Raw genomic sequence first — 144,179 nt, 5'->3', positions numbered from 1 at the left:
CACTGTGGGAGGTCAGTTTCCTTCTCCCTAAGACTCCAACTTTGAGTTTCCCAGTCCCACTTCTCATTATACACTCCAGCTGTTTTCTGCAGCTGTCTGCTGGGGTGAGAGCACTGGGCTGGGACACCAGGCTCCAAGACCAGCCTCCTGCTCTCTCTAGCCATAGCTTGGTTACAAATCCTCTGTCATCTTGGAACACCATTTCTTCATCTGCAAAATGGGAGACCCTTCCCGGGCTTCCCTGCAGCGCTGCAGATGGGATCAGATGGCACGACTGCCAGCTCCCTTTCTGGAAGCCTAAGGTGGTGGGCACATGATGAGCCACTGTCCCTGGCTGCAGGCTGGAGGGAGTCGGAGGGGTGGGGAGGAGGGAGAGGCTGGGGTTGATGCTCAGATGAAATGCTGACCCAGGGATACCTTCATTGTACTTGGCGCTTGGCCCACCCACAACTTTCCCAGCAATCTTGCCGCACCTTAAAACCACCCAGCAAGAAAGGGGGGAAACTATTTCCCTCAGTAAAGCCCTCAGGTCCTCCCTCTGAAACCAGAGCTTCGGGGAGAGCAGCAAGTGAGTGGTGACTCAGTGTTTAGTCTGCGGCATTTCGTGTGCACAGGACGACTCAGGGGGGTCTAGCTAAGCTTCCAAGGCCTCTTGTAGGAGTCTGTCTGGGAGTGAAGCGTGTTCAAAGGGCAGATGAGCCCAGGACAGCAGAGGCTGAGGTGAGTTGCTGGTCCAGAGTGACTGAGGACAGAAAGGTTTAAAAGGCTGCCCTGAGCATGCGAGTTGGGGTCAGGCATGGGATGGGCTGGGGTCAACCCGGATGGTCCTCCAGGCGGAGGCTTCTGGAGCAATGTGAGGTGGTTTGGCAATCAGAGAGATCCCTGGAAGGGAAGGGAAACAGCACGTGGTCTCCTCAGGGCCCCGTGTGTGACTAAAGCTGGGGAGGCCCGAGCCCTGGTCCACCTCCCACTTCCGCCAGACCCCCCACCTTGAACCCTGGGAGAAGCCAGCGATTGCACCCCCACCTCTCAGCCCCTCCAGAGGTGGAAAGTATAACAGGGGAAACATCTGCTCCTCTTCATGGGAGCAAAATGGCCTCAGTGTGTGCGTCTCTGTTTCCTCGTCAGGCCTCCCCTCTCCCACCTCTCTTTCTGACTTTTATAAACATAATATGTGATACCTGGGCTCACGAGCCAAATCCCAGAAATATATCTGTGGGGTCTGACGTGTGTGGTTCATTTGCTGCCACGAAGGCCTGGCTGCCAGGTTGAGACACATCGCTGAAGAGAGGCAAGGAAGGAACAGGAAGCAGGGACAAGTCGGAGGTGTGAGGAATCCGGGGAGTGAGGGACAAGCTAGGTGTCACCCTGGAGGTGTCACCACCTTCTCAGCCCATGCACTTAGTGACAGCTGGGGACGCTTTGATTTTTCCCTCCCTGACACTGAAACCTCCTCAGCCCCAGGCCATGCCTTCCACCTGCACCTTATTTCATCCAAAGCTTAATGCCAGGACTCAAGAAGTCATAAATAATGGTAAAATAAAGAATAGCCAATGGGTGTCAAATTGTTCAATACATCAGACTGACTGGACATCTCCCACTCTAACTGAAGGGACCAGTGACAGCAAAAGCAGCTGTTACCTGCTGGCTACTAGCCACTCAAGCCATGTGTTTTGACCAACATTCAGATCAAATTTGAGCACTCGTAATTATTTTTTTCTAGTTTTATTGCAAAGTCCAGCTACTCTCTCAGGTTTTCCCTTTTATCTCCCAGCCTCCTTTTCCTAGTCATATCAGTCCATGTGCTTCATAGGAGACCAGAGATACTCACAGTGATGAATTGCTCTGGATATGGGGAAACAAGTCCAGGAATACAATAGTCTTTGCATCATAGGAAGAGAGAAGATGCTTAACCCCCTTTTTTCATAACACTTCATTTTATCACTACCTGACATGATGGTGTATGTGCTATATGTCTCTTCTGGCTCCTCCACTACAAGATAAACTCCATGAGGATGGAGACCTTGACCTTTAGGTTAACTGCTCACTACTGTATCCCTAGTGCCTGGGACCATGCTGGAACATAACAGGCGTTCAGTGAATATTTACGCGATGAACAGACAGTTGAGTGGATTTCTCTGATCAGTTTGGATTATGAATGACAAGTGAAATGTCTAACCACGCAAACACAATGGGCACAGATGCACATGTACAACCACATTCAGGACTGGGAGGTTTGTGTGTATGTAATGATAATATGAATTGCTGACAAAAATGGCTAAAAGTCATGCCTCTCTATGCCAGGGACTGTGCTCAGCATGTACAAGCATTGTCTCAGTGAATATTCACCATGTCTTGTCCTACTTTAAAGAAGACAGAATTTTCAGAGAGCTTGAGTGACTTGGCAAAATCAAGACTTAGTTAAGAGCAGATGCATATGCTTATAAAGTCCATGCTTTTTAACCATGATGCATCCTCAAAGTCATCATTTCATTCAGGCATTCATTGTGTCAAATGACACATTATTATACTGTTTTTGTTTGACTTCTCATGGGTGCCTAATCTCTATCACTAAATTAGAACTCCCTAGAGTTAGGGACAATATCTTATTTCCTATTATCCATGCAGAACCCATTACTATGAGCTGCACACAGCAGATACACAACATGTGTCTATCCAATTAATTAATATAATCATAGAGCATGTCACAAAAAGAACTCAACCATAGATGACACTCAAAGAAAGAAAGAAATGATAAGACAGAGGTGTCAAAATGGTCCTACCTGTCTGGAAACCTCTCCTTGGTAGGGCCAAGTTTTATTTCTCTTTATATTTTCAATTGTTCACAAAGTTCTTGGCATTGTGCTTATTGCATGAATTAAGGAAAACTGGTTCATAACCTGGGGTCTCACAGAGTGGTAGCACTGAATAGTCTTGGGGGACATTTTACCTAGACTTCTGACATTTTTGATGGATAAACACCTCATGTGATGTCTAGCATACAAGAAATACTCAAAAAATTCATTGAGTAGATCAGTGATGGCCTCACAGCAACTGGCACAGTATCTGATACAGAGTGAGTGTTCAACAGCTGGTTACTCAATTACATGATCAAATGATTTTTGCTGATCTAATAAAAATAGTTTCCATTTATCGAGCCAGGCACTAACTATTTTGCATTAATCATCTCATCTAACCCTCACATTACTCTGTGGAGTAGGTATTATCAGTATCTATATTTTACAGATAAAGAAACTATGGCTCAAAAAAGTTAAGTAATTTGTCTAAGGTCCCACAGGTATAAGGGGTGGAAATAGGAATTGAATTGTTTGATTCCAAAGGTTTAGCGCTGATGCTTAGTCCTGCCCTGTCAGCTCCTCTGGCAAAGGCACTGTGTCCTGACAACATCATGGTCCTGGAAATACATAAGTCCCTGAGCCCGCTTCCTGGAAAGAACTTCAGGTACACGGCACAGCCTTAAGGGGGCGCTGTCTTCTGACTTCCTCAGTTGCTCACAGCCAGAATTCCCCATGTCCTCCCTCCCTTGCAGTAAAGACTTTGAGGCTTAGGTAGCAACATAAAAGGTTTGAGGGCTTTTAGTCCACATGGGGTGTCCAGTATCCAAGTTCTTTGCTTTCATTGTTTGATTTAGGTGTCTCAAAACCATGTGACGTATGTACTGATTTTTATTCCCATTTTATGGAGGAAGAAACTGAAGCTTAGGGAGGTTGAGTTTACTTATCTAAGTTCACATAGCTGGGAAGTGGCAGAGTTGGGTTTCGAACTCAGGTCATCTGGCTTCCCAAGCTCTTAACCCACCACACCTGCTTTATTTACATTTTACAGTGTCTAGAAACCACCAGTCAAGACATTACTATTTTTTTATTTTATTGAAGTATAGTTGATTTACAATATTGTGTTAATTTCTGCTGTACCACAAAGTGACTCATTTTATACATTTATATATACATTATTTTTCATATTCTTTTCCATTATGGTTTATCTTGTGATATTGAATATAGTTACCTATCCTATACAATAGGACTTTGTTGTTTACCCATCCTATATATACTAGTTTGCATCTGCTAATCCCAAACTCCCAATCCTTCCCTCCCCCACAACCCCTCCTCCTTGGCAACCACAAGTCTGTTCTCTATGTCAAGACATTACTATCGATATAATAATTATAATCATGACATAATTATAATTAGGTAGTGGGTGCTTAGTGTTCACCAGGCATTGTTCTAAGAGTGTATCCTTATCTGCTCCTTCTGCCAATGCTATGGAGTGAGGACTATTAGCCACATTTTACTAACAAGAAAACTGAAGCTAATGCAAAGAAGTAAGTGAAAGAGCTGGGATTTAAACCAGGCCTGGCTAATTCCAACAGCTGCATACCTCCAACCACCTGCTGGTATCCATATCCTTAACCATTAAGCTTTCTGGTCTTCCTATTTTGACTTCACTTATGCCTTTGAGGTTGTACTACATACCTCATCTACTCTATGTCTTATGATGTATACAGTCAGGGAGATTACATGGAAATACAAAGACTTGTTGATGACTCTACCTTCTACTGTACCAATCAGGGGTAGCCCTGGTTTTCCTTCCTTTCCTACAAAATCATCAGGATTGCAGTCTCATAGGACTTTAAAATAAATGGACATTGGAAAGATGCTCCTGCTTTGCTAATACATTTGGTTAGAAAAAGTGTGAGATGGGGCATAATCTCATTCATGAGCAGAATGACTTCATTGAGTACAACCTTTTTGAAATCATCCCTTTAACCAACTGCTAAGCAACAGAAGGAAAAGTGAACATATGTGCAGAGTAAGAAATGCAGATGCTAAATGGAATACCCTTTAGCAGATAGGTTTAGACCCCTTCAAATTACATTGCAAAACCTATAAAAACCTGTTGGAAAATGAATAATTCAAAGAGGTGGCTCTAGGTGTTTTCCAGAAATAAGCATGTTATGTCGTTATCATTTGAATCAACATTGTCAGAGCAAGTCTTACACATTAATTAAGCTGGCAAATGCTTCTGAGTATAACTTAGGCAATAGGGGAATGATCAAAATAACTCCTGACATCCGTATGAATTTATGGTGTGCAATGCTTTTTCACATATATTGTATTGTATTGCTTTGTCCTTACCACAAACAATTGAGAATCAATGAGAAGCATTTCCATTTAGAATCAAGTAGACTAAGATTCAGATTTTAGGTTTCCTGAATTCAAATCCATTGTTTTTTCCATTATTCTTCAATGTAATGATAATTATAATAATAATAATAATGAAAATTAAGGGAATAGCCTGGCAAAGCAGATATACTCCCTTTTCACAATTCTTCCTGGGCCTTGCGTGATATATTGGCTTCTTGTATTTTATAAGAGATGATGAACAATGAGTTAAAAATGGATGTGATTCCTCCCCTCTGGATGATTACATTCCGGTAAGGTAATGGTGCTGCCCATGTAAAGAGTAAGCACTTGTTCACTCATCAAATACAAGGATACAAGACTTTGATGGCACATGACGAGGTTTTGTGCAAATTCCAAAAAGATGCCTCAAGCTCTGAGCTAATGTGACCCCAGGCGGAGACACAGCTACTGACCAGCACAGCACGGGCTGGATTTTAGCCCCATCCATCCCCTGGGCCAGATAGCTTTGTCCAGTGCACAAATTACACAACCAAAGGCAAAGACTCACACTCTAGAGGAGGTGAAGACATATGCAAATGAATCATTACAGTGATGTAATTAACATCATAAATGATTTGAGAAAGGCACTTCAAGGGGATTAACTAGGAGTTCTATTCAAAATGTTACTTTTGATACCACAGTTGAGGTCTGAGAGAGCCCAACTAATAGTATTCTTTTTCCTTGACCCTGAACCAACTGAGAGAGAAAATTTAAAAAATAAACTGATGGGGCTTCCTAGGTGGCGCAGTGGTTGAGAATCCGCCTGCCAATGCAGGGGACACGGGTTTGATCCCTGCTCCAGGAAGATCCCACATGCCGCGGAGTAACTAAGCCTGTGCGCCACAACTATTGAGCCTGCGCTTTAGAGCCTGTGAGCCACAACTATTGAGCCCACGTGCTGCAACTACTGAAGCCCATGCGCCTAGAGCCCATGCTCCACAACAAGAGAAGCCATGGCAATGAGGAGTCCGTGCACCGCAACGAAGAATAGCCCCCACTCACCGCAACTAAAAAGGAAGCCCACGCACAGCAAAAAAAGACCCAACACGGCCAATAAAATAATAAATAAATAAATAAATAAATAAATAAATAAATAAATAAATTTATAAAATAAAAAAATAAAAAACTATGTTAGGGACTTCTATGGTGGTCCAGTGGTTAAGAATCCACCTGCCAATGCAGGGGATATGGGTTCAATCCCTGCTCCAGGAAGAACCCACATGCCGTGGAGCAACTAAGCTCATGTGCCACAACTATTGACCCTGCACTCTACAGCCAGTGAGCCACAACTATTGAGCCCGTGTACAGCAACTACTGAAGCCCGTGTGCCTAGAGCCTGTGCGCTGCAACAAGAGAAGCCACCAAAATGAGGAGAATGAGGAGCCCACACACCACAACAAAGAGCAGCCCCCACTAACTGCAACTAAAGAAAGACCCTGTGTAGCAACGAAGACCCAACACAGCCAATAAATAAATAAATAAATTTATTAAAAAATAATAATAATGATTAAATGTTGACTGAAAAGCTCAGAAAAGGCCTCCAGAAAGGAAATGACATTTGAGTGAAGCCTTAAAGAATCAATAGCCAAGACAAAGCAGGGATGGAAGGGAATTGCAGGGAGTTCAATTGGGGCAGCAGGATCTGTGAAAAGGGAGAGACAGGAGGTGACTCAGGAGAAGCCAGATGGTAAAATGTCTCGCAAAGCAGTGTTGGAATACAAAGAAAAGTAAGCAAGGATGAGCCGTGGATTAGCGGAGTAATGTCTGGGTTAACATGACAGCAGTTGAGACCTTACAGATATGCCTCCTCCAAACCTCCTATTCAAATGCCCATAGAGATGCACAAAAAGACAAAATCATCCTCAACAGAGTGAACAGAATTTCAAAAAAAGATTGTAAATTAAATAATTTCCGGGAGAAGTTCCACCGTCCACTTTATGGGAGGAGATGTCACTACAAAATACATTCTAGAGCTTTGTCTCACATGCTCTACCTTGAACCAGAACAGCAGAACCCCCAAAAGGCAGAAACCAACACTCTGACTCACTCACACTACCTCTCCCTATGGGACCAGCACCCAAAGAAAGAGGTGCTCCTGCCCCAGCTACCCGGAAACTGTCTTCCAAGCCAGACAGATCCTCTTCTCACCCACATCAGCCCCTTAATTTATAGATCCTTCTAGAAAGCATTACTCCCAGCATAGAACATGCTACCCTGGCAGAATACTTGGGTGCATTGCAAATAGAAAGAAACAGAACTGTGGGAGGGAGGCAGGCAAGAGGGAAGGGAAGGTGGTGGGGGGATTTCTTATGGCCTCCAGTCCTCAAAAGCAGCTACAAAGTGCCTTTAACTGAGAGAATCCATTGGTGGGAGCAGGAGACGACCAGTCTCGCTCAGGCTTATCCACACTTGAAAAAGACAAACCTGTATAACACGCAGTTAATAGGCCAAGTAAGATGAGGACTCAGTGACCATTGGATGTGGTCTCAGTTAGGCATTGGGGATCCTAACCACAGTTGTTTTGGTGGAATGATGGGGCAGATTGGAGTGGATTTAAGAGAAAATGCGAGGAGGGGACGTGCAGACAAAGTACAGACAACTCTTTGAAGGAACTTGGCTACAGAGGGAAGCAAAGAATAGAAAGGCTTTGGGAAAGTAGGGTCACAGGAAGTTCATTTGTTCTTAAGATGGAAGGGATAATAGCATGTGTGCATGTGTGTGGCTTTCGTACCAGCAGAGAATAAGATTGATCAGGTAGGAGAGAAAGGGGAGAATTGTTGGAGGTACCTTGAGTGGCTGGTTTTAGATTGAAGCCATATTTATAGGAAGAAGAGGGCAGGCAAAGAGGGTGAGCATGGATACTGGCACAGCATGGATGGGAGATAGAATTGTCACAGCATAAAGGACTGACTGTGAACACGGACACTAGCTAAATGGATTAAGGTACATATGAATAATCATTGTGCATATTTTAACTCAAAGCCCAAAACTATAATGGAAAATAAGGTGTGCATGGCTTTACAGAAATATACATGTAATAAAATAATTGTACTAATAATGAGGCAGTGGCAGCAAGCTGGATCCATAACTCCAGTTGAAAGATTTAAAAGACTAGGAAATGAGTAGGGAGGGGAGGCGGAAAGTGAAAAAGTAAATGAAAATCCTCAGGTATTGAGGGATTAAAAATCATTCTTCGGACCTCAAATCTGATAATTAGGGAAATGTAGATCGTAAGACATATTTCATAATCTCAAAGACAACAAAACCAGTAATATAAAAACAGAATTCTTAGCTTCCAAATCATTACCCAAGATAAGTAGTAAACAAAACCATTTTTGCACCTGGAAAATATGAGATGAGAGGAAATAGGAATATGTAAAAATCAGAAAGCATAAATAAAATTACACATGTAACACCAATAGCCTCGGTTACATCAATAGACTGAATGTGTTAATTAACCCTATTAAAAGGCAAGGACTTTTAAGGTACATAAAAGAGAAAAATGTTGAATTATGTGCTGTTTATAAGAGCTTCACCTAGCAGAAAATGGCCTACAATAGTTAAAAACAAAAGGATGGATGAATACCTTGTTGACCAACTGCCTTACAGTGTCTGGGCTAGGGCAGGACGGAGATTCCATTCATGAGTTCTCAGTTTGACACACAACTAACTCCGGAGAAAATCATAACCAGAGCCAGTAAAATCAACCTACCACGGTCATTACTCATCTTTCCACCTCCCTCCTGGCTCCTTTCTTTGATGCCTATTGCCCATGAGCCTCTTACCTGCCCCAGGACCCTGACCTACCTGGGCATGCTGTCCTACAATTAAGCTTACCATCAAAACTCTTTGACTTAGAACTTGGCACAAGCTCTTCCTTGTACAAGGCCATCCCCCTGTTCTACCAGTGTTCTGTTTTTGCCACAAAAGATCAACGAAGTGTGTGGAAGTTGTTCAACTTCGATTTTTTCTACAAAGCAAACTTTTAAATATATGGTTCAACCCAGAACCCCTATGTCCTCAGATACAAAGGCAGACATGAACAAAGAGAAAGCGGGGATGCTAATAGCAACACCAGAGGATACAGAAAGCAAAGCAAAATCGCACTGTGTATGGGACAAAGAGGGTCATTGCGAATTGATACAAGGTAAACGCCACTAAGAAATCACTAATTTTTATGCACCAGGTGACAGAGCAACAGGTATTCATAAAGTAAAAACTGCCATTGCATTATCTCAGTCCCTTTCATTTCTATTTGTATTGTGACAGTCTCCCAGCTGGTCTCCCTACCTTTTCACCTGTGACTCTCTAATCTCTCGCCCTACTGAAGACAGAAAAGGATTTTTAAATTCAGTCTGTGAGTGGTAGGGCTATGATAGCAGGGATTACACCTTATGCTCTTCCCTGCTGAACACTCAGCACCCAACACTAGTGTCTGGCACCTGCTAGGCCTTCATAAATGTTTTAGAGTAAATGAGAGACATAGAGAGAGATGGGGGTGGAGGTGGAGAGGAAGGAAGGGAGGGAGGGAGGGAGGCAAAAAGGGGAGAGGAAGGGAAGAGGGAGTGAAGGAAGGAAGGAAGGAAGGAAGGACCACTTCAAAGAGGAAAGGACAGAGAACTAGTAAATGTCTTCAACAGGAGGAAAGAAATGCAGTAAGACCCTGCGGGGGAGAAGGGAAGAGTCAGTAGCTGAGTGTTCTCTGAGTCTTCTGTTGGGGGTGTAGGGAGCCTGCTCTTTCTGCTTCCAGAAATCTTCCAAGAGGAATGGGACAGACCCTCAAAGGGATCGAGCCAAGCCAGAAAGGTCTACCAAATGAACCAAGTATCTGAAACCAGGACACCCTAAAAATCCAAGAATTCTGGTCACTTGTCCCCAAACCCATATGGGACAGACAGAAACCGTACCCAGGATGAGGCCCCAGAAATTCAAAGGGTTCCACTGGAGAGGAAATTAGCTAAACAGCCTATTTCCCTTTTATTTCTTTTTCAGGGGACACGAAGCATTTGTGAGATTTGCAAACCTGAAGAGAAGCCTCCGTTGGGTAAATAAGGACGGGTTCTGTCACCTTGTGTTCACCATGGCTGCCACCCGGGATCACCATTTGGGGGCATCCAGGGAGAGCGGGCTGCAGGGACATGTGTGCTCCTTCTTAAGGACAGGGAGAAGCTCACATTCCTCTTCTCTGCTGCACCCACCCTCCCTTCCTCCCCTTCTCCCCCATCCCTACCCCTCCCTGCGCGCGCGCGCACACACACACACACACACACACACACGCACAAACAAAACACCCAGCCCCACTCCTTCCCTACACACAAACAGCTGTGTTCTCATGATTGGAATGATATGAGGTCTGTTTATTTGGAGTTAAGAAGAAAATGTTTATAACTCACAAAGTAGATGAATGGTTTCCTAGCAACTTCTTGTATCACTATTATGAAATAATATTCTTTTGCTTTCCCACTCACTCTCTTGCTCTCACACGCGCTCTGTCTCTCTCCCCCGACCTCCTTCCCTCCCTTTCTCTCTCAAATCCTCTCCCTGAGCACCAAGGATTCTTTTTCTATATTAAATAACAGAATACATTGAGGGTTTGATTAAAAAAAAAAAACTGCAAATCTCTCCCCAGAAAGACACGTGTAAATAGATACATGCTCACTCACACTTCTGTACATACAATTAAAGGAGTTCATAGCACACCTGAAAGCTACCCATGAAACTCACTTAATAACCCCTTCCAAAACACGGGTAACATCCCCTAATTTTTATCTCTCTCTCATCCAGGCAAGAAAAAAATGGCCATGGGGTGGTTATCCCTGCAAAAATATGATGAACTCAGCTCACTTCAAACTACCTCCTCCACCCATCCCCAGCATTACATATTCTAATCCCAAAGCAACGCTTCTCCTGCCCAGCAGCATCTGATCTGCCTGCTTCTCCCTGCCTCTCCCCAGCTAGCAAGCCGGCAGCTAAGAAATGTGAACACATTTTATGACTGCCTGAGAAAAATACCATTAACACAAGGCACCTGCAAAGCTTTCCAAAGCCCGATACACATGGTACCGATCGCCTCTCTGGGCTTCATTCTGCAGCCCCAGCCACCACTACGTGTTAGCGAGAGCCATGGCCAAGTGCAGATGCTGGGATGTCCTCCTCTCGCTCACCCCTAAACATAGCCCAAGGTTGACTTCACTGCTTCATGAGGCCCAGGGGCCTCATAAATGTCAGCCGGTGTGAGGATAGCCTTTGGTTCACGATCGCTTCAATATCATCGAGTTGGAACATCTCCTTTATCCAGTCCTTTATAAAATGAGACGCAAATAGAATAAAGGAAGATATTAACAATGATCACTTAGTACTTATTAAGATTACATGCCACGCACTGGGTTAGATGCTTGCTGTATATATCCTTCTTTAGCCCTCATGAACCACCTTCTAAGGTATCACTTCCGGGAGGCAATATGGTGTGGGAATTAAACAGGCAGCCTCTAGAGACAAAGCAACCTGGATGGAAGCCCATCTCTGCTACATACCAGCTGTGTGACTTTGGCCAAGTTGTTTAACCTTTCTATGCCTCAGTCTATAAAAGGGCTCTCCTTTTACATTATTTACATTATTATTCTAATAATGCTTTTAAATATCTGTTATAGGGTTGTCATGAGGATTAAGTGAGCCATTGCATGTAAGACATCTGGAACAACCTCTGGCAATAGGTAAGCACCCAATAAATGTAAGCCAGTGCCACTCTACCCATTTTGCGGATTGGAACACAAAGCCTGAGAGAGGTGAAGTGACTCTCTCAAGGTCACACTTTTTTTTTTTAAGATAAAGACAATATTTTTATTTTTTTCATTTTATTTATTTATTTATTTATTTTGAGGTACACCAAGTTCAATCATCTGTACTTATACACATATCCCCATATTCCCTCCCTCCCTCGACTGCCCCCCACCCTCCTCGTAAGGTCACACTTCTAAACTGCATCTCTGGCAAGTGATCCTAAGTGCTGGAGTCATAACTACTCTGTGATGCTTCCAGTCTTTCTCGAATGCCAAACCCTTTGAAATGCTGGCCTTTTCAGTCAGTCTTTATGACACCACATCATTCCCGTGATATTCCTGTCCAAAATGCAAACCAGTATCTGACTATAAGGAAACATTGGATAAATCCAAATAGAAGGCCATTCTAAAAAATAACTGGCCCATACTCTTGATAAACGTCAAGGTCATGAAAGACAAAGCCTGAGGACTATTCCATGTTGCAGGGAACTAAAGAGACTTAACAATTACATTCAACACATGAGCCTGGAATAGTTCCAGAGCCAGAAAAAATGTTTTTTTCTTTTGCTATAAAGGACATTATTAGGTCAATTGGCAAAATTGAATCAGGTCTGTGGATTACAAATAGTATTATATCAATGTAAATCGTCTGATTTTTATCACTGTAAGAGACTGTCCTTGTTTGGGGGGGAAATACACATTGAAGTATTGAGAGGTTAAGGGACATCATGTCTGCAACTTCCTCTCAAGAAGGTCAGAAAAAGAAATGATAATTTGTATAGAGAGAGGGAATGATAAAATGAATGGGGTAAAATGTAAATTTTTAGGAAACCTAAGTAAAGAATATTGGGAGATCCTTGTACTATACTTGCAACCTTTCTATAGATCTGGAATCACTTTGAAATAAAATGTTTTGGAAAAAGAAAGACAAAGAATCAATCTTTTCACTGTCCATGGCTGCCCCTGAGCATACTGGCTGTGGAGCACATTTTCTTATGATCTCACCTTTAGACACAGCTTCATTCCAGAGAAGGCTTCCTTGTTGATGTTAAGACAATAGGTCTGCTTTTCCAGGAGTGAAAATACTCCTAAACCATCCACTGGGCCCTTTACATTAAAAGAGAGACTTTTAAAATTAGAAGGCATTGTTCTCTCTAGTCCAAGAGGATACAGCAATTCCTCACCCCTTTCCCCACTCCCAAAAAATGTCCATGGCTACACTCATCATCTGACACCCACTCACAAAACCCTCTTTTGTCTGCCAGATTTTCACAGGCTTCCAAAGAATGCGGTGAATTTGCTGCTGCTGAATGTGGTTCGTTTGCGCAAAATTCCTCAACCCCCTTTTTCCATCCTCACTTTCATCATCCCTGCCCTTTTCTCCAATAGGTCACTGAAAAACAGAACCAGAGAATGAGAGGAGGAATGGCAAGGGGAGGGGGTGGGGGGGTTAGGGGAGAGACTGCAGTTCATTCTGTCAGCAAGCATTCGTTTAGTGAGCACCTACTATGTACTGCCAGCAGGGCCAGGGACCCAGCAGGGCCAGGGACCCAGCAGGGAAGAAGGCAAGCCCAACCTGCCCTCATGGAGCTTGCACTGGGGAAGGGAGGTGAGAGCAGCTAACCACAGTTTGGAGAGGACTCCGGAGAGGGAGGTGCAGGTTGCCAGCAGGGCATGTAGGAAGGCAGCCAACTTACTCTGCCCAGGTCCAGGGAAACCTTGTGCCTAAGGGGTGATCACCTGTCAGTTAGATCAGAGGAAGTTGGGTAGGGAGTGGGAAGGAAAAAGAATGCTTTTTACTTATAAAGATAAACACCCATACTTTCTTAAAGCGAAACCAAACGGCCCACATTTAGTAGAAGGAAGGAAATAATACAGAGCAGAAATTAAAAAAAAAAAAAAAAAGCAATAGAAAAGAGCAATGAAATTAAGAGCTGGTTCTTTGAAAAGACAGACAAGATTGATAAACCTTCAGCCAGACTCACCAAGAAAGAAAGAGAGAGGGCCCAAACAAATAAAATCAGAAATAAAAAAGAAGATACAAAATGACATCACAGAAACACAAAGAGATTACTAGGAACAATTATATGCCAATAAAATGGGCAACCTAGAGGAAATGGATAAATTCCTAGAAACATACAGTCTAATATCAAAACCTGAACCTCTAATCCAAGTTGAAGGTTCATGCCCCACACCCTGGCCCCTCCCCACCACTCAGTTCAAGCCACACCCCCACCGGGAAGCCTCCAGTGAGCAGTGGGGACAGAAGGGTCTCTCCTAGCTCTGCTTCAGCTCCTCTCTTACTTGCTGATGTTGTTTCTGGTCCCTCCAGGGCAGAGGGAGAGCAGGCGTGAAAGGAAAATCCAACTTGGTTGGTGCTGGCAAGGTGGCCATCTGTGCGGCTGATGAGGATGCTTTTGTGGTTGCCGGAGGCTGTCTCCTTCGTAATTCCCGCTGTCCCCTTCTCTAGCCAAAGTGACCCACGCCGCCTGACTGATGACCACCACCTTCTCCCATACACCCCACACCGCCCTCACCTCACCTCGCAGCTCCGTAGAGAAGGGTGAATCCTGCCATGACGGTCTGCCATGGCTTCCCCATCCCCTCCCTCCCCTGCAGTCCTCGCCCTTGCCCTCCTATCAAGTGTCACTCAACCCAGCTTCTTGCATTTAAACATCTCCAGGCCAGAGTCTGGCAACAGTCCCTGGACTTCCCCAAACATCCAGGCATCCCAAAGTTCTCCCAAGAGCTCTCTAATTATGCTCAACTCCAGCCCAGTGGAGGCCTGGAGGCCATGAGTTTGCAGAGCTCGGCCGGTGTGGGGACAATAGGGACATATTTGTTTCCTTCCTGGTGGCCCTCTCTGCCCTCTGTAAGGGGGATCTCCCAGTCTCTGACAACTTTCTGCACACAAAATCCTCCCTTCCCTTTTTTCCTTGATCTGTCTTACCTTCTCTTAAACATTGGCTGAAGCGAGTGCTGGCTACAGGTCACAGAACTGGTTTGGGACCGCCCTTTACACACATGGGCTAGCACCGTGGGTCTCAACCAGGGGCAATTTGGTGCCCTCCTCCCCCACTTCAGGGACATTTGACAATGTCTGGGGACATTTTAGGTTGTCATACCTGGAGGGGTGTTACTGGCATCTAGGGGGTTGAGAGGCAAGGATGCTGTTAAACATCCTACGATGAGCAGGGCAGCCCTCATAACAAAGAATTATCTGGTCCAGAATGTCAACAGATGGAGAAACCTGCTCTAGTACCTTCTTTTCTATAATGTTGGGGGAAGTGGAGATAGCCTCTAGTTCTTGGGTTTGGGACCTTGGTCAAGAGTAGAAAAAAGTCCCATTAGACATCTATCCCTTATTATTTGTATGAAGAGCTGCTGAGGGAGAGTAGCTCCAGACTGGATTAATCCAGCACCTAAGCCATGCTTCAAGAGCCTTTGGGGGCTGGGGGCTGGGGGAGTTTCCTGTGCCCCCCTCACTGCGCTGGCCTCTCTGCTTAGGCTGGCCCCTCTCATGTTCCCAAGACGGCTGCTCCACCTCCAGGTATCACCTGCTGACTCCAAGGTCTAGGGACAGAAGAGGGAGTGATTCCTCCTTACCTGTTTAATCCACAGGGGTAGCTGTTCCCAAAGCCCCTGCCGACACCCCCTCCTGTCTCCCTGCCAGCCCTGCATTGCCTGGCCACACCCAAACCTGCAGTGGCACGTTGAAGGAGGATTCCTTGACAGGCTTTCACCAATCAGGATTCAAGCCTGGGTAAGGGTCCAGCCTCTCCGGAACAGCCCAGACACCCATTACCTAAAACTAAATTGTTGTCCTGGCAGAAAGTGCAAAGGCGGAAGGACAGCTGTTGGGTAGGAACTCAGCGCTGCCTGCCACGTCCTGATCCAATGTACCTGGCCTTCCCCTCTCACAGCTCAGACGACTTGTTCCCACAGCAGCTCTAGGGCAGTGCTTTCCAACACATTGTTATCACCTGGGGCAGAAGCTTCTGTACTTGGGACCCGTGCAGATTTTGCCCTGTGTACCACTTCACCTGGCTGTTCCTTTGTATCCTTTATCCTTTAAATGGTAATCATTAAGTATAGTGATTCCCTGAGTTCCATAATGTCGTTCCAGCGAATTATCAGACCTGGGGCATAGAGATCATGGGAACCCCTGAATTTGTAGCCAAGTCGGATAGGATGTGGGTAGCCTGGGGACCCCTACTTGCTTCTGACATCTAAAGTAAAAGCAGGCTCATTGGGGACCTCACCCTTTAACTTGTGGGGTCTGAGGCTAACTGCAGGCAGTTAGTGTCAGAATTGAATTGCAGGACACCCACTTGTCAGAGAACTGGTGTTGGAATGCACTCAGTTAATCATCATACAGATTTTTATATATTTTTTAAGCATCCCCATTTTAGAGATGAGAAACTGAGACAGAGTGGATTCACATTCCCAGAATCACACAGAAGGAAGCCATGGAGCCCAAATTTACACTCAGGTTTGTTTATGTTCAGAGCCTGAGCCCTGAGTCTGGGTGACAGTTTAGCTCAACGCTGAGGGTACCACTAACATTTTGTTCATATGGACGATCCTCCTGCGGTTGTGCGCTGTTGTGCGCTGTTGTGCAATGAACGGCAGCACTTCCCCAGCGCTGGCCCGACTCGCCTGATTATGGGTATCACCTGTGGCATCTATGCAGTCGGCATTCCCAGCCCTTCCCCCATGACTGATTCAGTAAGTCTGGGGTGGGGCCTGGGAATTTTTATTTTTAACAGGCTCCCCGGGTGATTCCGTCAATCAGGCAGTTTGGCAAACACTGCGCTGTGCTGCATTTACCAGCCTCCTCACTCAGGTGTGTCCATCTGCCCGGGGGCACCCAGCCCTTCTGTGGCCCAGTTTTTGTCAGGTACCTGACACATTCCTGGGCAAAATTTCTAAGAGCTGGATATAGTCTTTTCCAATCTCCACACCATTGCTCAGTCTCACACTGGGAAGAATTTTAATGAATCAGGCAATATGAGTCCAATTCAGCAAGGCCAAAGCCAAAGCCATCGACAGCCCCCCTCCTACTTCCTACTCTTCCTCCTACGTTGTTCTCCAACTCGGCAAATGACCCACCATCCACCCAAACAGCAGAGCCAGCAAACTTCAGCACATCCTTGCTCCACTTTCTCCTTCACTCTTCATTTCCTGATCACCACTTCCTAGTGATTTCTACCTCCTACAGAATACACATCAGGCCCTCCTCTTCTCTTCTTTCTTACTGCCTGTATGACATCCAACTCCACTTTTCACCCAGACCAGCTTGCTAATAAGGCTTTCTGCCTTCATTTTTTGCCCCCACCCCATAGGAGGCAGATTGTGTAGTCAAAAAATGGTTACAATATTTCCCATTTCATATGTTCTTCTAGAATCTTGCCACTACTCCATCAAAAGGGAGGGTTTAATATCCCTTCTGTGGAACATGGGTGTGCTTTTGTGACTATTTCAATCAATAGAGTGTGCAGAAGGAATGCTACAGGACTTCCGAGGCTAATTCCTAAAAGACGATTCAGATAACACTTTGCTCCTTGTGATGCTCACTCTTTTTTTTGTTTGTTGGTTTTTGGTTTTGTTTTGCTTTTTAGATTTATTTATTATTTATTTATTTTATCTGTTTTTGGCTGCATCAGGTCTTAGCTGCGGCACACGGGATCTTCGTGGAGGCACGCAGGATCTTTCGTTTTGGCACGTGGGCTTCTCTCTAGTTGTGGCAGTGGGTTTTCTCTCTCTAGTTGTGGCTCGCAGGCTCCAGGGCACATGGGCTCTGTAGTTGTGGCACGCGGGTTCCAGAGTGTGAGGACTCTGTAGTTGAGGCATGCAGGCTCTCTAGTTGAGGCATCCGAGCTCAGTAACACTCACTTGACACCTTTGGTCTCCATTTATGCCTCCACACCAGCAGTCAACCTGGGACCACCATGCTGAGAGGAAGCCCAAATTAGCCCACGCAGAGAGATGACAGGAAACGGCCCTGAAACTACACAGAGGAAGAGAGATGCATGACCAGCCCCCAACTGCTCCAGCCCTGCACTGTTACAACTCCAGCCACCTCTGGCTGTAACTGCATGAGAGACCCCAAACCAGAAGAGACCGGCCATGCCCTTCAAATTCCTAACCCAAAGAAATCATGAGAGATAACAACAAAATAATTGTTTTAAGCTAGGAAGTTTTGCGAGTGACTTTTTTATGCAGCAATAGCTAACCAGAGCCCCATTTGAAGGGCACATGGTGGCCAGAACCTATATGTATGAAACAGACCTATTCCAAGTATGGTCCCTGGCCCCAGGGCTGGAGAGTGATCTATGTGTTACCAGGTAATATAAAATTTGAGAGCAAGTATTTAGAAGCTTTCACAGGGTGATCTTATGTTTGTTGAATCTAATAATAAAAAAAAAAATGGACTTATGTTTTGTCTGGATTTGGTCAGACCTGGGTTCAAAAAGCAGAAGGGAAATCACTTTTGATTGCTTGGTCAGACACAGCCCTTTTGGAAACTGCAAGGCATTGAAAGGATGGAGTGAGGCCTTGGGTGAGGAGTGGGAGGGGAAAGTGGACCAGGCAGAGACATGAGTATGAGGGGAGTCCCTATCTAACGCAAGAAAAAGAGTGACATGTTCAGGGGACTGAAAGAAAGTGAGGTGTCTTTAGACAAATTCTCACCTTGGGAATCCCTTCCACTGCAAATAACAGAAAACCCTACTCCAGTGGCTTAAAGACATCGTGGTTTATTTTTTTGATTGCATCAGAATCCTGAGGAGACACCCCCATGTCCTCTTGGCACTGGACACTTCTGCGCACCCCAGCTAGTCTTCCAAAAGCCAGAACGTACAACTCTTCGAGGGCTTTCTCCAAAGTTGCAGATGGTCACTCTGCCCTTGGGAGGGATGAGAAGTGTGTGTTCCATCTGGGCTCCCTCGTTCCCCAGCAGAATTAAGGTCCAGGTGCCCAGAGGAGTCATACTTATAACTCACTCTTTACAGTCTCTCTTCCCCTCCTTGCCTCCTGCCCCATCTCCCTCATTTGCATTTCCTGGGATCACTTACTAAATAAGCTACTTGAGATTCTGCAAAGTTAGAGCAGCCTGAGCAAGATGGAGAATGGTAGGTGGCAATGCTAGAAAACAGACAGGGACCAGAGAGGCAGAGAGTTGCAGACTCACCTAAGAAGTCGTGGCACAGTTGGAATTAGACGATGCTCCTGGGATGGCGGGTCTGTCCATTTCACGAGGCTACGTTGTGCTCATTAAAATGTCAGGAGCAAAATCACCAACTTCGAGTTGCCTCCAAAATGATCCTGGTGATTCTGCCTATGCAGGACCTCACTCGAATTCCTGCTTCTCATGGTTTCCTCCAGCCAAGCAGCACCCACCTCAAAGCATTTCTGATACTGAGGCTCTCAGGCTAAAAACAAACCAAAAATGGCTCAGAGGGGCTGCGAGTGCTCCTACAAGTATATCCACATCGGTCAGCTTAAAGTGGAAGAAAGGGAGCACTTGAAGTCACAGACGCTGCTGTGCGTATGCCTCCTCCATCTGCTTGCTGGGCGACAATTTTCTTAACATCTCTGTGCCTCTCTGTAAATGGACACAAGCTCCTAATGGTGCCTTGCTGGATCATTTCAAAATAAAGCATATAACATGGAAACGTGCCTAAGTCGTGCCTGACACACAATAGGTGCTCAGCAATGGCCGGTCTCCTCCCTTCCCACACACTCTCTTTCACAACCGAACGAAAGATCAAGTAAAGATGTATTGGCCAAATAATCAACTGCATTTGTCTGGCTTTTCTCAGCCCACTTGCTTCACATGCTTATTTCTATGAGGCTAATACCTCATTACAATAACACTGTGCTCTAATACCAGCGGGCCCATAAACAGAGGCCCAACGAAAATAAAACCATTATAATCACGGCCCAGATTTAATCACTGGCTAGTGGGCTCCCCAGTGGTTTGACCAAGAGCCAGGCCACAGTCAAATAATCAAACTGCAGATGCTGGGATAGCAAATCGGCTTAAATTTAAACAGTGGCAGAGACTCAAACTACAGAGGGGAGAAAAGAGAGATGAGGAGTCTTGCACAATGCTGGAATTTCCCTTCCACGTCCTCCCGAGTTAATTGGCCCATAAAATAACCAGGCTTGTTAATGAATAATGGGCTCATTCCTGAGAGGCACCTAGGTCTGGCAGTCACTCAGGGCCTGCTGGCTGTGGATTCTGCTCTTTGAGCTGAAAGGAACCCCAAGGGTGACATGAAGGCAGAGGCATCGTGATCTCCGTCCTACTGACTGCTCACGGGTACTCGGCTACTTGGAAAGTGAATCCTGAGTCATAGAACCAATCAGGAGAGGGAAGAAGAAGCAGATCAGTCTGGGGAGGCTGAAGCTTATATTTCAGGGGCAAAAGGCACTTTTTGAGAAAAATCAGACAAAAATATGCATGAAATATGCTCGGCCATCCAATACCACCTTGAAGGAAAGAGTAGTCACCCCAACACCACCCAACCCAAGAAGTGTGAGGGCAGAGGAAGTGGGGTGGAAAGAGACAGCAGACTGAGCCCACTGCAGCTAAAATAGCTCACAGGAACACGTGGCCGGGTGCACGCAAAGCCAGGACCACCCCTAGGCAAGTGAGGCACCCCAAAGCTTCATGAGCTTCGTGGTAAACCCTCCTCTGATGGGGAAATAAGACCATGAACTCCTGAGTTTTCCACATTTTGCTTCCTGGTGTCATTCCATCAAACCAAGAACCTGATGCTACCTAATATCAGAGTCGGGCTGCCAGTAAGAACATGGCTTAACTAGTCGTGGTGAGCAGGACAGGGGATATCTAAGTGTGAAGGGCACAGGAGATTGTTTCCAAAACCAAACCAGCCAGGACTTTTTGATTCCCCAGGTTGTAGTTCTCTCTTCAATCCATAAGAAACTATTTTAAAACTAGGTGCTTCGTGAAATAGGCAGACACTGAAGCCCATATTCTTCCAAGGAGCCTAGACAGTCAAAGAGAATTGTGGTTTAGACCCTCGCCAGGGTAGACTGTCAGTGGCTAAGAGCATCATGGTTAAAAAGTGCAGGTTTTTAAATTAGGCAGCATTGGGCTGAAGTTCTGGCTCTGCCACACACTAGTTCTGTGACCTGAGATAACTTCTTTAACTGCCCTCAACTTTAGTTGCCTCTTATAGAAAATTGAGATAAAGATAATATCTGTTTCAAAGAGGTAGAAGGGTTAATTAAGATAATTCACATAAAGCACTTAGCCCAATTTCTGACACATAATTGTAGGAGACAGATTCACTGGGATTAAGAATAAATCTACTATCCCTTCCTCTAGGCTGAAAGCTTGTTTCCCCCCCAAAATTCACATGTTGAAGCCCTAGCCCCAGTGGAGATAGGGCTTTTATGGAGATAATTAAGGTTAAATGTGATCATAATGTGTGTCCCTGATCCAATGGGTCTAGTGTTCTTTTTGTTTGTTTGTTTTTTTATTTATTTTTTGGGGGGTACACCAAGTTCAATCATCTGTCTTTTTACACATATCCCGGGGCTAGTGTTCTTATAAGAAAAGACACTCACTGGACAGCTCTCCACCATGTGAGGACACAGAGAAAGGGCAGCTGTCTTTAAGCCAGGAACGGGGCTCCCACCAGACACCAATCCCACTGGACATTGATCTGGGACTTCCAGCCTCCAGAGCTATGCAGAAATAAAGGTCTGTTGTTTAAGCCACTCCAAGCACTATCTGGGGACTGCGAATCTCCCCACCCTCACTTCCAGCTGGGGAGGTGGGCCCGCAATCCAGGATAGCCAATCAGAACACTTTATCTCGCCAGCCACAGTGATTGGACAAGAAGTGGACACATGACCTGAGCCAAGCCAACCGGTCTTCGCTGAGATCTTTCTGCTAAAGCAACGTGGGAAGATAACTTCCTGTTTATAGGGGTTCCTGGGAGGGTTATGGCTTCCAGTGGTCATCTTCCTCTGTGACAGTGAGTTAACCTGCCTATAGAAGGAGAAAATAAGGCCAATATGGAGAGGGGAAAAGAGCAAAGAGATGAAGAGAAAAAGAGGACACTCTGAAGATAAGTGAGGCCTGGATTCTACTATGCCTGAAATCTACATTGGACTTCCCAGTTACGTGAGCCAACAGCTTTCATGTTTTCCCTAAGCTAATCTGACTTGGGTGGTTTGAGGGAGGGGCGGGGGAGAGCTTCACTTTTGTCAAAAAGAGTCCTAACACACTTCCCATGATACACAATCTGACTGAACATTTTGGGTATCATTTGGCCAGATGGGTCACGGTTGGGAAGCATTCTCCCCCGTTACTTCATACTCAAAAGTGGCCATTCTCCCTTGCTCTCCAGTCCTCAGCCACCAAGTGGCATGGGTGGCATCATGCTTACAGACCTCTGCAAAGCACATGGCCCACAGCACAGCATTTAAAGCAGGAGAAACCCAGTCAGGCTGCTCTGCTTTTAAATTTGCAAATGCAGTTATCTGAGGGAAAATTAGTAGAGTCTGCCAGCCGGACAGGTTCAGCCAGGGGGAGTGGTCAAATTTTTCTTGCCCCCACCAACAGGTGGCTTCCAAAGCTAGGACCGCGTGGCCAGCGTCTGCTCTGGAGAGAGATGCAGTTTGTCTGTCTTGGCTCCTCTGTGTCAGTGGGGTGTTGGGGTAGGAGGTGCTGGCACTTCTATCCACAGGACACAGAGAAGTGAAGCCAACTTGATTTGAAGAGTGTCCAAACCATCTGACGTTGGACCAGAGGGCACGGGCTTCTGGGGGAAGCACATTCCCACATGTTTGTTTGACCGCCCAGTGCAAATGAAACAGAGCCACTGCTGGGCACCCAAGTCACTGCCCCAGTGACAGCACATCTGGGAAACAAGAAACCAGAGCTTGATAGCATTTCCTTCCCTTTTAACATGTGACGGGTTTTCACAGATGTCAGCTCATCTGAGTCTCCCATTGAGCTTAAGGACAGGAGGAGGGGACAGAGCAAGGGTGAGTCTCTTTCATGTTTTACTTGGGGAAACTGAGGTTAAAAGAGATTAAGTTGCTTTTTCAAAGCCACACTGCCGGTCCCATGACTCAGTTTCCCTGCCTCAGCCTTTCCCAGCTGGGCCTTATCTTGGCCCACTGTCCCATCATCCCCAAAACCCATGAAGGCTTAAACAATCCTTGCTTTGTCCTGCCTGACCAGCTTGGAATGAGGCAGAAATTTCTTCAACACACAGACAAACCCCCCCACACTTGCACACATTCTTACATATGTCCATACACGCAGAGGCTTACCCTCGTTCACTTGCTCACAGGCATGTACATGTACACAGACATCCATGCACCCAGGCTTATCACAAACACACACGCAAATACCCATGCAGAATACACAACGTGTGGAGTTTAGTAGCCTGGCACCACTTTGGGCAACTTCGCAACACTGACCCCTAGAACTGATGCCTGCTTTCCTCCGTTGAGCTGAGTCTTCCAGCCTGCGACCCCCTCCCCTACATGCCCAGATTTTAGCGAATTCATCCAGGACCAAGATCTGAGTTTTCTTTACTTAGAGCCTCTCACTGATGCTCCAGGGCTATAGGTCCATCACGACAGCCTGAAGAAAATGTGTCGCTAACATATGTGGAAATGCAACAGAGAGGAGGTGTGATGCAGTGGGAAAGGCGACTGTTCGCTTGTGCCAAAACGAAATAAGGAGAAAATGCAAATAAAAAACCATAGTCCATAGTCACTAAAATAGATGATAACTTCCAAATAAATATTAACAGACCAGATTTAGTACTATAATAAAAGAAATGCAAGAATCCTGAAGTAAAACATCTATCATTGTAATTCATTACATTAACTCATTCAAAAATACTTCACATATTGTGGGAACATTTAACTCTTTGCCAATGTAACACTGGCTCAAGTACAGAGCAACAGAACAAAATAGGCGGATGAATATGATTAAGTCTATAAATATATTACTGGAACAGGAGATTCCAGAGACAGACCCATATGTAGAGACATACCAATTTTTTAGATGAAGGTGACAATTTAAGTCAGGAAGGAAAAAGACTATCCAATACATGGTATTGACACAATTGCTCATTTACAAGGGGAAAAATAAAATTAGATCTTACTCAATGCCATTCAAGATAATATATCCCAGATGCTTTAGACGTCAACATAAAAAACGAAACTGCAGAGTATGCCCCATAACAAATGAATTCAGATATAGCACGACCAGTGATTGGCAATTAATTCTCATCTTCGGCTCTGGAACTCCAACCCTACCTCTTCAGTGACAGTGTTTTGGGCCCCCCTTCTAGGAATATGATGGGGTGTTAGTATACCAGAGGAGAACATAGAAGAATATTTTTACAGCATTGAGATGGAGAGAAGGCATTTGTAAATAAGACACAAATCTCAGAAGCTATAAAGGAAAGATTGACAGATACAACTGTATCAACATTTAATTAAAGTTCTGTTACTTTAACACCAAGTGAAGTTCAAAGCTGAAGCACTAAATACAATCCAAACGTTCTCAATAGAGTAATCGCTAATAAATTTGATTACATAACTTACCATACAGTCATTTGAAGGAATCTTAATAGTGGTTACCAAAAATTATGCAAAGTTATATATATATGGGTGGAGGAAATTTTCCAAGACATAGAGCTGTGTCGAAAATGAGTCACAGAACTGGCTAGAAGGATGGATAATAGATGACAGATCTCACTCATTTAAAAAGCATGGTGAAGCCATAAAAAGGAATGAAATTGGGTCGTCTGTAGAGACGTGGACCTAGAGACTGTCATACAGGGTGAAGTAAGTCAGAAAAAGAAAAACAAATATCGTATATTATCACGTATGTGTGGAATCTGAAAAGAAAATGATATAGACGATCTTATTTACAAAGCAGAAACAGAGACACAGATGTAGAGAACAAATGTATGGATACCAAGGGGGAAAGGGGGGTGGGATGAATTGGGAGATTGGGATTGACACACACACATTATTGATACCATGTATAAAATAGATAACCATTGAGAACCTACTATATAGCACAGGGAGCTCTACTCAATGCTCTGTGGTGACCTAAATGGGAAGGAAATCCAAAAAAGAGGGGATATATGTATATATATAGCTGATTCGCTTTGCTGTACAGTATAAACTAACACAATACTGTAAATCAACTCCAATATGAAAATAAATTTAAAAAATTAAAATAAAATAAAAAGCATAAAATATAATAGTAAAAAAAAAGCATCGTGAAAATTATCAGGGAACGCCATAGAAAATGGGCAATACTTATCCATAATGAAGTATGAACAGTGGTTACCTCTGAGGAGGAGAGTAGGATCAACAGATAAGGGACAAATTTCACTTTTCACTCTATAGCTTCTGATTATTGAGTTTTTACTAAAAGAATGCATCCATGCGTTTGGTGTAATATGTAAGAGAGAGAGACAAAGGAAATCATAACATGTGGAATCAGTCAGGCTGTCATCCTGGCTCCGACATACATCAGCTTTGTAAGCTCAGTCCAAAGGCAGCAAGAACACATTCCTCATAATAATGTTCTGAGCACTGGACAAGTTTTTACTACTGTTTATTGAGCACCTACTGCATACCAGTCTCATTAAATGCCCTGTTGCTTTTTAAATATTTTATCCTGCTGAGCTGTAGTAGCAGCCTCATAGCTATTGTATTTTGCATGCAAGGAAACTGAGGCCCGGAGAGGTGAAGTCATTTGTCCAGGGTCACAGAGCTGGTAAGGAGCAGAGTTGGGGAAAAACCTGAGTCTTTTGGACTCTGAGATCAATGCTAATTCCTCCCATGTTCGCCACTTGAGGTCCTTTTGTCTTCTCTCTCAAATGGGTGGTGCTCGCACTAGGCTTAAGCAACACCCTAGAATAAATCTTAGATCAGCTTCAGGACAGCCCCCAGCCTAGACCCTGCAGAAATGGGACCAGGAATTACTGACTCACAGCCGCAGCCGATTGCCACAGACAGGGTCTGGAGGCTCCTATCTCCCACTTCCTCTGAAATAGATAACAATGGCTATTTTAGCCTGAAATGCCCCTGGCATAGACACACATAGAGTAATAAATCTGGACTGAAAAAAATTCCTTGTAAAATTGCAGTCAAGGACTTGCATTTTAAACCCCCTTACCCTGATACAGCCAGTTGGAACCCTCACTCTGGGGACCTCCTGCCAAAGAAAGGACAGAAAGAAGACCAGGAGACAGATACCACAAACAGTAGCAGGTTAATTAGAACCTTTAGTGGCAGAAGCTGAACAGATGTAATTAGCCAGGGATGGCTAATTGGCTATTTGCATTGCCTAAAGCAGGGTACAGATTTCCCTCTGTGAACCCGAAATTTTCAATATACCTACGAACATTAACCAACCCCTTTTAAGGACTTATTACCTGTCAGGAATTGCCCTAGGAGTTTTCACAGATTAACCCATTTAATCCCCACAATTATTATCTCAAGTTTCCAGATAAGGAACCTGAGGCACAGAGGAATTAGGTATTATCTCAAGTTTCCAGATAAGGAACCTGAGGCACAGAGGAATTAGGTAAGTTGTCCAAGGTCCCAAAGCTTGTAAGTGACAGGCCCAGGCAGTCTGACTTCAGGAACCATGCCCTTCACTGCCACACCACACTCTCAGACACTTTGGAGGGGGGTGGCGGTGTTGCTTTGCATTGAAATCAAAGTAGGAGCTGAAAGTCAGGTCTGGGTTTATGTAGTTCAGAGAGGTTAGTCTCAAGGCAAAAATGGCCCGGAGGATGTCAAGAATATCCAGAAGTCTGGAGAGGAGAGTCAGACTGCCCGGGGAATGGAATGAGTTTTCAAGCCAATCTTATCTGGATCTCAAGAGTTCCGGAAACCCAGCTGTTGTCTGAGTTATGTTTCTGAAGGGCTTGACCATTTTCTCCCCTCTAGATCTCTTTGGGGGTCAAAAATTCCTACTGTGTGCTGGGCCTGGTGTCCTCAGGTCCTCAGCAACTGGGGCCCTCCCTTCTAGTTCCCCTTTTGGTCCCGAGTTCTATTACAGCCTTGTCCTTGCTTGGCTGTGTTGGGATTTGAAGAAATCCGTCTCACCTCTGCCCCATTGTCCCCAGGGCAAAATGCCTCTAGAATTGTTAACACAGAAGTCAGATGGAGGATAAACTGACAGCTTGGTACTGTCTGGCTGGAGAACATGGCTGATACCCTCTGGCTAATGGGATTCCTATGACTTCCCCCAGTGTCCAGCCCAGTGCCATCCAATCGAACTTTCTATGATAATGAATATGTCCTGTACCTGCACTGTCCAATAGGTAGCCACAAGGCACGTGTGGCTCTTGAGCAGTTGAAATGTAGCTAGTACGATGGAGGAAGTGAATTTTAAATTTGTGTTTAATTTTAACAACTACATATGGCTAGTGGCTACTGCTGTGAGCAACACAGCTCTAGACCATGGAGCACAACCCATGAAGAAGAGCCAGACCCCATGGCAGCAAGAAGGGGAATTGCTGCCTAATACCAATTGAGTCTGTATTAGTATCCTACTGCTACTGTAACAAATTACCAAAACTTAGTGGCTTAAAGCAACACAAACTTATTATCTTATAGTCCTGAATGTCAGAAGCCCAACATGTATTAATTTCACTGGCCTAAAACCTGGTTGTCCACAGGGCTGTGTTTCTTTCTGGAGGCTCTAGGGGAGAACCTTTCCTGCATTCCTTGGCTCACAGCCCCTTCTTCAAAGCCACCAGTATAGCATCTTCAAGTCTCTCTCTTTCCTCCTCACATCACCTTCTGTCTTATAAGGACCCTTTGATTACATTGGGCCCACCCAGATAATCCAGGATAAGCTTCTTATCTCAAGATCCTTAACTTAATCACATCTGCAAAGTTCCTTTTGCCATATAAGGTAACATATTCAGAGGTTCTGGGGATTAGAATGTGGACACCTTTGGAAGTAGAAAGCCATTATTCTGGCCACCAGCAGAGCCCTATACTGAGACAGAAAGAGATGCACTTCCAGACCTGCCTCTAAAAACTGTCTCTGAGTCCTGATCCAGAGGTGTTTATTCCACTGGGGGCTGGAGTTGGAGGAGAATGCAGGGCTAGCACCCTGCTCAACTCTAGGGAGTGCCATTTGCCCCCTTTATGCCAAAGACTGCATGGAGTTTTGCAGTGCACAACATGAGCAGCTGCATGTGGGAACGCTGGGAGAAAGCTTCCATCCTGTAGACAGACCATAATGAAGGAAGAAAGAGAGGAAGAAGTGAGCTTTCACTTCCTTCTCCTGGTTTGGCCAGTCAGATTAGATCTTCTTCATCCCTTGGGGGAAGATTCAGTGAGCAAAGGTAGGAAATGCATTTCTTCCAAATACGCTTACCGCCTGGAAAGTGGGGTCAAGTTCCTCATGGAAATGCGAGGACAGAGGGAAAAGTTTTCTTAAAGGGCTTCCTGGCTCAAAGCATCCAGGCTCTAGTTGGCCAGAGTAACGATTCCTCCCCACATCATAACACACACACAACACCTCCCCACCCAAAACGCTCCTCGGACTGACGCAGCCAGAAGACCGATAAACCCAAAAGGCCCTCATGACCAAGACTGCCCTTTACAACTGGCCCACAAAAGTGTCCTGTGATGCTGGGCATATACCCAGAGAACACCATAATTCAAAAAGACACATGCACTCCAATGTTCATTGCAGCACTATTTACAATAGCCAGGACATAGAAGCAACCTAAATGTCCATCAACAGATGAATGGATAAAGCAGATGTGGTACATATATACAATGGAATATTACTCAGCTGTAAAAAGCAAGGAAACTGGGACATTTCTAGAGACATGGATGGACCTAGAGACTGTCATGCAGAGTGAAGTGAGTCAGAAAGAGAAAAACAAATATCATATATTAACACATATATGTGGAATATAGAAAAATGGTACAAATCAACTGGTTTGCAAGGCAGAAATAGAGACACAGATGTAGAGAACAAACATATGGGCACCAAGGAGGGAAAGCGGGAAGGGTTGGGGGGGAATGAATTGGGAGATTGGGATACCAAATTGTAAACTCTAAATATATGCAGTTTATTGTATGTTAACTGTATCTCAATAAAAGTTCTTAAAAAAAAAATTGTCCTGTGGGCTTGGCATTTCCGTGCTGAGGAAGGCTGAGTGAAATCAGCATTCCTTACCCCTCTCTCAGCCTCAGTCCAGTTAACCATACCCCACCCCCTTTAAAGAAGAAGATTTGACATTTTAGCCACAGTTTTCCCCTCTACCCATTACCAGTAAGAAACAATTTCTCTGGCTCCATCCCCACACAGTCAGAGGAAATCCAACCACCATCAGATTCCCGCTAGTGAGTTGTGGGAGCCCTTGGCAGGGCTCAAGTGTGCTCTCCAATGTCCCCTCCAAGCCACCAGGTAGCAACGGCCAATCTCTTTCTCCTGCTCCCATGATGACATCTCCTGGTTCTCCTGATGTCTGGGGCATGACATCATCTCTCTTCTCTGGATGCATTAGAGGCTGAGGCAGCTCACAGCTCTACTCGATCTTTGTTCCAGCCGCTCTCACAAAGGCTACAGCACTGAGCTGCCTTGAGTCACTAGGGTCTAACAAGAGCTACCGACATGGTCCTCTTAACATCTTCCCCCACTTTGTTACCATGGCCTCTTTCTGGGGCTCTGCCTTAGATAGTGATGAGTCTTATGAAGATAATGAAACAGGGAGATGATATAACTGTGCCCTGAGGGCAAGGGGAGGGCAATTTGAGTGGGGTGGGCATGACGTCTTCTCTGAGGAATAAGAGAAGGAATAAGACTAGAAGGATGAGAACAGCCATGCAAAGGGCTTGGGGAAAGAGTGCTCCGGGAAAGAGTGCTCCAGGAAAAAGGAAAAGGTTGTACAAAGTCCCTGAGGCCAGGACAGGCTGGATTTTGTCTGAGAAACAGAAAGAAGACCAGTGTGTCTGGAGCTGAGTGAATGAGAATAGGAGAGCCAGAGACAAGGTTGGAAAGTGGAAGAGTAGAAAGTGGTCAGACCATGTAGGGCTTTGTCAACCATGGCAAGACATTCGAATGATTCCTAGGTTTGGGAACCTTAGAAACTGGGGAGACGGGGTGTGATTTGCTGAGGTGGAGAAGTGGAGAGGGAAGGGGTAGGCTTGGAAGGATTGTGATACGGAGTCCAAAGTTCTGTCCAAAGAAGACAGCGGGGACTGACTGTCAAGAGACTGGACACTGCACAGTAAGCTGGTTTGAGCAGGGTCACACACTGTCTACCCTAATGTCCCTCTAAGAAGTGGCCAGATAGCATTCTTGCTGCAAAAATAGAAAGAAACCCACAGGTGCACTGATGAATGAGACTCTCACTCACTTCATTAGCCCTAGCCCCTCACTCAGTCAACTAACAAACTACATCCAAAATATCCAATCAGCCACAACTTAAGTTGGGTGGTCTTGTGCTTCTGCTGAAAATCTGCTAATGGTCTCCCATGCACTTTAGAAAACAATTCATGCTCTTTAAAGCACTAGCATCTGTATCAAGGACACCCCCAAATCTCAGTGACCAAACCCAATAGAAGTTTAATTCTTGCATTTGTGCTATGGACTGAATGTTTGTACCCCACTCTCACCCAGATACATATGCTGAAGCCCTAATCATCAGTGTGATGGTATTTGGAGCTGGGGCCTTTGGGAGGTAGGTAGTTTTAGATGAGATCACAAACGCAGAGTCCCCAAGATGCAATTAGTGTCCTGCTAAGAAGAGGAAGAGTCTAGAGACTAGAGCCATCTCCTTTTTTCCCTCTCTCCCGCGTGCTCTCTCTCTCACACACACACACAGCCATGAGAGGATTCAGCAACAAGGCAGTCATCTGTAAAAGACCTGGCACCTGATCTTGGACTTTCCAGCCTACAGAACTATGAAAAATAAATGTCTATTGTTAGAGCCACCCTGTCTATGCTGTTCTGTTATGGCAGCCGAAGCAATCTAAGACATGTATAAAGTCCAAACAGTTGTTCCGATCAATGGGTAGCTGGCCTCCAAGTAATGATTCTGGATTCAGTCTCTTTCCATCTTATGGTTCTACCATCTTAAAACGTGGCTTCTAATGTTATCATATTGAAAAGAGAGCATCAAGTACTGGGCCAATGGAGGTGCCGTTGGCTAGATGTCATGTGACCACACCTAACTGCAAGGAAGGCTGGGAAATGTGGTCTAGCTGTGTGTCCAGGAGGGTGAGGAGGACATCTATGGGGCCTGCCCTCCATGCTTACAACATCCCTCACAATCTGGCCCTTGTCCACATCTCCAACCTTATCTCCCACGATTCTCCCCTCACCCACAATGCCTCAGCCTTCTTTGTATTTCTTGAACACCAAAACCCAAACCTCCCAAGCTTTTTTCTGCTGTGGAACCTTAGTACTGGCTGTTCAACTGCCTAGAAGCTGTCCATCTTCACCTGATCTCTCATTAGCTGAATTCTTATTAGATTCATCTTTATTCAAAGGATGCTTTTGACCTGGAAATTCCCCTGTTATGACTTTCAGATATATTAGCTAATTTCCTAATTCCTTAACAGATTTCATAATTTTTTTTTTTTTTTTGCACAGGCTACAATTGCAAAACATCAGCACTTCCAGTGAGACAAATAATAAGAAATTATATGGACTAATGTCTTTATGATGGAGATTGGGAACTGGTATGGGTTGAATTGTGCCCTCCCCAAAAAATTATGTTAAAGGCCTAACTCCCAGGACCTCATAATGTGATATTATTTGGAGACAGAGTCTTTACCTCAAGTTAAAATAAGGCCATTAGGGTAGACCCTAATCCGATATAACTGATACTCTTAAAAAAGGGGGAAATTTGGACAGAAAGACAGATATACCAGAGGGAAGGTGATGTGAAGAAACAGAGGGAAAAGTTGGCCATCTACAAGCCAAGAAGAGAGGCCTGGGATAGATGCTTCCCTCACAGCCCTCAGAAGGAACCAGCCCTGCTGATGCCTTGATTTTGAACTTATGGCCTCCATGGTGTCTTGTAATGGCGGCCCTAGCAAGCAATTATGGTAATATCTTAGTGCATTTTCAAATTTTGGAATGAAACTGGTCATGATTGTGAGTTTTAATTTTTTTTAATTTGGTGCATGATTTGAAATCTGTTTACCACTTTGGGTTTAATGAATTGTGGTACAATAAAAACTTCACAACCACAGCTATAGAAAAATGATTAATATGGCAAGATAGTCCCATCTATTGCCAAATGAAGTTTGGAGTCAAATTGCCAAGGTTTAAATACTGGCTCCATCACTTACTGTTGTGCCACCTTATTTAACCTCTCCGTGACTCAGTTTCCTCATCTCTACATTGAGGATGATGATATTAATACCTACCTCATAGTGTGATTATGAGGATTAAGGAAGCTAGAACGTACAAAGACATGAAAATAAAACCTGCACATAGGAGGTCCTCTATGAATACTAGCTATTACAATTAGAAGTGTAATTTGATGCCATGTTTGTAAAAATCACTTACATATATATGTAAAACTTACAGGTGTATATATAGGTACATATTTTATTTATTTATCTGTAAACATTTTTAAATCCTTGATAAATAGCAGCGATTAGTTCTGGATGGTGGGATTATAGATAATTTCTGTTTTCTTTTTCTTTATAGTTACTAACTATTCTATAAGAGGCATGTGTTACTTACACAACACATTTTTAGGGATTTTTTTATTATCTTAGAACTGTCTTTTGAGATTCTGAAAATTATATTGCAAGTGATATACAAGTTGATCAGCAGCCAATTAACAAAAGACCACTTTCATCCCTGCAGCCTGGGCTTGGGTTGTTGGTGTCAGGGAGGGAGAAACCTACAAGTCTGCCATTGGCAGGGTTGAACCCTTCTTCCTGTTCTTGGACTGGTTAGCATGGGGAGGAGGGGTATGGGGGAAAAGGAGAAGGGTCCATAGACCACAGCCCAGGAACAAAGGGAAACACTAACCCTTGCAGATGGCTGATCTGACTTTTGATGACTGTTCCTTGCATACATGATGTGTGTCTACACTAGGAAACTCTCAATTATTTACTAACTTATGTTCATTCTATTTACGCATTCAAGAAGCATTTACTAAGTACCTGCTGCACACCAGGTCTTGTGTTGAGGATCAAAAGATGATTCACAGGTAGTCCCTGCCTTCAAAAAGCTTGCGTTGCCCTTGACGTCTCGTTCTTTGATATTTACACAATCAGCGGAGGAAGCGAACTCAGACATCCGAGAACGAAAAGCACTCCAGGCCCACGAAACACAAGCATTCCGTCTGACGCAGGTGCACCCCTGCCAGGTTAATAAAGGCTAATAAAACACATGTATAAAGCGCCTCGCAAACTTGCTAAAAGGCATTGTAAAAGATCCTGGCCAATGTGGAGAAACATGTAGATGATCAATAACGAGTGGCGATAACTGGATAGCTTTCTATAAACTCTCTCCAGAATCTCAGGCCTCAGGCCAAGAAAACTCCACTCTTCTCATCATTGTCTCCCAAAGCCTGGGCGGCCTCCTTCTAAAAGCTCTCTGCCTGTTATCCTCAAGCCGCTTGCAAGACACAGGGAGAGGCTCTGCAGCTCTGAAGAGTCAGAAAAGAAAAAAATTTCTGAAGCCTGGGAAGGGGGAGGTGAGCAAGTCCTGGTCACCTCCAACGTCACTGCCAGTATTGCCATCATCCTTCCCGTCTCCAGGAGATTTTACCCAACTACGTGCTCAACACGACTGGAGCTACATTGTGAGCCACATAGAGGAGGTTTCTTCCCTCATGGAGCTTCCATCCTTGTGGAAGAGCAACAATAAAACAATTTCAGAAAAAGCCCGATAATGATAAATGTTATGTAATAGATAAGACAGGGTCACGTGGTAGAGAGGATCTCGGATCCTCGAGGGGGAGGAAGCTTAGATAAGGAGATGAGAGGAAGCATCTTTGGAGGTGAGCGCCTAAGGGGTAAAAATGAGCCATGGGGCTGGAAATTTGTGAGGACAGTTCTCTGTACAGAGGGAACAGCATATGCAAAGCCTCTGAGGTGGGAATGGGCTTGGCATGTTGGAGGAGCCGGAGAAAGATTGGTGTTTGCAACAGTGTGTAATAAGCCGCAGGCAGAGGAGAGGAGACGGGATGGGAAAGAGACAAGGAGCCAGAGCACGTGGGGCTTGTAGACCACGTCAAGGAGATTGGATTTTGTTCATAGTTTTATTGAGCACCTATTATGTTCCAGGCATTTTTACAGACATTCTCTCTTTAAATCTCAGGGTAACCACACAAAGTTGATGTCATGACCACCACATTATAGATGAGGATGAAACAACACAGAGAGGTTACAGGATGTGTTCAGTACTCCACAGTAAAGGGCAGAGCTGGAATTTAAATCCACATTTGTCAGACTGCAAAGCCCATGCAGCCAACCACTGCACCACGCTGGGTAAAAGGATAGGATTTTTTAGTGGTTTCAGTGCCTCTGTGTTTTCCCCTCTCCTCCCTCCTCATCCCCACCCCAAATCTTTCCCTCAAATACCTTTGGTATGTGAACAATTTGAGGGCCAGGGCAAGACAGTCTCCCTAGAACCTTCCATGAATCTCAGAACCCAGGACTCTGCATCAGCAAGCAATTCTGACCCTTGAAGGGGAAACTTCCTTTCCCTTCCCTGGAGTGACACTCTCAGCTTCTCTGGCTCCCTCTCCCACCTCCCCCCAGGGAAGAAAGGCCTTAACCTGATTGGTGAGATTGAAAGGAAGCCTTTTCCCCTCCCCTCCCCTCCCTTCCCCTTCCCTCCCCCCACTTATCCTTTCCCTCCCCTTCCTCTCGGGACCATGTGACCCACATGGAATATCCATCCTGCTCTCCCACTGGGGTGCGTGGTCCAGGGCCGCCTCTGGCTGGTGGAAATCTGTCTATTCCAGGGTCAGTTTCAGGACACCCACAAGTCTGCCATCTGATCCACAGTTAACTCACCTCCTGCTGCTTTCTGAGTGACAAATGGGGGGAAACACTTTGTAGGGAGACAATTAATGTTCAAGGATGTGATGCAATTATTAGGCACCCACTACATGCCACCGTCATCAAGAGGCCACTCTACTTAGGTCCCCTGGGCTGTGGTTGTCACATCAGTAACAGTTGAGTTAATAATCTTAGTTCTACTTACCCCCCTACATTATTGGGAGGACAAGCTGAAACAAGATAGTGATTGCAAGGTGGTCCCTAAACCATAAAGCCCTATTAATAAGGGTGGAGGGAGGAGAGCATAATTAATACATAGATACAGACCTTCTGGGAGTACAAGTAGGATCTCAGAACCAAGAGTATCAAAGAATGTGATAAGGAAAGGGCACAGAAAGAAGCATGAGGTGCAGCACACCTTCAGTGCTATGTAGCAGGTGGGGCAGGGGCTTTGGGTTTAGGGAGACCTGGGTCAGAAGCTTGGCAGCTCTCTCTACCGGCTGTGACTCAGGCAAGTGACTTAACCTCTTGGTCTAAGTTAGCCTCAGTTTCCTCATCTGTGAAATGGATGTGGCATCTCTGCTTCTGCAGGCCCAGCATCCATACCCCCTTCTGGATACAGGCTCCTGCTTTTCCTTGCAGAACCACCTGCCTCCACTCTCAGACCATGCTGTGAAGCTGACCTCACTCTCAGGTCCACGTTGCGCATTTGACAGAGACCCAAATGATTTGAGCATGAAATTGCCACAGCCACAGTGAGTTGTTCAGAAACGGACATGTGAACCAATTCTCATTCTGAGAACTTTATCAGGAAGAGAGAGTCTCTTCAGATTGTGAAGTAGATAGATTATAATAAAACGGGAAATTCTAGAAGACACGTTGTCACAATAGGCAGCCTGATTGATCCAAAGGATGGAGAAAATAAGGGACTCGACATTTTCTGAATCCCTGGATCTATCCATACCTGAAGCCAAGACTTTCCCAATGCAAATAAATATCTTTATTTGGATGATACCAGTTTAAGATGTCACTTGTTACCAGAAGTCCCAACTAATAGAGCATATAATTGAATAATGTATATATTCCAAGGGTTTAAAGCCATGCTGGGCACACGATAGCTATTCAATATCTGAAAGCCATTATTCTCAAGCTCACGTGACTCCACATTGGTGATAAGGTCTGAACGGAAGGTCTTAGGGAGGCCTGTGTTTTGGGAAGCAAAGGAGACATTAGCCCTCTCTGCAGCATCCTGCCTCCTTCTAGGAGCCTGGGAAGTATCTCTGATAGGAGCGTCTGGCTGCCAACAAAACACTGTCTACCACACAAAAGTTCACATCCTCCTCAGGACACTGAAGGAAAAGTCTCATCCCTTCTCCTGCCTCAGTGACTGCCTCCCCCATTATATCTAAGGCAGGGTTTCTTAACCTCGGCACAACTGACATTTTAGACCAGATGATTCTTTATGGTAGAGGCATTCCTGAGCATTGTAGGATGTTTAACAACATCCCTGGCCTCCACTGTGACAACCAAAAATGTCTCCAGACCTTGACATGTGTCCCATGGAGGGAAAAAAAAATTATCCCAGTTGAAAATCACTGATCTAGCCCAAAGCCATGAATGTTCAATCGATCAAGTAACCTTGGTGGTGAAACGTGAGGCCCAAAGACCCCAACACTTTCAAGGACACAAGCAGTTTGGAGAATTTAACAGACAGCTTGGAAATGCAGACTACATGCTAGTGGTAAGAGCAGCAACATGGGTAAAAATGAAAACAAAGCTGCTAAAGGCACTGTCTTCATTACCACCACCATCATAACAAGCTAGCATGTATTATACGTTCCCCGGCACTTTTCACTTATTACCTCTTTTAGCCCTCACAAGCCCCATAATATTCACAAAGGGAATAAATATCAGGGATAAATCACAGGTGAACAAACAGAGGTTTAGAGAAGTTAAGTAACTTGCCCAAAGTCACACAGCCAAAAAGGAGCAGAGGGCACTTCTGGGATTCAAACATAGTCTGACTTCACAGCCCAAACTTGTAACCAAGATGCCCTCCTTGGATTTTGTCTGAGATTCCACCAAGTGAATCTGAATTTATTTAATAATAATCCTAAGTACATCAAAGGAATTCCTGAGATGTAAGCCTAGGTAGATAGACAGATGACAGATAGATAGAATCAGAAATATAGACAGGGTCTTAGCTATTATTGAGGTCTCTGGGTCCCGTCCTAGAGACCAAGTACACCAGCACTACTTCACCACATACTGATTAGAAGCCCTGATTGGCTTTCAGGGTTATCATAAAAATTCTTAAAATGTGAATTTATTATATAATCAGAAATATTTATGCATCTGAATCATAAATAGCAGGAAAAGAAAATTGGTTATTGTTTAACACATAGTCTGTTCAGGAGACAATATCTTTTAAAACATGGGGAGAAAAGGAATCAGAAAAAAGTCCCAGGCGTTGAAAAGTGTGAGACCCTACTCCAGCCCATCTTGTTGCTTCTAACGAAGGTGGGAAATTATGGGAGCCAAGTTGGACAAAACTGTAAAAGAAAAACTCAGTTTTCCAAAATTCACAGTCCTGAGGACACTGTCAGAGGAAGATGTGCCTGTCCAAAATGTATGTCTTTTTTCTAACTGTATGTGAATTGAACTTTCCAAAGAACTTCTAACTATGGCCAGTGAGTTGGCCAATCTCTCTAGATATGAAAACATTCCCATAGAGCCTAATAAAAGATTCACGTGACCAGCAAGGGGATCTAGAGAAGATGAAAGAACAAAACTACCAGCTTCTTTCATCCTGTTCTGACTTGGGCAAGAGCAGGAAGAAAGGCTGTCTTGGCCAGTTCACACCGACCATTCGTGTGACACGTGTTCATCTGCAGATGGAAACACATAAATCCTGGCTGTGGCCATTTGCTTATTTACTGATGTCCCCCCAAGGCTACAACCTCCTTTTTGTATTTCTAGCCCCCAGCATCTTTCTTGCCATGCAGTAAGCACTCCAAAAATGTTTGTTGAATTAACATTTTTTATAGAATAAGGCATTAGCAAACAATGGTTAATATGGACTTAAAAGACCAGGTCAAATCCTGGCTCTTACTGGCAAACTTTGTGACCCCCCACCCCCTCCAATCTAGGTCTCATTGCCTTATCTGTAAAATGAGTAAATTCAAAAAGTAAAAACTCTATGCCGTGTTGGCGGAAAGGGAAATGATTACAGACATTTCCGCAAGCAATCTGTCAGCCCTGAGTGAAATTAAATGTGTCTATGTCCTCCTGCGTACATATATCCCAGAGAAATTCTGGTTCACTGTAACGCTTTATGGTAATGGGTTGTGCGCGGGGAAATAACAAAGTTAAACATAATGAACGTGGTCTATGGAACATACTGCCACAAAGAAGGGAAAAACTATACATCCCTAGAACAGCATGGATAGATTTCATAGGGGCGGTATTAACATGCTAAATAAGCAAGCAGTCAGAAACACGTGAAAAGACGTACAGCCTCACTCGTAATAAGAAAAAAATGCCAATTAAGTCTATTCTAAGATATCATTTCTCACCAATTAGATCGCTATAAGTATACAGGTGTGACTTCACTCTGTTGACAGGACTGTGGATTAACTGGCATCCCATACACTACATTGTGTAAAGGATGCAAACTCTATGGAGGGGATTTGAAAACATCTCATAAAGGGATGGAGCATTTGTCCTCTGACAAATAAGCCCATTGCTAGGAATCTACACTGAAAACACACCTCCATAGATACAACATATACCCAGGGTTATTCATAGTGGCGTTGTCTGTAATAATAAAAGAATGGAAGCAACCTAAATGTCCAACAATAGAAAACTATTGTAATGATGGACTACGATGTAAATTCTGAAAAGAATGAAGAAGAGCTCTACATACTGATTTGGAGTAACTCCAGGGTGTACTGTTTAGTGAAAGAAAAACAAGGTATAGAATGCTGTGTATATGTGTACTACATTTCATGTAAAAGGAAGAGAAATAAGAATATATATACATGTGTATATATGTGTGTGTGTTTACTTTTGCCAAAAAAATTTTTGCCGGAAGCAAACCACAAACCAATAATAATAGTTACTCTTATGAGTGTGAGAACCAGAAATAAGATGGAGGGGTACAGATGGAAAGGAGACATCTCTAAGTACAATTTTTAATTTTGTTTTATCTTTTGAACTTTGTGTCTTACATACTCAAAAAATAAGTTGAACTAAAAAGAGAAACTGCTGGTGTACGTGTTTTTAATTTTCACAAATAGTATCATGCTATAAATCTTATTCTTCCTGCACTGTTGGTGGGAATGTAAGTTGGTACAGCCACTATGGAAAACAGTTTGGAGGTTCCTTAAAAATCTAAAAATAGAACTACCATAGGATCCAGTAATCCCACTACTGGGCATATACCTAGAGAAAATCATAATCCAAAAAGAAACATGTACCATAATGTTCACAGCAGCACTATTTACAATAGCCAGGACATGGAAGCAACCTAAATGCCCATCAACAAATGAATGGATAAAGAAAATGTGGCATATATATATATACAATGGAATATTACTCAGCTATAAAAAGGGATGAGATGGAGCTATATGTGATGAGGTGGATAGACCTAGAGTCTGTCATACAGAGTGAAGTAAGCCGGAAAGAGAAAAACAAATATTGTGTGCTAACTCATATATACGGAATCTAAAAAAAAAAAAAAAAAGGTACTGATGATCCCAGTGACAAGATAAGAATAAAGATTCAGATGCAGAGAATGGACTGGAGGACACGAGGTTGGGGGGGCGGGGGGCGAAGGGGAAGCTGGGACGAAGTGAGAGAGTAGCATAGACACATATATATTACGAACTGTAAAATAGATAGCCAGTGGGAAGTTGCTGTATAACAAAGGGAGATCAACTCGATGATGGGGGATGCCTTAGAGGAGTGGGATGGGGAGGATGGGGGGCAGAGTCGCAGGAGGGAGGAGATATGGGGATATATGTATAAATACAGCTGATTGACTTTGGTGTACCTCAAAAACTGGTACAAGAGTGTAAAGCAATTATATTCCAATAAAGAGCCAAAAAAAATCTTATTCTTTCCTTATTTTCTCACTCAATACATTATTTTTTAAAAAAAGACAAATATTATGATTAACAGTAAAGCTGCTGAGTGAAGATTTCTCTGCAAATTTTGTTGTTGTGGTGGTGGTGGTTCTTAGAACAGCTCCCACTGAGGATCAATAGTTAGGATATTGTGCTCGAAAGTTTGACTTCCAAAATTCTCTGACCACAAGGGGAAAGGTAGTACAGATACTACCTAAATAAAATGAATGGGTTGACTTGCGTAATTGTTGAGGTTTCTCCTAGCTCTGATCTAAATTTCAAACAAAGAGAAACTGATAAGACCATGAGTTACATGTTGTCATTCTTCTATTTCTAGAAGCCAGAACTGTATGTAGCTTATAATAGGTGTTCATTAAATGTTTACTGAATAGCTGCATATCAGTTATGAATTGCATTTGACTGCTACTAGCATAGATGCTACTTCACTCATAAGACAGAAGTTTATTTCCCTCACACAAAAAGATGTCTTGAGGAAGACAGTCCAAGGCAAATATAGTGATTATGAACATGAGTATCTTTCTTTCCACCCCACTGACCTCATCCTATGGCTTTGGCCTCAAGGTCACTTCGTGGTCCAATATGAATGCCAAAATGCCTGTCATTTCATCTGCATTACAGGCCAGATGAATGGGGAAATGTGAAAGATCAAAGGTAAGAAAAAACAGTTTGTCCCCTCCCTTTTAAGGAAACTTTCCAGAAGCACCAAACAACATTTGTGATTACATTTCATTTAATATAACTTAGTCACTTGGTCACACGTAGATATAAGAGCCCAGTAAGGGAAGGCAGGAAACATCGTCTTTTGTTCTAGATGGTGTGCCCAGCTGGAAATTACTGTTTATCACCGAGGAGAAAGAGTTAACGGGAGTTTGGATAGGCAGCTATCAGTGTCTGCCATAGGAGAAGGAAAATAGGCTTTTTGAGCACAAACTATGTGCTGGGTATTTTAACAGACTGCACGCCTGTTACATGGCCATAGTGCATGGGATACACTCATACTAAATATTTATTTGTGGTTTATCTGAAACTCAAATTTAATTGTGCGTGCTATATTTTTGTTAGTGAAATCTGGCAATCCTACCCACCCCCTACCTCCCCAAGGTGATAAAGGCTGGCAATTAGCCAGGAGGCTGTATGGTTCAGCAGAGAAACAAGCCGACTCCAGAGCCTGAGTACAAGGGTTCGAATCCCCACGGGTGATAGGACCTTGAATAACTTCTTAGTGTTTCTAGTCTCTTCCTGTGCTTCAGGTTCTTTGATTGTAAAATGAGGATAATCATAGGCTCTGTCTCTTAGGGTACAGTTGTCGGGATTGGATGAGCTATGGGAACAAAGTACATAGGACAGGGTGTGCCTAAATAGATACAAGAAGTAGATTTTTGATGAAGGACTCAGCCCATTATCTTGTCCCCTCAACGGTCTATGGTCCAGAGAGCATGTTACCATTGACCCTCACAGTCAGTACTATTGCTAATTATAATGATTAATCGTAACAGCAGTGATTTTAATCACCCATCCCCTGTGCTTTACAGGTATGATAACACCCTCCCTCATATTAGCTCATGGTCTCAGCCTCCATTTTCTCATCTGTAAAATGGCAGTGATGACCTCCACCTCCGGGGCAATGTGACTAGAGAGTGAAATCACGTGTGTTGAGTGCTTGGCACATAGTAGGTGTTCAATGATCCTTGTGCTTCATTCCTGTGCTCTACGGTGCAGCCCTAGGTGTGCACCAAATATCAAGTGTTTATATATTGAATCTGTATTTCATATATATTTGAGTATTGAATGTATGTTAATATCTGTATTGAATATATAGGTTTATATTGAATATGTATCATACATAAATGCCTAAAGGAACCAATTCTTGTCAGTGCCAACAGTCATCCTCAAAGCTAACTTTTATCAAGGGATCACCTGAGGCACTTTTGAACTAGGGTTCCCTCTCTCGGGGGTCTGAGCTCAGTTGTTTCCATTTAGCCTGGCCCTCACACCAGTGTAGTAACTCAAACCTTTTTTAATCACTGTCCTGTGCCTCGTTCTGCTCCCAAAACCCCAAGTCAGGAAATAGGCTCCAAATGAGAGGGGGGTTTTGTTGTTCTTCCTGGTGTCGGCCTGGCTCAGAGCTAAGAGGATCCAGGGCAGGAGAAGAAAGGATGCGTTAAGGATGCTAGGTGGTACCTGGGGTGCTGAATGCACCAGGTGGGTCCCGTGACCCACGGGATGCTGTGGCTGCTGGCTAATTCCCGGATGAGTGGGATGCTCAGGACTCCATCCCATTTCCTGGCAATGCCAGGTGGAGAAGGACAGCAGAGGGGACAGGAGAGCTGGTATCTGGTGTGGGTGGGCAGGACAGACAGAAGGGTGAGGCTTCCCTGTGGACTTCTCACCAGAAGAGCCTCAGGCATCCTTTGTCTATATTTGAGGTTGAGAGAGGGCAGGCCCTGTCACACAATTAACAATAACAAAAGACAACTGACGCAAAACAGATGTTAGAAGGCATTTTTCACCAAAAGGGGAAAATAAAGAAAGTTCTGCCATGCCCAGGCCTCACAAGCCAATGGATCAGAACTGTATCTGGCCAGTCGACGCTCACATTCAATCCATCTACCCAGAGTCCTCTGGGCCAAGGACCAAATGGGACGCACCTGCCTCTCCTTTTCTCGGAGGGGATCTGAACCTGGACTTTCACCCAGCTGAAGTCATAGCGGAGAAAGCCTGAGTCATGGGCTCAAGAGTTTGGTGACCTGGCTTCAAGTTTTAGCTCTGCCCAGTGCAAGCTCAGGACTCGAGAGAGCAGCTTCACCTCCCCAGGGCCTCAGTTCTGTCACCTATTAAGTGGGGATAATTGTAGCTCCCTCCTGGGTATTATGTGGATGAAATTAGTGGATGTAGGATCATTTGTCATTTATTGCAGGTCATTTTGTGGCTTCCCGGCATCTGAAATTTCTAGGCCTATGCCCCAGGCCAGAACAATCAGACACACCTGCCCAGGATTTCAAACCTCAAAGTAGGAATCCACAGAAGCAAGGAAGGAGGGGGATTCATTTTAGTAGCTCTGACCAGGGCCATGGCATTTTCTAGGGCACCAGTGCCCAGTGGCTGGAGGTCAGACCTGGCTGTGGTGGCAAAGCCAGTATGAGGGCAGTGTCCAGCCATGCCCACTACAGCCCTCTCAGTGAACAGGCTCCTGCAGGTCGATTTTGGCTGAACTCTGCCCACCTTGCTTCCTTTACATCCCCAAGCCTTTAGTTTTCCAAGCCTTGTATCCCAGATTTTCTGGAGATTCTGGGAGCTGCCCCATATTCTTTCATAAATTCCTTTCCTGCTCAGATCAGCTGGAGTTTCTTTTCGTTGCTTGCCACTCAGAGCCCTGTCTGGCACAGCAGTGGGGAGGACCCGCCACAGTGCCTGGTCAGCAGCAGGCGTGCAGCACACGCTCATTTCCCTCAGAACTAGTCTTCTGGTCACATTGGTTTGCTAAGGCTGCCAGAACAAAGTACACCAAATTTCAGGGCTTAAAGCAACACCCAGTTGTTCTCTCAAAGCTCTGTCGTCCTGACGTCTGGCCTGACATGGCTGAACTCTCTATTCAGGGGCTCAGGAGGCCGCAATTAAGGTGTTGATGGAAATGCATTCCTTTCTGGAAGCTCTGGGGAAGAACCCACTTGCAAGCTCTTTGAGAGGTTGACAGTTCGCGTCCTTGCTGCTGCAGGACTGAGGTGCCCATTTCCTTGACCCGTGGTCTCCCCTATCTGCAAGGCAGCAACGGCTGTTGAGTTCTTCTTGTACTTCCAATCTTTCTGACTTTTCCTCCTGCTTTCTCTTGCTGTGAAGGGTTCCTGTGATTATACTGGGCCCACCTGGGCCCCTCTCCCTACCTTAACATCAACTGATTCTAACCTAAATCACATCTACGGAGTCCCTTTGCCATTAGGGCTGGAATCTTACTGGTGCTGTAATTCTGTCCACCACACCCTCCCCTCAAACCACTCTGCCATGCCTCAAATTCCTCTCCTTGCTAATGAAGCAGCACATAAAACATTGACCAGCTTAAATGGGGTGTGTGTCCTTAAACAGGTTGATTGATTAATCAAACCTCAAGTTATTTTACAGAGACAGCACTGCACATGGTCTCCAGGATGACCCAGAACCAAGAATCTTCAGTCTACAGAACTCAAAGAATAGAAATGCTGCCACCAGAGCCCTTTACGAAGAGAGAAGTGCTTCAATAAGGAAAATCTGGCCTCCAGCAACCTGAGTAGCTAATACGGACTGATTGGAGACTAGCCAATCAGCTTCCAAGTTTGAAATTCTCCTGACCCTTTAAATTTCGCCCTGGGGGGTAGATCCAGGAGATAGATTTGCAAGCTTTGCCTCCTGTCTCTTTGCCAGTCGACCTCGCAATACAGCTCTTTCTTTTCTCAAAAGCCGGGGCCATAACATTGGCTGCTTTGCGCGTCAGGCATTGAGTCCCTGCTCAATAACACTAAGACTGTTGATCTCTCCTAGAAAATGTTTTCAAGCGAGGTCTGATCTGCGTTTTAGAGAGATGACTCGGCTGGCAGCGTGCAGGAGAGAGTGGGGAAGGAAGAAAGCAGTTGGGGAAATCAGCTGGTGTGGGAGAGGGTGAGGGTGAAAACCAGGGCGCTGGCAGTGGGAAGCAGACGTGGCGTGGAGAGTGGTGGAGAAACCAACTGGGGACGGGGATGGGGAGGAGAAGCAAGGCTGAAAGCAAAGCGGGCTCTTCCGGGTTTCCGTTCTTCTCCTCTGGTACCATTAAGCAAAATGGGAAACCAGGGAGGAAGAAAAGCGTGTTTGCTGGGTGGGAAAAAGTGGTTTTAATTTGAATGCATTGCATCGGAGAGGCCTGAAGACTATCACAGTGAACATGCATCCCCAGGTCCCGGGAGGAGACAGAGGGACCTCGATAAAACAAACATAAAAACCAAAAACAATGAAAGCAAAGGCAAGGGAGGGAGGAGGAACTTGGAGGGAGTGGAAAGTACAGTCGAGGGAGGACAAGAAGTACGTCAAACATACAGCGCTAAGGAGTCCGGTCCCGCTGGCTGCGCCCAGCCCCACATGTGATTTTAAGTTCCCATCTTCCGCGAAATCATACACATCCGCCTCTGCTTCTAGAGCAGGAGACTCAGGCTTCCCCTTAAAGCCGCAGCCCAGCACGGGCCTGCTGTCCTGATTTCGCAGAGATAAAGGCTGCTTGGGGACTTTATGGAACTCCAGATGGCACTCCAGTATGCCTGACCACATGCCTTATGCGTCCTAGGCCCGAGAGGGTCATGGCCACCTGAATTCTCCGTTCCTGCCTACCATCCCCAAACATCCTACGCAACGGCCCCTTCTTTATCTGTCTCCTTCCCCCCTTCCTCTCCTTCCTCCTGCCCCATGAAACAGTGGAAAGATCGTGGGCTCAGGAAACCAAAAGACTTAGGCTGGTACCTTAACAAGCTGTGTGGGCTCAAGAAGTTACTTAACCTCTCTGAGGCTCAGGTTCATCACACATAGAATGAAATCCGTAATACGGGTCTCAATAGGCCTGTGGTGAATAAGTTGCCTAATACGGTACAAAGGAGAAATCCAATCAATGTCAATCCCCGTCCTCCAGCCTGGCACACAAGGCTGTGGATCTCTTTTTTAGAGGCAGTAAGGTACAGCCAAAGGCCCCAGGGCCAGAATGACAATGGTGAACACGAGCTTTACAGTGACAGGGGCTGAACTGCCCCCAGACTTTGCTGCTTCTTCCTAATATAATCTTGGGCTCCTTATCTTTCCTCTCCGAGCTTTGGTTTCCTCGTCTAGGAAATAGGGACAGTAACAGCATGTGCCTCTCCAGATGTTCTCTCCACCTTTTGCCATCTGCTCTGAGCCCATGGAAGGTGACAGTTACATCAACAGATATCCCTGCCCTCTAGGATATCTGTTGAAGCTTGGCTGAAGGGGAGGGCTGGCAGATCAGAGGAAGGGAGAAGAGTGACGTGGTCATTTCCAAGTTCCCTCCCTGCAGGGTCAGTGTGGAGCAGAGTACAGTGCCCAGGTCACCAGTCCCAGGGGAGAGTTCTAAACCCTTCTGCCCACTGCATCTTGGTACCAGAGTTGCCAAGAAGAACACAGCACAGTCAAGCACTGGATGGAGCAAAGCTTTACTGATGCAGAAAAGAGACGGGGCAAGATCAGCTTCCAGTAATGGATGTGGGTCCCTCCTGGTTGGCAGGTCTCTCCCAGTGATTTCGGGGCAACTGGTCTACGTGCACGCCTTTGTGCCACCCTGGAAGGAATCTGTCCCCTCCCCAGGAGGACGGCTACAACAGTGGGGCTGGCTGGGTGCCATATGTCACACGTGCTGTCAGACAAAAGAGCACTCGTCGTGCCTGAAGCAGGGAACGATGATCCCACACAAAGTGGCAGGCCCAGCACAGGTGAGGTGGGCCCTTTCTCTCTGAGTCAGGAAGCGGTCCTTAGGCAGCTGAGTGGAGGCTGAAAGACTGCCGGCCAGAGGCTGACTTTCCCAGTAGTCCCCCAATCTGCTGCTTCCCCTGATGACAGCCCAGGACCTGCACCCTTCCTCACCCTGTCCTCCCTATCCCTCCGTACTTTGGAGGACCTGCACCCTTCCTCACCCTGTCCTCCCTATCCCTCCGTACTTTGGAGGACCTGCACCCTTCCTCACCCTGTCCTCCCCATCCCTCAGTACTTTGGAAGTTGTCTTTTTATTAAAATCTCAGTTTATCCTAGTTCATGCTAGAATGCTGCCTAAAGCTGATAAGGAATGAATTGATTCATAGATGCCAAGGGCTCAGAAAATTTTCTGGCATAAACACTAAATGGTAGTTCTTACGTTATTTCATAGGGTTTTCACGAAAATTTAAGGAGATCATTTTTGCAAAGCGCTCGGTAGCATCTGACACAGGGGAAGACCCCAATTAATGGCAGTACTAGGAGAGTGTTTATTCCTTTCGTTTTGACAAAGGGGAGGGAACTCCTCTTCTGCTTAACAGAGGGAATATTAGGAAGAGGGGCACATCTTATCCTTCTCTTCACCACTCTCTCCTGTGGCACAGAGTGATTGTCTAGCTGGTGGGACCAGGAAAGGAGCACAGGGCGAGGTCACCCAAGGCCATTTGGGGTCACTCTCCTGCTCGACACCCATCCACAGGAGTCCCAGGCTCTTCCCTTGGTCCCAGGTGAGGCACCCCGTGCAGGGGCAGCTTCTCTGCCTCTCACCGCTAGACAAGTTCAGCTGAATAGAAGGAGCCAAAAAGCCCCATATGGCCTAAGGGCCAAGCCGTAGTCTCTAATTTTGCTTTTGATCATCCATAAAGCTAATAAGTTGACACCTGGGTCGGTTTCTCAATAGAGTCAGCCCCTGGAGCATAAAAAGTGAAATTGTTACCCCATCCGAAACTAGACGTTGATTTGGTATCATCATTACCATTATTATTGTTATACGAAAAGATAACTTGCAAACAAAAGAGAGGCAGCATTCATTGCTTGGCTTTTTGAGGAAATATGTGATGTAAGCCTATTTTGCAAAGCCTGTCCAACGTGGGTTTTCCCATGCAGCATACACCCCAGTTCTTGGAGTCGGAGCTAAAGATGCCGTACGTTCAAACTCAACCTTCCTTAATATGGTCAACACTGTGGATATCTGTCATCCTACCTGGCTCCTAACATCTTTGAATGCTCATCCTTTGTCCAAAGAAGCCCCCATCTTATGAGGCTTAGTGCAAGGCAGAGGTTACTGTAGAAACCAGATAGTTACTTCCCTTGCCACTAGGGTACAGGCATGTGACCAAGTCCCCACCAATTAGACAAACCCATCTCCAGCTTTGACCCACAGGCAGACCCCACATGGAGTCTATTCTAGGAAGGGCTACAGCAGGCACCTCCAATTTTCAGTGGCATCTGTGACAAATATTGTATCATTAGTGGGCTGTCCCCAGCAACACGTTGTCAGATGTTGGCTGGGCAAGGGGCAATGTCTGTGGTCACTGGGGCTGGCCGGGGAGTCTCCACCTAACAAAGTCTACAACAGAACTGTTTCTGCACCTGCAGTCTTGATGTCTGGCCCTCCTGAAGGTTCTGTGTTTACTACATAGCCTTTAATTCCATTTCTGCATAAAAGAACCAGAACTTTGTTTCTAATATTTGAAGCTAAGAACTCTGACTGGTCTTGCCATTGAAATGACAGCCCCTTGGACCATGAACAACATGAGGTCAGAGGCCAAGTTTGTCCTGATCACCACTGTACCACTAAGAGTTCCCTTAGGCTTTTTCTCCCAGGTTTTGCTCAGAAACTCTATCAGTCAAGGATTCTTTGGTTGCAAGTGACAGAGATGCAAATCAATTTAATTAAACTCCCCCCCCCACCCTCCCGCAAGGGACTAACTCTCATAACTGAAGTCTTAGTTTAGTATGTGCTTTAGGGCAGCTGAACCCAGAAGTTCAAACAATGCTACAGTGCACATTTTGTTTACTTTCTTAGTTCTTTCTTTTCCCTCACTTGGCTTCATTCTGAGGCCATCTTTCTTATCACTTGGTTATAAAACTTCCACCATTGGTAGCTCTAGGTTTACAACAGTCTCGTGATAATTCCAGAAAGAAAAGAAAAAGAACACAAACCCCTCTCTCCCAATATTCACACCTGATCACCAGAATGGCACTGATTGGCCTTGTTTGGGTTTTGGAGTAAACCTGGGACCGATCATTGGGTCCAGGAGAACGGGAATTCCAACTAGAGTGAGTAAAGAGGTCACCTCCAGAGTGTAGAAGGTAATTACAGCTCAGTAATGCCCCCACAGGAGTCATATTGCTTTGGGAGGGACTATTTCCCAAAGGAAGTGACACAGAACACGCAGAAATGACAAAAGGCATATTTCCACCTCAGAACCATAAGTGGCACAGCGTTTGTAGTCAACAAATGCTACTAGAGTGGAAACGAAAGGTCTTTTCCTAAGATTAGTACATTTTTCTCTCTCCTGTCTCACTGGCCCACGTACATACACACAAGGAAGAAGATTCAAACAGTTCTGGGGGCCCTGGAAAATGGCAGAAGATTAATCCCACTATTACTTAGGGGACAAAGCTAAAGTCTCTTGTTACATCAGGAGGAAAAGAAAAACCACAAACTGAAGCACAAACTTCCTAATTGTGAGGACCATGACTGGCAGGCAGTGAACACCTCCTCATTCTCAAATAGACCATAAGCTTCAAGAAGCCTTCAGTAAATATCCTATTATACTGACATGAATAAAGTTGAGAAGGCATGGGCTATGTTGAGGCACTGGAGGTTGAAAGAGAAAAGAAAAAAAAACCTTGTTTCTGACGTCCCTTTGTATCTCACTCGTATCCAGATACTGAAATTGAACCACCACAAGGAGCCAAGTATCATATTCCCAAAATATCTACCAGACATTCTTGCCATTTCAGCCTTATTGAATTACTCTGTGGTGCAGCCTTAGAAATATAAATCATGGAGAAGCAGGAAATGCGTTTATTTCATTAACCCATCTAGCCTTCATTTAAGACCTGCTTAAGTCTCTCTTAGGAGCAGCTCTGCATCCTCACCCTGCAAATACATTGCATTTTGTTTCCCAGGAGCAGCAAACCTGGTGATAGACTATCGTTTCATTCCTGCCTCTCTTCAAAAGTGCTCTCTTTCCAATTTAGTTGCCCAGATGGAGTGCAGAGCTTTAAGATGAGAACATCTTTGTTATGTTTTTGTTTGTCATTTCTTGGTCTCCTGGGAAGTCGTTGGCCAGACTTGCTTTTCACTTCCACTCCAATCAACCAGCCACAAAGGGGAAGAACTCATTCCCAAGACTGGCAACAAACATCTGGATGGCAGGCAAGAGCCCAGATGACCTTTGGCACAGAACATGGTGCTCCGTGGAGGGGCTGCACGTGCAAAATTCTCAATTGATTGCATGAGTAATGAAGACAGATTATTCGGTCATAGCAAGCAACTCTGCATGCTTAGATGACAGAGCAGATTTTAGGATCAGAGGCCCTGGAGTTAGATGGCCTGTGTTCAGATTCAGGCCATGAACTTACCAGCTGGACGACCTGAGCACATGACTTCCCTTCCCCAAGCTTCCATTTCCTCAGAGGTATTAATGTTTACCTCCAGGGGCAATTGAGAGGCAGTGTCAAGGAAAAAAGTGAGTATGGGGGGAACCTGGAACCTACAAAACATTACTCGCTTTGTTATTATAACACCCAGACCAAAGAAGGCAAGAGACATATACTTAAGTGGCTCAGCTTGAGGCAGAATTTCAGAGTGTATCCTTACCACCTTTCCTATGAGAAGTCCCTTGCTTTCTCATCCTGTCCCATTTCCTAAGGGGCCTATGTTATTCTTCGTTTGTATTCTCAGTTAGCACTTAATACATTTCTCCTGAAACATTGACCGCTGGCACAGGTTTAGTGGCTTAATGTATGATTCCTCACAGGGGTATTGGCGTTTCATAGGGAAGGAGACCCTAACTTCTCTCTTAACCGCTAGAAGCCTCACCAGAGTCCAGATAGACATCCTGAAAATGTCACCACCTGGGCCTTTCCCACATGATCACGTTAAAGGTTTGGAAGAGGGAACAAGGAGAGGAAGAAGAAAGCAAAAGAGAACCTGTTGGGAGTTGCTTCTTGTTCTCCAACATGACGAAAACCTAGTGCCTGGAACGTGGTAGCTGTTCCATAATCTCAAATGGATGAATACATGACAGAATGAATAAATGAATGAACAAGTAAGTGAAGAGCTGCCCCAATAGATTCTTTACTCACAAGGGGAAAAATGAGTGAAGCTCACTTTGGCAGGCACCTCTGAGCAGTAGCCAGCTACAATGGCAAATTCCCCCGCTGATCCTTTTTGCTGGAATTACCAGAGAGCAGAATAACCAACGTGCCTTTAGCTGATTGGATTCTTACCTGCCTTCTTTGTGGAATGTGTTTTTAAAAAGAAGGTGGGGTGGTGAGGAGGAGCACGACATTGATAACAGTGAGAGGCACAGGCTTTGAAGTCTGTCACATCTGAGTCTAAGACCCAGTTCTGCCATGAATTATTTCCGGGCAAATGACTAAACTTCAACTTTTACTTCTATCCGTGAAGGAGAAGCTCCTGTGGGATACTTCTTGCCCCACTGTTTTGTTTTTTTGTTTTTGTTTTTTTTTAACTGCAAGGCAAAACAAAATATATTAAAGTTGTTTTCAGACATTAGAGAGCAAGCAACATGGGACCATGATTTCCAAGTGAAAGGAAAAAATGAGGTAAGAATTAAACCTGGGGCAGTTTCTGGTGAGAATCACAAGGAGGGGGTATCCAAAGAGAGAAAGTGACAGCAATCAGGGAGACCGTGAAGGCCAAGGCAGCTGGATTTGGGGGCCCAGAGTACTGGAGAGGAGGGCACTATGCAAAGAAAGAGCTCCAGAGATCTGCACAGGGACCCTTCAGTATTTAAAGACCCCCATCTGCTAATGAGTAGGGGGAATGTCTATGAGGCTGAGCAAAGAAAAATAACATTAAAAAAGAACTTGCTGGGGAACAGCAAGCCAAACAACTTCTGAGCTCACCCAAGGCTGGAAATACTCAGATTCCCACCAGCCAGAGTACAGAGACATTGCTAAATTCACATCTGTGCCCAAGAGAACTTTTAGAGATGAAAACCACAGTATCTGAAAATTTCACTGGATGAAATGAAGAGCGGATTAAATGCTACCAAAGAAAAGATTGGTGAACTTGAAGACATACCCTGCCCCCCCCCCCAAAAAAAGTCCAAAACAAAGCACAGAAAGAAAAAGACAAATGCCAACAGAGCCTCACTGTCAAAAAAAAAAAAAAAAAAAAAATGTAAACAATATCAAGCAGTATAACCTATGTAACTGGAGTTCCAGAAAGAGAATAAAGAGTATTTGAATACATACCAGCAATTTTAAAATCCAGATTTTGACAAAAACAATAAACTTATAGATGTAAGTAGGTCAATGAACCCAAAGAAGGATAAACACAAAACCATACTGAGAGAAATCACAATCAAATTGCTAAACAAAAAGTGATAACCAGCAGGTATGAAATGTTGCACAGAAAATAAAGACATGCCATACATGGAAAACAAAGAGGAAATTTTTCACAGACTTCTCATCAGAAACTGTGAAAACCAGAAGACAGGGGAAGGGTATCTTTAAAGAGCAAAAGATAAAAATTGTCACCTACAATGTTATAACCAGAGAATATCTTTCCAAACTGTAGTTGAAATAAAGATTTTTTTTTCAGACAAACAAAAGCTTACGGAAGTTGTCACCAGCTAATCATCACTACAAGAAATGTAAATGAAAATTCCTCATAAAGAAGGAAAATGATACCAGAGAGAAACTTGGAAACACAGAGGAGTGAAAACACAGCAAACGTGAAATTATGGTAAACATAAAAAATGTGGTCTGATTTTTAATTTTTAAGATAATTCTATTAAAAAATAACTAAGGTAATTTAAAGCAAAAATAGTAATAATGTATTGCAGTGTTTAAAACACGTAAAAGTAAAATGTGTGAAAACCATAGCATAGAAAACAATGGGGGAAATGAAAGTTTGTTACATTTCAAGTGGTATAATATTATTTGACGGTAGATTGTGATTAAAGATGGATGCAGTAAACCCTAGAGCCATCAATTTACAAAAATAAGAAGAAAATCTGTCTTCATGCAGCTATGTAGTTGCAGAAGGTCTGCATCTTTTAGCAGTCCTCAAATTGCAAGAAGAAACCAAACCTCTCCGTGTGCTCCACAGTGGAGTGCTGTGGCTTGAGATGCCCCAGCTACCTCTTTGACATCATCTCTAGCCATTCTTCCTACTGCTTCCTCTGCTCCAGCCACCCTGGTCCTCAAATGCAGTCCTTACTCAAGGCCTTTGCCCTTGCTGCTTTCCTCTGGCTGAAGACTTTTTCAATACACAGCTGTAGGGCTTCCTGCGTAAGTGTCACCTAGTCAGTAAAGCTTTCCCTGACCACTCTACCAAAAATACTGCTCCTCACCCCATCCCCGTCTCCTTGTCTGCTTTATTTTTTCCACGTTTATTACGAGTTGTTTCCCTCAAAGGGGAGGCATTTTCCCCCAGGCCCTCCATGTCTGATAGTTCATCATCATGATGTCCACAACAGTGTTGATGAGAAGTCAGCCTAAGCAGCACCCACTACCAGGGACCATCTGCACTTCATAGGGGTTAAACCCACAACCATGACCTCTTTGGAGCTAACCAGCAGGCCTGGTTCAGAGGTCCGCATCTGGCTTTCTGCTTTGCAAACATCCTTTTGTCTGGGCTCCAAAGTCTGCTGGCTGAAGCTTCTGGAATGCCCTAGGCACTGCTGAATCAGATATTTTTCATCTTCAGTGATTCACAAATTCCAATTTGTAGAACTTTCTCAGGATGGCTATTTTGGGGAGCACCTTTTCTCCAGCTGCCTCTGAAATGCATTGTTCCACACCCTGAGTTTCACTTGACAGCGAAGTGTTCCTCTGGAAGTGCCATTTGGGGCCAGGCCTGTATGATGGCCCTGCTCTAGGCCTTGAAGACATGGTGATGCTCTGTGTTTTGTGTAATGGAAGTTGCTGTTTCAGTGCCTGACCCCAGGCAGGTCCACACAGCCCAGCCTGACATTCTGTGTTTCCATGTGGTTCCAACAAGTTGCTCTGTGCTCTCAGCTCTCTAGAAGCAGGGTCCCCTGAGGCACACCAGCACAGGAAAGAATGTGCGGAGCTCTGTTGGGGGTGGTGGGTGGATGTGAATGCACAGCTTTGGACAGAAGGGACCCAAGCCTCTGAATGCCTACTGGCCCCTCTACTGAGTTCTAAGACACAGTGTTTTCTCAGGATGAGGAAAAACTCACTCTTCCAACGCATTCACTCTAGAGTAATTAAGAAATCTGAATCAACAGTTAACTCCATCTGCTGAGACTGGGTCTTCTAGAACCTGATACCAATGGGGTGTTGGGGGCAGTCGCTCTCCTGTCCATGTTTGTTTGGAGGATGCACGGACTTGGGCCAGCATCTTCATTCCTGATGTTATCTGCTTAGCCCTTGCAGGAAAATGCCACTTCCGTGAACAGGGGTGATGACAGGATGGAGCATATGATCAAGGAGACTGACTTGAAGAAGTGTTATCCCAGGTGCACAACAGAGCAGTTAAAATCTTGGGCTCAGAAGCTGGTCAGCCCGGCCTATATGTGAATCCAGCTCCACATTTAAACGTTGGATGACCTGGGCAAGTTACTGCATGGTTCCAACACTGTTTTCCCATCTTTAAACATGGAGATAAGGGAACACAAGGAACGTTAAAAGAGGCGACGTGTTAAAGGGTGGGCACACTGCCTGCCGCTCAGTCAGTACTTGGTAAACATTAACAATACTGATTTCTGTTTATGCTGGGGCTACCACCCCCCCGCACACACCCGTGCTAAGGAGACAGAAGCTGTGACAGAGACATTGTTATGTGTCCATCTGATTCTATTTTACTTTTCACTTTTTAGGTACCATAGACTTGAAGACTATGCAGGATGTTGGGTTGGGGTCAGATGACTGGGTTCCGGCCAGTAGGATTTGAGCATAAATGATGGATACCACGTGCAGTCCTGATTCTTAAAAGGCCCTGACTTGTGCTCTCCCTCACCTTCATTGGTACAACTGGAAATGGAGGACCCCAAGAAGGCAGAACCATAAGATGAAAGAACCGCAGGATGAAAGTGCCTGCGTGGAGACAGCATGACAGGAAGAGCTGCCCAAACTGTATTGCACTTGGTGAGAGTAAGAAATAGCTGTTTACTATACTGAGCAACTGACATTTCAGGGTTTGTTGCTTTGACATAGCCCGTCCAGACTAATTCAAAAACGAAAACTAGCTCAGGGAATGGACGGAGGAAAACTGCTGGTCAAGATACAGTGGGTATTCCCAGTCAGGTAGAGATGGGCAGTCTAAATTTTCATCGGTAGGAAAATAATTGTCACAATCTTAAAACAAAATTGATTGCTAATTTTCTACACAATTCCCTACCGGCACCAGACAGTTGTAATAGCATGGGGCAGGTTTTATGACATGAAAACCTTAGAACACACTTTCTGGTCTTTATAGAGCATCACTGCTGCTCCACTTGCATGCCCCAAACTTTACATGATTCTGTGGATTAAAAACATCCTCTCCATAAATTTCAAGAAATTGGCAGTGAATTTCTACAGCGGAAACATATTCTCCTTTTAAAATTGCATGTCATGGCATATGTCTCGTCTGGGGACCACCTGTCAAAGGAAGCAGCCATTTGTAATTAAGGATACACAAAATCATAAATGATCACAGCCAGTTCACGTTAGAACATGGCCACATATGTTTAGCAAAACACCAGACTTCCTGGACCATGGTTGTCCTATACAAATGGACCAGAAATTAACCCTGTAAAGCTCTGTTTTGAAGACACCAAGGCTTTTGCATATACTGTGCCTTCTGCCTAGAATGCTCACTCTTCATATAGCTAACTCTTCATCTTCAGACCTCTTCCCAAGGGTCGCCTCTTCAGGGATGCCTTCCCTGACTACTCTTGTTACAAGAGGTATCCCCTCCCTTAATTCTCTGACTCTGTACCCTATCCATTAGGGTAGCACTTTATAGCACTTACTACAATCTGTAATTCGGGCGGGGGTGAGGAGCGTTGTTTACTTGTTCATTATTCATTTCTCCCCTTAGACCTAAGTAACCATGAAATCCACCCTATCTCTAAAATTCCAAATATATGAACTAATAAAGCCCCTGTAGTGTTTAAACCGGTTTCAGTTGAATTTGCTGACGCTATACCTGATTTTACAGCTAAAATCTTCCTAACAAATATATCTGCTTTCTCTAGTATGTTATTGTTTTTTCTGATCTTTTGTTTATAGATTAAAAATCTTCTACGTGTCAGGTCCTGTATTAAGTGATTTCATTTAATCTTCTCAACTCTGAAAGTTAATCATTTAATGCTCTTTTATAAATGAGGAAATTAATGTCCAAAAGTTGTAACTAAGATGGGTTACTTTTTGTCAGGCTTGCACCGCTTCTTTTGGGACAGCTGCCCTCCCCAACTCTGTGATTCGGAAGGAGCTATCATTCAAGTATACCACAAGGGTTGGGCACATGATCCAGGTTAGCCAATCAGAGCATCTCTCCACCGGGACTCTGTGACTGGGTCAGAGGGAGACACGTGACCCCAGAAAGCCAATCACAGTCTTTTCTTGGCACAGAAATGCTAGGATGGTAAGACACTCTCTCTCTCTCTGACTCCCGGATCACACACTAAAAGGACCTCATAACCCTGTCACTACCAGGAGCTCCCTTGCTGCCAGGCTGAGAGAGCCTGCCCAAGAATGAAGCCCACGTCCAGCGAGAGTGAGTGAAAAAGAGGCCAAGGGCATCACTTGAACTCCTGGATCCAGCTGTGCCTGAGACGCACGTCTTGGACTTCTCAGTTGCACGAAGCAATAAATTTGTCGTGTTACTGATCATGGTCTGAATCAGGTTTATACCACTCGCCAGGATGAAGGGAGCACTGTGTAGAAGCTAAATAAATATTCTCTTAATTTTCCTCAAAGTGACCACTTCCCACTAACCTCACCGACCTCCTCAGTTGACATGTCAGCTGTGCTGATCCAGCCGCCCCTGTTTCCTTGCTGCCCCTTACATGTCACTTTTGCTCCAGCCTCTAGAACAGGCATGTGCTATTTTTTTTAATCCGGCTGCCAAATTATGTCTTTCCAAAGGGGTTCACTTTTATTTATTTGCTTTTTTATTGATGTATAGTTAATTTACAGTATTGTGCTAGTGTCGGGTATACAGCAAAGTGATGCAGGGTTTGGTTTTCTTTTTTTTAGATTCCTTTCCACTCTAGGTTATTACAAGATATTGAACATAGTTCCCTGTTCCATACAGTAAAGCCTTTATCTATTTTATATGTAGTAGTTTGTATCTAGTAATCCCATACTCCTAATTTATCCCTCCCCCTCTCTGTTCCCCTTTGGGAACCATCAGTCTGTTTTCTATTTCTGTGAGTTTCTGTTTGCATTATTTTTTAGATTCCACATAAAGTGATACGATGTAATGTTTCTCTGTCTGACTTACTTCACTCAGTATGATAATCTCTTGGTCCATCCATGTTGCTGTAAATGGCAATATTTCATGATTTTTATGGCTGAGTAATATTCCATTATGTGTGTGTGTGACATCTTCATCCATTCATCTGTCAATGGACACTTAGGTTGCTTTCATGTCCTGGCTATTGTAAACAGTGCTGCTATGAACATTGGGGGTGCATGCATCTTTTCAAATTAGAGTTTTTGCCTTTACCAGATATATGCCCAGGAGTAGGATTGCTGGATCATATGGTAACTCTATTTTTAGGTTTTTAAGGACCCTCCATACTATTTTGCATAGTGGCTGTACCAATTTACATTCCCACCAACAGTGTAGGAGGGTTCCCCTTTCTCCACACCCTCTCCAGCTTTTAACGAAAAGGGTTCACTTTTAAGTGAACTCCCCCTTAGTCCCTTCCCCTAGCAGCAGGGACCAAAGCAAGAATTAAGAGCCTCCAGATTGTCTTTAAAATGTCCTATTTTAAAAGTCAGTGAATTCTGCCCTGTAAAGAAAAGACTACAGTTTCCCATTGATAATGAGTTTTGCTCTCAGGGTAACTTCATAGAAATTCTCTCATTACTTCTTCAAAGCCCTGTTAGAGTTTGGAAAAGGTAGCAATTAACATACCCATGAGGCAGATGAGAAAACTGAGGCCCAAAGAGGCGAAGCAACTTGACTGAGTAGCAATCATCATGTCCAAACTAAAAAGTTGCAGTTTTGCTGGAAAGTCAGACTTCTCTTGCATGGACCCCTAACACTGCTATTCAGTGCACAGCATGACTAGAGGTAGGGCTGGATGTCATTTGATATCGTGACCAGGATCCAGGAACTCCTCAATCTTATGCTCTTGTTCATCCCCCTTTCCAAGAGCTTCCTGGAGGGTCTGTTTACATAAAAAGCAATGGCAAATGGGACTAAGGATGGCATTTTATTATAGGCAGAGCAGTGGCTTTCCCCATTAGGAAATATGGCCCAATAATCTTGGACTTAGCACACCATCTGTTCTTGGGACAGAGGGAAGCCAAGGCGGGGGCAGGCAGAGGAGCCGGACACGTGGGGAGCGAGTGTGCCTGAGTGTTAACCTTGGATGCCATCTCTAGTCCAGACTGCAGGAACTAGGTCTTTTTGGAAACCAGAACTGAGAACACGTAAATTTGGAAGCTATGGGGTAAACCAAGGTGGGTCATAAAACCAGAGAGGAGAAAGTGAGGTTACAGAAGGAGAAGATGAAACTGGCATGCAAGGAGGAGCAGAAATGAGGGCCTGGATGCTACTTTTCCTGTTCCTGGTTCCAACTGCACTGCCAGCTACATTTCCTCTTCTGAGAACTTGGGGAAAAAATTCCCCTTTTGTGCTGAAGCTAACAGGAGAGTTTCTGTTATACTCATTCTTTCATTCTCTTAACTAAGAGAAAAACAACCAAATAAAGAAGCAAGGTTCAGTTTGGTTCACGGCAATTTATTTAATTTAAAAATAAAAACAGAAACAAAAATAAAAAACAAAACAAAAATCAGTTTCCAATGAAAATACAAACACTTTGGGTGGTTATCCAGCTTTTTTTTTTTCCCTGTAGGCTGTCCTGGGCTCAAACCAATCAAATGAATGAAAACCAATTTTGACTGGAGCCATAAAGCATGTTGCACCAATTAAATTACACCAATATATTATTATAATAACTTTGAAATGCCTTTCAGACCAATAAATAAAAAAAGACAAATTCAAATAAAAAAGTCAACTTTTTATTACCAAAAAAATAGAAATTAAATAAAAGTCACAACATGGATTAAAAAAAAATGTGCAGTCAAGTTTCTCTCTCTCTCTCTTTTTTTTTTTTTTTTTTTCTAGGAATGATACCATGCCAGTAAATCCCTACAGAACATTTCCAGTTTGGCAATAAGCAGTCAGTCAGTCATTCACATTTGTACTCCAGACAGCAGGCCTGGCCAACACTCACCTGAGTTTCACCCTGAAAGGTACTCCTTGTCATCTGCAGAAGCAGCACCTTATAGGAGGGATGGAAATTCAGAGAGTACTTGGCATTTTCATTTTGCCTGGGGTCTTAAAGCACTTCCTGAAAACTGATCATGCCTTGAAATTTACCTGTAAAAAGAAGTATAATTCTACTCCTTTGGCAGATGTGTAAACTAAGACACTGCAAGGCCCACGGAGGCAAGGAAAGGACCAGGAGAGCTGACCTCAAATCTCCTGCTTGGTCCACCAGGTCATCAAAGTGTCTCTCACTTGTAATTCCATGGAAATGAATCAAGCATGATTTTCCCTGGCTGGGATTGGCTGGAAGGGATGATAGGACTTAATCAGGAAGCAAGGGAACTGCTTTCAGGGCTTTTCCCTCTATTCCAAGTTTTTCCTTAAAAGGACAGAGTCAACATCACATCTAGAATCAGAGGATGTTAGCAGAATGTCAGAACTAGGCAAGGCCTGAGAGGCCAGCTAATCCACCCCTCCAGCCCTCACTGAAGGGAAAACTCAGACTCCAAAACACTGCAGGTGCCTAAGGCCACCAGCACACCAGGACTCAACTCAGAGTCTCTTTGTCTGAGTGGAGGACTGTCTTTGCCACAATCCACTGTCTGGGTCTATTGACAAAAGAGAACATACATGTGTTTTGGGGGTGGGGGGTAGGATGACTTTCCCTAATAGTATCATTTTTCCTTAAATATTCTAAGGATGGAAAATACCAAACAGACACAATCACTTGGGCAAAAGGAAAATACAACAACCAGTAGGTAGGCATTATACCTAAGTCACACTGACAGCTAACAACTATGCCAGCTGCCATGCATGAGGGACCAGCAGTGTGGCAGTATAGGCTGTCCAGAAAAGGGTGCGTAAAATGATACAAGGAGGGAGCTTTAGAGACTGCACGATGCCCTCCACGCAACCCACACATCCCACATACAATTTGCTAGCTACGGATTCTTTTTTTCTTCCCTTTGAACCTATGTTGGCGATCGGGAAGGAGGAGGAATTGAATGAAAGGAAACCCGAAAAGCTTCCCATATTACACTTCTCAGCTCAACCTGAAGGGATGTACAAGCTGAAATCCCAGAGCTGGTGACAAGGGGAGAAATGGAGCCATCTCCTCAGGGAAAAGGGCAGTTTCATTCTAATCAATGTTCTTAGTGCCTGAAGGTGAACTCCTTCTCATCTCCTTATTGAACTATTATCTACTGGTTTTCCCCAAAATGCCCCCAAGACTAGTCTCAAACATCTAGGTGGCTTTCAGAAGTCAGACATCTTGAAACAAGAGTTTCAATGAGCTGGGGCCGGCAGAATCTGAAGCCGTCCCAAACTCCCAAATAAGACCATTAATTCCAAACTTGGTATCTGAAGATGGCCCATGGTGGGAGTGACATCTTATCATCTGTAATCCAGGTGTCCCAAAGTTACACACCTAGTTATGTTACTTTTCAAGGTAAGAATCCTGTCACACCTCTTTTCTGCCTCCTCCAGAATCATATGGATGACTTCCAGGGAAACGTCCCCTCTCCCATATGCTTCCTCCCAACCCACTGTGCTCTCTCAGCACCTTATTCATTTACGTGACTGGAACCTCCCCCCAGCAAAGCCCAGGAGTTCAAACCCACAACAGAGAATACCTAGATTTGTAGGGGAAAACACCTTCTACCTGACTTTCCTTTCCTCATCCAAATATCCCACCTACACACTAACTCCCTAGAAGCAAACTCGCCTACCTCTGAGGATTCTACACTTAGTGGATGGGGAAACTGTTTGCTACAAGTAAACAGGGTAAATGGTTGAGCCAGTTACTCCTTTGGAGACTACGGACAGTATCACATCCAATTCAAAACATTCATGCAGGCGAGAACCCACGAGGCAGCATTCCAGTTAATATTGAGACGTTAAAGAAATCGACAAGTTGCCCCCTTGCTGCTGTGGATCAATTTCCATTCATCTACAAAAGATCACAGAGGGTCCCGAGCTCTGTTTTACACCATACGTTTGACCTCTGACACCACCTCTTTTTCCCTGTCTACCCTCAGAAGGTTGTGCTGAAGAGCCAGGCAGACACCAGGAAAGAAGAGGCAGACAACAAGAAGCCAAAAGCATCACCATGAGCTGACTCTAAGTCCTTAGCAGTGTTCAGAGCACTCTCTCTGACCAAGGCCCTGTCTTCCACTGGGAGTAGCAAATCAACAAGTGTCACACCAGTGATGTGAAAGAGATAACATAGATCCCACAGGATCTACACTAACACTCCCAGGGCTTAGCCAGGTCAAGGATGGCAACTACAAGGCTTGAGTGCTGCTGCACCCATCCCGTCCCCATGGCAGCCATTACTATTCAATCACAGCACTCCTTCCCACTGTCCTCGCTACTCAAACTAGCAAACCCAGCAGCCCCTATCAATCAATCACCGATTCAGGCTCAACTAGCTGAAATCTACGCGCCCACCCCATACAGTCAGACCACGCCTGCTACAGTGAGGAGAGAAGGAGCAAATGCTGAGTTCACTCAGAGCAGATGGCCCCAGTCTGTCTTGCCCTCCTCCAGAAGCACGTGGACGACTTCTAGGGAAACGCTTCCTCTCCCATATGCTTCCTCCCCACCCTCTAAGTGCTGGCCAACACCACCTCCCCTGGACAGCTGGTCCTCTAGGAGGTGTCTGTCATAAGCAAATGCCAATTAGGGTCCCAATTCCAACTGGGAGCTGGCAGGACTGGCCGAGAGCCCCACTTCTCCCTCGTAGGCACTGGCTCAAGGCTGCAAACTTGGCCAAAGCAAGACAGCACCAACCCTTTTTCAGTCTACTGTCACGGCCAGCAAAGAGGTAACCAGCTCCGTAGCCCAGTCACCACGCCCACTCCTCCCTCGTACCCACCCCAACCCGCCCCTGCACCCCGGGGAGCTAGTTGAGTTTGTTACAGATCTCCAGCGCTTTCTTATAGACCTGAGTCACATCATCCATGTCCGCGAGGAGGGAGAAGCTGCTGTCTCCCAGCCGGTTCCGGTACCGCTTCAGGTACTGGGGCCGGGGCCGGTTCTGGAGCCCCTCAAAGTCCTGGATCTGGAGGAAGTTTTCGGCAGAGACGCAGCTGCGGATGCGCTGGCGGGCGGGGCGATTCTCCTGCAAGTCGAGCAGGTCGAAGGAGTCGTTGGACAGGACGCTGTCGTCGCTGATGACGCTGGAAGGCCGGCTGTAGCTCCGGGAGAGGCCCTCGGCGGGGACGCCGGGCTCCAGCAAGGATTCCAGTGTGGGCGTTTCCGGGCTGGCCAGGGCCGGGTCCATGGCGCCCGCTGAGTACTTGCTGCTGTGTTTCAAGATGCCCTTCCTGCGGCAGGAGAGGCTGTGGGACGCCACCCTGGCCGGGTCCGGGGGGCTCGGGGAGGGGATGCTGCCGCCCAGCCCATCGTTACCGTCCAGCAGCTCCGAAGACTCGCTGCGCTCCGGGGACGAGTAGTAACCGGATTCTCTCTGCTGGGTCTTTTTCAAGATGCCTTTCTTGGGCATCGTGGCTGATTGTTTAGGGCTGAGTTTCCCCGGCACCTCCGCCTCGGGGGTGCTTGGCAGAGGCACGGCAGTCCGGCACAAGTCCTGCTCCAGCTTGAACGCAGGCGGTAAGGCAGGGCTGACGACGCCTTCGATGAAGCCGGTGCTATGAGAGCGATGCTCGCTGTTGCTCCGCTTCTTCAGGATCCCTTTGGGCCGCTTGGAACTCAACTTGGATGGGCTCTCGGGCACCGAATCCTGGCCAGACTGAGCAAAGTCGTTCTCTTTCTTGGACTTCTTCAGCGACCGCTGCCGCTCCAGCATGACCTCGGGGGCCCCAGGTTTGGCCAAGCCCTTAATTTTGGCTTCAGTCTCAGCCTGCAGCCCCGTGGAACGGTGGTGCCAGTCAATAATGCGGGCCAAGAGCGGGGACTCGGAGCTGTGAAGGGCATCACAGTCGCAGACGCTGCTTTTGTAGCCCCAGTTCACCCACCAGTGGTTGGCGATGTCCTCGATGGTGGCCCGGCGGTCGGGGTTCACCATCAGCATCCACCGAATGAGGCCTCGAGCATCTATGGGACAAGAAGCAAAAGGAACAACACATTTTACGGGAGCTTCGGGCTTTGCAAAGCTGACGCTCCACGGGGGGAGTGATTTTTTCACTCATCTGAGGAAAAATCCAAGTGGAGCCAGCCCTGGTCTAGCCACACTATGGTGCAGGAAGCCATAGTCTTCCAGACTGTACATCAAAAAGCATCATCAAGACTCAGAGCCACAGGCCAGTGTGCTATCACAGCCTGGCATGTTTCTCCATACAAGTGACATGATGTCAAACTGCTGGGCTTTCCATCAACTCAGGTCTTTATAAAATAAGGAAGGCCAGGTAACTATGAAAGAATCCAGACCTGACCCCAACCAGGACCCCACCGTTTCTTTGGTGGATATCTTTTTACCAAAAGGGAAAACAGGTGTAGATGACTATGGCTTTCTTTAGTCCTCCAAAAGTAGGCTTATGTAAACACACATTGCTCAGGTCACCGGGAAAGTGTGTCAGCACAAAAAGGAAATTTAGGGCTGAGATGGCGAGGAAAAGGCTTCTCATCAGAGAGGGAGAGACAGAGAAAGATGGAGAAGTGCTCATACCTGGTGCACCTGGGCATTGAGAGGGGCCATCCCCAAGGCTGGCCTGACCCTGGTCTCAGCCAGGCTCTGAGTCCCACACCCAGCGCGCACCTCCTGTCCCTCTCTGACATAAGCCACAGCCTACCGAGCTGTCAGATCAGAGAGCTGATCTCTATCTGCTACCCGTTTACGGCCTGTCTGAAAAATTCCATTTGCAAATTTCTGCTGCCAAAGAATTAGGGGAAAGCCCCAAAGGGATGTTCAGGAGGCCACAGGAACCAACTGACTCTCACAGTTTATAAATCGCCTTTTAAGATCAAACTGTGCTCCCCAAATGGGGGCTGAATTACATCCTGGGAAGGCGCCACCTCCCCTCAGCTACTTATGTAGCTAATGAGTAGCTGGCAGGGGCCGAGCAATGGTGCCGGGGGTGAGCCGCACCCCTGAAAAGTAACAGGATGTCCATTCATTCGGTCAATAAATATTTTCTGAACCCCTGTAGTGTACCAGAAACTGGGCTGGCACCCGTTAGCTGGTCAGGCAAAAAGGCTGCCATAGAGGTCACCCTGAATTTTCTTAAAAAAAAAAAAAAAAAAAATCAGGTTCGCTTATTAACAAATATACAGATATAGATATCTGCACATCTCTATACATATAAAAGTCAATGCTCATTACTCACAGATTCTGTACTTGTAAATTCGCCTACTCACTAAAATGTATTTGTGTCCCCCAAAATCAATACTTCGGGTGCTTTCCACAAAGTGGCTAAAAATGTGAGTTGTCCCCAGTGCACACATATGTTCGCAGCTGAGGCAGAACCAGGTGACAAGGCACTGCCTTCTTGCTTCTGCTCTCATACTGTAAGCAAGTGTCCTTTTCACAGTCCATCTAGTTCATGCTTTTCACATATTTGCACTTTTTGATGGTGGCTTCACTGTTTAAAATGGCCCCTGAGCGCTGGTGCTGAAGCGCGACTGGTGATTCTAAGGGCAAGAAGGCAGGGGTGTGCCTTATGGAGAAAACACATGTGTCAGTCAAGCTTCATTCAGACGTGAGTTAAAATGCTGTTGGCTGTGAGTCTGAAGTTCATGAATCGACAATATATTTAAATGAGGTGTCTTTAAACAGAAATATACATAGAACGAGGATATGGATGGATTGGTTGACAAAAAGGTTGTGACCAGAGGCTCACAGGAGTCAAGTCCTGTACTTCCCTAGGAGCGGTGCTTCAGTATTCTTGAACTCAGTGTTCATAGCAACTTTACAGGACATAACTGCCACCAATAATGAGAATCAACTGTGTGTGTGTATATACACATGCAGGATGCGTGTATTGTGATGTATGAAGTGTCTGTTAACTACATTCCAAAGATGGCCACCTGCACACGCCCCTTCTGTAACCACACAATGCTCTCCCGTCAAGAGGTGGAGCTTATGGCCTTGGTCGCTTTGACCAACAGGACACGGCAGAAGTGACATCAAGCAGATGTTAAGAAGGCCCGGCAGCTGTTTCTTCCTCCATCTACAAGCCCTGAGCTGCTACGTAAGAAGTCCAGGCTCCCTCCTGGAGAGACAGGCCTGGGGAGACAGCTCATGGGGAGAGAGCCCCACAATGGGGCCCAGAGGTGTCCCCAGAATCGGCCCAACTCAGGCTTCCATCTGACTACAACCATAGGAGAAACCCCAAGAAAAGCCGCAAGAGCTCTAGTCAATCCAGGGAATCAAGAGATATGGCTAATAAATGTTGTTTAAACGGCTGAGTTTGTTTGGGGGTGGGAGGGGGATGGGATAGACTTGTTCCACAGCAACAGGTAATGAAACAGTGCCCACCATAACCCCAGCCGGGGCAAGGTGTGAAAAAGAGCAGGCTAGTGAAGGGGTTTTATGTCTACGTGGACTGGAAGGGACTTCACGTAATACCTTTTCCAAAATGTGAATTTATAGTGAAAAAACAGAATCTAAACAGGGTAAGGGCCTTATCCAAGTTCACACAACAAGCAAACAGGACTCCCAGCCTGCCGAGCAGAACAACTGTTCTGGAAACATCACGGTGGGAAGGTTTGGGGAAAGTGGCCTAATAAGCCAGCTCTGCCAGAGGCAAAGATCAGGGAGAAAAAAGAGGGAAAGTGTGAGCTGTGCAGGTGGGCTGGGCTCTGCCAGCTCGACGGCTGACCCTCCGCGGACACCCACCTGAGGGCTGTGTGGGCTCCCGGTACTCTCCACTGCTGATCTGCCGAATGAGGTTTTTGTGATCGAAACCATCAAAGGGCATTGTTCCATAAACGAGAGTGTAAAGCAACACACCCAGGGCCCAGCTGTCCACCTGGAGCAGAGAGACAGGACATATAAGAGCTGGGAAGCAGATTCCCTTCCAAACCATTAGTATCATAGACCAGGAGCAGTCACCCCCAACGACCCCAGGAATGGAATTTAGCACCTGGCAGACAGGTTCCCACCACAGCCTGACATCTGATATGCAGTGCACCTGGGGCCTGCTTCAGAGCCTGACCTTTTCGTTTCAAACCAAGACCAGTGGTCCCAGCCCATAGGAGAACTTTCTTGAATAGATGATATTCTTTGATCCTCACTATAATGTTGTGAAACAGGTAGGGCCCCAGATTATCTTCAGCCCCGTTTGACAGATGAGAATACTGAGGCCCAAGGAAGTTAAATGGTTTCTCCAGAGGCCCCCCATCCCAGTGATGGAGGTAAGACTGGGACACGGGGCTCTTGACTCCTAATCCAGGAATCCTGCACCTTCTTCAAATGGATCAGAGGTTGCAAATTCAAATGCTTACAAGAGCCAGGCATACAACAAACATGAACAAAGCAAGAAAGAAGGTGGGGTACCATGTGGAGTGTTGGTCTGAAGACAAACTGTAGAGGGCATTCACCCATCTTACGAAGGCAGCCTCCTCTGGCTAGTTGCTGTCACATAGTAATATAGGTGCAGCACTGCTAGATCCTTTGGTTTTTTCAAGAGAAGTCAGAAAACAGACTTTTATGTGAAATCTCCCATTTATTAAATGTTTGTTCACTTTTTTTAGAAAGACTAACGTGGCCAAATAAAGCACGCCTGCTGGCCAGATTACAGGCTGCCAGCTTGTAACCTCGGAAACAGATCATCAAGGATCAAAGCAGCATTCATTATCTGTGATAAATTTACAGTGTCGAGTTTCTGTAATTTTGTAAATTGGACCTTCGGCTCCTCCCTTCCATTCTTATTTTAGAAAGACTTTCTCGTCACTGCAATTGATGGAGGCTCTTGGCATCTGTCTCTTTACCCTCTAGCCCTGCCCCAAACTCTCAAACGGATAAATATTTGGAAGGAAACATTTCAACCCACTGAATGGCTGCTATTTAAAGGATCCTGAACAGATGAATCTCTCTGTAAACAGAATTATCTTTTTAAAAATGAATAATCAGTCACAACTCACCCATTTTCAAAATGACATTTTCACATACATATACTTTAGGCATATAGAGAAATGCATTTCTCATGAATCAGAGGATGCAATTAAAATGTATTCCCTTGATCAAAAATCCATGCTGTCAAAAATACATGCAAAAGATTCACTACAGAGTGAGGCTGTTTGCTTTCTGTTTTGTCTGTTCTAACAGGGAAAAACTGAAAACAATCTGTCTAAATCTAGGGAAGTGATTAACTAAATTACCATATATTCATACAATAAAACACTGTCATCATTAAAAACCGTGTTTTTAATAACGAATTCAGAAAATGTTACAATACAATTTTGTGTATTTTATGTATTTATGTCACAATACAGTTAACAACAAAAGGTGAGATATACACATACATAGTGATCTCAATTATTTGAAATACAAGATCTACACTGGGGCAAAAAAGCCCAAGAAAAAGTCGCATAAATATTAAGTGGTTATCTCTCGAGGGGAGATTATGGGCAACTTTATTTTCTCTTTTGGGCTTTTCTGGATTTTTCTCCCAGGTGTATATATTATGGCTTTTATAATCATATAAGGAAAAGGTTTTTGTTTGCTTGCTTTTATGGGTTGTTTTTTTTTTTAAGTATTCCTAGGTTCAGTTTTTTTCGCTCCTCAACCCCCAGCCATACACACCAGGCAAGCTGCTCACCTCCGGCCCTCGGTAAGGCCTCCCGTTGACAATTTCAGGAGAGGCGTAGAGTGGACTCCCGCAAAATGTTTGCAAGAACTTGTCCTTCTGGTACAGGTTGGAAAGCCCAAAGTCGGCAATCTACAAAGAGGAGCGAGACCCAGGGAGCCTGTTAGCACTGCAGTCCATGTCTGCATTGGCTCAGCTCACACACCCGGACGAGAGCAGCTGACGTGCCCCTGGGCGGGTCCACCAGCTGGGTCACCCTTTTCTCTCCAGCCATGAGCTTTCGTGGAAGGACCAGTCGGCACAACTGGGCCAGCTACTCCTGACTGCTGTCCTTGGCACCCACTGCACGCTCTATCACTTAAAATCACTCCTTGCAAGGACTCTGTTTGCACATCAGTAGAGACTTGCCCTGAGAAATACCCACAGAATCACGTTTGATGTTTCTGATAAACACTAAAGTGCATAACTATAACGGTGGGCCCCATCTGCCTGTGGCCTTCCTACAATTTCCCTGCATCCACCTGCAGTAGTGTACGTACCTACCTGTGCCCTGCACATCACCACCATTTACAGACCTACGCACTGATCGGAACTGTATTTTGCCCACCTTGGGACCCTAGATGAAATGCACCAGGAGCACCAGGTTCTGAGTCATCACATTGCAGCCCAAACCCTGCCACGAGCCATCTGCGTGACATGAAGCAGATCACTTAGCTACTCTGAGCCTCAGTGTACCCACCAGAAAAATGGAAAGCCATGATCCCTATCCTCTTCTAGATCACAAGATTACTGTGAAAAATGATAAAAAAAAAAATTAATCAAGGTGAGACCATGAATGCACATACATTCATGTAACATATATTACATATGTACTTATATATGTATGTACATATGTATATACATATATGTTATACATATACAAGTTCACCTTGCCTACTAGGCTGAATGCCCCTCATCTCTGTATCCTCCGCTGCTTAGCACCTGCCCTCACCCAAGAAACGTCTGTCACCAGAATAGGCATTATATTGTGAAAAGCACAAGATAATTTGTAGATAATACAAAAAAAATAATAAAAAACTTAGTTACCACTTACTGAACAACCTCCAATTATCAGGCACAGTTCTAAGCACCTTACACTCTCTAATCTAATCCTATCTAAAATCCCATTTACACAATGACGTGAATGTATTTCATGCTACTGAACGGTACGTCTAAAAATGGTTAAAGTGGTAAATTTTATGTTATGGATACTTTATCACAATTTTTTAAAAACCCACTTAACAGATAAGGAAACTGAGCTTTAGGGAAAGTAGGTGGTTCGTCTCAGGAGCGCTAACTAGCAAGCGACCGTGTAAACCGGCTGTCTCTAGGGGTTCAAACCTCTGCCCAGCGCCGGCCCTGGGTAACCTGCCAATCTCACCCTGTCTAAGCCAGCCTTCCACGCTGAGCCTCTGCGGACTGCTGCCCTTCCCCAACCCGCCTTCCACTTCAGGCTCACAGGCAGGATGAGAGATTCACATACAGCCCAGCAGAGCCTCTGTTCTGAATGCTGCGCCCAGAAGAAGCCTATTTTCTACACGTCACCACTGAACGAACGGAATGGCACTGAAAGCAGCTGGCGCGCAACCACCCTCGGAAAACGCATTCTCGGGGCTCAGATTGCACTTAATTGCCCTGAATTCCACTTTCTTATCAAGGCCCCTGACTGGCTCGCACGAAGTTGGCTGGAGGCTTTATGAAGTGTGACCTGTCAATCAGGAGAGGAAGGGACCGGCTGCGGCCCTGGAACATCCCGAGAAGTCAGCTAAGGTGGAATCGACACAACACTGAACACCGGCAGCATCTGGGGTACCGTGTGAGCTTCCACACACACGCACACACACACATGAGAGGCACCTGCCACCTCCACGGGCAAATCCCCACGGGCACACCAGGAGTGCTCAAGTCTGGGCATCCTTGCTTTCTTTGTAGCCCTTCTGAGAAGTGTGTTTATGTTACAGCCCACTCTCATTCTCACAGACCAATGTTTATTAGTGTCTCCCAGTTAAACTGTCATTGCCGCTGACATAAGATTAATAGAAATCTAGATTAGCCCATGTTCTTGGCACTTCAGCGGAAAAGCAATATTAATCAACACACACACACACACACACACACACACAGTTCTCCACCCTTGGGCCACTAAACTTGGGCTGCAGCTCTATGATTCCACACCATATGGAGCTTATATCAACTATAAGACGGGAAATGGCCACTGGCTATAAAACTTCTCAAAGCTTCAATTTCCCGTCCGTAAAATGGAGGTAGGAATAGGAATAGTATCCATGGTGTCACGGTGAAAATTAAATGATATAAAGTATGTGCCAGTTACTACTTTAAGCATTTAAACAGTAGCTCAAATACGTGTGCCACCTTTAAATTCACCTGGGTAACTTTTATTAGCTTCAATTCTCCAAACAATACTGGTTTTCCACTGGAGGTAATCATGTAAATGTTTCTTTTTCAACTATGTATGATTTTCTTAAGTGAACTGAAGTAATTAAAAATATTAAAGTGAAACAGCACAGAAGATACTAGGAAAAGGCAAAATCCATGAAGAGAATGAAAGAAAAGACATTTGGGAAATTTGGGAAATGATGATTTTAAACATAAGAAAACAAACAAACAAACAAAAAAGAATCCCAGAAATGTTTCCACCCTGGAAGAGTCATAAGCGGTGAACTAATCCTGCTCCTTTGTAAGTGAAGCAACGAAAGGTCAGAGAACTTAAGAAGCTCTGCTGAAGGTAAGAGACAGAACAGCTACGTGAATATTGGGTTCTGCATGATTCTCTGTAAAAGAACATCAGTTGTGTATCTAGGGTGACTCTCCACCAAGGAGGCATCCAGGTTTGCTCTCAAAGCTGTATTTTGCTGACACACGGGTAACCTTTAGAGAAAGGTGATTACCACTTTGCGTTTTTGCTGGTGATGGACTATTGCCCTGCCCTGTTCTGAACCACCCTCTGTCCTCAAAAGGACGTCAACACTCATGTCCTTCACTTCTGGAGTTTTTGTTGTTTTCAAGCCTTTCTAGAGGTGTGCCCTGCTGGATGAAAATCTGAGTTAGGACGACAAACTGGGAAGCGATTATTCACATTTCCAGAGAATTAACCTCACTACAACATGGATGAACCTTGAAGACACTATGCTACGTGAAACAAACCAGACACAAACAGATAAATATTACATAATTCCACTTATGTGAGGCACTTGGCGGAGTCAAGTTCATCAAGATAGAAGGTAGGGTAGTTGCCAGGGGCTGAGGGAGGGGGGAATGGGGAGTCAGTGTGGAATGGGCATAGAGTTTCCATTTGGGAAGATGCAAAAGTTCTGGAGATGGATGGTGGTGATGGTTGCTAAGGTACTTCATGCCACTGAACTGAAAACCTAAAAATGGTAAGCTTTATGTTACATATATTTTACCACCATTTTTTAAAAGGGGATTAACCTCAGATCACTGTGAATAATCCCTGCAAGCTCATCCAACGAAAAAGGAAGGATCAGCTGGCTGATGATTAACCGCTGGGAAAGGATGCTACTGTTGATGATAATATGAGCAACAGGCTGACAGTCACTTGCCAGGTCTAAGAGAAAGTGCGCTGGACAGATCAGAGGTTGTGGAGCCAGAAGCACCTGGGGCTAACCATGGACTTGACACTGTTAGGGATGGGTGGGAACTGCCACCAATTTCCTCACCAGCAAAATGGGAATAATAATAGAACCCACCTCTAAAGCTGTTCTGAGGGTTGAAGACGTGCGTGTAAAGCCCCTGAAATAGTCTTGGTACCAGCCAACTCTGTAAACTACAGCCGTTAGGATAATGCTGATGGTTTGGTTTACTTAATTGCCTGCTCAGAGCCGGGGCCCACCACAGAGCCAAGAGGAATGATTCTCATCCATTCCCGAAATAGGCGTGTCCGGCATGAGAGGCTGCACTGTACGACGGGAACAGTAAGGGATGCTGGGTGTGAGTGTCTGAGTTCAAATCCCAGCCTCACCTCCTACCAGCTAGACCAGCAACATCAGCACCAGCTGGGAGCCCCACCCCAGACCTACTGAGTCACCGTCTGCATTGCCACAAGATCGCCGGGGGATTCGTCAGTCACTCCGAATCTGGGTTCCTTTAACTGTAGAAGGGGGGAGTGATGATTATAAAGTAACCTACCTCATGGGGCTGATATGAAATCAAGTGAATTGATACATGCAAAGTGCCTTAAACCATTCCTTATACATAGTGGGCCTTCAGTCAGTTAACAATTACTACTCTCACCTGAGTCTCAGTTTCCTTTGTTGGAAAAGACAATTGCTATAGCACCAACCACAAGGTGTTATGAAAAGCAAAATCAGATTAAATGAGATAACAACAGCAGCATTGCTACATGCCAGTCGTTATTTTGTGAGCACTACATATATTAAATCCTCACACCAACCCTAGGAGCAGGGTTCCACTGTTGCCCCCATTTTGCAGATGAGGAAGCTGAGGCCCAGGGCAGGAAAGTGCCTGGCCTGAGGTGTGGATGAAGAGCTGCGCTGCCTGTAAAGCTCCACATAAAGGGGAATGATTGCTCCCAGGTGGCAGAGGAGGAAACGGGCTTTCTGTGTCACTCTCCAGGAAGACACACTCCATAGCTCTGTTAGGCCCTGGGGTCCACTGCTCTGGCTCTTCCCGTGACCTCCTCGCTCGAGCTGTCAGGAAGTGAAGGCAGGGAGTGACATGGTGAGCAGAAGTGAGTGGGGCTGGTTTGCAACTTTGGATCTAAGGTCGCAGCTCCTCTTGAGAGAGACAGGAAACGACGGACCCCAGTGATTGGGGAAGCTCTTCACTAAGGCACCTCCAAGAAGCCCCAGAAGCAGCCCTTCAGGGGACGCAAATGTGCAATCACCCAGCTCACTACACGGTCAACCCAGGTGTCCCCACATGGCTGCTCTGGCCACGGTGACTCGGGCAGCCTGGCCATCAGCACTTGGAGAGTCTCCCCCACGGACAGCTGTCTGCAGGCTGCCTACACACAAAGAAAGGCCAGCTGACGCAAGGACAAAAGAAGTGGCCTTACCCTGTGAGGGTGAGGGTGCCCTGTTGGATTTAGGGCAAACGTGGGTGGGAACAGTAGAGAATTTATTAAGTGCCTGGTCCTGGTCTTTGGAGTCAAATAGCCTCAGGTTTGTGGCCAGCCCCATTGCTTATTAGCTGCAGGAGCTTCCTCATCTGTAAAACGGGCATAGTCAGACCCATCCCAGTGGAGGCATTCTGAGAACCAAATGAAATAAGGTGCGTGGAAGGTTTGTCACAGGATTCTGGCTTCTAGCAGAGGCTCAAAAAAGGTTAGTTTCCTTGTCTACCCTCCATGCCCTGCCCTGTTCCTGTGCTTGCTGCTCCTTCCCCTTGAGAGGCCATCCTCACATTCCTTTCTATCAAACTCCTAGCCATCCTTCAAAACCCCATTCAGTTGCCACAGTCTCAGCAAAGGCTTCATGATTCTGTCCATAGTTTAGAGCCACCACTTCCTGCTCAGCACTTCCACAACAGGTTATGAAGGGGCTATGACACACACAGCAGAGCCACCTGGCCCTGCTAAGAGATGAGGATCAGGGAAGGCTTCCTGGAAGAAGAGGCCTTCTAGATGAGCCTCTAAGGAGGGGTAGGCAAAGAGTAGTAGGAAGAGCATTCCAGGCACAGAGAACTGTGTGTGCAAAGGCCAGAAAGCCTGGTGGATTTGAGGAGTTGTGTCCTATGCAAGAGGCCTTCTCTGGCTGCCCGCCCGCCCCCCCAGCTAAAATAACACCTGCCATTCCCCAGCTGCACCCTGCATGGATTTTCATCACTACCAGAGAATTACACTATTTGTTTACTGCTTATGTCCCCAACTGGAATTCTAAGGCCATTAGGGCAGGCATCTTACCTTCCTCATTCACCTCTGTAACCTTCTCATGGCTCATAAGTACTGCTGGTTTAATAGCAGCTAGATTCTGAGCTCCAAGAAGACAAGGACCTGGTCATCTGGTTCACTATTAAATTCCCAGTATCCAGCACCACACCAGGTACACAGTAGGAACTTAGTGAATTCTTGTGGTCGAATAAATAGTGCTCATGGGAGATATTCAATTTGCTGAATGGATAAGTGCAGGAATGGAAGAGTGAATGCAGGCATTCATCGATACACACACACACACACACACACACACACTCACAATCTGGACAAATGAACAAACGAAAGGATTCATTAACGCATGAAGGCAGCGTCCTCACATTCATCTCATCAAAGCCCAGAGGCCCGCGTACCCTGAGCTGCCCCTCTTGGTCTTGTTAAGCCTCGGGGTTTCCATCTTGTCTCGGCCCTAGCCATTCAAAGCTGCTCTTATCCTCAGCAGCGGGCGTTTCCATTGTCATCGGGGGCAATGGGCCATTTCCCCTATGTCCCTCTACACGGAGCCCTGGGAGCTCACCAAATTCCCCGCTCTCTTGGTGGAGGTCTGCTGACCCTGGTGCCTGGCCCTCTTCTCACTGTCAGGCACTTTTTACAGGAGCCATCTATGGGAATTGTCAGCATTCCATTCTCCCAGAGTGGGATGTGAGTCTGGCCCTTTTTTATTAATTGCAAATTAATGCTGTGCTGGGTGTCTATTTTGGTAGACATGCTTCTCTGCAGAGTACGGAATGCAACCCAAAGAAGCACATTGCTCTCATTCTTTCTGCCGACCGACTGTGCGAATATTTTTAGAAGCCACACCCTCGCGCGGTGGCCAGATAAATAATTCCCAACGCCAGATGTGCTCTTTGCAAATCAACATCAGGCAGAGACAGGGAGAGCAACAGGAGCCACGGCTCACACCAAAACTGCAGCAACAAGTGACCAGTTTCAACCAGTAACATTTTTATAGGCTTTCTGGGCAAAACCCTCCACCCTCGAAATACGGAAGATGGACCCACATTTTGAGAAGCACCTCGCTGCTCACACTCCGCTGGTTGGTAATGGACCTTCGGGGTCAGTGGTCCCCCGGTGCAGACCCTGATGACATGGGCTCTCTTGAACATGCAAGCCAGCTCGTGGCCATGTGTCTGCCTGCCTTTGCTGCAAGTGCCCTTTCTAAATATGTTTTCAGCAAAATGCTGAGTCAAGAAGAGCTGAACACATGCAGCCGGAAGACAGATCAATTGCAGCTGAAACACATTTTCAAAAACCCTGGATGTGGGTGTGAGATGATGAAAAGAGAATTTGCCTGGAAGTCAAACATGTGAGTTCTAATCCTGGCTGTCATCCCTTCACTCCAGAATCGAACAGCTTAGAGTACCTACTGTGTGAAAGCAATGTGCTGCATTCCGAGGAAACAAAGACACAACGACATACTGATTCACTGTGTACGACCTTGGGCATATCGCTTCGCCTTTGGGCCATAATCATTAAAACAAGGGGTTGGAAAATGATCCTCAAGCTTCTTTCAAGCTCTAGGATTCTCAGATCCTTGTAAGATTCCTTGAACAATCAGAAGGAAGGAATCACGTCAGAGAAAAGGAAGGTTTGCGTGTGTGTGTGTTTTACTCGCTAAATGTCTGGAATAGAAATTCTTAAGGATTAAGAATTCTAACGGAAAAGGACCAAAGCCTTAATTTTTATAATGTCCTAGATATCTGCCATTTCCCTACATAATGGTCAGGGACCCTGGATGAAGCACATGGTCCTGGGAGCCCCAACATCATTGCCCTTTTGCTTTATGCAAATGAGCCCTTCTCCCAGGCTCCTGTCCATTGTTCTCCAGCACAATTGCTTTCAGAATGCTGACCATTCTTCTCCTCCATTGGGGAATTCTATGACTCTGCAGGAAGCTATGTACCTTATCACATCTGGGACTATATCATGGGACCGTAGGTCAAGCTGTGCCACGGAACCTGATCCCCAAGTGAGAGGCTCACATTCCAGGCCTTGTAAAGACCACATTTCATTTTGAGAGCTCTGGGGGCAGGTGGCAGGAAGAATCTGCAGAGAAAGTTGCCAGGATGGATGACACCAACCCTTAGAATGTGCCCCTCAGACCAGAATGCAATTTTCTAGCCGTGGCCTGACCACCATGCCCCAGGCACCTTCGGAGCAGCTGATTTCCTGTTCAATTCCCTCCCCTGGCGGCCAATCTTGTCAGCAGGTGCTTTGGATATTAAGAGTTAAGTGCTACATGCTTTGACTATATATTGTCTAAAATCCACACGTTTGTCATAGGCTCTCCAGGACTGGGCACAGGGCCTGACACATAGTTAACAGCTCAGCAAATATTCCTTTAAAAAATGAACAAACAACCATCCCCAAAGAAAGGGGCTGGCATCCCTACTAGACGGACGAGGAAACTGAGGCTTAGATATATCAAGAATGAATCTAAAACACTGCCATTAAGAAGGGGCAGGGCTGCATTTCAAACCCAGGCCGTGCAACTCCAAAGCCACTGCTCTTAACCTTGACTCACTGCACAGTGCTCAGATAAAGCTAAACACAGAACATCTCGTCCACTCCTCGAAGCAAGCCTGTGGGCATTACCGTTTCCCCATTTTATGGCTGAGGACATAAGGGTTAAGTGGCTCTCCCAATGTCAAGCAGCTAGTAAACCACACAGGATGGAATTTTCTAACTCTGCAGCCACTGCTCCTTCTAGAATAATCCAACCACTTTGCCAGAAATGGAGAGACCCTGAGATTTCACTTCCTGTTCCTAGAAAGACTAATTTGACCAACCGTCTCCTCCTTACTCTATGGACTACAGAGAAATACGTGAACACGGTCAACCACTCACAAAAAACAAGGGGTCACCCAGACGTGGCTTCCAGGGGCCTCTCAAAGGACGATGGTGACTAATGGTCGACACCATGATCTGTGAACAGAATCCAAACACCAAGACAACTCCATCCATCCCAGCAAGGAAACAGTCTCCCGGTGATGCACTCCCTCAACTGAGAGCAACATCAACAAAAAAAGGGATGATGCAAGGTCATTCCCATGCTTGGTCTGGGGACCAGGGATGAGGCACTAACGTCACCAGCAGCCAATGAGAGGGACCCCTGGTGCTGGGAGTACTAAGGCCATTTCATAATGAAACCCATGCGGTGAGCTCTGTTTATTTTGAAACCATATTTGCTTATTTTGCATCCGTGATCAAAAGGCCATTCAGAGTGCTCTGCAGGAGGCACTTGAACCCTGTCGGCCAGGAGAGCTTTCTCCAGCTCCGGCAGCAGCCAGCAATAATCCTCCCCATAAAAGTCAACCCCATCACTTGCTGGTATGTTCTTTCCCAAAAGCAACCACCTCCACCATTTCAGTCGGCTTCCCAGTTCCATGGCTGGAGGGCGGCAGGGTGGGGGGGTTGGAAGGGAGAGTAGGAGACAGGCGGGGGGTGGGGGGGTGGGAATGACAGAGAAGTGGCAGGGACAGATAATAAAATTGGGGGCCTGTGGGCAAATCCAGCAGAATGGTTTGAATCTGGGCTCAGTAGGTCAGAGAGACGTGGGTTCAAACCCCAATGCCACTAGTCACCACTGTGTTATCTTGGGAAAGTTACTTAACATCTCTATGCCTCAGCTTCCCTATCTGTGAAATGATAATAAATAACAGTATCTCATGACTGTTGTGAAGATTGAATTTAAGTGATATCAGGCACATATGCTATGAAATACAAAGGCACTAGGTTATTGTATTTTGATGGTGCTAATTACAGACTACGAGCTTCCCAAGGACAGGGACTGTATTTTAGTGAACGTTTAGGATGCCTGGCATAACGCTGGAGAGCAATAAATGCTTGTTGAATGAATTCAACCGTTGGAAATGAACTGAGGGCTCAAACCCAGGGACTCTCCCCACCTGCCTGCAGGGAAGGAAGTGGCCGCCTTACGCATAGGCTGCAGCATGGAGCCAGCGTTTAAGCCCCCAGCCAGCTGCAATCCCCAGGTCCAGCATGTCAGTCAATGAGGCAAGAGCTTTACCTTAATATTACCGTTGTCATCGAGCAGTATATTTTCCAGCTTCAAGTCGCGGTGGACCACGCCATTCTGAAATGAGAAGACAGGCAGGGAATTGAATGGGAGCAGTTGGGATGAGAGAGAAAGGGAGGAGGGAGAGGAGGGAGGAGGGTGAGGAGGGAGAGCAAAGAGAAATCTTTGACAGATTAAAGAAATGCGCCAGCGCCGGTGGTCTTCTCCCCCATCCCTCAGGGCCCCTCTCACTGTCATGAAGCTCCCTGCCAGCGACCAGCACCAGCGACAGGACAGCATTAGTCACTTGCTGTGTGGTTAAGGGAAAAATGACTGGAATCCATCTCCCCCAGAGCCTGTAAAACAGCGGGGGGATTCTGTGTCGGAATGTAATTCCACTGTGTGAAAGCAATATAGTCCCAGGCAGTGGCAAACACTGTCTGTCTGTGATGTGATTCCCAGGGAAGCAGCAGATTTCTCTGCTGAGGACTCAGAATGTGGGGTGCACAGACCTTGCTTGTCTGTCTGTCTACCTGTCGCCCCAACGCCTGGCTCAATCTGTTCTGACCCAGAAAACCATGCAGACCTGTCCCGAAGATAACAGAAGCACTCCTGAGGGTTATTTCCTAAGCAGCCAGGAGGGAAGGTTTGGGAGACCCTCTCTGCTGGGAGGGAAGGGTGAAGGTGGAAGAGGCCAAAGAGACCAAAGCAGGCCACTGCCATACTGCGGGACCTTTCCATGCAAGCAAATGCTGGTAAGGCTGGCAGCTGAGCCCAGGGACAAGCAGACGGCCAGCTGAAGGGTGAAAGAAGTCCTTAACCAACAGGCCATTGGTCTAGACAGCAGTAACAACTGTCCTGCTCAATTCTTTTTAAAACCCAATGATCTTTTAAGGGGGCGGGTGAGCAGGGGAAGAGGAACCAGCTATAGGAGCTGCGAGGACATTCTCAACATCACTGAGCACAAAGGACCTTTGCAACTGAAGCTGCCCTTCCAAGCAAACCCACTGGCTAGGAATTCTTTGTCTTTCATTCAAGATTTCTTTAGTTCAGAATCTGCATGTTCACAGCGGGTACTTTATTGCTTATTTTCCTTTCTATTTGACAGTTCCTAGAATCTCCAAACACACTGACTGGAGAGGTGAAAATATGTATTTCTACCACTCTTTCTAACCCAAACCTTCAGGGGTGTGTTTTGAATTCAGAAATGCACAAACCAGGCTTCCTGGAGGAAAGATATGGAATGCAAGGTAGCTGATTTTTATTTAGTTTTAAGTATTGGGAGTAGTTTGGTTTACACTGTTGCATTCCTAGTTTTCACAAGATGACATGAGCCTACTAAAGTCCCATTCATACAAAATCCTCCAAGTTCCACATACTTCAAATAATGAAAAGAGGATCTGTAGTGCTTTATGACGATGCCTGGTGATAAAATACAAAACTGCGTGATCTGAATCATCAGTGCCTTTTGAGTCAGCAGAGAGAAGCCAAATAATGTCCACATGGGTTAAGGGTTTTATACTGTAAGTAACTAGAAGACGGTCATTCCAGAGTCGCTCTCAGTTAACCAGAATATTCAACAAACCAGAAGGCCCCATGTTGCAATCATTTGAATAAAGGCGCTGACTCTATTTTGGATGCCATGTTGGATTCACACCACTACTGTCCTCAAAGTGCAGGAGGGTTCCAGGTGTGACAGTTCTGGGGGAAAGTATGAATGGGATGGAAATCAGGACTAAAATGATAAGTAATAATTGGTTGAAGTATGGCTTGGAATTATCTGTGTACTTCATTCCCTCCTCCAGAGATCAAGGGTAGCTAAACTGGCTGGATTAAGAGCACGTCCCATTGGTTGTGTTGCCATAAAATTGTACATGTGTACCTAACCTCTGTGGGTGTAACTTATGCAAGGAAAAGAAATCAGGCCATAGAAAAGCTCAGAACCTATGGCCCACTAATTCCACTTCTGAAATTTCTCTAAGTATTCAAATGAAAGAAAAAAGGTTAATGAATAAAGATGTCAATCACTATTTATAACAGAAATTAGAACCAGCCTAAATGCCCAACAATCACAACAATTACAGAGACTTTTTAGTAACATAGGAAAATGTTTAGATTAAAATTCTAAGAGAAAGAGCAAGACAGAAATGTAAACATACATGCAACGTGGTACTCTGGAAGGGAGAAAGGTCGCTGGTGGAAAAACTGGTGAAATCTGAATAAACTCTATAGAGTTTTGTTAATAGCAATATACAAATGTGGGTGTCTCCGTTTTAACAAAGGTACCATAGTCCTAGAAGATGTTAGCATCAGGATAAACGGAGTGCGAGGTGCATGGGAACTCTCTGTACTATCTTGGAAACTCTGCTATAAATCTAAAATTATCCAAAATTTAAAGTTTAAATGAAAAATAAATGTGAAGAGTTGGGGGAAGAAGGTGGGAAAGAAACAAACAAAAATGGCGATAGCAGGCTATCCCTGGATTCTGGGATACTGGGTGATGATGTCTTTCTTCTTTCTAGTTTACGAATTCTCCATATATACTGCAATGAACAGACGCCACCTTCATCATGTGAACAGACTCACGCGCTGCCATGAAAACCGCCTGTGGCCAAAGCTGTGGCGGGGCCAGGCCGTACCTTGTGACAATAGTGCACGGCGGAGACGATCTGCCGGAAGAAGTGTCTGGTCTCCCTCTCGCTGAGGCGCCGCCGCTCGCTGATGTAGTCATACAGCTCCCCTTTGCTGGCGTACTCCATGATGATCACAATCTTATCTTTGTTCTCGAACACTGCGGGGGCAACAGCAACACACAAACACCCTGTTTAACCGACCAGCTCACTGATGACGACAGACAGCGCGAGAGGAGACGACGGAGATGTCGCTGGACGGGTGCAAACAAGTCAGGCCAGCAACGTCACGAGGAGATGGGCATGTTTCCCAGTCAGGTGGGCAACGACAGCATCGCTGCTGTTACTGGACTCATGTCTGTAAGGCTATAAGGAATGTGTCTCTCTCCTCTGAGGACCCCACGACTCCCCTTGCCAGGTTCGTTTCTCACAAGCCCCTCCCATCAGAACTGCTTCCCTGCAGATGGGATGATGGGGAATAACAAACACAAGTACCATTTTTTAACCATCTGTTATGGACCAGCTACCCAGACCCCAAAATATGTGGCTGAACTTGTTGCCTCTTTGCTCAAAACCTTCCAGACTTTCCATCTCACTCAAACTAAAACCCAAAGTTCCACACGTGGCCACCAGGTCCTACATGTCCTGTGGACCCCTTTTAGCCCTATTACACATCTAGTCTGTGCATTTATTCTCTCTACCCCACGAGCATGTAAATGAGGGCTGGTCTACTTCCTTCACTGACGTATCCCCGCACTCAAAGCCTTTTGGAAAAGGGGCTCAATTAATATTTATTAACTGAGGGAACTCAAAACTTCATAAATACATTCTGGACCATTATAGTAAATAACTACATGGCACTAAATGCTTCTCTCTCCCCAGCCCTGATATTCTCTAGTAGTGATGCTCAAACTCTGCTCTACTGTGTCCTAGGAGTTCCGGGCAGATGCCCACTGGGGCAGGTTAGGGGAGATCATGAAGGACGCGCTCTACGTCCTCAGCTCCACCTCAGCTACCTGCTTCATAGTTGGAGCTTTCACAGAAAATGTCCTTTGAGCAAAGACAACAATTGTGTCGAAATCTATCACCCCAAGGGATGTGGTATAAAAACCGTTGTAGGGTACCCGAGACCCTCCTTCCCTGAAGGACCCCTGCCTATCTCCCTCCATCTCGTCAGCTTCTACTACTGCCTGTCAGGCCCCCTGTGCCCACCAATGCCTGACTGGTCACTGTTTCTCACAATCACACACACGCTGCTGTTTCCCACCTCCAGGTTCTTCCCACTGCCTTCACTCCCACCTGTCTTCCCTGCCAGGGACACTCCAACTCATCAGTCAAGAAGGAACTCAAATATGCGTCCACATTGCCTCCCTTCCACCTCTCACCATACTAATGGATACTTGCATCACAGCACTTTCAAACTGTGTGGATATATTTGCTGATTTACATATTTATTTCCTCTGTCTGGACTGTGAGCCTGGACTTGGAGAGAGGAAGAACTGTAGTTTTAGAATCAGACACTCCTAAGTAGATTCCTGGACCTGCCTCTTACTTGCTGTGTGACTCTGAGGGAGTTGCTTGCCCTCTCTGTGCCTCACTTTAGTCAACAGTAAAACGTGACTAATATCAATAAGTACCTCCTAGAATTGTTGGGAGGATTTATTGACATCAAGTATGTTAAATGATTACAACAAGACATGTATTTATGGCATACACTCAATAATGTTAGTTATTATTGTTGGTATCAATACTTTTGGACCCCAGGGCCTCGTACCGAGCCAGACACACTCAGTGAACTGGAACGTGCCCCCAGCCTGGGTCCCCTGTCCTCCCACACCTTGTCACTGGCTGCTAGAAGCTCAGGCTCCTCCAGTTCCTTTTTGGCTCCTTCAAGTCCAGCCAAACCTCTCTGATAAAACGAAGGGAGGAGGAGGGCAGGGAGGAGGAAGAGAGGGAACAGCCAGATAAAACTGGCTGCTCCCGCGTCTGCTGGCCTCAGTGTACCCTGCAGCTTTGGCTCTTGCCAGGGGTTTCAGCCTGTTGTGCACTTTTCATTAACAATAAACTTTGGAAACTGGAAAAGCTGCCTCAAGATGCATGGCTCAGCCTCTAAAAATGACAGAGTGATAGGCCCTGGAGAGGGCAGCGGGTCTGCTAATTTTAAAAACGAGTGGGGGCGGGGGGGGGGAGGTTGGGGAGGAAGAGGGAAAGTACTTTGACAGGGAAATAAACAAGGAGCCTTACACCCCCAGCAAGTCAGATGTGTCCTTGAAGGATACCAAAGCCACTGGTCCCTTCACTGACCATCAGAAGGTGTGAGTCACTGGCTGCATGCAGACAAAAGGACCGTTTCAGTGACCAGATGCGTCCCTTTCCAACCGGCTAACTTGGTATCAAGGAGATATAAACACAATTCAGTTTGACATGATTCAATATGCCAAACATTTTACTAAACATCCTCCATCAGTAAGTCCTGCTGGTCCTACTTCTCAAATAGACCCTGATCCTGTCCACCTGTCTCACGTCCCCAGCCACCCCTTACTGAATGATCCCCTTCCTGTGTTCACTCTCGCCTCTCTGCTGACTGCATCTGGAGGGGACTGGGGAGCAGTTCCAAATGCATGTTTCACGGAGTTCTAGTCCCACAAGACATTCTGGAGGCAAACAGGGTTCCATGGTCAAACAGAAGTAAAATATCCGGAAAATGCTAATACTGGATCATCCCTGGAGAACCTGGTTTCTCTAACTCCGAGTTTCGCAAGGTGATTTGGTCACTGCGGTATTCCTACTGAACTAACCAGGAGCCACTTTGGGAAATACTGGATGAATGGGGCGAGAGCCTCACTGTTGGCGGCGGGGCCAGTGGGCAGCCAGGTAAGAGGACTGTCCACAGGGCCAGGCCTGGCTCTGAGACCCCACCAGCAGGAAACAGCTGGAGTCTCAGGGTCAAGGCCGTGAGCGCAACCCTAGATGAGCTAAATGCAAACAGTTCCCGACTTGGAGCATCAATGATTCATCAGGGAGGCCATGTTACAGGTGAAGCTTCCTGAGCCCTTCCTAACAACAGCAGCATGTATTGAAGGCCTACCACGTGCAGGTGCCGTGCCAATAGCCTTCTGCATGAATTACATCATATGGCTTTGATCCTATGAGGATCCCGGTTCTACAAATGAGAAAGCCCAGGTAGAGCGAGGTTAATAACTGCCACGGCCACAGAGCAAGTACGAGGCCTAGGCCCACGGTCTGACTGCACAGGCCACCCTCTCAGCCCCTGTACTGTCATCCATGTACATCAACCCCTCTGAACCTCAGTCTCTTCTTCAGTTGAGTGAGGCTAACGACGTCCTCACACGGTAACGGGGGATTCAGTGAGCTCACGGACCTAGCGCCCTGAGCACGGTGCCCCGGCCACTGCTCAGTCAATGGGAGCTATTCTTACAATTCCTTCATCTGCCTCTTAGGCAACTCTGGCAACACGAAGCCCTAAGACTTTCCTCTCCCTGCCGGCATCCCTCTTTAAAACATGCTGTGGCTGCCGCAGAATCACAGGATTTTCGAGCAGGAAGAACCTTAGAGATCAACTATTATTTTTCCAGAATAGCCCAGGATTTATAACATAAAGCAGCAAGGCCTTGGGAATTCGTCCTGAAGAATGACGGGCTTCCGCACCCCCGGCCCACGGCTCCTTGCCCGAGGTGAGGTCCCTATCAGCCAGGTGATAGGAACACTCTCGGCCATTCTTCTGGCAGAAAGGGCTGCTTCCCTTGGGCACTTTTACAGCTGGTTATTTATAAGCCCAGAAATCTTGTCTGTGTTTATGTTATTAGTCACTAAGCAAAAGCTTATTTTCCACCAGTTGGGAAGGGTTTCCTTTCTGAAAAATGAAAGCCTGTGTCTCTTGGCCAGACAGTTTTACCCAGAAGCCCGGTGGCTCCAGAATGGTAGGGAAAACTATGGCCCTTGACATGCCAAGCCTACCAGGAAAATTAAACCCCTGAATAGAAACTGAGCTCAGCCTGAGTCAGCCCGCAGCCCGGGGGCCAGGTCCATGTGGTGCAGACCCAGGTTTTTAGTAGAGCAACAAAGCTTTACAAAGCACCAACGACGTGCATGGCACTAGGGATACTGGAAGCAGACCTTACCGGCGTGATAAGGGGAGGAAAGGCCACCCTGGCAGAAGGGGCAACATGAGTGAGGGGAGGAAACAGAAGCACCATAAACAGGACCACCAGGGCAGACATGTGTCAGAACTACGGCAAGAGAAAGAAGAAACAGACTATGAATGAAACTTGGAGGCCTTGAATGCCCACAAGGAGCTCGGCAGACACACGACCAAACATCGCCAAGGACAATAAACAGATGGAACAAGGGACAGGGTGGCATCCGGGATCCTGGAGCCGTAAGATAGTACAGGGCTCCCATCACCCCAAGAGCCTCCCCAGGCAGTGATCTCTCCTCCCCCAGAAGACTGATTCATAACCACCATAGTTAACATTTACTGAGCAAGTACTGCATGCCGTGGAGTGTCACATGCAATACTAACAATCCTATGAGACGTTAATATCATCCCTACTTCACAAATAGGGGACCAGCGCTCAGCCGAGACACAACATGGCCAGCGCCTCCCAGGCACCCTCTCTGGTCACTAACCACCTCCCCAGGGACACGTATGTAAACCAATATCACAGATTAGTTTTGGGTTTTGAGTTTTCTAAAAATGGAATCACAGTGTACAGTATATTCTTCTGTGTCTGGCTTCATTTGTTCAACATTATAACTGTAAGAATAATCCACGCTGTTCCGTGTAATCAAAGACTGTCCATCCTCAGGACTTCCCTGGTGGTGCACTGGTTGAGAATCTGCCTGCCCCTGCAGGGTACACGGGTTCAATCCCTGGTCCGGGAAGATCCCACATGCCGCAGAGCAACTAAACCCATGCGCCACAGCTACTGAGCCTGCGCTCTAGAGCCCGTGAGCCAAAACTACTGAGTCCACGTGCCGCAACTCCTGAAACCCACGTGCTCTAGAGCCCATGCCCCGCAACAAGAGAAGCCACCCGAATGAGAAGCCCGTGCACCACAACAAAGAGTAGCCCCCGCTCACCGCAACTAGAGAAAGCCTGCACGCAGCAACGGAGACCCGACACAGCCAAAAAATATATAAACAAATAAATGAATAAATAAATAAAACACATTTTTTAAAAAGAAAAGATTGTCCATCCTCGTTGCTATAGAGTACTCCAATTTGTGAGTGTATCATGGTTACTTATCCACTCTACCAGTGAGAGACATCTGGGTTGTTTCCAGGTGAGGGTCATTACGAATCATGCCGCCATGAACGTTCTTGTGTCTTCTGATGCTCCTCTGTATACGTTTCTGTTGGGCAGATAACGAGTTAAAGGATTTGATCCCAAACATGGGTGACTTGAAAGCGTACGTTCTTGCCATGACTCGCCACCACGCTCCTCCAGCATAGGTTTACTCTCCTTGTCTAATACACAGTAAAGATTCTCCGTCATTAAAGAGAACCAACAGCACTCCCTTTTCTGAAAATGCTTGTTTATCAGCCTATCTGAACCATTTATCTGAGCATTTTGCTATGTGTAAAAGGAGATAGCCTAAGATAGTCTTTGATCTCAAGGAGTTGCTATCTAGTTGAATAAAACTAGTACCTCTAAAATAAGTGCTAACCTGTGTGATACAGACTTTAAGTACCTAGATGATCAGATGGAAAGATGGGTGAGGCAGCCTGAGTGGGTCTGAGGAGATTCCTAGAAAAAAACAGGCGTGGAACCGAACCATCAAAAATGCCTCGGGTTCTGTTTGCACAAGCTGGTTTTACCCTTGTCATGGCATATCCTAAAAAACCCAGACACTCTCCTTTTCTTTCTAGTGTTCCACAGAAGGGCATTCTTCCCAGACACCAACTTGAATTCCTCTTCTTGTTTTCTGTTTATTTTCCATTTCAAGGGAGAGTGGGAATTGGTTGCTATAGTAACAGCTACTTCTCCCAATTAATTCTGAATTTCATCAGATGTTCAGTTTGACAGTCCAGTTCTGCCTTCTGATTGTCTGGCTTTCACAACCACGCTAATTACCCAGCTCCTAACCATTCCCTCCTGCTGCCCTCGGGGTTAATAACACAACTTGTATAACTTGAGAAAATGCGTATGATAAAAACAATGCCCTGGCCTGGGAGAAACGCTGATGAGTGAGGAGATCTTGGGATTTCAACCATCCAACGGCCATTTTAGAGCCAAATACGAGGCCGTTTAGGAAGAAAATGGGCTTGGGGAGGGAGAGGGTGAGAATCAATGAATAGGACGTTCCGTGGGAAGCGGTTTATAAAAACTGGACGCTCTCTTTCTGCTTTACATGTAACCTCAGGAGAAGAAGACTCATCTGTTGGTTTTAAGCAAAAGGCCAAGGGTCTAGAGTGGACCAGTCAAAATTCTCTTCATGCCTTTGTCTTCCATCAACTCCATCTCCTAAATCAGTTCCAGGATGCTGCCATTCGCTCCATGGCAGGGCCTCCTTACATGGGCAGCATTTTTATTACTTTCCTAAAACTTCAGACAGAAGTACCATTCCACTCCTCAGGGGTGCTCTTTTATTAAAGTTCAAGAGGATCCTCCCAGAAAGTCGCTTTTTCATTTCAGAAATGGAGTGATCTTTCCTTGGCAAGAACTGTCTGCAGCCTAATTAAGTCATTTCGTCAATACAAGATTCATTCTTTAAGAGTTCCCTCCCCAGAACTAAATTTCAGACACCTCATGGGCTCAGGGTTTCATAAAAGGGTCCTCTAATCCCATAAGTTTGAAAGCCCAGGGCAGTGAGAATGCAAAAATTAACCTAGACTGGCAGCTCTCCCATCATCAGTGAGTTGGTCGGAGTTGACTCAATGTGTTTCCTGATTTGGACAATGAAAGGCTCTTTAGTGCACTCATTGTCTTTCTTAAATCAAAACTCTTTCTGGATGTTGGTTGGCATGCCCAAGGAGAACCAGAGCCAACCAGGCCACCCACTGCCAGCAGTGGACTCCACAGAAGGCAGGCGAAATGAAAGAAAGTGTATAAGCTACCTGATGAAGAGCAGATGCAAAAGGCTGGCCAGGAACCATTTATTAGCACTATCTGGGGAGACCAATAGCAAATACCAGGAGGGCAACGGACATGACCAGGATAGAAGGGGTTGTACAGGAGAAGGAATCAGGGCGCCATGTTGGACCAACCATTGGACTCCTCCCTCCTCCACAGTGAACTTCTGGAAAAAAGCATGCTCCCCCAGTTTGGAAAGTGAAGGGGTAGAAATCCCACCATCTCTGAAAACAGCCTTCGTCTCCCTCTCCTGAAAATCCCCACAGGGGGCTTTGCTATATGGTTTCATCCCACCCTTATCACTTAGGGTGGAAAAGCCAAACTTGTGGTTATCACATCTCTAGTTCTAGCCACTGCTTGACCTTCCAGGTATGGCTCAGGAGTGTCTTGTCAGCCCTACATTCTAGTCTGCTTCATTGGGCAACAGAGTGCAGAGCTTAAGAGCTTAACTGCCGGAGTCAAGGTACCTCGCTTCAAATCCAGGTTCTCCCATTTACCCAGCTGAGTGACCATGGCAAGTTACTTAATCTTTCTGTTGCCTCAGTTTCTTCATGTGTTAAAACGAAGCTTCTAGCGTCACTGGGAGGATTACCCCAGCACGCAGCAGTACGCGGACATGTACGCACCCACTGTTACCGTTAGGCAGCAAGTCTTAGTTTAAGAAAGAAGAACAAACGAAGACATGCCTGGACCAAATCCAGGATTATCATGGATCTGCATTGGCAGAATCCACACTTGAGATCGCATTTGTGCCCCTGAGGGACGGGAGAGGGGCAGGAGAACAGAGGAGAGAGTGAATTAACACTCACAGACATCAAAGGACTCAGCAAACCTGGCTCTCTTAACCAGGATCCATTCTTGAGTCCCCAGTGGCGTTCCAAAGCACGGATGTCAATCTTGGAGCCGGGTTCCCGAAGGGGGCGGAGCACGCATTCCCAAATCAAAAAGAATCTCAGACTCAGCAAGTTAGGAGGTACAGTTCATCTAGTCCAATCCCCCTTTCAAGATCCAAACGTCCTCTGTAGGGTATGGTCATTGCAGAGATCCCGCTTCTACACTCCATGAGCTTTCCTAATGTGCAGCCTCGACAAATTAACAGAACCATCCCAGTTCATTTCAAAAGACCCTATATTACAAGGCAATACAGTTCCTTTTTTTTTTTCTTTAAAAATTAGCTTCAAGTGCAAGTGGTATTATTTGAGGCACTAGAAATGACTGAATTGCAGGAAACCCAAGAGGGCGAGGCAGGACAGCCGGGGAGTAGCATTCATGTTCGTTGTTTTATTTCTAATCTCCAGCCTCTAGAAAAATGACTTGGGTGTAATCAAATGAAAATAGTGAAAATAATACACTTGAAGGTCAAATAGCTAACTTCATAGGAAACTCATTAGGAACGTGACTGGACAGATTCACAGCCCAAGAGCTCATCTGTCTGATTATAAGTGAAGAAAACTCTCTGGAGCTGTGTGATGAACAGGGGTGAGTCCTTCACTTGGATCCAGCCTGAAGAGACCTCCTGTGGAACTTGTGAATCCGGCAGCAGAGGGAGTGTGTTACAGAGCTCAGCAATTCGCCATGGGTTCAGAAGAGTAAACACAGGCATAATACACCACTTTGCCAAGTTCAACAAACTGTTTCATGGGGCTCTGAGTCCCTGATGAGGGCAGCAACCAAATGGCTGAGGAAGGAAACCCAAGCCCAAAGGTATCACCCATGGCTCACTGGTGACAGCTGCCAGACACACGTTCTGCTCTGGAAGCCACTGATGACAAATGATCGGATGGAGACAAGTTTCTACAGCCGGGCTCATTTCCTCCCAGCTGGAGGATCAAGCCCATTTTTCTCAGCCTGGCCAATTAAATTGAAACCCCTAGGGGTGAGGCCCAGGCATCCGCATTTCTTCTTACAAACGCCCCATGAGATTCTAATGTGCATCCAGGGTTCAGAATCACTGAAATGGGCAATCTGGCCTCAACCTTCTCTTCTACCACCTCCCGAGAGAAGTTTCTACTCCAGCCAGAAAGGACCTCTCAGACCCCTAACATCACACGAAGAATAATCAGTACGGTTTAGTGAGCATGTACCTGGGACCATGCTTAGCAATTCTATTCATCACCTTAATCCTCACAATCTTACCTATAAAGTAGCTAGCTATTGACCCCATTTTACAGCTAAGGAACCAAGCCTCAGAGAGGTTAAGTCACTACCCCAAGGTCACACAGTAGCAATTGGCAAAGCAATTGTTTCATTCAAATCTAAGCCCATTTGGACAATAAATATATACTCACCCTACTAGGCTAGTACCTGAAATAGAGGTGCTCAGTACATTTTTGTAAAATGAACAACAATGAATGGATGACTAAGTAAGCAAATGAATAAGAACACGAGGTAGTATTAGTGACCCGCAGACCATGTTAGATCAATTCAGCTGTCCCTTGGCTTCGAAAGGGCCTGCATCAGGATTTGCCTGCTGCCTGAAAACCCTGGATGAAGACACTTGAGCCAGAGAAGAAAGATGTTAACTGCTTCCATTGTAGGTATTTCCAAATCACTGATGCTCACAACGCGACCCTGCTTTTTTGGCTTTTAACCTACTGAACAGGGGTTTTTCTAATATGGTGGTTCTCAAACTTGAGTGTATCAGAGTCATCTGAAGGGCTGCTTATTGCACAGAACTCCGGGCCCACCAGCAGGATTTCTGATTCAGTGGGTCTGGAGTGGGGTCCAGGAGATGCTGATGCTGCTGGTTCTGGGTCACCCTCTGAGAACCGTGCTCAAGTGCATCATTAGGCAGTTTATCAGGGTCCTGCCATCCCCAAGGCATTATGTTCCAGGGGCAGCATCAGTTTCTGACTCCAGGACCTCTGCTGGGTTCTGTGGAAACCTCCTGCACTGGTCTCACTGCCTCTGGCCGCACGTTACAAGGGAGGAAAAAGCAAGAATGCCCGTCATCGGAGCCTGGATTTTTAAAGCAGTGATTTTCACCAAGAGGCAAGAACTATATCCCCTTCCAGAAAGATCTACGGGAATCTCATAAGGCATAAGTCGCTTGAAAAAGCATATTGTAATATATGTTTCTAAGAAGCTGGAAGGCGCTTTTAACTGATAGTAAACTCATCCAAAATGTCACCACCGTAGGAGTTCGAAGAATTTAGTAGAATATAGACTCTGTTACGTCTTCTCATAGGCAGCAGGCTTAAGGCTCGCAGAGCCAGGGCATGAAAGTCACATGATCATTAAAAGAGACACATTTGCTTACTATTTTGTCTTTGAAGTTTGAGAGACTCTCCCAAAGGCAAGAGATCACAGCTGACAAATGCCAAACAGCCATCCTACTTCGTCCCAGAAAGCCAGGCTCACCCTTACCTAAAACAGGGGACGTGATGAAAGCCTGACCAGTTCCGGCCTATCACAATGCAACGGGCCAAGAGAGAGATGTAATCTTGCAGGGCCAAGAGGAAAGATTCCAGGAACAAAAAAAAAAACCACAACCAAGAGCATAGAAGTGAAGGCACCGGCCCCATCTCCCCCACTTCCCACCTTTTTGCTTTTATGTGCCGGACTGTTACCAGATGGGGTGCTGTTTCCCTGACGTGTTGTGCGGCAAGATGCCGGTTCGTGGTTTTGCACATGGAGTCTCTCAGGCTTTCAAAGGGGAAATGGGGGTGAGACAATGTGCCTTTGATGTTTGAACTTGGGTCCTGAAATCAGAACCCCAGGCAAAAACCGTTTTTATCTCTTCCATCCTAGGCAACCAAGTTGAAAGCTCCGGGGTACTTCCTTTTCAGCTGTTCTTTCCTTATTGTCAATTACCTCCCTGCTGAGAGAATGGAATTCCTTTGACTGAAAACAGGGTTCCATCTCAAGATGCTGCCACAGATTCCTTTCTTCCTCTTCTCTCTTGATGAGGTTACCCTTAGCATCACACGCTAGAAGGTGTATGTCTATCCTCTTTTATTTACTTAGCATTAGAAGTCAGTTAAGGTTTGTGTGTTTACACAGAGTTGACAAATTTGAGGGTCAATCACCTTCACCTACAGGTCAGAAGGAGGGTAACCCAGGACCTGGTTTGAGAAAGAAACATTTGAAAGGAATTATTTTTGAGATTTGGTGAACAGCAGCACTGATTCAGTGAAGTTGCAGATTTTATGAGCCTGCGGATATTTTGAGTAATATACAAATAACTTACATTTCCACCAACTGCAGCTTAGAAAACTTGACCTATGAATTTACTGGACTAGAGACCCAAGCTTCCTCCTGAGATGAAGCAGACATATTTTCTAAAATACTCACCCAGCTGGATTTTAATACTCTCTCATATTTAAGACAGTAAGCTCTATGAAGCCCAGTAATTATCTGTCTCACAGCATTTAGGACAATGCTTGCCCCCATTAGGGGGTCGCCACAGACCACCAAATACCTGGTTAGTATCAGAAGCACGAGCTTCAGAGTGTCGCTAAGCTCAACTCTCAGATCCACCAGTTACTAGCAGTTGGTAATAACCTTGGAAAATGCACTAAGCTTCTAAGCTAAATTTTCCTTACCATAAAATGGGGATCTTAAGAATTCGTCTTTCGTGGATATAAGGATTAAATGAGATAATACACACACACATCCTAGCGCAGGTAAACACACAATAACTCCAAGCTATTATTAGTATTATTTTCGAGTGTAAATTTTAAAATGTTACTTCCCTCCTCAAAACCAGTGGCATCCAGGGGCTTCCTAGGTGGCGCAGTGGTTAAGAATCTGCCTGCCAATGCTGGGGACACAGGTTCGATCCCTGCTCCAGGAAGATCCCACAAAAGAAAAAAACAAAAACAAAAACCAGTGGCATCCCCCTACTCCTGGTGTAAAAAATTCACCCTCTCTCCTTTAGCCAATGTGGTCAAAATCTGGCCCTCTCCAATTTCCTCTCTCCTGCCACCCCATTCAGTCCCTCAGTCTCACAGGCCCTCTGTCACTTCTCCCAACACAAGCCGTTTCCCTGCTCTGAGCACTCGCACGTACTGTTCCCTCTGCCTGGAATGCCAGCCCAGGTCTTCGAAGGGCTCACTCCTCACTCCATTCAGGTCTCAGCTCAGAAGTCACTTATCTGTTCACCTGTCTATTCACTAAATTTCAGCCCCATAAGCCCAGAGTCTGTCTTGTTCACCTTTGCATTCCTAGTACAAGGCCTGGCACAGAGTAGGCACTTAATTAGTTTTTTTTTTTTAATGAATGAATTATTCCCCTGGAACTAGTTATTTCAATATCACCAGATTGTACAGTCCAAAATGGTGCACTCCCCACATGAAACCCCAAAGGTCCTAAGCACACAGGGCTAGGTGCATCATTGCTTTGTCATGTTGCTGCTATTATTGTTTCTGCTACTGCTGCTGTTGCATGTGTGTGTGTGCGTGTGTGTGTGTGTTCAAATTACAAAGGTCCTTGTTGAAGAAGCGATTGTAAAGCTTACTTTGCTAATGTCCAAACATCCACTTAGATGCCTGGGCACTGATTTTTCACTCAGAAAATTAACCCATCTCTGCACTCAGCTAAGGCTCCTGATTGGCCCACCAAACAACCAATCAGCTCCCAAGGAGAAGGTTCCCCTTTCATTTTGTGAGAGGCAGAGAGACCAGCATATTAACTCATAGACTCGGGTCGCATCGCCACTGCTCCCACTGCACTGCCCCTGCCACACCCCAGAGTTGAAAAAGAGGGAAAAGGCCAGGCTGAGGGGGATACCTGGGGCACAGTGGTCGGCTACAGAGCCAGCAAAACAAGACACAAGGTCAGAAATACAGGGCTGAGGCCTGGCAGAGGAGAAAAACAAGTGGGGTAAGAAGGCCTGTGTGCCAAGGCCACCAACTGGCCAGCACAGCCCATATTATAAGCTGAATATTCCTGACCCCCTCCACAAAAAAAAAAAAAAATTTATATGTTGAAGTCCTAACACCTAGTTCCTCAGAATGCAATCCTATTTGGAGATAGTCTTTAAAGACGTAATTAAGTTAAAATGAGGTCATTAGGGTGGGCCCTATGCCAAAATGGTTAGTGTCCTTTTAAGAAGGAGAAATCTGGACACAGATACATACAGATGTGAAGACACAGGGAGAAGACGGCCATCTACAAGCCAAGGAGAGAAGCCTTAGAAGAAACCAACTCTACCAACACCTTGGTATTGGACTTTCAACCTCCAAATCCAAGACAAAATATATTTCTATTGTTTAAGCCACCTAGTCTGCTGGTAGCAGCCCTAGGAAACTAATACATGCAGTGAGTCATGAATCTTCCACAGCCTCAGTTTCCACAACTACAAAATGGGAACAGCTGGGCTGCTCACCTCCCAGGTGTGCTGTAGGGATCAAATGAGACTAGGTGTGGAAGAACTTTGCAACGATAGAGTTCTACAGATGACATCAGGGTGTCTAACTTCACCCTGGGAGCTGCGTCCTGGGGTCCTGCACAGGGAAGCAGATAAAGTCACAAGACCTGAAGACTGTGGGGTCACAGTTAGAGATGTAAGAGCTGGAATAATAGCGCCTTGGTGATCGCTTGTTCCTAACCCCTGGGGAAGGGAGAGGAGCTGCCCTCCTCCACAGTTATTTAGTGGATGTGGGAGAAAGAGAACTTGCGTGGGAGAAGGGAAAGAGAACAGAACAATAACTGGAGATCTCCAAGAAATTAAAAGAAAAAAAGAGGCGTATTTAAGTCCCTGAGAGTTTTCTGGATTAAATAATGCCTTTTATTTGTACGGTACTCTGCAGGTCACAAAACACGTAAAGGCAGTGGGCTTCTTTTTAACCTATTTGAGGTTAGGAATCCCTCTGAGAGTCTGATGAAAGCTATGCATTCACCCCCTACACAGGAAAAAAAACCCATGAACTTAACATATAAAACATTATACACCAACATGGTCCCATTCTGCAATGACAAAAATATTCTGTATCTACACTGTCCCATATGGCAGCCACTAGCTACACGTGGCTGTTGAGCCACTTTCAATGTAGCTAAAGTGACTGAGGAGCTGAATTTTTAATTTATTTCAATCAATTTTAATTTAAATATCCATCTGTTGCTAGTGGCTTCTGTATTAGACAACACAGTTACATACTATTCCATAGCATTTACAGACACCCTGCAGTTCACTCATGAAATACCCTATCAATGGACCCCAGGTTAAGAACTACTTATGATGATTATGGGGTCTTCATAATAATGACCTTTTTGAGCTTACTGGCACATGTATCATCTCATTTAATCCTATTGACAAACACTAGGAGAGGGGTAGAACTGTTATCCCCATTTTATAGGTGCAGTCACTGAGGCACTGAAAGGCCCACCATCCTGCCCAAAGTCTCATGTCTGGTGTGAGAATTCAAGCTCTTCCCTAATTCCCTAAAACCAGTTCTAAGGGTTTTATGAATTGAAGCCCATGCTCTCACCTGAGGCCTTGGTGGAAATTATTTCTAGCCACCCAAAGAACATTAATTCATGCTTATACCCACCTTCAGAGTTACAAGCAAGGGCTTCTCAGAGCCTCCAGCATGGGCTGGACTAAGGCCAATTTTACCTTGATAATAGGATGTTCTTCCACTGAGGTTCACCTCTGGCCTTCCCTTGGGAAGAGGACAGACTCCTGTTTCCCATTCAGCCTGAAGGATTCCCAAGGCCAAGGAGGGCATGATGCCAGTGAAGAAGTGGGCTCCTTGATGCCAGACTTCTGTGACCACAGACCAGCTCCCCAATAAAGAACTGGAAACTTCATGCTGGCTGAAAACTCTCTCTGCCTTTCTGGTAAAGAAGCCTCCAGTTCTAGGCCAGGAAATCTCAAATACAGAAGTGCGCACAGAACATGTGACCCATACCGGTCCACACCATGCATGATGGCCTTCAGGCTTCCATGGCAACTGGGCCACACAGAGCAAAAAACTCCATGTTTAATAAAATTCACTCTCATCCTGCATTTTGTAACTCGACTCACGTCTCACTTCTGGAAATTCCCCTCAATTACCAGGCACATTCAGATTTATCAGCCTGTTTTATCATCCTACTTTTGTCAATTCTTCTTCCAAAAAAGCTCCTTCAAGGCCCAGCCTGGATGCCATATATTTCCATGAAAATGTCTAAGCTTGGGCCTGCATGGTCCCAGAATATGCTGTTTACATATCTACAGTGGGTCCTGGGCAGGGCCTGGGACTCTGCATTTCTAACACTCCCAATTTATGTTCCTGCTGCTGGTCCAGGGACTGCAGTTTGAGACTCACTGCAAGAGATGTGTGTGGAATGAATAAATGACTGAATACATGCAATTCTCCCTTAAAAGTCCTATCCCCAAGGGCCCCAAAAATAAGCTTTAGAAAAATCAAGATAAAAGATGTTACCAGCCTTTACTTCTAAATGAAGGGCAAAACTAGAAAGAGCAGGGAAAAAAGAATAGCAAAAACCAGCAGGGAACCAGAAGAAGGAAAATTTGAAATATCAGAAAAACTTTTAGGGTTACCATCTGGTTTCCTCTTAGCCCTTACTATAATAAGTCATGAACAGATCAAAAATTAAAAATAGGTTTGTTTCTCTGACTCAACCATATATTAAAACATATTCTGCAGAAACATTTTTGACTCAGTAAGTCCAAGACTAGGAATTTTTCATAAGAAAATAATCAGAAATGAATGTTAAAATGATGTACAAGGATAGCCTTTAAAGGCTGTTTATAATAACCAGAAATTTGAAACAATTTATATATTTGATAGAAGGATATAGATCCAATAAATTATGGTATGTCCATAAATGGAATACTATAAAGCCTTTTAAAGTGTCCTTATAGGGGAATATTTATTGACCTAGGAAGAGATGCATGATATAAAAAATGAAAAAAAATCAAGCTAAAATCCAGTATAAACAGTATGATCTAACTTTGGATAAAAACCACATACAGATATAGAGAAGTAGATAAAAATATAAATATGGATAAAGAGCTATTTATCAAACTGACAGAACAGAAATTATTTTTTTAATTTTAACAGTTGTATTTCAATCATGTCTGCAATAAACATATGTTGCTTGTGTGATTTTTCTGAAGAATATTTTTTTTAATGATAGGCTGTGGGAAGTTTATACTCTCCATTCCTTCCCATGAGGGACCAAAGAGTTGAACCATGAGCACTTTCATAAGCTTTTTCCCTCTCCACTCTCCTACAAACATCAACAACTTGAACTCCATTTGCAAAGTATCTGTCACATCAGTAGATCCCTCTTCTTTCTTGGTATTTCTCGGATCTGCTGGACATTAACTCCTAACTCAAAAAGGCTAATTTTGAATAACTCATGACACCACCGCTGAAGCATCAGCTTTGGGGAATGCCATTTACAACAGATCCACCGTTACTAGGCCACCCAGAAAACTGCCATTTTCCAGAAACCATGGCTCTCTCACATACTGGCTTTCAATAAGGTGGGTTGCTTAGCAACTGCCAAGAAACTGGGAATAAGGAAGAAGGCACCAGACAGAGCTATTTTATGACCAAAGTGCTCTGTGCTACATGTGTCTGGTTGCACTCAAGGTAACCAAATAAGAGATAACACCGGGCTATTTTTGCATCATGAGCAAAAATACTTGGCTCCTGCCCAGAAGGGCAATTACCTAAAAATCTTGGCAGGCCCCATGGTATGAGAAAATGGTAACTGATACGTGGGTGAAAAAAAAAAAATCACTGACCTTCATAAATACTGATGATATGAGGATGGTTGAGGGATGACATGATCTCAATCTCTCGTCTGATGTGAACCATGTCTTGTTCATCCTTAATTTTGTCCTTACGAATGGATTTTATAGCAACCTATAAAATCAGGAAATGAAATGTTACTCAGAGAACTAAACAGATGCAAATCAGCCATTGGGAGAGCCTGGAAAATAAATACAGATGTTACTTGTTGGCAGAACCGACAATAACCAAAACAAAGCTTCGAAATACCCCCTGTCACGTCTTTCATTTATAGCAAAAACACCCTTCTCCAGACAACAGAAAACATCAGGTTTTAACAACCTGGGTTTGGGATGGTGGGGTTTTCTGGTGGGTTTGTTTTGTTTTTTTTTTCCCCATAAAGCAAAGGTCTGCTTCAGGGGGCCAGATTCATTTATTCTAGGAATCCTGAGCCTTTGAAAAAAGACAAAAGGGGAGCTTGGTCTACAGGGTGCCAATGACTAAACACCAGAGAGGTGAAATTAGCATCACTCAGCCACCCCCACCCCCCACCCCATGCAGCTGCCACAGTGATGGCTAGAAAAGGCCTTATTGTGTGGCCTGCCTCAAGGCCAGTTCTGCTCAAACCTTGGGTTTTAACACTCCCGTCTATGCTCTGCTGATGCAATTGCTCAGAAGCCAAAGCCCTCCTACCTCCTTCCTCTCACTAAGGCACCTTTGACAGCATGTGATATGACCAAAAGGCTCTGCTAGAGAAAAATCAGAGTAAAACCAAGGAAGCAAAGCTAGACTCCCTGCCCAGCCCTAGTTGATTCCAAAAGCTCCGTGCCAATGTCGTCTGCAAATCCAAACTGCAGAGAATTGCCACGGCCAAGGCACAGAGCAATTACTCAAAAGAAACACATAAATAAAGACATTAAATGACAATGGGAATCTAATAAGGAAAAAATATGTTTGCCAATGGATTCATCTCTGCTCATAAACAAGTTGGTTGGTAATTTAATCTGCCTTGGCCCTAGGGGGGCAAAAACTATTTTTTGGAGCAGGGCGGGACCGGGGGGGTTATCCATGGATAACAAGGAAGCCTGCTTAGTTTCCTCCAAACTGGTCCTCTTGTAACCGCAACCCTCACCTTAGCACCCTTTCCTGGGTGAAAAGAAGTAAAACCACCCCTGGGACTGCAAAAGGCACGAAGTGCTCTGGAGAAAAAAGCCCTTGTTAGCAGCAGCCCAGGGCCGCACCTTGACTATCATAGGGTCAAGCATGGGTGCCCTCAGCAGGAATGCACTCACATCTGTGAACATTTGCACAACTTCCAAATTGCACCAGATCCCCAGGCCGCACTATACATGCAAATGCTTCTAAAATACAACCAGTCCATCTGTGACTCAACAAGAATTAAAAAGCTCTTATTTTTCTTGATTTTGCTATTTGCTGGTTAAATCAACTAGCAGGTCCTTGGGTTTCTCCTTTGCAGAACTTTCCCCAGTTGTCATTAAATCAGTATTGGTGTCATTACTCGACCCTACACGCGTGGGGATCTTGTTCCCTGCTTTATCTCCAGTGCTTAATACCATGCCTGACGTGTGGCAGGCCTCAGAAAACATTGAGTGTGGACAGGTAAAGAAAGAGGGAAAGGGAGAAGAAGAAAAGGAGGGCGGGGAAGGCGAAGGGGAAGGGCTTGACGTTATTGAGTGGACGAGAGGCCAGACCAGGGAAGTGATAGTAGAACTGGAGCAAAAAAGGAGGGACCACTCCAGTCAAACAGCATCAGAGAGACAGGCACGTTAGGAAGATGATTTAGGATTTCTTTGGCATCCTACCTACGTAGGCAATCGAGGAATGGGGAAACGGGATGCCCTGCTGTGAATCCAAGGGCAGGCAGCACCCTCCCTAGACTGTGGGTGGACCACGTGGCTTGCAAAGAGATGAATGAGCTTCCAGCTTCAAGGCCCCCTTTCACCAGGGTGCCAGGCCCCCCAGCTCCCCCAGGCGCTCACGACAGCCCCATTCAGGATTCAGCAAGAAAAGCCTGCCTTTGCTTACGTCAAATGTAAAGACATGACTGGAAGGCTTTATTTTATCTGAGCAGGGCCTGTGATCCTGGGAGCTTGGTCTGAAGGAAGCCGACAGTGAACACACGCAGGCTGGGGAGGGTGTGGGTGGCTCTTGGACCAACTCCTACATTCCTCTATGAACTAAAGATGGGCTGAGGGGAGAAACCACCCCTTTGATTATGCAGCAAGCTGAACTTGGCCTTGGGGAGGCCCTATTGTCAAACAACAATAGAAGTAAATTCTTTCACCATCCAGGATCAGGGGAGGGTAGTGACATTCTGGGGGGTGGGAAAATAAGCCCACTTGTCAATCCCTCCAACAGTGGAGCCAGAGGCCAGTGGTCTCACGGTGTATTTGCCAGGGGGATGCTTCCAGCCCAGTGTGAAAAGGAAAGTGCCCACATTCTAATCAAAGCCCACTTGGCACTAAGGAAACTGAAAGGGCTCCATAAATGTTAATAGCCATGGTGGCTGTCCCTCCACAAAAGCTTCCCGCTTCCGACAATGAATCTTCTATTGAAAGTGTAAAAGAGGGCTCATTTGGCCCCCTATTTCAAAGGCGTGGTGGGGGATCAATGCTAGAAATCACTTAGAACTGTGCAACTGTCAAGGCCAGAGGGAAGACATTCAGTTCAACTCCCAAGAGCAACGAGATGACTCACCCAAGGTCACAGATCCAATTAATGGCCAACCACAAAAGCAATAAGGATGGAATAATAGAGGCATTCACGAGGCACTTAATATATGGTACAGACACTGTGATAAGTGCTTTACACACTGCGGATCTTTACATCCTTATCATTCAAGACTCAGCTCCATGGTCCCTTAGGGAGGCCGTCCCTGACCCCTCCAGCTGATAAGGACACTCCTAGCCTTACACTCTCCCTACCCCTTTCCTGCACCATCTGAAACTATCCTCCTTCTTTGTTTGCTGCGTATTCAGACTGAGGCTAAATCCAGTTCCCAGGATGTTTCCATAGGACCCAGAGAGCTAAAAATGGTTGTCACATTTCTGAAGAGTTGTTTAAAAAGGAGAATGAGATCTATAAATGCAGCTCCTGTAATGTAATGCAATGCCTCCTTCGTGAAGTCGAAGGGTAAACTGAGTCAGCACATGGTGAAGCAGTCTGGCATGATGGTTCAGGACATGGCTTTGAGTCCTGGCTAAAACCACTCACCAGCTGTGTGACCTTGAGCAGGCTGCAAAATCTGTCTGTGCTCCAGTTTCCTCATCTATCAAGCAGGAAAATACAGTACCTGCCTCACAGGTCCCTATGAGGATTAAATGGCTTAGAACATGCCTGGCCCAGGATAAGTGCTCAATAAATGTCAGCCATCTAACCCAGAGAGAATATCCCATAAATAGGACCTTCCTTCCATTTCCCCATCCTGGGAACAAACTTGAATTCCTCCTGCTTCCTCGTGCGGCAGCAAGTGAAGGTCTAGAGAATGGAGACCACATTTGTTCCCAAAATGCATAAAGGGCAGGAGAAGCTGTCTCTCCTGGGTCTGTAAATTGTACCCTCATTGGAAACGTCCAGAAGCTCAGAGCAGCTGGGCCCACGTAAGCATCATGGCTCCTGAGTCTGAGGCCAGACAGGAGGGTGAATAACTGGAACCCAAAAAGCAACCTCAGGACCATTTTCCCCTTCCTCCTTCCAACGGTTGCCAGGTGAACAGGGGAATCAAACATTCCCACTTAGTGACAAACGTCTGATTCACGATACCCACTTCAGCCTTCCTGGATTTTGACGGTTCACTGACTGAATCCTTTTGAGCACTCACCCGGCACCAAGCACAGAGCTGAGAGGGCACGATACAACGTGATTCTGCCCCAGCCCTCAAGGGGGATGGGTGAGGGGACAAGGACAATAAGCAAAAACACACAAATAATTACATAATTCCCCCTGTGGCCAAAGGCGACCAAAGAGACACACAGAGATGCCCAATATTACGGAGCAAACCTCCTCCCCATTTTCCTCAATCCTCACCCACAACTACAAAGAAAGACAGAGGTAAGGAAAGGGCCCAGTAGCAAGAGATTACCAAATGTCTGAAATCATATACCCTCCAAAAAAAAAAAAAAAAGCCCCGTGTGTTCCTGCAGGAGTCGGGGAGATTTCACTCCGCCTTCAAAGTGACTGATGCTGGAAACTCAGGTGTTTGAGCCTGACGCGCAGCCCAGGCCCTTTCCTAAGTGTTCCCAAGTCTAGACAGCACTGTGTGCCTTATAAAACGGTCTGCTTTTGAAAAAGGCCACCCTATCGTTTAATGATTAAACCTTATGGCTGTGGACCTGCGAATTCCGCCCTGCAGTGCCTGCCTGTTTAAGAGGCAAACAGCCCAGCCAATTCCGATCCCTTGTTAAATGTAACAGCCTTCTCTTCTGCAGTGGTGGTTTTTCCTTTTTTGAAAAGGAAACCACCTGCTCTGCAGGCTGCCGGGAGTCCTTTTCCACAGTGGCCACTGCGAAATGCTAAGAGCTCGGCGATCTAGGTAGGGCTATGGGGAGTAAAGCAGTATGATGAAAGCTCAGGCTTTTGCTGGCTGGATGACCTCAGGCAAGCCTGAACCTCACAGGTCTCAGTTTTCTCATCTGCAAAATGGGGTCAGCAAGTCCTAATTCTTGGGGCTGTTGTAAGGAGAGGAAATAATGTAAGTAAAGTGCCTGGCCCTGACATGTCCACTGAAAGGCAGTGACTAAAACGAGGCCTGTCCGAACGATACTGTGATACAGGGTCTTGGGCCACACTGAAAGGGGTGACAAGCCCACAGCACACCATCACATGGGCCTCTCCTCTTCCCATTCCTCCCATACACATCCTCCCCTTCCCCACATTTGTACTGAGGCAAGAACAGGTTAAAATTAATACCTAGCCTGCGTGCCCACATAGAGCAGAGCAGCCAGCCATCTTCCTGGCCTGCCTTGGGGCGTGGGGGAAATTCCGGGCAGACTGTGTGTGTTTGAGGCTCCAACCTAGACAATCACTACCCTCTTCCCTCCGTGGCCACCTCCCATGATGCTCATTGATTGACATCTGTCAGCCTAAAGAGAAGGTTCCAGAACAGTGCCTCTCAAAGGCTGTCCTGGACATCTGGTCAAAATGAAGATTCTGAATCCAAAGGTCGAAGGTGCAGCCTGGGATTCTGGATTTCTAGCAAACTCCCAGGGGATGCACCAGTGATGCCCGCCCAGGGACCACACTGAGTAGCACGATCTTAGTGCTTTGTCTTTGGCTTAACATATCAACATTTTTAAAGCAGCAGCGATATTCTTATTAATAACGGTAACTAATATTTATTACGTGTTAACCAGGTACCAGTGGACTTTCAGTTAATCCTGACTAGGCCCCATTGTACAGGGGCACCAAGGCACCATGGAGATACACATTGCCCTAAGTGGCACAGCCTGTAAGAAATGGAGCGAGGACTTGAACCCAGGCAGGCTGAGCCCAGAGGCGGCTGGTTCTTGAGACTGCGGATACAGTTGGCATGGGACAGCCAACACGGCAGGTAACACAGTGTCTCAAAGGAGCCCAGTCTCCAAAGCCCCGTGTGAGGAGCCCCATCCAAGCAGATGAAGCTTTTTACAGAGTCCCACGTGAGGTCCTGGAGGCAGGACTGGGGGACCGAGCAGCAGGGAAGAAACAGGGCCATAAACACGGCATTAGCATCGCTTAGAATAAGTGTGAGTTCTAATCCCGGCAACAGGAGCTGGCAGTTTCCCTGCCATTCATTCACAGGTGTGATCTCACACCCAGCCACGTTCCACGTTCCACGGGAGCTGCAGGGCACTGAGTCAGAGGCAGCTTCGGGGAATTTTCTTATCAAGGAGCCCAGAGGCTACTTGCAGTGGGAATGGTTAGCCAAGCCAAGCTGGAGGCCAGTGTAAGGGTTCCTGCACTGGTCTGGTTGATGGTCAGAGTTCAAGACAAGGCACAGCTCCACATAGGCCCCACGGGTCCAAAGCTCCCCCAGAATCACCGAACGGCTTTACCTTAGAAAGGCTGTGCCGGGCCATCACCACGGTGATGCCAGACAGGAGGCCACCTTGCAGCCAAAGCCCCTAATTAATTAAATGACCCCTCAGCTCTTTGAGAGGAGTCTGGCCAACTCAGGACAACACTCTAGCAAGTTGCCGTGATGCAACCAGCCCCACAGGGATCCAAGGCAGCTCCGCTGCGGGGCCCGAGGGCCTCTTCCTCTCCGGCCTGTTGATTCATGTCGATATGTGGACGTTTTTTCAGACAGAAGCAGGTTGGAAGCCAAAGTTGTATCAACAGGCTCTGAGGAGAGGCACCCCGATGCCAGGGAGCACGGCATGTAGAAGAAAGAGCTTTTTCTTCAAAGAACAGCATCCTACCATTCGCCACCACCAGCCCTTTAATCTTGTAAGAGGTTCTGAAAATATAATCCTGTGTAAATCAGCTCTCAATCCTCGATTTCCGAAAACTCCCCATAAGAGATGTTTCCTCAGATGACCCTGTTTTTTTTTTCTCCTGCTGTGAAAACTCAGTTCTATCTCCAGAACTTTCCAGAACTGAAACAGCAAACCAGATTTTTATTTGAATGGGCCAGGGCCCACTCAGGAGGACCTCAGAGGGGCCTGGGATGTTTCTGTCTACAGGTACAGTCATCCCTTGTTCTGGACCCGCTCCTTTGAAGGGCTGGGCGAAGACTGTCATTATCGCACGTGGCCGATGCCGCAAGGGAAATGGAATTAATGACTAAGAAATCGCAGGCAGACTTACACTCCCTGTGTGGTGTTGAGGTTTGTAAACAGGAGAGAGTGGCCAGGGCTGACGGGGCAGGAACCACAAGGGCCGGTGCAAAGTTAGCAGTGGCAGCAGTGACAGAGCCAGCGACAAGCCCACCCCAAGCGCACAGTTAGATGCCGGGAGACAGCGCTTTGCCAGAGGCCGGTCGGCGTTCCACCTGCATCACATCCTCTGCCTGGGGTGGAAAGGGGGACGCTGATTGTCAAAATGCAGATTCCAGGGCCCACCCCAGACCTACTGCATTGGAGGATGAGGACAGGCTGGGATGGGCACTTTTCACAAGCTTCCCCGGTGAGTCTGCTGCGCTCTGAAGTTTGATCTCAAACCACAGTCAGTGTGGCCGGGATGGCACGCCTTCCGTATCGCAAATACTATGCAGTCATATTAAATGCTAGATGATTAAGGAAAATTCATGAACTGCCCATCTATAAAGGGGAATTTAAAGCTACTTCCTTGAAGGGATTGGGTGACCTGCATTAATTTGCCCCTGGGAAAGGGAAGGCTTGTTTCCAGAGGACATCTGGCTCATCCTAGCCCAAGGCAGGCCTGTGGATGCCCTGAGGCCCTGGAAGCTGGCTGCTCATGGGTTACTTCCTGCGCTTCAGGCCACGTGGAGCTCCCACACCTGGTCCAAGTGGATGTGTCCAGAGAAGGAGAGAGGAAGTGAGCTCTGGAGCCCCCTGTCCTGCCTGCTCTGTGAGAAAGGGTCTGGTCGGGACTGTGTGGAGCCCCCTCTTACGGGGATCCGCTGGAAGTCCCTAAGAAACCATCCCAAGGTCCCCTGCAGGAAAAGGCCTCTAGTAGCACAAGAGACGCTACACAGGCAACATCAGAGTCACAAAAAAAATGAAAATGCAAGGCTTGTTCAGTTGGGACTCCAGTGGCCAAATGGGTTTATTTTTGGACTCTCACATTCCTGAAAGCCAAATGCAACACCAGCTCTTCTTCCAGGTTTCAATCATCCTGGGGAGAGGGCAGACCAGACCAGAGGGCTGAGGTTACCTCTATGCTGGAGAGCCTCAAGTAGTAGCATCTGATCACTCTGACACTGTTTACACCACGGCTTGAATAAGCTCAGGGTTGTGCAACTTTGATTTATCCCACTCCAAGCCCAGCAGAGCCCCAGCCAGAACCGCTAAGAAAGCCAGCCTCAGCCCCTTGGCCCTGTCATCAGTCACAGGAACTTGGCCGAAGCGCCCCCTGCACAGGGAGGTACTCAGGCAAACATGTCACAGCCCCAGTTTCCTCATCTGCAAATAAGGTGACAAGACACCAACCCCACAAAGCCGCTGTGGGATCATATCAGATTGTGTATATGATGAAGGGCGAGAAGGTATAACCAGCATCATTACCACCAGCAGATGTTAGGGCTGCAAGGACCCCCAGGGATGTTCTATGCCAACCCCCTCATTTTGCAGATGAGGAAACCGAGTCCCAGGGCGGTTAAAGTACAGGGCCACCTTCACAAAGTTAACAGCAGCACTGGAACGGCAACAAGGGCCCTGATTCCCACTCCAGGCCTGGATATACTGATATCATACCCTGGGCGAGGATGCCTAACCAAATTCCAAACCGCAGCTAGCAGCAGGACTGAAACGGCCACCAAAGAAAAATTAATAAAGGGGGGGTTAAATTCACATTTACATGTGAGGCCCCGGCGCAGCAAAGTCCCCAGAACTGCTGCATTATTAATAAACGGAGATGGGGTTGGGGGGAGGGGGGGAGACGGCCACTTCCAAGCATGCTGGCAACGCAGGATCTGTTTCACAGCACCACGTGTGATTTCATTTCCATCGGATGCCAGGGGGCTGTCCTCACACAGACATGCCGGGGACACTGTTTTCAGTCCAATTCCGTCCAAACCTTGTTCCAATATCTGAAGCCTGACTTGATATCACACATGAGTAGGCAAACCTGAGAGATTCTTATCCCATTATTTCTTAATTCACTGAAAACATTGCTTTTAAATATTAACTTCAGGCTGCCACTGAACCACTGACCTTGGGAACCAATGAAAAAGGGACACAAAAGACCTAAGAAACAACATTAGTTTTCCAAAGGGAAAGGAAATGAGCCAAGTGAGCTTAGCTGATCCAGGTGAGCAGAACAAAGAAAAAAAATGTTTTTTCTTTCTTAAGATGGTAGCGTGTATAACACACACACACACACACACACACACACACAAATAAGATTTTACATTTTAACCATGGGTGATTTTATAGACGTGAAAGAGAAGAGTCTTCAGAAACTATTTTTATCCTGACAGCATCCCTCTTCGTTGGAAAACGGACATATAGCAATCAGAGTGCAAAGACGGATCAGACAGGGAAGGAACAAGAGCCGGGCTGCAGTCTGTCCCCCCAGAGGCCTCATTCATCATCTCCTCACAAGCGGCAGCTTCTTCTCCTCCCAGGGAAAGCGCTCAGTGTCCACTACCCAGAGAGTTCACAGGCTGGCCCCTGCTCTACCACCCCCCCCCCCCCACCACACAATCCATCTGAATACCTGTCAACCCGCTAATTACCGCCCCACCAACCTGCGGGGGATGTTGTCACAGCAGCACCTCCGGCTACAAACGCACGGCCCCCACCCAGCACTGACAGCCAGACCCCCAAGGAGCATGCTCAGTCCCAGGTGGGCATCTCCTGCCGCCCCATCAGGCCGGTTGCCTCTGTGAGGCTCACCCACCACCCATCACTCGCTTCCTACGCTTCGAGAGATTGGGGCAGGGGCCTGTGGTCATTACGGGGACTCCAGGAACAGCCTGGGTGTGTTCATGTGCCTGGACATTTGTGCCTGTCACTTCCTCTGCCCGGATGCCTCCCCATCCTACTGTCTGCAGCTAACTCCTCCAGCTGACCCCCTCTCCTCTGCGTCCACCCCCTGCAATGAGCCCCCATAACAGACATATAGGTCCCCTTTCATAACCTCGCTCACCATCACTTACAGGCTTCCTTCACACAGAGACCATTTCTGTTTTATTCACTGCAACTTCTCCAGTGCCTAGCAGCTGACTGGTGTCTTGCTTGTGCCAAAGAGCTGTTGCTAAAATGGCCCCCAAGTATTAAGAAGGACCTTTATAAAACCATAAAACCATCATAGGGTATTTTATTCCACCCAACCTAGGCACCAGCCCCCTGCCACTGAGTCTTCTCTGAACTTGCTAAATTCTCAAGTGTTGAATCCCTACTTGTCCCAAAATCACTGAGCCTGAACTTGCTCATCTTTAAAATGGAGCAATAGGGACTTCCCTGGTGGTCTAGTGGGGTAACACTCCGTGCTCCCAATACAGGGGGCCCGGGTTCGATCCTTGGTCAGGGAACTAGATCCCACATGCATACCGCAACCAAGAAGCCGGCACAGGGCAACTGAGAAGTCCGCATGCTGCAGCTAAAAAATCCCACACGCCACAACAAAGATCCTGCGTTCTGCAACTAAGACCTGGTGCAGCCAAAATACATAAATAAGTAAACAAAACAAATATTTTTTTTAAATAACAATAAAAATAAAATGGAGCAATCATAGTGCCCCCTCCAGAAGGGCTGGGAGAGAATTCACAATAGCTAGTGGTAATCATGATAATTACTAGTTACCAAGCCTTTACTATGTACCAGGCACTGGACACCATCCTGTTAAACCTCTCAACCGCTCACTAATTAAATTCTTGCTAAACCATTATTTCTGCTTTCTCAATGAATTTAAACTGAGTCTGAGGGAGGTGAAGTAACTTGCCCTAGGGCACACAACTAATGAATAGGAGAGCTGGGTCTTGCTAAACCCAAAGACCACACTCACTCTGAAGCTACGTATCAACACTGACAAAGCAACTAGCACAGTTCCTTGCATTTAGTAGGTGTCTATAAAAAAATAGAACTGAATCAGAGTCTCTGGAGATGCAGGTCCCACCAAAGCCACACGGCACTGCCCTGTCCCTACCCTAAGTCTTTTCTTACTTAAATCACTCCCATCTTCAAAAGCACATCCACTGGTGTTCCTTGCTGTTCTCTGTGGGGCCAGGCACCACAGCTGAACAAAAGGCAGAATCGGACGGGAGGGTCTGGGAAGTGCGTCCCTAAAATGATGCAACAATGAGTCAATTCTCCAGGAAGCAATTTGGGGAAATCTGCTCTGGATAAGGCACGGATCAAGGTCCTGCAGATCACTGCCCGGCCGTTCCAGCTGCTTACAGTCCCATGGAGAGGGCAACAGGCGGGTTCCTCCCCGCCCTGCACCCGTTCATGCTTCTAGTAGGAGCACCCGGACTTTGTACTGGGGACCCCCACCCCACCCCACGGGATGCAGTTTTAAAGAGACTGTCAGTCAAGATACTTCACCTTCCCCATCCCAATGGGTAGATGCATGACCTAGAGTATGGCCAAAGAGATGCTCTTTCTAGGACTCTGAGACCCTTCCTAGCAAAGTGTTCTTTTGTGAGATCACAGGCAGAAACTGATGTGTGTGTGCAGAGGTAGGGCCTCCCGAGGAGTCCTTCTGCTCCTCACTCCCCCAGTTCCCCTAGTCTCCCTCATGCTCCTAAGAGCGGAATTGAGTCTCTCTTTGTTCAGTGTTATTTTTCCCATCCTCTATAAGAGCCAGGAGAGAATCTCCCCCGTCCTCTCTGCTCACTCATGTCGTGTGCCTTACACTCTGTCATCCCCTCTATAAGATGCACCTCTGATTATTTCACTTGACTGATACTAGTTGAAATACCATCTTCAGGGCCCATCCAGATTAATTTTTACAATAATTTCTTTTCTCACCCCAATAAAGCCATCGTAAATTATTATGGAGTTCTGCCTTTTTTTTTTTCTGGCTGACTGGGAGGTTGAGTCAGGTTGTTCTGACCTATCTCACAAGAAAGGTGCAGGAAATCCAACTATATTCTCTGCCAAATAATGTTCACCCCTATAAAATATCTGCCAGTTGTTCTCAACTGAATTGTGTCCCCTCCCCCCAGAAAATTCAAATGTTTAAGCCCTAACCCCCAACGTGACTGTATTTGGAGGCAGGGCCTTTAAGGAGGTGACTAAGGTTAAACGAGGTCATAAGGGTAGGGTCCTGATCCAACAGGACTGGTGTCCTTGGAGGAAGAGGAAGAGGCCCCAGGAGCATGTGCTCACTGAGGAAACGCCATGTGAGGACACAGGGAGAAAGAGACGTCTCACCAGAAACCAACCCTGCCAGCACCTTGATCTGAGACATCCAGCCTCCAGAACTGAGAAAATTAATTTGTGTTGTTTAAGCCACGAAGGCCATGGTATTATTACAGCAGCCCCAGCAGGCTAATAATATGCCAGTCGTTGTCTATACTACCTAAGTCACAGTCAACACATAATCTATCTAGAGGGAGAGTCATTCAAGGTCAATACCAGGCATAGGAAGCAGAGACAGCAGGACAGGAACCCTAGCTGGCTTGTGTCCCCCCAAAACTAGGGAGGAGTCTGGTCCCATAGCAGACATTCAAAACTACGTGTTGAGTTGAACTGAATCAAACATGATGAGTCTCATCAGTCATAATTTTTATGACTGCTCACCCATCCACCCACCACCACCAACCTGCGCCAGGATCTACAAGTTGCTGACGTCAGATTCCCGATTTCACTCTGGTCCGCGTTGATTTTGTACTTGCAGGTGAGACTGCAAACCCATGTGTGCAATACCAAGGTGTGTAAATGACCCCACCACCACCATGTATACAATGCCATCTCACTTTATTTTACTCTCCCTACCACCCATGAATGAGACAGACTACTTATCATGCAGGAGAAGGAAACTGATACTGAGGAAAGGAACTCCCCGAGTTCCCACAGGTCATAAAGGCAACACCCCAAGTTCCAACCAAGGTACTAGGATTCTGGGGCCAATACTCCTTCCACTAGACCATACCTGTTTCCGAGTGTCATCAAATCCATGGCACCACAGGGTAAAGAAGAAACATCCCAAGTCCAGGCACTGTGATGCTTCCTTTCTCCATCGTTTAAACCTTGGGGAAAACTAGCTCAGATATCGGACTGTTCAAGTGTCGTGGGCAATCTGGCCGGGGAGCTAATCGGAACAACTTGAGTGAACGGCTAAACGAGGACGCCCCTTCCTGGATCAAGCCTTGCCTTTATGGCAACACTTCATAAGAACCATTCCTTTACAACAGAACTGTCAAATCCAGCGACCGCAGGCCAGAAACATCCCAGCTGAAGCCCGCCAAGCTGCTTTCTGATGTACTGTACACACAAATACCAATATTCCCCAGATGTTCTCCATGTAAAACATTTGGTTTGAGACACAGCCCTCCTTTCCCAAAAACTCTTACATTTGTTTAATGGACTCATACAGTTCAGCTAAAATATCCTGGAGCAGACATCTGAAGCCAGCCAGGCTCTGATGCAAGCATCCCATCTGCAGGAAAGAAGAACAAGTAAATAAGACAGTCCTCCCCAAGATTTATGCTCCCTGCATCTTTAAGCAGGTCATAAAATGTAAGCTATGTACGGATAATAAGGCAAGTTGCTTTCAAGTGTGTTTCTGAGTCCATCTCGGTATTAATCCAAGACTGATGTTCAAAAAGACAGTGTGTCTGGCATGCTAAAGGGGAGGCCACATTCTGTTTCTTACTCCCTCAGAAAAGAAGTTAAAAAATCTGTCACTTGAGCAACCTAGATGACTGAGGTGAAGGCAGGTTTTCTCTTGGTTTTAGTTCTCCAAATATAGCAACAGTTCCTTTATTCCAAAGTCACTTATCCCACTACCCACACTCCGGAACACAGGTAAGATGTGGTGAAATGGGAAATGCACTGGACCTTGAGTCAAGGGACCCAGCTTGGCCACGAACTAATTAAGTGCACCTGGCCAGCCCAATGCTCCCCAAAATGGCTCACTCTGTTGCATGAGAAAACGGAATCTCACTCAATTCATTGTCAGGACCCATTCAGCTCTGAAGACTATGTGAGGAAGGAAACAAACTCTTGGAAAAGCCACCCCAAGAAACGGCATAGAATCCATCCACTGAGCGCCTGAAGATGGGCACCCAATGTCTTCCTGCTACCACAGTTCTAACAAGCTTGTCATGGCAAACCTGGAGCTAGAAAGCCACTAGAGACAGCCTCCCTGGTGGAATCAAGACAGGACAACTGGCTTTACCTTTCAGCTTTAACTTCTCTGTGTCTTGTGAGTTTTCAGTATTGAGCATGCATTATTTTTGCTAGAGGGAAAAGAAAAAGGTTATCATTTAGAAGGGTCACAAAAAGGCATGCAAGCTGATGAAGGAGCAGATAGACAAACTATAAATAGCAGACATGAGACATGATAAAATACAGTACTGAGAACCATTTAGAAGTTCCCCAAAGACGTTGAGAAAAGGATTAACTACCTTCGAGGTAACTTTGTTTTAAGAAGGTAAGAAAGTGTGCATCCACTTGAGAAAGATGTCCATAAGAAATGGTTACAATTTTTTAAAAGATTGGCTTGTAAATGGGTGAGCTTCAATTGCCTGGAAAAATATATTTAGAGCTCTCTATCATAACCTTTTAGTATCTCCACTTAACCAATGTATCAGATTAACAAGAATTCTCCACTTTCTTGACTTGGGCTCATGCAGGTTGAACCCTAGGGGCTGTTGGGGTGCTCTCTGCTTTTCCCACTCTCCGCTGTTCAATCAGCCAACTCCCCACCACCATCCCAGCCAAACCAACTGCCCCAATACGGCAGCCTCTATAGTCCACAGAACACCTCATCCTCCAAAAACACCAGCAAATCATGGTACAATTGTAACTCCCTCCATTCAAGGATAAAGATCCCCAGATTCAGACTAGTTTACTCTCATCACTGCCAAGAAAAGGCAAAATGCAATGAGACAATGTAAAAAAAATGCCCATAGTGTCCAATGTACAGTACATGCTGCAAAGCTGCTTTTTAAATTATTATTATTAACAAATAGGCCACATGCAGAAATGTGTGTGAGTAAGAACCCTGCAGTGAGACCTTCAAAATACTAGGTTGAGAGGACGGTGTCAGAGTGCAAAGTGAGACGGGAGTTGGGAGAAAAAGAACAGCTGTAGCCTCTTTTGAAAGAGGACATTTCGGGTCACCCCAGTAAAATAAGTCCCTCCAAATGTACTTCTGTAGCCCCCAGGGAGTCAATTTTGCAGGATGGAATTATTTCCCTGAAATAAACAGACACACAAAGGTCGCTACAACTGGAGCCTAAGAAGAAAACAAGCCAGCTGCCGGTTTACGGGCAGCCTCTGATGCAACAGAGCAAAAGGTCCCCGGCTCAGGTCCAGTGGGATGGCTTTGGACACACCAGCCCTCCCTGGAGGAAGCACACTGGGGGCCACATAAGCAAGGGATCTCGCCTTGCTGTAGGCAAGCTCCCAGGTTGACCAGGCATGGAGGGGACACCTTCAGGCGTGCAGACCCTTGGGCTTCTGTCGTCAGCATGCTCCACTGTGATCTCAGCTCCAGCTGTGCACCTAAGCATCTGTTTAAAAATGGTGCTGCCTGGGCCCCATCCCCAGGCAGCTTCTAAAAGGTCTCCAGGTTATCCTAATGTTCAGCCAGGACTGAGAACCAGCCGTGTAGCCAGAAGAGCCCACAGTGGGGTCAGACAGACCTGAGTTTTTAACTCAGGTGCTACCTTGCTTACTTGAGCAGATCTGTTACCCTTTCTGAGCATCAACTTTTTTTAACTGCACAGTGGGAATAACGGTCCCTTCATGACAGAGTGGCTGTGAAATGAGATGATGCATGTAAACAGCCTCATGGAGGGTGATTATTCTACAAATGTTCTCTCCTCTCCCTTCACTCCCCTTCTTTCAAGGTCCTCCAAAGTGGGTCAGGAGTTTCTGGGCATCACCCAACTCTAAGGGGTTTCCTGTCTTGCTAGGTGGAGAAGAAAGGGCGGAAGGGAGGCACATCTTTCCTTATGTTGGACACCCCCCCGCCCCATCACACACACAAAATTCACACACTCGGAACCCCTACTGGGGGAAAGAGGCATATTATTCGCCAGCAAAACTATGTGAAGAATAGAGAGTCGAAAGCAGCCAAATGAGGGAACACCTAGCTTGTAAGCTTTGCTTTGCATTTCCTGTCTAGAGGAAGACCTAACCTGGGTGCGACACTTTCTCGGCAGTCCCTCCCTCTGCCTCTGTCTCGTCTGTCAGCTGCAAGCCTCTTACACCTGCCAGCACCACACAGGGCTGGGGTATGTGCGGCCCAAGGGAATGTCTGACTGAATTATGCCCCCTGAGGCCAGGGATGGGCATTTGTAGATCAACAGAGCTCCTAAGGCCCACACGTGTTAATCCCCTAAACAGGCATTTCATAAATACACCTGAACTTTATGATTCGGAGCAACTGGCAGAAAAGGATATAAAGGCACTTTCGGCTTTCGGGGCACAGCAGCTCAAGGTCCAGTGACTGAGAGCAGCAGCCCTGCTGCACTTCAGGGTTGGAATTCCATTTGCAAGTAGTGCAAACGTGGGTCGGTGACTTAGTTTTCCATGCCTCAGTTTATGCACTGTAAAACGAGGATGATGACACTGTGCATCTCTTAGGGTGACCAGGAGGATGAATTAGGTCAGCGGTTCAATGTGCTGAGACTACTGCCCGGCACCATTCCTGCTGTTTGCTATCATTAGTACTCCATGCAAAAATAGCAGGCAAAGAGACCTCAAACTACGGCTCCAATATAAAGGTCTGGGGTCTTAGGGCCCTCCAGTTATCACCAAAGAGGGTGTGGACTGAAGAAAGCGGGGTGGTGTATCTACTCGGAGGAAGACGACAAGCTTCCCATCGCTGTGTTTCCCAAGGACGGATCATGGACGAACCCCATCACGTTCCCCTGTGTTTTCCGGTTACAATGCTGAAGATTCCCAGGTCTCCCTAAGTCCCACCCCAGCCCTGCTGGACCAGGCTCTCTGGTGCGGGTGCCAAGGATGGTGCATTTTAACCGGCACACGCAGGAGACTCCCATGTCCCTGCAAATCTCAGAGCCCTTAGGTTGGCTGAGCTCCTGAACCAGAGGGTCATGTGCATTCGCCCACCATCACAGCCTGAAGGCCTTACATAGTATGTGCTCAGCAAATGTCAGATGAATCCATTCAAGAGCTACAACTCTGCCAGTATTCAGTTAGTTGTTCTGAAGGCCTACTATGTGGCAGGCGCATGCAAAGCAATCCCGAATCAGGCAGACAACTTCATTCATTTATTCTAAAACTCTTCACCGTGCTTACTATACACCAGGTACTGTTCTAGACACTGGAGATGCAGAAAAAATGATGAATGAGGTTGTTTAGAGATAATGACAGACGGTGACAAGTGCTATGAACAGAGCTAATAAATAAGGAAACGGGCGGAACGTGTCCCTGCTGTCATTAAACTCGGCCTCTAGAGCAGCGCCATCCTTTAGGACTTCCTACGATGATGGAAATGATCTTTCCTGCACTGTCTGATAGCTGCCACTAGCCCCGTAGGGGTTATCCAGCACTTAACATGTGGCTAGTATGCCCAAGGAACTGAAGTTTTTAATTTCAGGAACTTATGTTTTTAATTTTATTTCACTGTAATCAATGTTAACTTTAATAGGCACGTGTGTCCCCATGAGACCGTGCAGGTCTAGAGGCGGAAAGAGATTAGTGTACTGGAAATTATAACACAAGGCACGCAGTGCTATGGGGGTGGGGGAGGGGCAGAGCACCCTGTGTTACCAAATGCCTCTCACCCAATTACCAGATGCCCTAACGTTCTCTGGCTCTGGGAATTGAAAGAACAAGGTCAGGTACAAGGCACTGTATGTGGGCTGGAATTTTTATAGGCCATGATCAGTTGGAAGTGGTATGCAGCCCGGCCAAGCCCCAGAGAGTGTGGCTCAAGAACACACCACCATCCACAAAGCCTGCCCACAGCTGCCAGACAGAGCTCTCTCTTCCCCGTCATTCTGTTGATGGTCATTCTGTCCTTGGCTACAACGTCCCACTGGGCCCCGCATGGATTTTACGAGATTTCTTCACTTCAAGCATAAGTACGGATACAAGCCTCCTAAATTCCACCGGAAAATGGGTGGCTAATCCAAACATTTCATAAAATTAGAACTCATTGTGGGGCTGAAAGGAATTCAGATGGTGCCGCCACCAGAGAAATGCAAAATATTTGTTATAATTTCTTCCTTCATGAGCTGTTTCAAGCAGCAAGTGCTTTTTCGGCTTAAAGTTAAAGGAGGCAGTGGGGCAGGGCGGGGAGAGGAGGAATGGGAGAGGTTTTGTTTTTGTTTTGTTTTCTCTGTGGTTTGCAAAAAGCATCACCAGTTGATGAAAACTCGAGGACTCCTGCCTGACTCCCTAATCCCTCGGCTAGTAGAGATAATAAACTTTCCCCATCTCGGCTGTATCTTGCCTTTATAAAGATGGTGTTTTTCCTGGAAAACGGTACTTTTGCTCCTTAGTTTTCTTCTTGGGCTTTTAGCCCCAGAATTGTTTTATATCCTGAGATTTCATCAGCAAGAGGGAGACTGCAATCATTGATTCAGGCATGCATGCAGGCAGGCCACCAATACTGATTTGCCAGGCTCCATGCTGGGCCCCTGGGATACACCAGTCAACAAAACTGGTGAAAATCCATGCCCTGAAGAGCCTGCCTTCCAGTGAAGGAGGACAAACAAGGGAGGAGTCAGTGACTGCCACTTTGAAGCAATTTGGGGACAAGACCTGAAGGCTCACCAGATGCAGACTCTGGACCCGGATGGAAAGTAAGCTCCAAATCAGTCCCAGAACTCTCATCTTACAGAGAAATTAGTTGAAGCCACAGAAGAGGCGTGGCTCACCTAAGGTCACACAGCTCAAGCTGTGGCAACAGTGGGACGGGCCCCCAAGCCTCCTGACAACATCCCCAGACTCCTATCACTCCACAGCCATTCAACAAACATGTATGGCCGCCTTCTTGTGCACCAGGCACGGAAGCAGGCACTGGGAGGACATAAATGAGTAAGACACGGAATAATTGGCTTCACAGAACCAAGCTCAACCTCCAACTGCTGTTTTCACAAGCCTGGAGACAACTTCTCTGAGCAGTAAGTCTGAGTTCAATGGGAGTCCACCCTGCAGCATGTGGGTGAAGAACCAAAGCAGGAAGTTGCAGAAGCCTCTAAGGAGACCATGAGAGGCACCCATGAGAGGCCGTGAAGCCCAGTGATTACAACCTTGACCCTGAAGTCAGACAGCCCCGCCCTACATCCCAGCTCTGTGACTTTGGACAAATCTTGTGACCTCTCTAAGCCTGTCTTTCCTGGTCTGCAAAATGAATGTACTAATAATACAGGCTCAAAGGAGAGAAGGCATGTAAAGTATTTAGACAGTGCCTGGCTCACACTTGCCACTCAATAAATGTTTCCTGCTATTATGACCATTAGGGAAAAGATCCTCCTTCCGCCCTGGACCTTCCTACACATTCAAGAAGGTGGATACGACTCACTGGAGATTTCCACATCATTCCTCCCCTCTCCAGGATTTCTGCCACCAGCTGCCTGCACACCCACTCACACACTGGTTCCCTCCCTGAGCATTCCATTTGATTCTGCCTGGGAAACAGATATCAATTAACCACGAGGAGGATGCAAAGCGGGGTTCTCCCTGGAGCGGGTGCATCACTGCTCTGCCTTCCCATTCAAACACATTCACGTGCTGGGCTCTGAGCTCATCGGATCAACCTGAGTACCAGCCTCTTCCCTCCCACAGCTTCTGCTAGTTGGCATTCACTTTCTAATCTACCAAGAGATAGACAAGGTAGTAGGACCACTGAGAGCTTCTCAAAATTTGCTGGCATCTCTTTAAATTGATACGGAGAAAGTCAAGGCTGCATAATGAATGTACTTGATGCAAAGGGATGAAATTCTAAGAGATTAGAGCAAAAAAAAAAGGAAAACACAACAGGGAATATGTCTCCTTAAATGGACCAGCAGAAGGGGTAAACGTAGACCACAAAGGCTGGGGATCTAGAAATGACAAAGGGTAGCTGCACGTCCTAGAACCAAGAGGTGGTTGAGCTCCTTTGGGGCAGAGGCTGTTCCCTGCTGTCCACCCCTTTCGTGCCTACACAGTGCCTGGCACAGAAGACGTGCTTGGCAAATATTTGAATAAAATATGTTTAAACGTGTGACCTGGAGGGCAGAAAGAAAAATGACAGCTATTTCTACTCCTTCTTGGAAGCCATCTAGGGTCGTAGCTGAGAGCTCAAACAGACGTGTGTTTCCTTCCTGCCATCATCCCCAGGTCACAAATAGTGTGTCCCTGGGCCTCAGTTCCCTCTGCAGTAAATGGGGGGTTGTGATAGCATCTCTGTCACGTAAGGGGGAGGGGAGGGAAGGAAGAGGGGATCTAAGAACGACCAGGAATTCAGTGAGACGATGCAGGCAACCACTCACCCCAAGGCCTGGCGAATGTAAAGTGCTCCACAGAGGTGAGCTTGATGGAGTGATTTCATCTTTAAGGATGAAAGAGTAGTAAATATACTGGTCAATTCTTCCTTTTAAGTGAGGCTGCCAAAAACATGCCTTCCCCTGGGGAGGGGGCCCCTCCTTAGTCTTTTCCTCCACCCCAGTCTTGCCTCCACCCACCTGGTCCCAGCATGAAGGAGCTCCCTGGAGGCTGAATGTCCCCCATCGCTGCTAAAAGCACAGGGAGACCCAAATGCACAATGCAGAACAGAGTCAGCCACAGGCCTCCGGCCTCACTGGGACCAAAAGCAAAGTCCCCTAAACTCAAAGTAGCTAAGGAATGAGTGAGGATCCCTCCAAGCAACCCAGCAGAATATGAGTTTGCCTTTCTCTGAATCCCAAATAATAACAGCTAAGAACTGGCTGCATGTCAGGCACTGTTCTCAGCACTGTCCCTGACAACCTAGGAGGCAGGTTCTATTATCATCCCATTTTATAGATGAGAAAACTGATAGGTTCTTTGAAAGTGAGAATGTTCTAACTCACATAGAGCCTAGGCCAGGACTCAACTCATAGACATGCTTAAAAAGCAATGTCTGCCTAGAACATTGAATGGAAATACAGACTCTCCCTACACCTGACAAAGCCTGCATCTAACAATCTGAAAACAGTTTTGGGAGCTAAAGATACTTCCCCTTCCTGCAACAAGGAGACCTCTTGCCAAAAACCAGGCGACAGGAAATGAAGTCCACATTTCACCAGTTTCATTCAGCAAATCCCAGGATTCTCTTCCTATGAGCTGGCAGGGACCTTGGAGAGCATTTTGTTTTGGCCCCTCGATTTACAGGTGAAGAAAGGGGCTTCAACACCTGGGCGCCTACTCTGTGATGCCCTGTGCCCAGGCTGCCCAAGGTACAAAGATGGCTGAGACCCCATTCTGCCTTTTCCAAGAGATAACATTCCAAGGATAACATTCTCTGTGGGCCACACACTTTTCTAAGAGCTTGACATACAACTCATTTATCCTCACAACCACTGCCATTTCACAGATGAAGAAACTGAGTCAAGCTGGCCGCCTCAACTGTACACAGGAGGCCGGAGCAGGGTCTCAAACCCAGGCGCTTGCCTCCAGAGGCAGGCTAAGAACCACCCCGCTCTCCCTTTTGGATTCCTGGATTGGACTGTCTGCTTCCCTTCCACCTCCCGGTGAGTGTCCTTGGCAGCTGGGGTGAATCCTACGTGAACTGAGCCCAACTCACAATGAAATGACAACAGCCAGCAAGGATTCCTTCCAACCTGCACCCATCAGCTGCCTTTGTGGCTTTTGAGCCACGTGAACTACTCAGGAGCAGGACACGATCGAGAGGGAACTGGGGCACAAGGAAACACTGACAAAGAAGCAGTTCCCTTTTTGTAAACTAGGAAATCGCCCTTTTGACCACAGAGATGCAAGTTGCGCCCTGGGCCATCTGAATACCGCCCTTCCCCTCCCTCCAGGGAAGGAGGGAACCTACCACAGCAGCCTCTTAGCACCCTCCCAGTGGAAACCTCAGGCCGCCTCTAGATACCTCTAATGAAAGTAAATGAAGTGGAATTCTTTTTAAAAGGCAAATCACGATGGTGTTTTTTCCAGACATACATTAACTCCGCACTCCAGCCAGTTTACAATTCTTTAAGTACTTGATTTACAACCCAGGGAGAAAATGTTTTGAAAATCTTGCAAATGTACTTTGCATCTCCAGCTTGCCTACTCTGCAGAGCTGATCACCGGGGATTCTCAGATGGGGGGCTGGCGTCCTCTGGAAGTGTGGGAGTGACCCAAGGAGGCCACAGAGCTCCAAAGAACTGAGGAGCAGCCCCTGCAGCCTCAGTGCAGCACCAAAAGGGAGATGCACCTGGCCATGCTGGCCCCTCCACAGCTGTCCACGTGGCAGTAAGGAGAGGGGGTGACCCGTAAAAGGAGGATGAACGGGGACCCAAGGAGCCTTCCCTGCTGCCTCCCACCTCCACAGGACCCTCCCTCCTCCAGACTGCACTCTTCACACTGCTGTTCGTTCATTCATTGATTCTTACTGAGCACCTACAATATGCCTGGCGCCAGGCTACAGGCCAGGATGCAATGGCAAGACATGACCCTGTTTCCCTTCTAATGGGGGAGGAAGGGGAGGGTGTGAACAGACAAATCATCCAGCCCACAAGCTCTGAAGGAAACTGACACAGGGCCAAGACTAGCAGATGAAGAAGCGGGAGTTTGGACAGCCAGGCAGGACTTGAAGGGCGTGGCGAACGCAGAGTTTGAGTCCTCGGCAGCCCACGGGCGGGTTTAAAGCAGGGAGCGCCATGACCCGGAATAAGAAGGCTACCAGGTGCTCCATGCTAGTACTTCTCACCAAAATAGTAATACCAGCTCTGGTTTTCAAGAGCCTACTCTGCACAGGATCTGCGCTGGAAGCTTCCAAATCCTACTTCTCATGGCAATCCCACTCAGGAGGATACTGGTAGCTGCCTTTTCTAGATGAGGAAACAGAAGCTCGGAGGAAACGTGTGGCTCACCCAGGATTATCCAGCTGCCGGGCCGCAGGGACGCACAGGAGCCCAAGTCTGTCCGATTCCGCAGCCGTGATTTCTTCCTTCCCGTTTACATACCCCCTTGTATTGTTCTCAGACTACTCCAGACATGTTCACTCCACACCCCAACTAAGTTCTCGGGACCTCGATGGCAGGACTTGTCAGTTCTGCTCTGAAACTTCCCACTGTCCTGGGCACTATAGGAGGCCCTCATGAAATACACCTGGTTTATTGCCAGATTGAAAGGAAAATGGGTGCCAACCCCAGTGGGGGCTGTGTCTTCCATACGGGGAATCTTTAGCTCAGTCCTGGTTTAACATGAAGTTAAAAGTTTACCAAAGAGCCTTTCCGTGAAGTCAACATCTGGCTGCTTCTGGACCGTTTCCAGAGAATTTTTATCAATACAGCCAGACTCCACTCACGGGTGGGTCATCTGGCCCAGCCCCTCCCATGCCGGGGCCTGGGATCTTCTCATTCCTGCGCTGTACAGTGTCGTCTGGGCCAGCGGGATGATAAATGCATTCTGCTTTAAAGCAGATACTTCACAAATCATAACTTACAGATGCTCCAGGACTTTCATGTGGGAAAGACAAATGAGACTTAGGCTGTCTGACTCTGGAGCCACTGAGGACAGGAAGCTACGGCCAGGAAGCCTCTCTCCCCCTAACGAGTGCATGAGCAAATGTAACAGAAAGGGAAATCATGCAGGGAAGGGTTTGCCTAGCTTTGCAGACTCTGCTACGTAACCCGCCATTCATTTCCAGCCATTGTCTTTTCTTGCCCAGAAAATGGAAAGCGTCTTGAGGTCAGGGGTGATGACCTACAGCCTCCACACCTCCTAAAACAGTGCCTCGCTCAATGTATTCCCTTCTGTGCCGTCCTACAAGCCTTTGCTCAGGACCTACTATGTGCCTGGCACGGGGCTTCCCAGCAGACAAGATACCTTGACTCAGTCCTTATCTCTTGCAGCTTCCCAAGAGGAAGTGAGATCAGAGGTCCTGGAGCGAGGAGGGTGCATTTCTGTCTGCAGGCAGAGACGTGAAGCAGCTGACCTCTCGAGGCCCCCCAGGGATTTCAGAACCTGAGGCTGCTGAAGGCACAAAGAACTCAGTGTGTGCCCAGGAGGAGAGCTCCCTGACCTGCTTCGTTAAAACAGACATTAAAACTAGCAGACGTCTCTCTCCCCCAACACCATTCTTATCCTTATCTTCTCATAGCTCAACTCTTGCGAAAACCTCCAGGCTGGCTCCCTGCTCCAAGCCAGCGGACCAGATCCATGGGCTCAGAGCCCCGCTGCGGTTAGAGCCTAGCTCAGCCCACCTAGAGTAGGGAGCTGGCCAAGGTCTCTGCATTCACGCTGCCTGGGTCCAGACCTCGGCTCTGCTGCTGCAAGTGACCTCAGCAGGTTAGCGAACCTCTCTGTGACTCAGTCTCTTCATCTGGAAAATGAGATGATTACAGGATTGTTATGAGAATTAAATTAGTTAAATGGACCTGGCCTGTTATAAGCACTCAAGAAGAATTAGCTGCTGCTGTTATTATTATTAAATGTTATTATTATTACCCCCATCCTATCTTACCAGCCTTGCTTCCCACCGCATCCCAGCAGAAAGCCCGCATTCCAAGAGATCTGGCCTGCTCACCCTTGAATCTGCCCTCTGCCTGAAAACTTCCATATTTCAGTCTTTGGAAACCCAAATCAAGGGTCATCTTCCACACCCCTTGCCCTCCCTAATCCCCCAGGAGAAGAATCACTCTGTGGCTGGTCTTCTGGCACGTGAGCGAAATACGGCACCCAAATCCAGAGGTCACCCACTGTGCATCAAAAAGAAGGTTCTCCATTTCTCCAGCAGCGATGGGTCTCAAAATAGACAGACTTGCTTGATGTTGCCTAGCTGTTTGACTGTGGGCAAGTTACTTAACCTCCCCAAGCTCTGTGTTCCCCATCTGTTAAATGGGTCTAACAAGAATGCACACCTCTTAGGATCGTGGTGAAAATCAAACAAGACAAAGTGTCTGTAAAGCACTTAGCACAGCACGATGCACCCCAGCTCTCAAAAATATCAGCTGGTGGTAACAACAGCAGCAGCGGCAATAAGGGAGGGTGCATTCCTGTGTAGCATGGAACTCAATTTAATGAACTGATCTTCTATGAGCTACGTTCCAACCTGAACATCTCCGGAAGTAACTGATTCCTGTAGAGAAGACGTACCCACGGCCTAGCGACTGCTCCCTCTGTCTCTCCCACCAGACTGTAAGTTCCCCGGGTCTTATCCATGTGTATGTCCCAGAATTGAACATGGTGAGAAGCATATGGCAGATGGCAATAAATCTTTGTTGCACTGAGCAGAATTAGTTCAATATTTGTAAGTACATTTCGTCTTTGCTACTAGATTATAAACTCTTGAAGAGTGAGGATCATGTCTTGCTCTAGTAAAGATTTATTCAATGAGCAACGGAAAAATACCAAACCAAGAATCTGATTTCTTAGGCCCAGCCCAGTCACTTACCAGCCCCGCAACCTCAGAAAAGTCACTTAACACTTCTGTGACTTACTGTTCCCACCGCAAGGGTGAGAAGTTTGGACTACATGTCTGCCGAGGTCCCTTACTCCCTGAAACTGGGTGTGGGCCTTAGCTGCAACACGGAGCCTCAGCCACCACGCATGTGACAGCCATGCACCCCTGGCTCAGCAGGCCAGCTTCCTAACTCTCACCCCCGATTTGCAGTTTTCCAGCACCAAGCTATCAATAACTTTGGGCAGGTGCTTAAAACATCCATTTTTAGTAAAATCAGTTCCTTTGTTGAGCAAGGATGCCCTATCACCCACGCACCATGGCAAACTGGGGGCACGATTTGCCCACCAGCCCCGCCCCTCCCATGCCAGAGCCTTCCCAGAGACCCACTTGTGGCTCACACCACACCATGTACTGCTCACAGGAGCTAACCTGGTGCAGAGGGAGAGTTGAACTTAGCCTTTGACGGTGAGGTGATCGCATAACACCTCTCCCCAAAACGTTGTTTGTTTTTGCTCTTGGATTTTTTGGCAGTGCTCTGTGCAGCCTGAGGGTCCGGGGCGGCAGGGGGGTGGCTTAAAGTAAATGCCATGTTATAACACAGGGGCTCGCTCCACAGCCCTGCCAGAAACTGTATCAAAACAAAAGTTGTGCAATAAACAAAGCCCAAATTCAAGGCCTCAGAAATGTGTTCAGAGCCTATCAGAATCTGGCTGACTGTCTCTGCTTCCTATGGGCGCACTTCCCTAATTAACCTGAAACGATTATTTCCCCTACCTCTCTCCAAGTAAGTTAACTGTCCAGTGCATCACACCTCTCTGATGGCCTTAAAATCTAAATGAAAGTCCCAGTGAGATGAGAAAAAACATCACTAAAAGAGGAAATTAAATTTGCTAATTTCCCCTTTTGAGGCTTTCTATAGGTTATTTTATATAATTCTCACAACTAGTCCATGAAGTTGGCACTATAGTAGCCCATTTTATAGATGAGGAAGTGGAGGTTTCTGAAAGTTACACAGCTTGCCCAAAGTCACAAAGCTAGTCAGGGATCGGTCAGGACTTGAATGTAAGCCAGGGCTCTTAGCCCTGCTGCAAGAGTGCATCATTTGTGGGGCTCATTGAGTTCTGGAAGAGCCACTTTGAGTCCTTTCTCGTGGACGTACTCAGGAAGTAACAGCAAGACTACATTTGGGATGAAGAGGGGAGGATGCCTGGACCACTCAGAGGACTGGACCAGCTGACTCCAAGTTCCTGATTCTGCAACTCTTCTTTGGAACTTCCTTTCATGGAATGCTGATGCTGCGTGGTGTTTTGTTTCATTCAGAAGGCTCTTCCAGACGTGCAATTAAAAGCCACAACATTCTTATTCCTAAACACTTCTCTGTCTCAGGGGTGCTGCTTTCACAGCATCTCATGCAGCCTGACACCCAGCACCCAACTTCAGCCACTCATGTTGGCAAAGCAGCTGAAAGGCACAGCTCCTCTGGGTAAGCAGTCTGAAAGGCGTGGGCACAAGTGAAAATAAAACATCACTTCACAATTCTACCCAAAGACTGAAAAGGCAGAACGGAGACAGCGTGCTCTGAATTCTCCTAAGCTGCATCTTCAAAAGCGAGTTGTGGATGTTTAGTGCATCCTTGGAACCAGAAGAAAACTCCAGGTTCGCACTTCAGATGAAAATTTCTTGCTGCTCTTGACAGATTCTGAGTCACCTAGCACTGTACAGGCAAGAACAACTTGCTGACCGATTTTTTTGATATTTGTTTTATTTTCTGTCCTGTCAGGCAGAGGGAATTTTCCACCTGACAATTCCTGTTTCTCACCTCAGTTCTGACACCATCTGTAAGCAGTGTGCTCAGCAGGGGGAGGACTTGAGGCCAAGGAAACCTTCCCTGCACCCAACCTCAGTTTTCCCATCTGCTTAGTGCAGGGTTTTCACCACATGATTTTTGCTAACATCCTAAGCTTATCTAACAAGTAGAAAGCAGTCTGGGGATTGCCAGTTTCTGGATGTGGATCTGCTACCAGATTCAAAATCTTTGCATAATTTTTGAGTAAAACAAGATACTGAGCTGAAATGAATAGCACAAAGGGAAACTGAACTAGGGCTGAACAATAAGAGCAGGACTGAAACCTTGCGGCTGTGAAATGAGCCTCTTCCGTTCTCAGGGCGCCCCCTAGTGGCCATTCGGCTAAATCCCGACGGAACGTTCAGAGTTCCTGCAAATGAAGGGAAAGACACCCACCAAAAGAGACAGGCAGGCTCCCGTCTACTGATGCAATCCCTTTCACTCTACCCTAGTCCGTAGATCACACAGCAAGACAAACACCTGAGGCCCCACTGAAGCTCGGAGAGATGTCTACCATAAGCCAAGCGTTCCCTCTTGCAGTTAGCAGCAGCTCCCCAGCCTTCCGGCGTCTGTGTCCCCTCACAAATCCCAGACACACCCTTACCACTCAACCCCTCACAAGCTCACATCCTCAACCTGCAGCTCCAACCGCGTCTGGTTTTCATTACTTCGCTTTCCAACTTCCCAGCGCGATTCTTCAACAGCTATTAAGACAACATGAGCAAGGAGCTAGGCTTAGTTTTTGCTTATTCAACATCCAGCCTGGGGAATATCACCTCGGACGAAAAGCGTGAATGAAGAGCACAGCTTCTCCTCCTCCTCCTCCATAGACCTGCAAGTGTGCTCCTCAAAGGTCATCTTTACAACCATCTCCCCTTGAAATGTTTCAGCCTACAAAAACGGCACCTGCCCTCTCAACTACTTACTTGCTATGGAATTTGCTGACGGGAGACAGCTTAAAAATACAAGGTACAATCACTCAAATTTCCAATTAACCTATAACAGACCTTTTTTTAGGCTATGTGATAAGGCGGTATCAACCCAAAGAGCACAGCCTTGAATGAGGGGGTTACCCAGGTAACCAAACATTTGAGAATCTGAGGACTGAACTTTCTGATTGGTGCTCCATTTTGTCCACAGAACTCTCCCTGCACGGATGCAAAAGAAGAATACTGACATCAACCTACCGCTTCATTCAACAGTCCATTTTGCTTTTTCCCTGTGGTCATTTGTTAAGTTTATAAGCAACCCTGGGCCCTGAAACACCCCCCAAAAGTGCACACAGGAGTCCCATAATTAGTTCCTGACTTCGGCCATAAATCGATTAAAATCCATCTGATATGCTGCAAATCAAAGAACCATGTTAAATTTCTGCCACACATCACACAAAATCTTTCGGCAACAGTCAGTCACTTTGAACCCGACCCTCTAGCCACGAGCAGTGTGGATTTCAAGGGCCTGTTCTGCAGAAAGGACAATGACCATGCGCCAAGGTTGGGACAATGCAGATACCCCACGGCACTCAAGGTGCTACCTGGGGCTATGTAAATGGTCTTGGGACCCTGGCAGGGTTTCAGCTGTCACAAAGAGTGGGGTGGCTGGGCCAGACCCCATAAGCAATGTGGTAGCCCTGCAGCCAGGGCCTGAAATGCAGTCGAGTCTGCAACTCTGGCGTCTGTGTGGTTGTCCATGCCCTAGGCATTTCAGTCCTCCCAGAAGCCAGCAGCAAACTAACTGTCACAACCCTCAGGCATGCAGCAGCCTTTACTTTACTTCCCCTAACCTTCTCTCTTAAAAACAGGCAGGAGTCTGTCCTCCCTTGCAGCGACAGCAGCATCTCGGTGATAGGGAGTGGAAGGATGCAGGGGAGAGGGGGGGTCTCATTCATCTTACAGGACATGCGGTTTGGGGGACCAGCTCCGAGCTGAGGATGTAGTTCTGTTTGGAGTTAGAGCAATAAGGCATTCCAGGGCATGAATGCATGCCTGCGAGGGAGACCCCAACGGTCCCGACATTGCGAAGTGTCTGCAAATCATAAACACTACTTTGCTGCTGGGATCAAAACCCCCAAAATATGCGCAGACAGGATGTAACAAGTGTTTCAGGAGAAACACGCCTGAGCCACGGGGAGCTGGGGAGAGAGTGAGGAATCTTCTGCGGGTTCCCGGGAAGCTCCTCTCAGCCAAGAGACCCTCCTCCGCGCCCCAGACCCCGCCGCGCGCGTGCTGGGTCCCCAGCCGCGTCTAACCCGAGCCCCCCCACCCCCCGCCCCCGGGTTTCCCCCCAACTCACCACTCGGCCCGAAAACCTCTCGGTGGCCCTCTTGACTTTGCCGTAGGTGCCTTTGCCCAGGGTCTCCTGCAGCTCATAGCGGTGCTTCAAGTTGTGCTTGTGGTGATGCCGCTTCACCCCGTGCGGCTTCCTGGGCTCCGGGGCCGCCGCCGTGGGGGCCGCGGTCGCCCCCACCAGCGCCTCCGGGGGAGAGCCCGGCGCCCCCGGCCCCAAGTCCCGGCCGTCCCCGGCTGCGGGCGCAGCGGCCCCCTCCATGTCCGAACGCGGGGCGAGCCGGGCCGGAGAGGGCAGGACCGGGCACGGCGCTCGCGGTGTCGGGGTCCCCGCCGAGGGAAACCGGGGCGCGCTCAAGGTCGCCCCCGCAGCATTGGGGAGGCGGCCGGCTCCCGCCCGGGCTGCGGCTGGGTCAGTGGCGGCGGCGGGGACGGCACATCTGGCGCCCCCGGCGCGCACGATCCGCGCACCGCCCACCAGCCGCGGCGAGCTGCGGCGCGTCGGGCGAGGTGGCGGCGGCGGCAGAGGAGGCGGTGGTGTTCGCAGGAGGGAGGGGAGAGGGGTGGCTCCGAGCGCAGGAGGGGGAGTGTTATGTGGGGCGCCGCGCCCCCCGCCCCCTCCCCAGGAGGACGCGCAGACTGGGCGGGGGCGGGGGCGGGGGGCGGCGCGGCCGGGGCTTCCCCCACCTCCCGGGGCCCGGGGCCGCCCCGCGCTGGGAGGGAGGGAGGGAGGGAGGGGGAGGGGTGCGTGTCGCGACTCGCCCTTTGTGCCGCGCCGGCTAGGCCGCGGCGGCGGCGGCCGGAGGGCTTCGTCCGCGCTCGGCCGGGACGGAGACGGGGGGATTCCCAGCCCGGGCGCCCCCTCCCCGGGCTCGCCCGCCGCAGCTACCGCGGGCCCTGCGCCGCCGCCGCTGCCGCCTCCTCCGACCCCTGCTCCGGCCGCACGGCCTCCCTTCCTGCTCGCGCCCTGGCGGCGGCGGCGGCAGCCGGCCGAGCCCCGGGGCCGGGCAGGCGAGAGCGCTGGGCGCCGGGGGCCGCCGGGGCCCGCTCGCGATCGGGCCGGGGGCGCCGCGGGCTCGGACGCCCCTTCATTTTGTCTCGGGTGCCGCCGCGGCCGCCGGGCCGGGGACGCGGGAGAGGCTGGGGGAGGGGAGCGGCGCGGGTGTTGGGTTACAGGCGGTGAGTCACGGCGCCCCCGCCCCCGCCGCGGAGCGCACCCCCTCCCGCCCCGCCGGGCCGGCACCCCCGCCTCGCGGGCCCCCACCCCGGCTGCGGGAGGGCTGCTTGCCCAGGGCAGCTGCGCGCCCCCGAAAGCCCAAAGAGGGGCGCGTTGACCCCGGCCCCGCGCCCTCCCCGAAGAAAGGCGGAGTCGGGGAGGAAGGGAGGCTCGGAGGCTGAATCTGGGGCCAGCCGCCGCCGCACTGCCGCCCTCCGCCACCGTCCAGAGAGGAGGGCGACGCCTGAGAGAGGAGGAGAGCTGGGCGCTAGAGGCGCCAGGATGGGTGCCCACCCTGCCCGCCAAGGCTGCCTTTGGAGGTGGGCAAACTAGGGGCCTCGGATGGAGCAGGGCCTGGGGCCTGAGGCGACTTGCAGGCCTCTTGGCCCCTTGGGCCTTTGGAGTTTTTCCTTTAACTGAAATGGCCGGGTCCTGGAGATGGTACCAGGCCCCCTACCCCCACAAGCGCGGGTCAGGCAGGAAGGACCTAGGACTGTGGCAGGGCTGCCCCGTTCTTCTAAGGAGCAGCAAGGAAAAATAAGGAAGAAGGCAAGAGAAAAAGAGGCCTTAGGGAATTTTTTTTTTTAATAAATGGTGCAGCATACCAGACTAGGATGGGAAAAGTGAGGTATGAAGAATGTCTGGTGCGTTCTGCAGATGGCTTGGTGGTTCTCTACTTTTTCACCAGTGAGCCGAGCTCGCCCGTCCTCTGCGGCGCTCAGGTTCATCCCTTCTGCATTCCTGCTGTCTTCACTCCTGTCTACCCCTTATCACCTTACCCTAGACTCCAGGAACAGCATGCCCTCCCCATAAACCCCCTCCCTGCTGCCAGTCATGGCCCATAGCACTGCAGTGATCATATCCTCCCTGTGTGTTCCTTTGCCACACACCTGTGCTTCCTATTCTTCTCTGTCCAAACTTCTCTTCTACTGATGCGTCTCTTCTGCTGATACCTAAACCCCTCTTCCATTCCTGTCTCCCCCAAGAGCACACTGGTTATTGCATACAAACACAAAGGCCGTGTTTATTCAATTCCTGTTCTGTCCTCCACACTTGCAGGGCCTCCCTGCCCCGATCTGCAACTATTCTGCTTTTATACAAAGTCTGTAGACATCGTGTATGTAAATTAAAAAGTCAGAGTGAGTAACATGCAGGTTGAGCCTGGCTTCTCAGTGGATAGGCTGTGTGACCTTGGTCAAATGACTCAACCTTTCAGAGCTTCAGTTTCTTCTTCTTAAAGTATAGATTCGTGGATCTGTCTTACAGATCGTGTCTGTAGTGGTAGTTAAAACTGCTAACCAAATATTTTCTGAGTCTTTTCCTTCCCAGGGACATGGCAGGAATCCACTACCCCAGCCTCTTGATATTTGATTTGGCCATATGACTTGCATGGGCCAATGGCCTGAGAACAGTGATGTGCGTTGCTTTTAGGGAGAAACTTTTAAGGACCAGTGGGCAAATGCCCATGACTTGACAATCCTGAAAGTTCAGCCTTGGCAATCTTATCGTGACAACCACAAAGTACAGAGATAGAACCTCCATCGTCCAGCCTGGGCCTCTGTAAAGGTGGCAGAGCTGTTCCAGCTAACCTTCATTGGAAAAGTAGTGTGAGCAAATATTAAATGTGTGTTAAACCAGGGAGATACAGGGGTTATTACAGCAGCATAACCTAGCTTATTCTGGCTGATAGTGATGCTCCCAAGTGCCTGGGACTTAATCAGCATTTGTTGAATGAATAACACCTACCATATCCTGAACCTATTTTATGACAGTAAACCCTGTTTTCAGTTGAGGAAACCATATCAGAGAGGTTAAGTAATTTGCCAGAGATTACACAGGTTGTATATAACAGCGCTGGGATTTAAACCCTACCCGTCCAGCTCCAAAGTGCATGTTCTTCCACATATGCTGTGCTACCTCTCCTTAAATGGGAAGAATGGAAATAGTACAATGCCTGGCACACAGTCATGCCCAAGCACAAGGAGTTCCTCTCCAGACTGAATTCCTATAGCATTTATAATTGGAACCACACTTCAGCACAATGTTATCATGCATTGTACTCAAGTGTTTTCACATAGATAAAGCATTTCCTCCAACGAGATCCCAGGCTCTTTGGTTAAGAGCTTTGAGTTCTGGAGTCATACTGCATGGGTTCAAATCGCTGTTCCACCACTCGTAATTGAGCATCTCAGACAATTCTTTTCCCTCTCTACCCCTTGGTTCTCTCATATGCAAAATGGCAATGGTGATAACATAGGTGGTATTGGTGGTGGTAACAGCATGTCCCAGGGGGTTGATGTGAGGATTGAGACATAATGTATGCACTCAATAAATCATGGCTATTAATATTATACTTAATTTTTGTCTTCTTAGGGCTCCTGCTAGAATTCAGGCAAATACAAGCAGGTTAGTCATACTGCCTGATTAGATTCTGATTTCTGGCTTCATTCTGGATGTGGGACCGATGTTGCCATATCTGCCGTTGAAAGCATGACATCTGCACTGTCCTACAACTTATATTTACATAAGGCTCACTACTTGTTTTTTACTACACTTTCTATTTTCAAAGCAATTTAAAAGAAAGAAAATGTGTTTGCTCTCTTGAGAAATCTTTGTTCAGAAAACATAGTAATGCCAGTTATGGCTTATCTACTATCTTCTGTTGGCCAGGACCTTTATGTGTATTACCTCTAATCATCATAAAATGGCAAGATGGGTATTATGATCCCTGCTTGGCTGTTATGATCCCCCACTAGGCTGTTAACACTGAGTCTCAAGAGGTTAAGTTGTCTGTGATCAGGCTTTGCTCTGACCCCTGTTCCAAGCTGCCTGACATCCCAGCTCACATCAGTGAATACATATGCTTTGGGAGACATGAGCCTTCCATTTTTCTAGATGAGGTTTTGGAAAGTTAGCTAAGGTTGTGATATTTCTAACTTATGTTGTCTGGTAGACATCTTACAATAAAAAGCAACCCAGGAAGGAGCTTATTCTTCATAGCAGCAGATTTCTAGCCACCCACCAAATATTCATGCTTCTCCTTCTGCAGGTGAGCTGACAGACAGCTGCTCATCTGGGGATGTATTTCCCAGTCTCCCTTGCATCCCAGTGTGGCCATATGACTGGTTATCTCTAATGGAATATAAGCAAAAGTGATGTGCATTACTTCCAGAGCAGGGTGTTCAAAAATGGGTGTGCTTTCCCCACTTTGCCTAGCTGGAAGCAGAGGACTCCAAGGCCCCAGAAGATGGTGGAGTCACCAAATAAAAGAAGCCTGTGTCCTTGCATCACTTTGAGGAATAAAGCCACCACCTGACCAAGACATTGGACTACTACGTGAGTGGGAAGTAAAGTTCTATTGTGTTAAGCCTCTGAAATTAAAGGGTTTCTTTGTTACAGCAGCCAGTACTACCCCAACTAATACAGCTTATGCTGTCTGTATTTACATATAAAAAGCAAAATGGAAGATTGTAACAACCATCTGAATAGTTGAAACCCAAAATGCCACTAAGTTCTCTGTCCACTTGCTTAAGGAGAAAGCTTATTATTTGGAGCAGGAGTTTTTTCTCTAATTTTTCCCGGGTTACAAGTATCTGAGATCAAGCAAAAGTAGTATTCAGTAGTCATAAAACTAGAAACAAATTTAGTCATTCAACAATATTTCTCTTCTGCCCACTACATACCAGGCATCTGGGGCTGAGAATGCACTGTGACGAGACAGGCCTGGTCTCATCTTCATGAAGTTTCCAGTCTGTGGGTAATAAACACAATTTACAGCATTCAACTGACCTCCAGCCACCAAACTTCTTGGGAGAGCCCAGGCTATTTGAAAGTGGAATATATACTTAAAATAAAAGCTAAAATTTCCTCGTAAATCAAAACAGAAAGCTATATTTTTTCCCTGCTAAGTGGCTAGAGAAACAGTAAAAACAGTGGTTAAGAGCATAGGTTCCAGAATCAGCACTGGCTGAGTTCAAATCCTGGCTCTACCACTTTCAAACTGTGTGATCTTGGGCAGCTTCTTTGTTTCTCATTATTCCCATCTTTAAAATGGGAACTCTAATAATACCTAGCTCAAAGGGTTTTTATTGAGGTTTGACTGAGTTAATGCAAAAAAAAAAGCACTAAGAACAACAGGAGGTGACACGAGATAGCACCCAATAAAATGTTGGCTATTAATATTTTTTGCCACCTTCTCCACTGGTATTACATTTTGTGTATAAAAGGATACAAGGGAAGACCTTTCGGGGGGCTGACAGATGACAGCAGGAAACAGAATTATCAATAGAATCAGTCAATTTTATAATGATTCAACTGAAATAACTCAGATTGAGATCCTACTTTCCATTCTTCTCACCTCTTTGGTGATTGAGGGGACAGAAGGGTCCTGTTGGGAAAAGCATCACTTTGGGTATCCACTGGAGTATGGGGACAACCAATGGGACAAGAGACAAGGCTTCTGGCCCTTGCTGTATCCGGAGGTGGTACTTTGTGCAGGTACCTTCGCCTCTGTGGAATCCTAACATCAGGCGAGATGCCCCTCAGGGCTGATCATTCACAGTCCTTTTTGGAGATAGCAGTTTTACATTCCCGGCACATTCTCCTCTTTTCCTCCCTTCTTCATGCCCGAGTGAAGAGAATGGGGTAAGCAGAGATGGGCAGCAGCTCCATTTGCTTTGTTTTCTCTGTCCTAAACTTTATACTGAAAAATAAGATAGCAGCTTCCTGTGGGAGTACAGCAGTGGGGATTCGTTGGAAGGTTCTGTTATCGAGAAAAGAAACTGAAATGTGATAAATTCCCCATCAACAGGGAAAGCACTGGCAGGACTCCAGCGGGAGCAAACAATACCGTACCACCCTGGAAAGAGTGGCTGCCAGAAAGTCAAGAGAGTACACGTCACATGCAGGGATGCGCTGGGGTCATGTGGGAAGAACTCTGGCTACAATGGAAGAGACGTTGGGTTTCCTTGAGGTTAAATGGGGCATTCTGGGCAGGTTGGGGCGCTATAAAGAATGCTCTACATTTTGCTCCCTGCCTGGGCGAATGCACTCAGTCACGTGAGCTAAGTGCTTACAACGGACTCATCATGATTCTAGGTACTGGGGTACAGAAGTGAACAAAAGCGAAGTCCCTGCCTTCGTTCGGTTTACGGATAGATGAATAAAGTATTATGTGTCCGGTGACGGTAAGGGCTAGCAAGACGAATAAAGCAGGGTAAGGAGGCAGAGAATCATGAGGGCAGGAGGGAAAAGACTCTCTGATAAGGTGCCATTTGAGCAGAGGTTCCAAGGTAGTGAGAGAATATACCATCTGGGTCTCTGGGGAAACTATGGATATCTGGAGGAAGACCCTCCCAGGCATAGGGTCTAGTAGGTGCAAAGACCCTGAGGCAGGAATATCCTTGGCATGTTGACAGAACAGTGAGGAGGTCACTGTGAGTAGAGTGGAAAAGGAGGAAAGGAGCAGGAGTTGAGGCTGGGGAGTTAACAGAGGACCCAATCCTGTAGGACTTTGTGGAGTGATGGGAGAACTTTGGGTTTTATTCCGAGTCAGGAAGGAAGCCATTGGCCAGTTCTGATGAGAGCAGTGACATAATCAGATTTGGGTTCCAAAAGTCTCTTTGTAACCACTGTACTGAAAATAGGATCGAGGAAGGAGGGCAGTGATCTGGGGAGGGACGGAGGAGGAGGTTCTGACAAAGGCTAAGGAGAGGCACCTATAAGAACTACAAAGCAAGGACTATAGCTCGTTGATCAATCTCCTCTCTGCCATCCTTCCCCCACGTGGTCACCATACGTGGTACCTAAAACACAGGTCTGTCTGCCCTGTATCTCCCTCCTCTACTGATCTCCTGTGGCCTTCAGGACAAAGTCCAAACTCCTAGCCTAACATAGTGGGCAGCTTGACAGGGTATGAGAGCATCCGCATTAGCATCAGAAAGAGCCGGATCAGAATCCTGGCCCTGCCTATCACCAGCTGTGTGACTTTGCCCAAGTCACTCGACCTCTCTGACCTTGGTTTCTTCTCTTTCCTCCTTGTCCTGTATATTACGACCTGCACGTCTCTGAAAGCAGGGACGTTGTCTTGTTCCCTCCGTATATTCAGCATCCAGAACAATGCCTAGCACACAGTAGGTATTCAACAAGTTTGTGTGGAGTCAACGAATGAGCTAATATAGGAGATAGCATCTGGCATGGTGGCTGGCACACGGGGGCCCAGCCATGCGTCTTTCTCTTCCTGAGTAATGCCGGCTTCTCTTTCCCTGCCTAGTCTGACCGGCATGGTGCTTTCCTGATTCTTATCCACATCACCTCCTCCCACCAAGCACCCATCATTCCTGGGGTACTTCTCCCTGTTTCATGTCTCTCCACCTTTATACATGCTGCACCCAATGCCTGGGACATCCCCTTTCCTGTCCTCCAGATGACAAACACCTACTTGCCTCAGATACCTAGCTTAAGACATCACTCTGCCTCTGATCCTGTGCTGGTGAGAACTGAAGGCTCTGTCCCCAGAGCACTCAGTTCCTGGGTCTATTATAGTGCTTACCTCATGGTATTACAGTTATTCAATTACGTGCCCAGCTCTGCCCAGTTGCCTGAGAGCTCCAGGGTAGTCAGGTCTAGAACAGTGCTGTCCAATAGAAATATTATGTGAGCCACGTATAGCATTTAAACTTCTCTAGTAGCCGCATTAAAAACGAGTTAAAAAAAGAGAAATTAATTTAATCATATATTTTATTTAACCAAGTATGTTCAGAATATTTCAATATGTGATCATGATGTAATCAATGTAAAAACTTATTGATGAGATATTTTACATTCTTCTTTTTGTACTAAATCTTCAAAAATCCCTTGCATAATTTACACTTAGAATAAATCTTAATTCAGAGCTAAATTTGCAATGGTTAAACTGAAATATAACCCTAGCAAAACAATAAAGTTGTATTTAACAGAAAAATATGTTCCACTGCTCCAAGGTTTTTTAATTTGAATTTTAGTTAATTGCATGAAATTAAAATTTTAGTTCCCCAGTCACACAGACATTTTTTTAATTTTTTCATCTTTATTGGAGTATAATTGCTTTCAGTATTGTGTTAGTTTCTGCTGTACAACAAAGTGAGTCAGCTATATGTATCCATACATCCCGATATCCCCTCCCCCTTGAGCCTCCCTCCCACCCTCCCTATCCTACCCCTTTAGGTCTTCACAAAGCATCGAGCTGATCTCCCTGTGCTCTGTGGCAGCTTCCCACTAGCTATCTATTTTACTTCTGGTAATGTATATATGTCAATGCTACTTTCTCACTATATCCCATCTTCCCCTCCCCCCACCCCATGTCCTCAAGTCTGTTCTCTATGTCTACGTCTCTATTCCTGCCCTGCCACTAGGTTCATCAGTACCATTTTTCTAGACTCCATATGTATGTGTTAGCATACGGTATTTGTTTTTCTCTTTCTGGCTTACTTCACTCTGTATGACAGACTCTAGGTCCATCCACCTCACTACAAATAACTCAATTTCGTTCCTTTTTATGGCTGAGTAATATTCTATTGTATATATGTGCCACATCTTCTTTATCCATTCATCACACAGCCATATTTTAAGCACTCAACAGCCATGTGTGGCTAATGGCCATTGTACCCAGCAGTACAGAGCTAGATCTTATTCTTTGTTCTAATAGAAGTATAGATCTGGCTTATAATGGGTGCCATACAAACATTGGATGGATGGATAGATGGATGGGTGGTTGGATGGATGGATAGATGGCTGTACTTGACTACCTTTACTTCCTCTCTAGTTTACCTTCCTATTTCTTCCTCTGGAAATGCATACCGCTGGTAAGAAAGAATGAACTTAAGAGAAAGGTAAATCCATAGAAATTTTCCTTGGACTCCAATTTTTCAATTTGCCCCACTGGGCAAAGCTTAAAGGCATTAGAGTTCTACTCCCTGACTCACTTCCACACAACTCAGCAACCCAGCAGCACCTTCTACTCTTGCTCATGTGTCACCTTGACAGTGGGGTCTTTCCTGAGCATTGTGTTTAAGACTGCAGCCCACCCCCTCCTCTTCACCCCACCACTGGTGCTCCTTACCCCCTTTACTCTTCACCATTGCATTGACCAGTGTACACTATATAACCTACTTATTTGTTGTGCTTGTCTGGACAAAGCAGAGATTTTTATCTGTATTACCAGCTCATGAATCCCTGGTACCTGGTATATAATAAGTGCTCAAAAATTATTTGTGGAATGAATAGATGGATGGATGAATAATGTGAGTTCCAGCTCTTTCATCTGCTAGCTCTGTCACCCTAGAAAATGATTAAAGATTAAACCTCAGTTCCCTTGTCTGTAAAATGGGTATCATAGTAATACCTTATAGAATTGTGCAATGTGATCCTACAGGATTAATGCTTATCTCACAGAATGAAATAAGGTGATGTCTGTGAAGGGTTTAGCATGATACCTACATAGGCACGTAGTAAGCACTGACGAAATGGGAGCTGCCATCTTACTGTTTAATAATATTATTAAATTTGTTATATAAGTTATAACAACCATGTAAAGCGATTACAGTTTCCCAAGTGTTTCTGTCCCAAACAAACAAAGCTAGGTCAGGGGAAAACGGTCCTGGGATCTAGATATCCTACATAATTGCCTATATTTACCTGTCCTGTTTTTATTTGTATTTCTAACCCTGGGATACGGGTCCTTCAGCCCTGCCCTGCCAAGACCCAGGGCAGCTCAGTGCCAGGCCCTACGCCCATTATGTTTCCTGTCACCAGGGACTTAGGCTCTAAAAGCAGGCTCAAGAGGGAGGGCATTCCAGGCATGTCACCAGTCTGCCTGTGACAGTAGAAGTTCTTGGCCCACCTGCTCTAGAGCAGTCCCCCAGACCTTAGATGGCCCGGGGCCTGGCAGCTGGACCCGACTGGAGCCAGGCTGCCCAGGCAGCCAGCTGGTGAGGGAGGCGTTAGCTGCCTTCCCAGCAGATGAGGCAGGTGCCCCAGATTCCTCTCGAGGGTCCACTGCTCCAGCACGCTCTGCAGCCCATCCTTTGAAACCCTTAAGTTAACAGGCACGTTTCCAGTCTCCCCTTCCCTTCATGATCTCTGCATCCACCTGTTTCATTCATTCATGCAACAAATGTTCCTTGAACATCTGTGAGATGCAGTCCTTGTGCTGGGACTGGGGACCAAGAGTAATCTGATAGAGTCCTCTGCCCTCAGGAAGTTTCTAATACCTCCCATCCATATCTTGCTTGACAGTCTACAAAATGCCTTCACACGCCTGGTTTCTTTTCATTCTCATAATGATATTTTACTTGGGATTAGAGATTTTGATGTTCCCCACATTTCACTTGATATGCTAAGAGATCGAGTGCCTTATCTAAGTTCTCGCAGCTCACAAATGGGGAGCCAGGACTCAAACGCAGGTACTTTGGCTCCACCACAGCTAGTATCCAAGCAACATCACATCTCTCAAACAGCAGTCCCATAAAAGTCACAAAAAGTCAGCTCACTGAAAGATAAAGTCCACTTGAATGGCTCCAAAGAGAATTGCATGTTTTGTTTGGGGAGGAGAGAGACGGACTCCCTCCCCCATCAAGACAGAAGCCAGGGGCATCTGGGAAACAGCCAGGAATTTGGATGAATTGGGAGTCTCCCCAGATCTGTCTTGCTCTGGACCCTCCAATGCAAGCACCCCACTCGGGATTCCTGAAACCTCAGAACTCAAAGCGCTGACTGCCCAAATTAACAGGATGTGGACAAAGGCAGAAAACACATGCTCAGGTATGAACCACACCTCTTTTTCCCCAAAAGTGCCATTTCTGGTGTCCCTCCCTTGAAACCTGAAGTTCTCTGGGAGAAACTTCCAGGTGGCTTTATGAGAAGAAATATTTTCCCACAGCACCACCAAGTGGCTGAGTCTCTGCCCACTAAAATCTCTATGAAACAGGCAGAAGAAATCTAGGTCACTTCAGGGCGAGCCAAGGCACAAAATATCTAATGACCAGGACTGAGAAAAAGAAAAAAGAAAAAAAATAAACTTGGCAAAAATGGAAGTGGAGTGGAGAAATTCAGGGGCGATCTAGGAGGCGTAGATGTCCTCAAGACCAGGAGAAGGCAGGCAGTCAAAGTCTTTATCAAGAAGGAATTGGGCAGGATTCCTTGGTGGTCCAGTGGTTAAGACTCTGTGCTTCCACTGCAGGGGGCGTGGATTCGATCCCTGGTCAAGGAACTAAGACTCCACATGCTGCGTGGTGTGGCCAAAAAATAAAAAATTAAGAAGCAATTTGGCAGAAATTCACAGACTACTAGGGCTGCAAGTGGCCAGCCCTTCCCTCTTTATAGATGGGGAAATGGAATCCCAGGGAACTTCATGCTTTTACAGTGTGGTTATAGGAGCGATGATGTCCTCTGTGCAAAGTGCATCCCCTGTATGATCTCATTGTATCCACAGAAGTCTAAGAGAGGCAGGCGTGCTCCCCAGTTTTACAAATAAAGATAGAGCAGGGGCCCGCACCACCTGTTTTTGTGCCTTACACGAGCTAAGACTGATTTTCACAGTAAGTGGTTGGAAAAATCAAGTAAGAACAATGTTTTATAATATCTGCAAATTATATGCAATTCAGATTTCAATGCCATATATAAAGATTTCTTGGAACACAGCCATGCCCATTTATTTATGTATGTCGATGGCTGCTTTTGAGCTATAAGAGTAGAACTGAGTAGTTTCAACAGAGACCATATGATGGTCAAAGTCTAAAATATACACTACCTGTCAGAAAAAATGACCAGCCCCTAGGACAAAGACCTTGAGGAACCCAGGGAGAAGTGATGTGATGGAAAGAGAATAGAAGATGGAGTTAGAGGACCAGGTCTGCCATTAACCATGTGGGCTGTAAAATGGGAGTTAGTACTCTATCATAGGGACATTGTCAAAAGGAAAAAAGGGTTGGGGAGGGAATTTTTGTGAAAGTCACTTGTGAAATACTTTCTACGTGGTTCTTTGCAGGGTCTCAATGTCCTTTTTATAAGGAAATGGAATGCACAGAGCTTTCAGCCTCCAGATTAGAGTACAGTGAGCCAGAAAAAAAGGGCAGGATGAAGAACCCCGCCCTGGCTTCAGCTTGGCCTCCTGCTCTTTCAAAAAGAACAGCCACGTCGATGTTCTCTGAAAAGGGCAGCTGACTGGATTCTCCGCACCTTCCTTATTCTGGAAGGGCATTTAGGGAAGTTAATGCACCCTTGGGGTATTTTCACCCAGCGGTCAATCCTGTTCCAGACTTGCACTCTGCTTCTCATCCCTGGCCTTCTCCCATTATCAGCGGGCTGTCTCTTCAGCAGCAGGACCAGCCACTCGTACCAGACACAGCAGGTGATGAGTAACCTCTGGCCCGAGGGACTAGATCCCCACACTGGCAAAGAGTGGACCCTAAGCAGTCCCTCAGGAAATTAGTGAAGAGGGGCAGGAGCTGGGGAGCCGCCCACTTAAATCACTCCCACCCACAGCAAGATACAGAGATTATCCAGAGAGTCTGGGCCCCTAGTACCTAAAATGTCCAAGCAGCTGTCACTAAATTGCTTGGGTCCTGGGCCTCCCTGCTGGTTAGAGCTCCATTTGACTGTGTGGGCCCTTAGCAGCCAGCTGCATCTACCTGAAATAAGCCCAGCCAAAGTAGAAGGGAATAAAGCGCAGAGGAAGTCCAACATAGGAGAGGCCGTGTACATGGAGAATTTAAGTTCTGGATCTGAATCAAATCCCAGCCTGCTCCATTGCTAGCTCTGTGATCTTGGGCAAATTGCTCAACGTCTCTGGGCCTCAGTTTCTGCCTCTACAAAATGGGAACAATACCTAACAAATATAATTTGGGGAGGATTATATTGAAGTGTGCCTTGCATCTGGCACATAATAAGGGCTCAATTAAAGGGAGGTATTGTTATTTTTTACCTTTGGGGAAGTAATTTCTCCTCATGTATCTTGGTAGCCCTCTGCCCCACAGATCAGAACTACAAAGAATCACCTGCTAAATGTAATGAAGGAACTAACAAGCAAAAGAGCAGAGCGCTTCAATTCATTTGGTCTTCTTGGTGACATCCAGGAGAGTTGTGTTATTGTGTTATTGTGTTCAAGTTTCACATGGGCAATGTGAGACCCAAAAGCCCATATTCCCCATCGAAATTTGGAATTCAAGCCAAGGGTTTAGGTTTTGGCTTCTGTTTGGGCCTCTGTTTCCTCATCAATTAAACAGGTATAGTCATCAAACTTATCCTTACTGGGTTGCTCAGGGCATCCAATGAGAGGAAGGAATATGAGAACATCACTTTTGTGACTAGTAAATGTAATGGTTCACTCTCCAAGGAATGTACTTAACAAGGCACAGATTACCTGGTCGACTTTAGCCAGAAGGATGAAACTCTAATTACAGAGTTTCGAGCATAGCCAGATGAGCTTAAGAAGTGTGAGTGCAGGTGAAGGAGAACTTCCCATAACTTTTGCAAATAAGCCCCATGTGGCAATGTTGGCCAGAGGTGAGCTTGTCCTCTAAGGATGTTTTCCTGGATTTGTAGAATCCAACCTCGATTATGGCTCTGGCCTCTTGAGTGAAACCTATAAACAACAGAGTTGCAGAGACAGTGGACCCCACACACTCCATCTGGGTTACTTTAGAAGTATCTGGCATAGTTCCCGTTTACAAGCACCCTGTCAGAGTTACAGGGCTACAGTGAGCAGGGCTTTGTTCATTGTACTGGCTCTGCCATAAATAGAAACCCACCAGAGGACATCTTTCAGATTATACACACACAGAATATTATTTAACACTGAAAAATCTTCCAATATCAAATTATCTAAACTGTCTAGACTAAACCTTCAATGCAAACATATATATTCCTTTGGGATAAAATGACTTATCAGTGTTTTAATGTCCAGGAAGCTACCTGTAGGAATCGCTCACCTGTAGGAACAAATGTGCTCTCTCTCCCCTCGGCAATTGTCTCAGCCATCACTGGCAGGTTGGATCCAGTACAAGAATTCTCATCAGAGCATGACCCAGAACCTCTGGTGAAAGGCTTCCAAGGGTTACTGAGGACAGTGGGGGAGGGGCACATAGAGGTGCACAGCACAACCCCTGTGGTCAACAAATGCCATCTAGTTCTGAGAGCTCCTGGTTCCCAGGCTCCTTTTCTGTGATTGGTTTCACTGGAGTGTTACTGTTCATGGCCTTGCTCTGATTGGCTATATGCAAAGAAGCAAACCCTAATATGTGGATCCTGGGTATGTTGATTAGTGCCCATGCTGCCTGTGCTTCCCCCACCCATCTCTCTGTCATTTATGGAGGTGTAAATTCATCTACCTTGATATACTGAGGCTGAAAAGATGAGGGAAGAAGGCAGTTCTCATCAGCTGATATGGGTTCCAGAACTGGGACTTCAAGATAAAAGCTGTACATTCATACACTCTATACACCCCATAGCAGGTGTTCGATAAATATTCTCTTTCCTGGTTTGATTTGCTATTCTTATCATCCCCCCCAGCCATGTGGCTGGTCCGCCTCCTTTGTACTTCCACATCATCATTGAAATTTCCATTTTTTGAAACTATCTGTTTATCCTCCCCACCTAGACTGGGCAGGGTCTGGGTCTCTTTATCATTGTGTGTCACTAGTGCTATTACTGTGCTTGATACAATTGGTGCTAAGTAAGTATTGAACTAAGATGAGCTAAAGCCCAAGTGTGTAACTATAAAGAAATGAGACTGATTTTTTTAAATACATTAAAACACATAAATCCAAAACGAATGGTGTCCATTTCAGAGTAGTCATCATAAAGTGGGGTATACTTGTTGGGCCTTTTTGGGGAAGAGCTTTTTAGTACATGACACTTTCTTTTGAACAGCCTTAGTGAGAGTGAACCTTCCTCCTGTAATGAGAGGATTTATATAAGAATGCTTTTAACAACAAGGAACAAAACAACCAAGTAAATGTGACAAAGAAGGCACGTTATTATCTTGCATGATAAGAAGCTGGAGGTACATTGTTCCAGAGCTGACTCAGCAGTTCAACAAAGACATCAAGAACACAGGCTCCTTCTATTCTTCTTCTCTACCATTCTTAGTTTACTGGCTTGTTTTATTCCCCTGGGTTGTTACCTCATGGCCACAGATGGCTGCCGTAGTTCCAGACATCACATTCTCATACTATTGCTTTCAAAGTAAGAAGGGTTGGGGTGGGGTGAGCACCTTCATATGTCTTTCTCTCCTTTTATGAGAGATGAAAATACTTCCCAGCTCACCCCCTCCACCAGAACTTGGTCACATAGTTACATCTAGCTACAAAGCAGGCTGGGAAAGCAAGCGCCAGGCATATTCAGGTTCTGTGGTGGGAAGCAGGGAAAGAGAAACGTGGGTGGTAGAGGGAGGGGAAGCAAGAAAGTTTCTCAGAAATTTGATTTCCATCAGATTCAAAATTCAGTTAAAGCCTAAGGAGTCCAGTAATTAATTTCAAGGTGGAATCATAAATAATAACCTGTTGAACACTAACTATATGCCAGCTTTGTAGTAGGAGCAGGAAATCCATATCATGCTCAAAGCCAAGATGAGATCTCTAGTCCACCTTTATCAATATAAAACTGATCCTCTCACCTCCACCTGATTCCTAGGTTCATTTCTCAGTTGGTTCACAATTAAAAGGGAGGAGAAAGCAGTAAGGTCTCACCAAACCCCCAACATCTAGAATGCTCTGACCTCCCCCAAGCTCCTGTCTGGCTAATAGCTACTAATTATTAAAAATAATTGATAGCTAACACTCACATAATGCTTATTATATGCTAGTCACTGTTATAAGTGCTTTTCAAATATTAGTTCATTTAAAATTCATGCAAACGCTATAAGATGAGCACTACTTTTAACATCACACGTTAAAGATGAGGGAAATGATGGGACTTCCCTGGTGGTCCACTGGGTAAGACTCCATGCTCCCAGTGCAGGGGGCCCAGGTTTGATCCCTAGTCAGGGAACTAGATCCCACAGGCATGCCGCAACTAAGAGTTCGCATGCCACAATGAAGATCCTGCATGCCACAACTAAGACACGGTGCAGCCAAAATAAAAAGATAATAATAAAAAAATTTTTTAAAAGGTAAGGGAACTGAGGTATAGAGAGATCAAGTGAGTTGCCCAAGGTCACATCCAGCATCGGAGCTGGGTTTCAACTTGGACAAGATGGCTGGAAGCTATGCCCTTAACCACTACACTTTACTGCCTCTGGCTTCCCTATACCCTACCCCACTCCCAGGCTGGATGAAGGGAACACACGTCCTTTTGGTGTCTTCAATACCATCCAAACTGCTAAGGCCACCCTGACCACACTGTATCAGAATGATCCGTTTATGTATCTGTCTTCCCTCTTGGCTCTGAGATTCTTGAGGGCAAGGACTGCATCTTATTCTTACTTTTATCTTTTCTACCTAATAAAATGCCTTTATTTATTTATTTATTTATTTAGCATTTCCTGAGCATGACTAATGGCAAGCACTGTGCTAAGTGCTATTTCATTATTTCTCCCATTCACATGATGTCCCAGATGATAGCAAACTTGTAAAGTTAGAATGATAGATTGTTTACAAAAACGGCCTGCCATCATTCCCCTCCTTGAATCACTTTGCCCACTCCTTGAATCTGGCCTGGCTTTATGATTCACCCTGACCAATAAAATACAGTGGAAGTGACATCCGGCCAGCTCCAAGCCTGGACCTCAAGGGACCTTGTCCACTTCTACTCTCTCTCAAGGCCTTGGACAATTGCCACTGGAACAAGGCTGGACTGGGCCAGCCTGCTGGAGGATGGGAGGCCACATGGAGCAAAGATGAGCCAACCCAGCCAGCCCCCAAGCCAACTTGCAGCTGACCACAAATGCATGAACCCAACAGCTGTAAGTCATACCTAGCCCAGATAAGAGAAACAGCCAGTCACACCCAGTCTCATGAGCTAAATAAATGGCTATTGTTTCAAGCTACTAAGTTTTAGAGTCATTTGTTACACAGCAAAAGCTAACTAATGCAATTG

General features: G+C 46.4%; 1 protein-coding gene and 1 long non-coding RNA gene across 5 annotated transcripts; one reads left to right on the top strand and one right to left on the bottom strand.

Moving 5' to 3' along the window:
• Window positions 1-58,761: 58,761 nt before the first annotated feature.
• Window positions 58,762-127,547, bottom strand: NUAK1 (NUAK family kinase 1). Of its 3 annotated transcripts, XM_057740946.1 has the most exons (10): window positions 126,900-127,015; window positions 111,386-111,446; window positions 110,559-110,644; window positions 97,432-97,552; window positions 85,911-86,007; window positions 80,642-80,793; window positions 78,015-78,080; window positions 68,029-68,148; window positions 66,105-66,237; window positions 58,762-63,364 (listed from the first exon to the last, which is right to left on the bottom strand). In XM_057740946.1, the coding sequence occupies exons 4-10, from the start codon at window positions 97,513-97,515 to the stop codon at window positions 62,211-62,213; spliced, it is 1,806 nt and encodes a 601-aa protein (XP_057596929.1). In that variant the 5' UTR covers window positions 97,516-97,552; window positions 110,559-110,644; window positions 111,386-111,446; window positions 126,900-127,015; the 3' UTR covers window positions 58,762-62,210. The 3 variants fall into 3 exon arrangements, with proteins under 3 accessions (XP_057596929.1, XP_057596930.1, XP_057596928.1); XM_057740947.1 differs by lacking the exon at window positions 85,911-86,007; XM_057740945.1 differs by lacking the exons at window positions 85,911-86,007; window positions 110,559-110,644; window positions 111,386-111,446 and having other exon boundaries at window positions 126,900-127,547.
• Window positions 127,548-127,927: 380 nt separating this feature from the next.
• On the top strand, window positions 127,928-135,083 carry LOC130856521 (uncharacterized). Of its 2 annotated transcripts, XR_009054603.1 has the most exons (4): window positions 127,928-128,428; window positions 130,482-130,514; window positions 131,325-131,444; window positions 132,919-135,083. It is a non-coding gene; the product is annotated as an uncharacterized LOC130856521 (long non-coding RNA). The 2 variants fall into 2 exon arrangements; XR_009054604.1 differs by lacking the exon at window positions 130,482-130,514 and having other exon boundaries at window positions 132,919-135,082.
• The last annotated feature ends 9,096 nt before the right edge of the window (window positions 135,084-144,179 follow it).

Source organism: Hippopotamus amphibius, chromosome 7 (genome assembly GCF_030028045.1).
Source record: "Hippopotamus amphibius kiboko isolate mHipAmp2 chromosome 7, mHipAmp2.hap2, whole genome shotgun sequence".
Lineage (NCBI taxonomy): Eukaryota > Metazoa > Chordata > Mammalia > Artiodactyla > Hippopotamidae > Hippopotamus > Hippopotamus amphibius.
This window is presented reverse-complemented; position numbering and strand designations above follow the sequence as displayed.

Excerpts from the sequence above, each read along its gene's own strand:
- NUAK1 (XM_057740945.1), bottom strand. The coding sequence starts at position 127,154 with ATGGAGGGGGCCGCTGCGCCCGCAGCCGGGGACGGCCGGGACTTGGGG. Across the intron at positions 78,081-80,641 it reads CCGTGCACTATTGTCACAAG|AATGGCGTGGTCCACCGCGA; the intron begins GTACGGCCTGGC and ends TTCTCATTTCAG. Across the intron at positions 66,238-68,028 it reads GGCCTTACCGAGGGCCGGAG|GTGGACAGCTGGGCCCTGGG; the intron begins GTGAGCAGCTTG and ends TCTCTGCTCCAG.